Below are 143,297 nucleotides of genomic sequence, written 5' to 3'. Positions count from 1 at the left end.
AAACTAAGTTTGAGGCTCCGATGAATCAGTAGAGGGACGAAGTGACATTCTACAAGAACAACAATTACCAGGACAAAACAAAAGTATAATAATGATAAGTAAGATAATAGCCAGTAAAGAAAAAAAGACAACATGAATCAAAATTAATGCCAAAAGGTGATCCATTCTTATAACAAAAGATATCACAAACTGATTACGGCCCTGCAGATCCACGCGGTCGGCTGCTCTGGTCTGCTGGGTTCGGGATCAGCATGCGCAGTGGGAAAAGGCTCTCCGCACCCCCTTTTTAATCCCAAAGCGCATGCGTCATGTGAGACTAGAAAGTTCTATTTTGATTTTCAACCAAAACAAATAAGCAATACTACTATTTCTAACTTTATAGAACAAAAACATCGTATAAACTAAACTTGAGATTCCGGAAAGTCAACAAAAGAACACGATGGTTGAGGTTCAAGGATAGTAGCAGTGAAAACAGTGGCAGAAGAGGACGATAGTTGAGGAGGAGATGCAGGAGAATTAACAGAGGATTGCAGTGGTTGCTGCTCAGGAGATTCAGGCAAAGCAGCAGAAGAACGTGAAAATAACTTACAGAACTGACATTCACACCGACAAAAAAGAAACATTACAATAACAAATAAGGCAATAGCTGATAAAACAAGAATTAAAGCTAGCGCAGAAATGCAATCCATATTCATGGTTGCGATAGATTCCAAAGCTCCAAAATGGAAGTCCAAATACGCAGCAAGAATTTCCACGCCCCCAGCCCAACGCGCATGTGTTATTTAGGCCTAAAAGCACCTATCCTAAATATAAACAAGAATACATGTGTATATAAAGTTTAAATGATTAATACAGCAGTAGACTTTGATTGGCAAACAGCACGAATCTGTTTTACGCCATCAGGTGAAGCAGTAGATGTAAACTACATGCTAGATACAACATGTTGGATTAACTGAACAAAGCAAGGAATGATACAGGGCAAAACATCAAGACAGCAAATGCACATAACAGATAAAATATAATCTGAGTTTCAAAAGAATAGTGAAGACTAACACAACTTAGTTATAAAAGTAAGCTGTAAGATGGTTTGAGTAGTAAAAGAATTTACTAAGTAAGAAGAAAAGGGGGGAATGAGATAGGGAATTTAAAGAATTTGAGTTTGATGGTGCAGAGCTTGCGCCAAGATGAGGGGGCTATACGTGAAGACATACCAGGGGCTGACTGTTGCTAAGATATTATCTTCTGGCTCAAACAGAAGCTTCCTATTGTCCTTGAAGTAGTACAGAACAGCAATAGATCACCTCAAATCCTAACACTAATTGGCCTTGTGGTTTAGCTAGGAGTTAGGGAACAACTGAGGCTGCGCAGAAGAATAAGGTAAAAAGTTCATCAGCGAGGAAGAGGAGATACTTCATCTATACGACCCTCTCCCAGGAATTTGCGACCACCAAAGGAGCTCAACGCGCAGACGCAAGAGGAGGAGACCTAATTACCATGAGAAGCGAGGGGAGGCGGGGAAATATTATGTTTATGTATAAGCATTCTATGAATATGCATTATTTTGTAATATATAAGCAGGACGAGAGCTGCAAGGGGGGCGCATGCTTGTGGAGGAGCGATCCCCCATGCGCCCGGCGCTGAATAAACATACCTACTTTACAACTTAACAGTTGTGGAGTTAGTTTTTCCGCAAGTCAAAACATCCTGTCCCAGAAGATGCCAGATGCTTGGATGATTGTCTGAGAAGCATGAATTCAGCAAGAATCAGCAATAACTGGGGGGAAAGGCAAAGGTGTGTGTGGGGGGGGTTGGGGTGGGTGGGTGTTAGAGTCAGTGGGGAGACTGTGACCACTGACTCAATTCACGACCAGAAAGAATTGTCCCCCCACGCCTGTAAGGAGCATGTGTGCTAATTTACACAGCAAGCGAGGGTAATTTAACTATAACTAACCAACAGCAGATGGAATAGTAATTACAGACCCATGAGCGTAATCTTAGACAGGTTTTTACTAATCATGTAACAAGATAAATACGCAGCAGTTCCTTTGTGTAGCATGCCAGCTTTGTGGAATTGAACCTAGCCCCCATCTTTGCACAAATACGGATTAAACTGATTCAGCTCCGTGTGTAAGATTCCCTTTTTTGCACACTGGGTGATGAACACTGCTTGAAGGACAACAAAAGCCTTGTAAGAGTTAACAGAAAAACACACTACTCCTATGAGTGTAGTAACTCAAGGTGCTGGGGGTCTCCCGGGGGCTCTGGGGGCGGGGCTGCCCGGTGCCTGTGCCCAGGGGGTCTGTCTCCTCCCCCTCCCCTCCCCAGCTCTCACATTACTCCTGGGCCTGCGCTGGCTGGGCCTGCCTCCAGCTGACCGGGAGCGCACACACACACCCCCCAGGCATCCAGCGGGCAGGAGAAACCCCGACCCCTGCCCAGGGGCCTCACTCCTCACGGGTGACCCCAGTACTGACCTCAGCCGGGCCGCAGCTGGAGCAGAGGCTGCACCTCCCGGGAGCCAACATGGCCGCCCGGCAGCCCAGGCCTGCAGCTCCCAGCATGCCCCGGGAGCCAACATGGCCGCCCGGCAGCCCAGGCCTGCAGCTCCCAGCATGCCCCGGGAGCCAACATGGCCGCCCGGCAGCCCAGGCCTGCAGCTCCCAGCATGCCCCGGGAGCCAACATGGCTGCCCGGCAGCCCCATGCCCAGGCCTGCAGCTCCCAGCATGCCCCGGGGCGCCGGTTCCCGCGGTCTGACCCTGCGGGGACACCGTCCCCCGGCCCGGCCCCGCCCCCCAGCCCCATGGCCGCCTCCCCGGGCTGCTCCGGCCGGTGGAGCAGGGGAGAGGCGGGGGAAGAGTTGAAGGACAAGAAGAAGGAGAAGAAGAAGAAGAAGGAGGGACAGTGCGGCGGAGAGAGGTGGGACGGGCGTTGGGCTGGCTGGAGAGGGACGGGCGGCGGGCAGAGGGATGGGAACGGGCAGTGGGACGAGGAGAGTGGGGGGAGCTGGGCAGGGAGTGGGGGAAGGAGAAATACTGGTGAGGAGCCGGGCAGAGGGGCAGAGCGGGAGGAGGGTGGAGGGGAAGGGGACAGTGAGTGCAGGAAGAAAGAGAGTGATGGGCCTCAGGACGGAGGGTCAGCGAGAGCAGAAGGGCAGGAAGGAGGACAGAGGGACGGACAGACACAGGCTGGGCGAGTGAGCGGGCCGGGGGGCGAGAGACAGCAAAGGCACCAGGAGAGTGGAGTGACAGAGACGTGGGACGGGGAGCAGAAGAGAGGGATGGAGGGGAAAGGGTGAGAGGGAAGAGCAAGGGAGAGGCAGGGACACAGAGCACTGCACGGAGCAAGAGAAGATGGAAACTGTCCCTAGAGACTGAGAAACAGGGTGTGGGTCAGGACAAGGGGCAGAGAAGGATAGAACAGCGATGGCCTCCGGGATGGAGATGGAGGAAGAGCAGAAGGGGTTGGGGAGCAGGACAGAGGCCCAGAGAGAAGGCCCAGGCAGCTGAGCAGGGGAGACAGGCAAGAGAGAGGGGCCAGGCTGCAGGAGAGCAGGACATGGAGACAGAAAAAAAGAGGAGAGGGAGAAGGAGGTGTGGAGAAATGAAAAGGTAGCAACAGGCTATATATAGGACAGACAGGGAGGAATGAGAAACTGCAGACAGGGAGTCAGACAGAGAAAGAAAGAGAAAGACAAAATAGCGATGGGCTAAAGACAGAGAGGGAGGGACTAAAAAATGGGGGCAGGGATCCGGACAGACAGCGATGGGGAGAGACCAGAAAGAGCAATTATGAGTGAGTGCCCCCATTTCTCGAGCGCTCCCCCTGAACTGCATTACTGGGAGCCTCAGGAAGGTGCTGCCTGCCAAAGCCCTGCCCTGGGCCCAGTCCTGTGCACTAATATTGGGGCCAGTCATCATGCTGCAAAGTGGCCAGGGCCAGGGAAAAAAAGCCCAGCTGGGGGAAGAAAAATTGCCCAATTTTTTTTTCCTTTGTCTGCTTGTTTGTTTTGCTTTTTAAAAAGTATGATGTAAGCTCTAAATACAGTCTGAAAAGGAAAAAGGAACCAGGCGTACCAGGCTGGTCACATTTAAAGGCCGAACCCACTGAACAGCTGCACAAACCATCGCTCGCTCTCGCTGCGCACATTCCACCCCCTGCCTGCGTCTTGAGCGTTCCCCGGCAACAGCACCACCAGGCAGCTCAAAAAACCATACTGCCTGCAAAAACTTGAGCACAGCTTAATTCTGTGAAATTTGCCCTCTTTCTAGGCCGCTGGTTAGAGACTCCTCTGTCAAGAGACGGCTCAGGTCCACACCAGGGCTGGCGGTGCTGCTTTCCGGGTCCCGTGATGGTGATGGGCGGAGGGGCAGGTTGCCGTGTCCCAGGACCGGGTACGTGGGTGGGACTCCAGGGTCACCCCTGCCTTTTTCTCGCAGCAGAGCCCCAGCTGGTGCCAGCCCTATGCTGCAGCCCCGGAAAAGAGCTCTGGAGGAAGGAAAGAGCACTTTCCCCGAGGCAAGAGCTCTGGCTGGATGCCATCCTCAGGTGAGCCCCGCTGCAGTAGCAAACCTCTGGCGCCAGCGTGGCCGTCAGTGGGATGCTCCAGCTGAGCTGAAAGGGAGCTCGAGAGCTGGGGGAGAGGTACCCCCACTGCTGGGGCAGCTGCGGGGCAGCGCTGGCCGACTTACTCAGCTTTAATTGTTGTTAAAGTGACACCAAGCCAATCCTGCTGCCACCACTTGCTCCTTTTGTGCCTGGATTTCTTCTGATGTAAATGGTGCTGGAGGGGCTGCAGGGGAGACAGCAAAGCCAGGTTCAGTGATACAGAGCTCTTCCTTTGTCCATTCCCTGTGCACGGGCAAAGGAGTAGAGCCCAGGAGATGCAGGTGATCCCACTGCCCTCGACTGGTCTACTCATGGAAGTCTTGGACCTCAGTGGATCTGAAAGTGTCTTTGTTGTTCCAGCTGGGTCAAGGCAGTGACTCTGCTTTCTAGCATGGACCATCAGAGGAGTTTCTCCCACTTGGCCTTTGTTCTCTTATCTAGCCGGTGATGTTAACTGCCTCGACCGTCAAAGCTTTGCTTCAGTGCCAGGCAAAAGTAAGCAGTGGCTGCGTTTCTCCTCCTTGGCATTGTGTATGGGCGGGAGGGTCGGCCTTTCTGGGATGGGAAGCCATCAAGACACAGGCCTCTTCCTCCCTGGAGGAGTTGGGGCGGAAACCTCCAGTGCCGGGGTGAGAGCACAGAGGGGCAGCCCGTGTCCCCTGTGCTCACGCCGGTGCCCTGTGCCCGGCTGTGGCTGTTTTGGCCCACGCGGCAGCCGAGAAGGGTGCTGGGGCAGGGCCCTGTGGGGCCGGTCCCGAGGAGCTGGGTGCAGCACAGGCCTGGGGAGCAAACACCCCCATGGTGCACGGAGCCCACGACTCCCTCCTGGGGGTCAGGGCCCTGAATTGCACATCTGTGGGGTGAGAGGCGATCATCTTCGTTTACCTGTGGGCAGAAGGAGTACCACTTTCATACAGAAAGTAATCTGGGATGGATTTATTTTTTTTCTTCCCACCTGGCCAGAGTATCCCACATCACTGTCCTCAGACTCCAAGGCACGGAGAAGATCTCAGGAAAGCCCTGGCCGAGGAGCAAGTGCGGGAGCAGCTGGAGCCAAAAGCACCTGAGCCTGAGGAGGTCAGAGCACACGCTGCTGTGCAGACAGGTGGAATGCTGTAAAGGTCTTGATTTCATGGCCAACTCAAAGCCCATCGATCCAGATACACCTGGAACAGGCAGTTCATGGTGCAGTTGGGAGCATCCCCTTGGGTGGTGGGTCTCTAGCCATTGCCCTTATAACATCTTGGAATTCACTGCTTTGAATGTTAACAAACAGGGTGAATTAGGGTGGCCTTTCCAGAGGTTAACTGACCTTTCTTCAGGTTTCAGTGCACAACCTGGCACACAGGCCAGGGCTTCTTTCTTTGTTTTTTCCAGATGCTCATCAGATGTGGCCTGAGGTCTGTGACCAGTGCCACTGCTGGGCCCTGCTGAGCCTGCTGCCCAGCGGCACTGAGGCGCCTCTCCGTTGGCACAGAACTAGGTGGTCTGTGGTGGGAGTTTTGTTCTCTTACCACCTGACTAATGTAGATTGTGTTGTGTTCTCTGTAGCCCTTCTTTTCTGAGCAGGGTCTCTTAGCTGTCTTGTAGGGGACAGGTACCATTCAGACCAAGTGCCCACATTTCAGATGTGGTGTCACCTCCAGGGCAGTTCTGACAGGGGGAGGAAGAGAGCTGCGTGTTCTTCACGGTGAGACCCGGTGCTCTGGGCTGCAGTGTCTGACATCTGCTCAGTGACGCCTGCTGCCAGGAGTCCTTCCGAGGAGGGCAGCAGGGCTGGCAGAGCACACGGTGTCAGAGGGTCAGCAATCACGACCATGTCCCTCGTCAGTTGGGGTGTAGGTTTTTGCCATCTTACTTCACAGGAGTCACCCTGCAGCACGGTGTTGGGATGTAGTTTGTCCTACTGAATCAAAAGGCAGAGTCGTGACTTCTGAAGCTCAACAGACCCCAACACGTGTCTTTTCATGCTTTTGCTTTCCAGAGTTGTGTTCTGATGAGCCTGGGGACCACGGAATAAAGGTGGAGATGGTGTGTCAGGCAGACGTGCTCCTTGAGCAACCGCCCGCTTTGGTGCACCTTGAGCAACCGCCCGCTTTGGTGCACCTTGAGCAACCGCCCGCTTTGGTGCACCTTGAGCAACCGCCCGCTTTGGTGCACCTTGAGCAACCACCCGCTTTGGTGCACCTTGAGCAACCACCCGCTTTGGTGCACCTTGAGCAACCACCCTCTTTGCTCTGCAGCCTGGCAGAAGAAGGAGGAGCCATGGCCTGGCAAGCTGAAGGAGGAGAGGCAAAGCCGGGCTCACAAACCCTGTAGCAAAACAACCCATATCTACAGTTTCTGGGGCAAACCAAGGCAGTAGACTGTTTCTTTGAAGCAGCTGTGCTCTGGGACTTTGCCTTGTTAGATGGCTCATCAAGAGGACAAGCCTGAGAGCAAGCTTTTTCCATACCTCATACAATTGTAAGTCAAGCAGTTAGCTTAGCTGTGTTCGTGATGGTAACACCCTAAACAAATACTTGCAAGGCTCTGAAATTCAAAAATTCATCCTCCTACCTTATAACCTAAGTGGCAGCGCAATGCAGCCGTGATTTCCAAGTAGTCAATGGATGATAGGAGTAATTCCCCATCAGCAGTAAGCTGGAAAGTTATACCTGTATTATTCACTGTAACTCAACCTTACACATTTTTTTTTCACTCTTGTCTTATAAGGATATAACAGAATATCCCGTTTGTTACAACAAACAGGGTAGAAAATAGGAATGCGGGAAAGTGCAGAAAATCCTGGAGCGCCTTCTGCTTGCCCCACGCCTAACTGTCATCTTTATTTGCAGTCCCAGTAACGCCATGTGTCTGGAGATCAGGGCATGCTGAGGCAGCAGGAAAGGCTTAGTCTTGCCAGTCACAAGACACTTGCCTTTCAGATCTACCACAAAGAAAGCCAGTACCTCGAGGAGGAAGTTCCCCTGCAGCCCGTGGGGGTTTTGCTGCTGCCCAGGCTGAACGCACGCCTGCTCTCCAGCACTTCCTCCTGGGAATGCTTTTTGCAGAAGTAGAGGCTGGAGGGACCAGATGCTGCACAGACTCGTGTCCTCAGTCGTTCTGTTGTTTGAGTTGTTCTTCCAGGTCAGAGAAGTGGCAGCTGAAGTCTGAATGTTTGACAGGTGGCATCCTATTGGCAGGAACCGTGCGAAGGCCGGCAGACACCGCCGCTGCAGGCCCAGGAGGAGCCCTCCGCGCCGTCGGCACCGTGGGCATTTGATGAGCAGGTCTCGGCCGAGCTGTTTGACTCGGCCTTGCACATCGCTAGTGAGAGCGACTCTTCTAATTGACCCCACGGAGAGAGGTTTGTGTTATTTTTTCTTTCTCATATGTGCATATAGCAATGTAGCAGGCAGAACAGACACAAACCAGACTTGACAGTCCCATTCTACGGTATTATGTGCTCAAAGGAACCTTTTTTTAATCCTTTACAATTTTAGCTAGGTGTGGGAGAGAGGCAAGTCGACATCGGCCTGTCAGCTCTGCGCAGCCCCTGAGAAGCAGCAAGGCTTTGATGAGAAACAGGCCTTGGGAGAAAGATCAGAAACTGCTGAGTTGTGCCCGGGTGTCAGGGAAAAACAACAGACAGCGGCAACACTGAGCTGTGGGAAAATCCTGAACTGTGGGAAGTTCCCGCCGTGTGAACAGCGCCTGAGCGAGCAGGGGATTGGTCTGCACAGCCCCTGTGAGAGTGGTCCTGTGCTGATAGGAGAAAAGGCTGAGAGCTGTCGAATTGTTGATTTGCTAATTGTGGAGTAAAAGCTTTAACCATAGCATAAATATGTCCTATTGTAATAATAAAGGGTCTTTGCTTTTGCACTTCATGGAGAGTCTGTGTCTCAGTTGCCACAGCTAGGAGAAGGGAGAAATGCACGTCCAGTCCCTGTTCCAATAAATAAACCACAATGAAGAAAATAAACCCGAAACCAGCATCTGGACGAGCAGCTAGATCGACTTTGCCCAAAACTTTAGGTCATAGAGCTTAGTTTTCTCAGGTGTGTTGGCTGCAGGGGTTGGGTAGGGGTCTCCTGATGGAGGCGGGAGCTGTGGGAAATTCAGGCCTGTTGGGATCCCACCATGTAGCAGCGGGTAGTGACGACAGGCAGGTGTCCTAAAGGGGGTGGATTTACGGAGGAGCTGGGGAGGGCCACAATAAGCTGAGAGGCTGGGAACCCCGTTTCTTCCTCCGGTTCTTACTGCTGGATGCGTGTCCCAGGTGGTGCGATGGGGAGATGATGTGCAGCCTCCTCCCAGTTCAAAGTTAAATGTGGTCCTGCAAATCCCAGGTGGATCTCTTCCCCAGTGAAGCGGAGAGCAGAAGGGAGCTTTCCTTGGGCTGCTTCTGCGTGGACCCTGATGCCCTTGGTGTAGTGTGAAACACTCACCCCGGTCCCTGGAGAGGAGCCAGGCGCCGAGCTGTTCAGCACTTTTAAAGCCGGCCTGCTCCTAGGGCAAGCCCAGGAACAAGCGTTTCCCACAGCTGAGAAGCTTTGCTGGTTGGGACAGGGATTGCCCAAGTGAGGTGGCAGACAGGGGGAGTGCTGCTTCCAAAATGCTCCCTTTGGAGCCGTGGGCCTGGCATCCGTTCATAAATCCAGCCTCCAGCCACTGCAAGGTGAACATCGCTTCCCCAAGGCCCTTGAAATATATTGCCATCCATTTCTCTTCAAGCAGAACACACAGTAGTGCCAGGTATAGGAAAAGTCTTCTGAGGTGACCCTGTGTGCTTCCTTAGAAAAGATAAGTGTCTGTTCTGCGTAAGAGAAGTCTGTAGGTGGATTTACACATCAGTTTTCTAAAGCTCTTACGCAGGTTGAGTATCATGTTATACGACTATTTCTTGAACCTCCAGATTCAATGTTCCTGATGAGGTTGGTGTAGCAAAGTAGCATCTTTCCACCTCTTATTGAAAGAGCCTTTTTGTTTGAAGAGGAAGATATGTTGCCCAGACTGTTCCCTTCTACTCTGTGAACATCCGTTCCCCCTGACAAAGGTCATTTCAGGCTGAGGAGAGACAATTGATGGGAGCCAGTTTTAAGGTGGTGTTAGAACAGCTCAAACTGCGTATAGAAGCACAGAAAAATATTTAGGTTGAGCTGATTTCTGTATGAAGAATCTCCTAAAGGTCTATAAAGCAGGAAACAAAAATTCTTGTAATGCTCTTTGTCTGTTCCAGCATCTGCCTGTGGCTGCTCTATAAATCCATGAATTGAAAACAATTAAGAAACACCCAAGCTCAGAGAATCGTGATATACAGAATCTACATGACGGCTCTCAGCCACTCTTGGGAATTAGTTTGTAATGTCTGTGTTTAGAGAAGAGCTTGAATCGTTGATTTCACAGCAAACACAAGTCACATTCTGTATTTATTTTGGGATCTGCATATATAATTTGCATTAATGCAGTTCCCATTACTACCAAAACAACAGTACTTAGATGGGATCAGAAAACTGCTTCGTGAGCTAAATTTTGACTATTTGATAACAAACCTTCTTCCAAAGTGAGAAGAGTAAGCAAGCTAGATGAGCGAAAATCAAGAGAAAGAATTAGTTTAGATCAGACAACCAGCAGTATGAACTGAGGGGCAAGAGTAAAATCAAGTTTAGATCTAAAGGCAGGGAAGCAGGATCCACACTGCAGTTCTTCGCCGAAGTTGTCTGTCTGGTTTTGAGCTGGAAGTTTCCTCGCCCAGCAGGTTTGAACCACTGACGGAGACTCACACTGGAAGTTTTGCTCCACGTCTGCCCTGACGGCATCTTTGCCAGCTGCCCCAGTTCCCCGCTCTTACCATGCTGTGCAACCCGCTGAGCTGTGATTAACCGCTCTGTCTGATGAGGGAGCACAGGCAGGCGGTGGGGGGGCGTCTGCCCACGAGTGGGGAGCGACGGCTTCACCGGGCAGCGTGGAGGGACGGGGAGGGGCTGCCTGTTGGTACCCTCAGGGTTGGCGATGCCGGGCATTGCTGTGCTCCGTTTCTCACCGTCATTCTGGGAGCGCAGCTCCCGCCGCAGCGCTTGATGGCTGAAGAGTATCGAAAATAAGAGGGGGCGGTTGGGTGCTGCAATCCGAGATCCACAGCAGAGAGCGTGCCAGGCAGGAGCACAGCCTGTCCCGTCCCCAGGAGATGCAGAGGAGTGTCTGTCTCCCAGACTGGGCACCTGCTTGTCGTCCTGGGTGTGCCCACGTGTGTCCCTCGGCTTCACTCTGAACTGGAGCCAGACCTTCTCTGTCAGTGCAGGCAACCTGCACGTCTCATTCCTTGGAAATATGGCCTCTGCTAGTGCTACCTCCTGTTTTGTGTCACAGCTGAGCACTTAGAGCTTGGGGGAAATATCCAAGTTCAGTGCCCTCCTTAGACCCAAGGAGTTCAAATCCACCCCTCTCCTAAGAGTTCCTGAACCACTGTGACCCACAGAGCATCTTCAGCTTCCTCCACTGACTGCAGACCTCATGGTACTGGAGAGTAGGAGACATGGGCAGAGGGAGAGCGTGTGGGAGCAGCTCCTGCCACCCAAGGAGCAGAGCAGTCCGTGTGGAGGAGAGGGCTGGGTCCTGTTTCTTGCTCCCGGGATTATATTCGCCTTTACCCAGTTACTGTTTGATGCAAAATAGCGACATAGCGCTGAGGGATCTGGGGTAGTTGGGATCTGTCAGTGCTAGGTTAACGGTTGGACTGGATGATCTTCAAGGGCTTTTCCAACCTAGCTGATTCTGTGAAAATATATAGTAAATCCACGTCAAGAGTCTCATGGATAGTCACAGTAAATGAGTAATAAGTCATAGGCCAGGAACTAGAGCCCAAACCCAGCTGTGGGCATGACACTGTGGATCGAGTATGCTTCCCACTGGGAGACTTTGCCCTCAGAATGGGTCATTTTTAGGGGCATTAGCTGAAGAAAAGCCTGAAATGCTAAAGCAAGACTTCATCACATCTTTTGCAGCTTCTTTTTCTTACGTTTGCCAGTGCACGTGAGCAGTGTGGTTTTCTCTCCTAGATAGTGTACAAAACCCATCTTGCAGGAACAACCCCATATTAAATAGAAGAGAAGCGGCAGTAGTGATTCCTGGAAATATACGGCTTATGCTGGTAAAGACTGGAACTGGAGATGTAGCTGTGAGTTAAAGGTTTTAAGAGGAATTAAGATAAATCTCTTAAAAATACAAGTCCTTTCAATAGTGGGCATTACAAGTTACAATTACTTTGCCAGCTGCTTCTAATGGCTTTGCTGGAACATTTAGAGACCCCTGGGGTCTCTAAATAAAGCCATCTGCAGAGACAGCATGCCACTTACTCTTCTGGTTGCTGCACTGGAGTGGTGAAGATACATGTTCGTATTTTAGTCTCTTTGCCGTATGCCAGGATGCTTTTGAAGGCGAGGAAGCTCAACAAATCAAGCGCTTTATGTTTTTAGGACAAACTGTCTGTGTCAGCACTGGTTCACTTACAGCTCTGTTTCAGTGCGTGACTCTATGCAAAACCTAGCATCAAGACTGACACGTAGGTATGTCTATATAGAAAGATGTTTGTGCACAAAGAAGATGAGTAAGTTAAATTCTGTGTTTTCTGTACCTTGGTGTTTAGGAAACAATGGTGAAGTTGCAAATAAGGAAGACTTACAGAAAAAAGATCAAATTTTAATAAGCTCGCATGCATCTTGAGTTTTGGGAATCCAGTTGGGCTGCTGCCGGCGCTGGGGCTGTCGGCTCCGACTGACCAACAGCCCGACCCCAGCGGACAGTGGAGGGGCCCTGGGCTGGGGGTTCTCTCCAGCATGGCCCCGCCTCTCCTGCCCTGGGGAGCCCAGCGCAGGACGGAGCGGAGGGAAGGACCCCCCCCTCTCTCCACCTGCTGGCCATGCCTCTTGCCTTGGGCTTCCCCGCTGGCTCCAGCTGGACTTGGTGCCGCTGCTCACCACCCCTGGGCTTGGCTCTTCAGGCACTTTCTACCCACCTCCCCCTCTCCTCAGCCAGCCCACGCTGCTTCAGCGTCTCCACGGGGCTGTTCTGGCAAACGCTGCGGAAAGCCTTCCTCATGGCGGGGTGGACAGTGGCCACCACGCTCCTCTCGTCTCCCCAGCCAGTCATTTCACCACGGAAGGTTATTAGGTGGGGCGAGCAGGCTTTCTCCTGCTGGACCCCTGCTGACTCCTAGTGCCAATGACCATCGTTCCTCCGTGTTTCCAGGCCATGCTGTGGCATTCCCAGCACCTCCATGAACACAGGATCCCCTTTTCTTATCCAATATAATAATATGTTCGGGGTACCTGGTCCTATCTAAAACTGCTATGGAAATTAACTCAGGTGTGGTTTTTTCCAAGCCTCTCCAAGAACGTGACTGTGAACACTATAGTAACTATTGAACAAGATGGGCGGGCTTTGTCCTCGTCAGTCTGTACGAGAGGGGAGAAGCAGCTGTGGTAATTCCCCCCCATGCTTGCTGGGCCGCCTGGTGCTTGGTGTGATTCCAACCCCTCTCCTGGGCCACACACCAGCCGAGGGTGGTGTGGATTGTAAATGGCAGGGGACTAAAGCCTGCAGCTCATCGAGGATGAACTGGAGTTCACTGACCATTGGCCAGGATCCTGCAGCCACTCGTCATGATGGTGCCGGGGACACACACACAGAATGTCAGAGGGGGGTGTCTTGGGAGGAACCAGGCACCTGGGGAGTCCCCAGCTGAAGTGCTAAGGCTTGGACAACCGGCCCAAGCCAGAGTCAACCTATAGATGAATCCTGTACATTTTATACCCAATAACCATTGCGCTAGTAGGTGTTGAACTAAGGTATAACAACGCACTTATGCTGGTGTAAAAAGTGCTAAAGCATGGAAGTACTGAAGCCTGAACAACAGGCCCCAAGCCGAAGCTGCTAACTTAGTGTGTAGTCATTAACAAGTATGTAAACTCACTAGTGAGAGACGCAGCTTAGACAGAATATAGTCAGCAGTGAGAGGAGAATGTTTCCCATTTTCCTTTCTCAGCCTTCTGCAAGGCTGAGAACCCAGGTATCTGGCCTTGTAAAAACTCCCTTGGTTTCCCCCCCTGAGCCCTGGCCAGGCTTTGGGTGGAATCCAACAGGAGGATGAAACCAGAAATTTCCCGCTCAGAACAGAGGTGCCAGCTGTTCTGGCCTGTCGATCTCTGGTATCTAAGGGTCGGCCCGTTTGCAGCGACTCTGGCAGCCTCAGCTACGGGTGGAGGCACCGCGTAGGATTTCCCCCTTGCCGGGACAGGCTCTGCCAACCCTCGCTGTGACCGGGGCTGCCCAGCCACTGCGGGGCTGGGGGATGGTAACGTGTGCGAGGGGTGATGTGTTTTTCTTAATCTCCATTCTCTCTCTCGTGTAGTAATGATTTAATGCATTACCCTGTTTTTTCCTGTTTGCTGCTTTAAGTGCACTATTCTGCTTTTTCTCACTGCGTGTTTTCTGTATTACACTGTTATCACCAGTAAAATACGCCTGCTCTTTTCACTCTGGTGTCGGAGTGTAATTGGTATCCGTAATCAGCAGAACACCAGCCCCACTCTGAGGGGACCCAGGTGTCTGGGGGGGTATCCTGGTGTGTGTGGGGGTCACTGGAGAGGAGGTTGGTCACAGTGGTGGGGTATTTGATGGCTGTGTGCCATCACCCCCATCTCAATGGATCCTGGCCATTTGTCCACCAGCTTGTCAATACAGACCCGGGGCAGGTCATGGGGGGGTGTAAGGGGACCCTCCCAAAACCCCCCGGGAGCCCCTGCTGGCTCCCAAGATCCGCACCCCCTGTGTGCTCTACAGCAACCCCATTATCCTGTGGGGCACCCAGTTGCCCCCAGGACACCCAGTATGTCCCCAGGGCACTCTCAGTGTCACCGAAGAGCCGGGATAGAAACTTATCGACACCAATGTGATGCAGATAAGCAGACACTTCTTTATTGACGGCCGGGTGCGCGGGTGAGTGCTCTCACCAACAACGCACACCAGTCACAAGAATCATACAGTTTATGTATTATTCACCCATACATATTCATTAAGTATTCATACGTAAACACAAGAATTCCTGGAAATCATTATCATACTTCCCTCCTACTTCCGATTCTGCGCACTAAAGCTTAGAAATCTCTAGAAATGAGTCTGGGGTGTGATTTGGGTCGGTGGCCCATGAGTCGGTGGTCGCGATCTCCCCCTGCCGGAATTACCCATTACCTAGTTTCACTGTTCCTTGGCAGAGATCTGTAAACTGTGACAGTTCATTCTCCCCAGTTCTCATTAATCTCGAGTTGTGGTACATCTGAGACATTATCCAATGTATTCTCGGTAATAAATTACTTCTGTGTCTAGACATCTCTAACGACTTCAAACAGAATTATTTTCAATTCTAAATCTAATTCCCTAAGCAGTATCTAGGTGTACCTAGTAAATGATTACTGACCAATTCTTCGGCCTTGGTACAGGGCTATACAGAGGCGTTTGTAGTAGCATTGGTTGCTGGTTAGATGTGCAAAATGCAAGATAAATGTAAACATGTAACCCTACTAAAATATTTCTGTATTCATACTGGAATCAAACATTATTAGTTCTGATTGGTGGCAAATCAGTGACATCAGGTCCTCAGTGTTCTCCCCAAGCCCTGCCCCCAACCCTGGGTGCCTCCTAAGACCGCTATAATTCACGAAGACACCCCCAGAACCCCTGTGATACCCCTCAGGACATCTATGAAACACCAGGAGCACTCAGGAACCCCATTTGACCTCCCAGAACCACTCTAAGTCCCCCTCGGGAGCACATAACACCCCCAGGACCCTTCTAAGGCCCCCAGGACCCCCATAACACCCCCAGGATCCTTCCAAGGGCCCCCAGGACCCTTCTAAAGACCCTCCCAGCACCCCTTGACACCATCTATGACCCGCCCAGGACCCCTGGGATCCTGCCGAAGACCCCCATAAGAACCACATGACCCCCCTCAAGCCTGGCTGTCTTGCGCCCATTGCTCAGCTTGGCAAGGGCCCCGCACATCTCATGGAACAACAGCACCTCATTGGACAGCAGCACCCCTGGACCCGCCCACGCCACTCCTGAATAGACCACGCCCCCTCCGGGGCCACACCCCCCGGAGGTGCCACACCCTCAAGAAAACTCCCTTTCTCGTCACTATGGCAAGGGAGAGTGGGGAAAGCCCCGCCACGAGGTGGGACACACCCCTGGAGAGGCCACACCCCTACAGGGGAAAGCCACGCCCCCCTCAGAGGCCCCCTCAGCCACAGCTCAATAATAATGGGCGTGGCTCTGGGGCTAGCCCCACCCACCAACAGGCCACACCTTTTGAGCCGCTCCACCCACTGGGGAGAGATCCCACAGCTGCAGGTGGAGACAGGCCACGCCCCAGCACAGCAGACCCCGCCCCGGGAAGGCTCCACCCAGGAGGCTTTAACCCATGAGGGGTTAAGGGAGAAATGGGGCAGAAATGGGGGGAATGGGGTCCCGGGTCACCGGGGCTGTAGTCGAGCAAAGGCCGAGGGCAGCCATGGAGCCAGGGCCGGCAGGACCAGGACCCCATCACCGCGGAGGGGCTCACGGCCGGCCCCGCTCCCCCACGTCCGTGACGTTGTGAGGGGGTGACATCATACTGGGGTGGTTCCAGAACCACCGGGCAGGGTTTCCAAGGGTGATGCTGGGGGGCCACAACAACGCTCCGCAGCACCACAGGGAGAAGCACCTGGCACTGCCTTGGGCTGCAGCAGGGGTGACAGCTCAGCGCCCGCCGGCTCTTCATCCTCACGCCCGGAGAGGCAGGCGAGGGAGATGGTTTCCCCCAGCTTCAGCGATCGCTGCCTGGAGGGGAAGGGCTGTGACGTGGTCATCAGCGTGGACGGTGTCGAGTTGGAGGCTCACGAGACCATCCTATGTAGCTGCAGCGACTATTTCAGGTCGGTGCTGGACGCAGGAGGGGATGGAGACAGACGGCAGCTCCTGGCCTGGCTCACAGCGCCTGGGGGTATCTCCAGCGCTCCCACCAGCACTAAACTCTCACCCAGCAGTTCCCGTGGTCCTGGTCCCTCCCTGAGCACCAGAACTCACCCCCAGCCCAGCACCTACCAGCAGCTCCGGGGCAGTGCCTGACGAGCCCCGAGGCGGTGCAGGGCTGGCAGTGTGGCTGGCCGGGCTCACCTGCCCTCGGTGCCAGGAGGTTTTCCTGCCCCACAGGACGTTACTCGCTGCTGCTCTTGCTGAAGCGAGGGGACCCTCGCCCTGTCGCTCTCTGGCCGCAGCTCGAGGCTGTGGCTCCTTTTTACAGCCCCAGCTCCTCAAACGGGCACTAACCCCCTGCCCGGCCTCCCAGCATGGTTACTGCGGGTGCCCACGCTGGTGCCCAGGGAAGGCAGCCCAGGGGATCAAGGGGTCTGGGCTTAACCCAGCAAAGCTGGTTTTCACCCCCTCCCCCCCGCTGCTTTGGTTTTGCAGGGCTTTGTTCAGCAGCGGGTGGAACAGCGCCGAGAAGCCAGTATATAAAATCTCCGGCACTTCACCTGACATGATGAACCTCATCATCAACTATGCCTACACCGGGACAGCGCCGGTCACGGTCGACAACGTGGAGAGTTTGCTCATCGCAGCAGAGCAGTTCAATGTCATGGGCATCGTTGGGCTGTGCTGTGAGTTCCTCAAATCCCAGCTCTGCTTGGAAAACTGCATCGGCATCTGGAGGCTCACAGGGTATTACTTCTGTCCCGACCTGCGAGACGCAGCCGACGCGTTCATCCTCCGACACTTCGCAGAGGTGACCCGGGTGTCCACGGAGCTGCTCGACCTGTCCATCCCCGAGCTCAGTCTCCTCGTCGAGCAGGCCGAGCACGGCGGGACACGAGACGACGCCGTCTGCGAGGCTGTCGACAGATGGGTCGCTCACAACCTGCCCAGACGCCAGCAGCACCACGCAGCCTGGCAGCAGCCACAGCGCGGCTACCCCGCGCGTGGGTGACGCGGCAGCAAGCCCAGACAACATCTTTCCCCCTGTTTCTTCTCTACTTTGATAAATTTCACCTCTTCGACCTACACTTAAACATGACATGATAAGTCCGTATGGTGGTTTCTGTTGTGTGGGTTTATTTTCCCTTCTTTCAAATCAATTAGAACACACCCCATGAGAGGAATAATTGCTTGGAGGTTTGGTAGGTTGTTCTTGTGTATGAAGCCAATTTGTGCCGTGACGAGCCGCCCCTTCCACTAATAAGTTACAGCCATTTCTCCAGGGGTGCCTCCGGTAGCAATCGCAGCAATCCTCACTGCACACAGCCTGCGCTTTCTCCTGAAAAACCCGTGGAGTAACACAGGGAAAACACGATGATAGGGGCTTGAACGCTCCTCACTGGCTGAGAATCTGGTTGCAGTTTCAAGAGATCGCCTGTATTGCCTTTTTTTGGAGTATTTACAAACCCATGAATCTCCAGTGTCACCGTCATTCCAACCCAGCGAGAGGCCCCACTGCCGGCCCTCGGAGAAAGCCGGAGCAGGGACCAAACCCAGCTCCAGTCAGCCCAGGAGATCACAACAGACCCAGATGCAGAATTACACGCAGACCTGGCAAACCCATCACCGCCCCTTCAGAGAACTGCAGGATGGTTTGTGTTGGAAGGGACCTTAAAGATCATCCAGTCCCACACCCTGCCCCGGGCAGGGACACCTTCCACTAGCCCAGGTTGCCCAAAGCCCCGTCCAACCTGGCCTTGAACCCTGCCAGGGAGGGGGCAGCCACAGCTGCTCTGGGCAGCCTGTGCCAGGGCCTCACCCCCTCACAGGGAAGAATGTCTTCCTTAGATCTAATCTAAATCTCCCCTCTCTCAGTTTAAAACCATTACCCTTATCCTATCCCTACCCCCTGATCAAGAGTCCCTCCCCCCTTTCCTGCAGCCCCTTTCAGCCCTGGGAGGCTGCTCTAAGGTCTCCCCGGAGCCTTCTCTTCTCCAGCTGAACCCCCCCTCTCTCAGCCTGTCCTCACAGGGGGGTGCTCCAGCCCCCTGAGCATCTTTGAGGCCTCCTCTGGACCTTCTTGAGCTGCGGGACCCCTTCTGGGGGCCCAGAGCTGGACACAGCACTGCAGGGGGGTCTCGCCAGAGCTGAGCAGGGGAGAGAATCCCCTCTCTTGACCTACTGGCCACAATTCTCTTGATGCAGCTCAGGACACAGTTGGCTTTCTGGGCTGCAAGTGCACCGTGCTGGCTCATAGTCACTGTCTATGACAAGCTCAGTTTCTTACATGAAATGTGTCTTTAAGTCATTTCATCTTTCTCTAGTCATTTCCCCAGAAAAAAACTTACTGTCCTTTATAAAGTGCTTTGAATTCTATGGATGGGAAGGACCGTATGAAAAGAGTCAGATTTTAATCACTATTGTTACTATTAACCTAACATGATGATTTGTCAAATTATGAGTTTAATGACACATACTTATCAAAAGTAATTAGTGATGCTGGCAGAAAAGCCCTATATACTACTTTCTACAGTTGGCCATATTGACAAAAACAAGGCTTGTTTAGTACAGAAATGTTCCTGATAAATTCCGGAACTTCCTGACAGAGCAAAAGCTGTGTATAATCCCTTCATGAGGAGCAGAAGAGCAACCCAGGACGGACACTACCCAATTCAAAAGCTGATATGATTCAGGGGTCACCCATCACAAGCGTGGAAACACGTCCGACACGTTTTCCCTGCAGGAGCTCCATGAGCACAGACGGCACCAAGAACCTCTTCCACTGCTTTCAGCACGTGGAGAAAGAAACACCCAGATTCGGATAAACCCCATCGGCAGCCCGGCTGTTCAGGAAAAGCCCGGCGGCCAAACTCGGTGTCAAGAGAAACAATGGGCTGAGGCAGCCAGAGGGTGAGTGTGAACGTTAAAAACTGCTGCTATGAACCACTCCGGTGTGAAATCCAGTCGATGGACAGCCTGGGACTGGTTTCATCATGCTGTGCTTGTGCCACCTCGAAGAAAGTAGCTGAGACTTGGTAAAACCAAGGGAGGAGGTGTTGCTGTCACAGTTAAGTTGCTGAATTTGGTAAGATACATGGACCTTCGGTCCCCTTAATACGTGAGCAGAGCAAATTTTTACACTTACTGAATCAAACTGTACACACCACACTGCTTTATCCCTCGAGCTCAGTTTCTGACTAAGTCATGTTCACCACAAAGTGCAGCCCACTTTTTCATTCACATTTGCAGTGGGATATAGCAAATATGAATTCTGGCCACACTTGTTGCCCTTTTCATGTCTAAAACCTCACTGAAATGCACAGCATGACTGCAAGGTGTTCTACTTCTAACAATATGTATTTTGTTGTACGAAAATTGAATCACAATCAGAGGTAGACAATATTTGGGAAAAAAATGGAGTACACGATCAACGCTGTAGAAAAAAAAAATCCAGAAGAGCTGTAAAAGTCAAAAGTGACAACATCTTCCTCTTTCTGGTAAGGATATTTAATTATTAATCCACATAACAAAAATAGTGAATGTTAAAGAGCCTTCTGCTTTGGCAAACTTTAGTTTATATTTGGTTAAAATCCCTATTTTTCCTGTAACATTTCCTTTGAGAGGTTCTCAAGGTACCTCATAACATGCCTGTGAAATACATCACTTCTCTCCCTTACAGATGAGAAAATCAAGCAAAGCGTAATTAATTCATCCTTCTAAAGCTGCAGTCATCCCTAACACAGAGATCAAAGATTCTGGGAGTGAGGGAGTGAAACAGAGAAGCGATGTTAACCCCGGTCTCCAAATCTCCTGGTGAATCAGGGATAAACCTCCTTGCAGGGTGCTAAGAAACCGATTTCAGATTAATCTCTCAAACACGGCCACCCCTCACCAGGCTGCAGGCAGAAGGATGTGCCACCAAGACAGACGAGGCGCTGCCGTCCGACGGTGTCACTGGCCTGTCATTTGCAATCCAAACAGTGACAAAATGGTACTGAACTGCTGACCTAAGTCTGCAGAGAGGGAACGGAGATTTTATGGGGCAGAGCTGGGACTGAGAATAAGATCGGATCACAGTGTGAAAAATCTGTTCCTTCCCAATTACTGAGCTTCTCTGATAAGCTGGAGGTTAAAAACAATCCTGCCAAATCACTGATGATTTCCTCAAATATACAGAGAACTCGAGGCTGAAGTGTCTATTTTGCTTGACAAGCAAAGCAGACACACTGAGAGGGAGTGAGTAAAATACATTAACTACAGACTGAGTGAGAGGGCATCAGAAAACATTCTGATTTTTCAGAAAACCTTCTTTATGATCTCCAAAGTGTATGCAAGGCAGTTAGGGGGAATCTTTGGAATTATGGGGAATCTTTGGCTGGCTTCTCTTGCCAAAAACAACTGGAGGTTGACAAAAAGTCAGCCCTATGGTGGGCCTGCCCCATCAGCACACACACAAACGTTTATTACCCCAAGGAAACAAGTCCCCCGCCCTCAGAAACCTGAAGGATGTGGGTTTAGCAGCCACTACATCCAAAGGCTGTGGTTAGGAACTGTAACCAAGGCATAGCCAAGACACCAAACAAATGCAATAAAATAAAAACAGAGCAGTAAAAATTCAGCTTTGGTCTAGAAAAAAACCCACCACTATTCTGCATGGTATCACTAACGTTCAAAATAATGTCTGAAGGCTTCACCAGATGCCAGATTTCTTTATCATCACACACGATGTACAACACTTCCCATCTTAAAAGCCCACACCGACGTGAAGGGATGTTGCCTGCAGGAAATGCGACCAGGGACCCAGCACATTGCCTGCAGCGCCAAAAAAAAGCAGTAACACGGGATGGGAACAGCTGGCCCAGGAGCAGCCCTGCAGGAACAGCCTGGGAGCTGCAGGGAATCAGAAGCTGGATGCACACCCTGTCTCATTAAATGACAGCAAAGGTCCCCGGGGCGTCCGAGCCGGAGCAGAGCCTCCGAGGCACGAGCAGCCGCCCCTCAGCTCTGCCCAGCACCGAGGAGGCTGCTGGGCACTCGGCTCCACGGGAGCCAGCTCACGGGCTGATCCACCAGCAATCGAGAAAGTGCGATGGACACTTAGGAGAAGTTTGGAGCCAATGGAGCCGTCCAGTCTTGGGAGGAGCTGGGGTCTGCATTTCTGCAGCAGAAGACCAAAGCGGCGGAACACAGCACAAAGCCAGGAAGCTGAGGAGCAGCAGCTCTGCTGAACGTCGGCCGTGGGCAAAGTGGGAAACAGCAGATTTCAACAGCAGCAGGGATGCTCCAGGTTAGAGCTCAGGGAAAACTGTCCAGTGTAAAGGCTGATAAAGCGCTGGCAGAGGGTGCTTACAGGAGAGGTGGGGACTTTTTAAGAAGATTGAACAAACACCTTGTAAGAAGAACACGAGCAGATCTGACCCTGCCTGAGGCCAGGAGGCCAGACGAGGCGAGAGCCCACGGCCCTGGCCGAGCCCACGGAGCTGCGTGTGTCAGCCCTGAGCCTCCCCACGGGGCCCTGCAGAGACACTGCACAAGGACAGAGCTCACCCCGCTGCCCTGGGACAGTACAGCAGACACACGCCCAGGAGACCTCCGCGTACAAGGACAAAATTCTACGGCCACTGAACAAATCTCAAAGCTGAATGAACTGTTTGTCTCCCTCTCCCTTCAGAATTCCTACACACACACACACACACACACACAGAGTTTTAATATAACTCCAGGAATTTGAAATATGGGTAAAAATATCTTCTGACAGCTATTATCTCCATACTACAGGTTTGACAGTGAACTCTGTACAGTGCCTTAAAGCTCCAGAATAACTTGTCATCAGCTCCATCCACATTTCTCCTCTTATGAGCCTTCCCCACCCTGCTCCTACTTCCTTATTTTCTTTCTTCTTTTTTTTTTTTTTTTTTTTTTTTTTATTCCTACACTATGGAATTATCGCAAAAAGCAAGATGAACAAAGATGATTAGATGAAGGTCACAAGCTGAAGTATGCGAGATTTGGTATCAGCAGAGTTAAATACATCAGGGAGGAATGAGATATATTGACAGCCGCAAGGTTTGTTCATTTGCAAATTTTCTGCTAGATCCACTTTTGAGAAAGTCAGAATGTAATAAACAGTCATTCTCTGCAGGGTTATGGATGAGAAAAAAGAAGAGTTCTAAGTAGTATTGATTTGGGGTGAAGTGGCAGAACGTGACAATCAATAGAGTTCAGTCAGATATAAAATATGAATCACACCAGTCATGACAGGATTGTTACAGGAGTCAAATCCTGGTATCAGCTGGACTTGTACTGCAGTTTTGTGTTCTTAAATAATTAACCATCAAAACAGGAAGGCAACTTTAGCCGATCTGTATATCCCTAGTAATACAAATAGGTACCAAATACCGGGTACCAGTACTTTAGCTTCTTAGAAAGAACAGTGAGAGTCTAGACAGTCTGAAGTGCAAGTTTACTTAAGTGAAAACAGTCATCTGACAGAGAAACAACAAAACAGTCAGCAGCACAGTCCTTGGAATAGCTTCCTTTGTGGAAGCCCCAGCACTGTGTTCAGACATCTACCATACTTAGCCATGAAAGTACCAAAATACTCCATGTGTTACGTAGGCTATATTGAGTAAAAATAGTAGTAGAAATGTCACCTGAAAGCAGTTTCTAAGATTTTGTGTGATTTAGGAGCCCTGTGACAGAAAGGAAAAAAAAAGAAAAGAAAAAAAAAAACAAAAGAAAAAGATGTTAATTGCCAGAATTTGCTTTAAGATAATCTTGAAAATGCTGCAATATTTTAGGAAATATTTACTACAGTTGAAAACTTGCTGAGGTTCCACATGCTCACTGATCTGTATCGGCATGCCACTCATCATGTCACGAATCAGACACGCAGCCACTGATACAGTTAACAAACAATCCATACTTCAAAGTGTCCCATGAGCAGGGGCAATTCAAAGGCGGCTGTGGAATTTATGGGCAAGTAGAAAGGCTCACGCTTCCCCCACCGCTAGAACACCACCAGCCCCGCGAACACAGCCGCTCCTGAGGGTGGGGAAGGCCAAGGAAACCCTTTAGATTACCACACAGCAATTTCTTCACCCATTTACCTCGAAGAACATACTACGAGGTGAGTTATGCGTTTTTGAAGGCCCCTCCGCTGTTACAGCACACATTCCTCATTCCCAAACATTCACCTCTCTCCCCGTTGTTTCTGCAATGTTTGCAGCTGAAGGATCAGAAAGCCAGCCGGCCTGGTTCATTGTCAGTGCTGGAACAGCAGTGCCATTCTTTCTTATCCCCACATGTAGGTATTCACATGGTCTACGATGCTAGCAGCACCTGTCCTCTCATTTCAGGGCAGCATTACAACACGAGGAGAGGCTGCCATCCAACCAGAAACAGAGGGTGCAGTGACAAGACAGCACTAAGCAGACATATCTAAATCACCCCCCCAAACAAGGACATGCTTATAAGCACAACGCAGGGGCGTACAGAATTCCTAGGCTGTTGCCTGAAATCTCCGCAGCAATTCCTGCAGTAATACGCCCAAAGTTTGCATGCAGAGCCACATAAATTCAGGGGGTTTGGCTTGCAAATGCTTCAGTGGGTACCAGGATGCTGCTGCACTGTTAGTTCAAGATGCTCTGTAGCTCATCGGTCTGCAGGGAGAGGCGCTCGGAAGACCTCGCGATGTACGGGAAGAATAGGGAACCAATCAAACATGCCAAAGAAGAACGTTACCAAAACACAGCCATGCTTAAGGTGGATGCCTTTAAGGAGCATACATAAAGCAATTGCGCAGCTAATAAGTTGAACAAGTAGTCAACCCACATATTGGCGTCTATGCTTTTGTTCTCACGAAGGTTTTAACCTCCTGCAAGGGTTAGCTGTGATCTGAGCGCCAAGTCTGTGGATTGGCAGGTAGAAAAAGACAGCTGATGCCTTACCACAACAAATGGTGACCCCGACGTGATGGCAGTGGTGATTTCGGTGTGCGGACCGGTGGCGGTCGGCGGCACACGGCAGGAGGTGACGGAGCTCCACGCAGGACGGGAGACTCCACGGCGCGCCATGGAGGCCACAATCAAGGTACTTAAAACATGGGGAATGCAATATAAGACTTCCATGAAGTCAAGCGCTTTAAGAGCTATGCTACAAAGATTATTAAAGCTCGGCATTTTGGCCGAGCCGATGGATTGCATGAAGTCAGAACTCTGGCCTCTAATCAAAGCTGATTTAACAGAGCAGGCAAAATTGGGAAATCCAGAGCACTTGGTGACTTGGGATAAGGCAAATGCATTGATGAAAGCCACCCAAGCCGAACAACGTGCATCTAAGGATGCACACAGGGGACTGCAACGCTTCTCAGAGGAGACTACTCAGTCGGAGGAGTCCGCGGGGTCCAGCAGCGGTCGGGGTGCGCAGTATGGAGATGGCAACGGCGGCCCGGGGCCTCCCCGAGCCCCCTGCGCCGCGGAGCGGCCGCCTGCGGCTGAGCCCGGCACCACACGCTGGGCCCGCCCCCCCCCCAAGTTTTTCACAGAGCAGGTGCTGACGCTGTCATGCAGCACAGGCTTTATATGTTCTTAATGGAGTCTTCGTATTTGTAATGTTTGTCATTCTATGTTGTGTCAGTAAGGAGTGTGGGGGACTTCTTGGTGTGGTTGTGTGATTGTTCTGCGTGTGTGAGACGCAGCCCAGCTGCAGCTGCGGAGTCATCGGTGCTGCTGTCTGTTCGGGCTCAGTGTTCTCAGAGTTACAGGTAAAATACCTCCTCTAGCAGGAGGCAGTCATTCTGTGTTGATTGTTGTCTTGAATTTAGGTGCGTGCTCTGCGGGGAGAGTGCACCTCTGAACCATCTGCCTGATGGAAATATTCTTGAAAGATCATCTACCACCTGACAGGGGTTGGTTTTTTTACCAGGGGTCGTAGATGCTGGTTATGAAGAGAAAAATCAAAACTATGGTCTGTACCCCTGTGCTCTGTAACAAAACGGTCAAAAATTGTTCAGCTTGTTAATTTTACTGTGGCTCCCCCTACTACTATGCCGAGAAGCCGCGATGACTCGGGATTTGAATCAGCAGGTACCCCTTAAATATTTTTGGACTCAGACAGTGACACAAGGTTAACTTCTGGTAAAATGTACTCTCGTTAAAGCTAAAAAATCTGTCGAGCTGACAGGCATTTTAGATACTGGCGCAGATGTGACCGTAATATCTGTGAGCAGACTGGCTGTTAGCCCTGGTACCTCAAATGCTTTTCAGGGTTGGTGTCATGCTGTAGCAATTTAAAGCAAGGATCTCATTCATGTAAGAGGCCCAGAAAGCTGGGTAGCAAATATTCATCCATTTATATTGGAAACCCCTATTACGTTTTGGGGTTGTGACTGTGTGGCTCAATGGGGAACTCCAACTGGATCAAATTTGTCTTAATCACCACTGCAGCACAACCCACCCTGAAACTCACCTGGAAAATGGAATCACCGGTGTGGGTGGGTCAGTGGCCCTTGCCAAGGAAAAAGTCGTGCCACCTTAATGACTTAATTCAGGGATAATTAAGTTTCTTATTTTAAAGAAAAGTGGTAAATAGTGACTTTTACATGATCTCCAACATATTAATGATACCACACAGGATAAAAATACTTTACAACCATGAATGCCCTCCTCAGCAATGATTACCTGAAACTGGCATCTTGTAGTAATTGATCTAAAGGATTGATTTCTTTTATCATTCCCTTGCATCCGAACGATGCACCTACAATTACTTTTTCTATTCCCACTATTGATGTTAGTGAACCTGTAAAACAATACCACTGCATTATTTTACCATAAGACATAAAAGTCCCACCAGGTCCCCCAAGCTGTTACATATCATTATATGGATGACATCCTTACAGCAGCAGTAACACAGGAGATCATGGAAAAGGCTCTGGCTTTAACCAAGCACTCACTATCTCAAATGGTGTTGCAAATACCGCTTGAAAAGGTACAGATATCATCACCAGGCAGTACCTGGGCTGAAGGATTTGTGAACAGACTATTGTCCTGCAACAGCTTAAATTTAAAACTGATGTTAAGACTTTAAAAAAGATTTACAGAAACTGTTAGGAACCGTAAATTGGATACAGCTGTGTGGGCCTAACTCACGATGATCTGCATAGCTTGTTTGATATTTTATGAAAAGATCCTTCACTGACATCACCCAGAGTACTTACAGAGAAAGCAAAACAAGATCTCCACCGTATAGCTAACCCCATCTCAAACAGACAAGCATCGCAGGTACACTGCATTCCCCCACGGGACAAGCCACCGTAGAAAGAGCACGCCAAACCTTGAAAGCACTTTTGCAAAAACAAAAAGGGAGAGAGATCTTGGCTCCAGGTCAGCCATATGCTCCGCTGTTTCAGTGGGATGAAAAACACATGCCTTTTTTCCACCAGAATGCCAGAGCAAAATCAAAACCAGTTTTCTTTGTCAAGGCATCAGGCTAAAGACATCACTGCAACTTGCCCTGAATACCAGACAGACTCCATCTCCTCAGCAGGGAAGTGGTGTCGACCCTTGGGGACTCACCTCCTCAGAATTATGCCAAACTGATGTCACTCACTCAGCTGCATTTGAAATGTTAAAATATGTATATGTGTCTGCTGATGCCTGTTCTGGAGCACTGTTTGCATCCTGCCATACAGTGGGGAGTCAAGTACCTGACCAGCATTCCCCACTCACCGACCAGTCAGGCCATGGTGGAGCATACATCTAGCAAGCTAAAGCGTCTGTTACAACAACAACAAAAGGGGGAAGATGCAAGATACCAGATCAACAAGAGGTCCAGAGCAAGTCTCAAGTGTTAACAAAAACCTAGAAAGGGGTAACTGGGAAGGACCATTTCCTTTAATAACCTGGGGAAGAGGTTATGCTTGTGTCTCCACAGGTCTCATCTCCAATGGTCACCAGCAAGGTGTGTGCAACCACACCTGAGGGTGAGAGGCAGCCAGCACTCAGGATCCAGCTGTGGGTGCTGTGGGTGCCCCTGTGCTGACAGTTTGTGATCTCTTCGACTGATCATTTAAGCAGAATGTCTGGGTAATGTTTGCTACTGCAACAGGACAAAATACACTGTGGTTGCCAATTTTTTAAGAGAAAATGCTAACAGTAATTGCAACTCCTTAATGAGATATATAGGCTTACTAGTCACTAGTGAAAGGTGTAGTTTAGATGAAATGCAGTTATTAATAAGGATGAAATGCTGTAAGAATGTGTGTATTCAACTTTCTTTGTTTAGCAATATTAAGAATTAAGAGCTCAAGTGTTTAACCTTATTCGAAACTCCCTTGGTTTTCCCCCTGGAGTGCTGGCCAGGCTCTGGGTGGAACCCAACAGGAGGATGAAATCAGATGTTTCTGCTCAAAGAAAGTTGCCAGTTATTTTGGCCTGTTGATTTAGAGGCCGGACCTGCTTGCAGCGATGTTGGATGCCTCACCTACGATGGACGCATCACGTAGGGCTTCCAGTTTGTGAGGAAGGGCACTCTGAATTCTCGCTGCATCCAGTGTTCCCCAGCGATTGCGGATCTGAATGTGAGTACTTCTATTAAGTGTGCTATTCCGTACTTTCCTTACTGTTTATTTTGTAGTATTTAGTCATATCTCTTATTTATCAGTACTGAAATTAGCCTACTCTTTTAACTAGTAATTGTAACTGCTGTACTGTTTCAGCCTTCTGTGGAACTATTGTAAGTATGCTGTGTTTTGAAGTCTGTCTAACCTTTAATTGATACAGCTCTCAAACAAGTCTTGCAGGTGCCGTTGCAAAAACCAAGAAAGGGGAGATCTGGGAGGCATCGGCCTTACACAGCCTCTGACAAACAGCTAAGTTTGATGAAGAACAGGCCTCAGAAGATAGATAAGAAACTGCTGAGCTGTGCCAAGGTGGCAGGGAAAAATCAATCAGGACAGCAGACATTTTGCCTGGGCTTAGCAACTGCTGCCGACCCATCCCAGACCTGTTTGATTGGAGTTAGAGCTGAGAGGCTCTCTTCCCCCAGTAGCTGGGAATAGCATGCGAGGTCAGGCCTGGGGATATATATAGTTTGGTGGACAAAAAGCCGATCTGACACATGGTTGGTATAATCAGACAGTCTGGCTGGGATGGCAAACCCGTGCCTTTAGCCTGGGCTTGTCAAAATACCAACAAGGCCGCCTTTGTTACCACAGTCGCTGTTGCAGCGGACCTCATAGGACGCCTACGCAACATGACCCTTCAACCCTTTGGGAAGGAACCTGACACAATACTCATCCCCTGGAAGCAGCAAGTGTGGGACGACATGGTTACACATTCGGAAGACTTACAACGTGCCATCTTTGACTTTCCAGGGTCCATGACAACTGGAAAGGGTCTACAATGGGTTACACACCTGAAGACACTTCAGCTACAACTTACACTACCTCTAGTCATGCGCCCTCTTAACGGCACAACATACTTTACAGATGCCTCATCACAATCACAAACAGCTGCAGTCGTATGGAAAGCTGAAGGACACTGGGAAAAGAGGTTGTGGACTCAGACTGACAAATCAGTACAATGGTTGGAAGCCAAAGCGGTCCAGACGGCACTCCAGCAGGAAACAGAGAATCCAATTAATATTGTTCCAGACTCTCTCTATGTTTATAAACTTGTACACAAAATGGTAACCGTAGGATTTGTGCAGACGGAAGTATCGACTTTGCTTTATGACGCTCTACAACAACACGTAGGACAGGCCTTTCTTACACATGTGAACAGTCACCAATCCTTACCTGGTCCGATTATAGAAGGCAATCATAAGGCTGACCAGGTGGCTCGGGGTGTATAGTCACTAGATGCTGCAAAGCATTTACATGCCTTTCTACACCTCGGAGCAAAAGCTTTAGCAAAAACATGTCATATTTCTCTGTCACAAGCAAAAAACATAGTGGCACTTTGTCCCTACTGTCAAAAGGGCCCACTGTGGGAAGCAGGTGTCAATCCAAGGGGTATCTCCCCCAGTCAGATATGGCAAACTGACATAACAGAATTTGACCTATTAAAACCAAATAAATACCTCATGGTAACCATTCACACCTTGAGTTCTACAATATTAGCCACGATGGCTTGCAAACAAACAGCCAGACACATTATTGCTCATTGGGAGGGCGTCATCGCCTTATTAGGGAAGCCACAAGAGATTAAAACAGATAACGGCCCTTGTTTCATCGCAAGACGTACGAAAGAATGGTGTGCATTATGGGACGTCAAGTTAGTACACGGCCTTCCTTACAGCAGTCAAGAGCAAGCAATAGTGGAACGTGCGCATCGCACCCTAAAATCCAAACTACAACAGCTTGGCGGGGGGGAAGGTCATAAGGGGACAATACCCATAGACCGGCAACAGACTTTATTGTCCCGCGCCCTTTATGCTTTAAATCATTTTGTAGAGGCGACGAGTCCACACCTCCCCTGTGGAAACACTTTATGCCAACCCAGGAGACAAAAAATTATCCTTTGGTTCAGGTCAAGGAACCAGGAGCGATAGAGTGGGAATCTGGCTGGTCGCTGAGAGTGTTTGGGCGTGGGTATGCAGCAGTGGAAAAAGATGGTTTAATTAAATGGATACCTGCCCGATGTATAAAACCTGAAATAACCATTTCTTCTTAAAGTTTTTGCAGATTTTCTGTGGCTTTTGGCTAATTGGATCTTCTGCTAGACGAACCATCTCGCCCAAACCCAACATATGGGCAAGCACTACAGAGAGGCATGCAGCAGCTGTGGTTAATACAGAGAAAGAATGGAAAAAAAACCCAACACCAAAAAAAACAACAACGAAAAAACCAACACCAAAAAACTCACCCTTGCACATGAAGAAATAGAACAACAAGTCTTCAATTATTACAAATATAGCTATATAGCTTGGGGAGGGGGAAGTGTAGGGAGAGGCGCTCGGAAGATCTCACGATGTACAGAAAGAATAGGGAAGTAAAGATCTCGCGATGTACGGGAAGGCATATATAAAGCAACTGTGCAGTTAATAAATCGAACAAGAAGCAACCACCATATTGGCGTCTGTGCTTTTGTTCCCGCGAAGGTCATAATCTCCTGCATGGATTAGCTGTGATCTGAGCGCCACACCTCTGCGGATTGGCAGATAGAAAAAGACAGCTAATACCCCTAACTCAACACAGGACTACTGCAGCTGGAATATTTTTGGATTGCAGAGAGACAAAGCTCCTGCTTAAGGAAAAAGATTAAAAAAAAAAAAAAGAAAAAAAAAGGCAGGGTGTCATGGAATGCTGTTTTGACTGAATATCACCTAAGGCCCAAGCCCTCTACTCATGTTGTTGGATAAATGAGATTGTCTTTGTTATTTGATTTCTCTATCTCGATACTGAATTTCACACCTCCTATCTTATTTTATTGAATCTGATGGAGAACCAAAACTTGCTGGTTTTAACTTTGCTGGTATAGCTGCTGCTACGATTTGGGAATAATTTTTTGAGGGGTGATATTAATGCATATTAAAAGACAAACCTGTGCTGGATATTAGATGACTGAACTCCAGTAAGATTTAATTCCCATTTCTACCATTCTGTTACTTCTTATTAAACTTGAAATAGTTGTCAGATTTTATTTTTCTATTGAGTCTACCAACAGGAGAGTACAATCAGTACTATAAAAGTGTGTTCTGGAATGTAAGCATTCAGTTTCTGCCCGAACTACCACGACAGGTGATTTACCATTCCACTGAGAACATTCTTGTCTCACTACAGACAGGGCAGTTTGCAGAAACCGAGGCAGGAACAAGGGAGGCACAATCTTTCGTGGCAATATCCTGGGCTTAATTTAAATTGCCTCAGCAGATAATGGTCAGTGCTGGCAGTTTTTTCTCAACTAAGTAATCCGACATCACCTCCGTGAATGGGAGGAGTGGGGCGTAGCCAATGCACAGCAGCCCTTTCATTTACCGAGGTATGACTTTGTTTGCAGAGAATATGCCCTGGGGTGGTGGCAGGAGGGAGGAAGAGGAGCCACTTCTAGGAGCTTGGGTCTTCTGCTTTGATTAGGTCACAGCTACAAATAGATTTAGGACTCAGCCATGCTCAGTATTTTGCTCCTACTCGTACACAATGCTTTTAGAAATAAAAAATTAAAAAATGGAATGTGGAATTAAGGTGGTTGATTTAAATGACAGCAGAAACCAAAAAATTACAGATCTCATAGTCCAGCAGCTCCTTAAAGGAGTCTTAAACATCAAAAAGCAAGAAAAACCCTTGCGGGACAACATCCCACCCAAGAGGAGGAAGATGGTGGAGCAATGGGTGGGAAAACGCTCCAAAACCCCGCGGGAGGCGAAGCCGGACAGGCACAGCGTGGCGGCAGGCAGCAGCAGGCAGCAGCAAGCGGAGAGCATCCGATGCCGACCACGTGCCCGGCAAGCGAGCCAGAACCTGAGGGACACCACGGACAGAGTGCCGCCGCCCCCCGACCCCTTCCGACAGGCGGGCAGAGAAGACGTGGAGCCGGATCCCCGCCACACGCAGCCTGCGCCCGCCCGCTCCAGCCCCAGCCCTCTCCCATCTCTCTGTTTCTCACTTCATTAAAGGTTCGATGTGCGTTTCACAGCGCCTCTGCCTGGGCTCATCCCTGCAGCGGGAGGCGGGGGGCCAATGCAGCCCCTGACCCGTGTGTAGATCTGACCCTCCACCGCTTCACTCACTGCATGAGGAACCCCCCATGACTCTGGGTGGAGATGCTGAATCAGAACATTAGTTCCCAGACTCACAGTTAACGAACTAGAAAGAGCTCTCAAAAATCCATCTGCTCCCATGGAAGCAGGAAAATTCTTCTTTAGCTTTGAGAGCAGGACAAAACCTTCTGGGACTCGACACGCTCACGCTGCACAAACCCCCTGTTACACCAGTGTTACAAATCTCGACAAATCGAACACCATGTCCCGGGCCATTTCCAACCATTTAAAAACGCTACATCAAATCGCCATAGCTCCTGGGGGATTTTCACTTTCTGGCCTGTTTAGGTGGACACCATCCTTAAATTTTGCCCTGGTTTGAGCCCAGAGGGCAACTGCGCACCACGCAGCCGCTCACTCACCCCTTCCCCGCAGAGCTGGGAAGGAGAAATGAAGCAAAGAGCTCAGGAATGGAGATAATGACAGAGAGGGGTGGCTCGAGCACCCATGAGTCAGGGCAAAAGACAGACTTGTTAGGGGAAGAAAACAGGAATAGCACCTGAATTCAAACACTAACAATGCTTAACAGACACAGTGGGACAGTGAAAAGCGTTATGTTACCACAGTTAAAAACCCCTCGCCCCACCCCTCCCTCCCTGGATAACGTCCTTGGCTCCATGCCATGCAGCTGCCGCCACAGCCCGATCAGTTTTTAACTGTTTCAGGAATTCCTGTACCAGTCGCCATGCAGTTGAAGATGACACAGCGATGGTGTTCTTCCTTACGGCTGCCTCGAATAAGGCGCTCCCTGCCCCTTTCCATGTTTCCAGATCAAGAGCAGACCGTGCATCAGCAGGGACCCCATTCCTTTTGCACCAGATAAGCAAAGTGCGCAGGGCTTTCCCCTCGTCAGAGGGAGGTGGCAGCAGAGGGCTCCACGATGGGAGGTGGAGGGGGCACTGCCTGAGGGGCTTTCTGCTCATTCCGTCTTTGTGGAGGAAACAACTCATCTTGTGCTTCCTCATTGGAGTCCTCACACAATCCCCTCGCCCTCAACCGCGTCTACGTTTGGGACGGGCTCCCCCCGCTAGGTCCATATCTTGACCTCTCGCCACCAGGACCCGGCCCGAGGACACCCCTGGATTATAAGGTGTTTCCCCTGAGCTTGCTTTCTCCGCCTTAAAGTCTTTTAAAGTCTCTTTTAAAAACCTCCAGGTTGTAAGGAGGTTGGTTGCATTCTTATTACCGCGAGAGGCACACTCCAGCAGTTTCTGTCCCAGTTCTTCCCATTTGCTCACACTAAATGCAGTGGCAGTGCCAGCTTCATACCCTTGCGTTTTGATTCACGACAACATTTTTTGGAGCGCTACATCATCCAATTTGACTCCCCTGTGCTGAAGCACCAACTTCCACATTGTCAGAATCATACCCTCCTCCTTAGAGAGGATGGCACCCATCGCTTTGTTCCCAGCCGCTCACCTGGACGGTGTCAAATTCCAAAAGGTTGTCGGGACTGTGCAGCTCTCCCCGCCGCTGCGCTTGACTGGGCTCCATCTCCGCAGCTCTTCCTGCCGCCGTTATTTATTTCCTCGGTGTTGGGATCACATCGGGGCCACCATTTGTCGTTGTTGAGATGGACACGACAAACACCGAATTGTGCAAAATGGCTACTTTATTGTTCCAACAAGCCTTTTAATGACTTTATGCAGCGTTTGTGTCCATGTACGACTGGTTTTGGTGGAGACTAACAGTTCACGGCTGGATGCCCTCTTCTCTGTTGCAGCCTCGATGACCTTCCTCTCCTTGCGGTCAGGCAGTTCTGGTCTGGCAGTTCCTTGATCTTCTCAGCTCTTCTCGGGACTTTCACGTCTCTTAAGGGTACGTGGTTATCTGCTCAAAGTCAGTATCAAACTTACATTCTGATCCCTCAGACCAGCCCAGGTCTCCCATAGTACCAGTACTGGTTCCCAGCTCCAAGCACGGGAAGAGACACTGGGCGGCTCAGGCAGCATGCTCTGCCCGAGCCAGAAGGTCACTGGGGCACAAGGGGCGGCCCTGGCTCTGAGTTCAGGGAGGAGCAGTGTGGGAGGCTCCCATGCCCCAGCCTTACCGTGGGGGTCCTGGCTGATGGTGGGATACAGGCAGGTACCCCTGCAGTGCACCTGGTACTGTCGGTTCGTCCCCAGCACCTCAAAATGCAGCGTCTGATCAAACTGCCCCGGCACCGTGGAGCTGAACTGGACCTTCAGTTCTACCTCGCCGTGGGCAGGCACTATCCACCGGCAGCTGCTCAGCCTGGCAATGAAAGAGGAGGCTTCAGACATTGCTAACGAGCAAACGAGAGAAGGAGGCGGCTCATGGACTCGCCATCCCATGGAGGCCCCGGCAGAGGGTCCCTGCGGGGCTGGGGACGATGGACCCCGCTGGCAAGATGGACGTGAAGCAGAGGGATCGCCTCCTCCCTCACGGCTCACCTGACGGATCTCCCCGGGGATGGGGCCATGTCCATGTCGCTTTGGCGTGCCCCGGGGCGCTGCGTGGGTGCTCCCGTGCCCGGCGCCTGGAGACCTCTCCTGCCTGGAGACCTCGCCCGGCTGGAGCTCCGCTTCCTCCTCACAGCCTCCGGCCTGCCCGCGGCTTTCTCCTTCCCCGACTGGCCCCTGCTTGGCGTGACCTGCTCCTCTGACACCTTCACACCAAGGCAGAGAGGAAAGGGAGAGAGGTGAGACCTGCCCTGAGACACCCCCATCCCAGAGAGAAAGCTGCGGGTTTGTTAACAGACGGGAGAGAGAATAAACCACCAACCACCTCTGCCCACGGATTTGGTCTTCCTTATGGGACTTTGTTTTGCCTACAACACCCCTCCTTGCCCAGGACCCTCTCCTCAAGGGAAGTTGAAGGGTTTAGCTGATTTTTTTTTCCTCTCATCTTACAGAACTGCCCCATGTTTCAAGCAGAGCTGTCTCTTTCAGACAGACAGGAGGGATGCCTGCAGACATGGGGCCCTGTCATGTCTTCACTGCCCTTCCACAGTGATCCTTTTCCATTCCACCTGCCCCCCATGCCCCCACCCAGCCTGGACCCTGCCCTGGCACCTCCACTGCAGGCACATCCAAGAGACTTCTGGTGTTCTTCTTTTCTTCTTCTGCAGTGGCACCTTCAGGCACGACAAAGGCGAAGTGCTCGAGGGCTTCTCCTGCTGCAGGGACCATCCGCTTCTCCGGGTAGCGGATCACGGAGTAGAAAGCCGTAGGTGGAATGGGAGGCCCCGAGGGACCCAGTCCCAAGTCATCCAGGATCTAAAGCATAAGAGAAAACCCTGTTTATGCTCCCGTCGCCTTCATCCTCACACTCCCTGAAAGACACTGAGCTTTTGGCAATGTTTTTTTTTTATGTAGATGGAGTACAGTGATTTTTTATGCCCAGCAGGGTGGGCAGGCTCCAGAGCAGTGCCAGGACCTACAAGTGGGACCTAGAGAGAAATCTGAGTGACTCGGCTGAAGGAAACAATGACCAGGAGCTGCCCTGCCCTGGGACCATTTTAAGTGATTTCCAGACTGGGAAACTCTCTGAACAGAGAGGATGAGAGCCCCCCGCTCTTCTGCCCGACCTGAGGGATGGCAAGAACTTCCCCAGCCACGTGGCTGCTGTGAAGCCATCGTGGAACATCATCAGTGGCCTGGACAAGGCTCTGTGCTGTTGTCACCTGGCGGGACACAATGCACCAGGACCCAGACCACGGCAGGCTCAGCATCTGAGCCTCACAGGGCTTTACCTGCTCTGCCGCTGGCAGCTTGCCACTCTCCAGGATCGCCCTCGTCACATCTGCAGAGCTCAGCACCTGGATGTCCAGGCAGGGCACCCCAACGTCCTGGCCTCTGGATGACCCTTCTGCACCTTCCCCTTCCAGCCCAGATAACTTGGAGTCCTCAGGAGCCTTCAGTTTTTCCAGACGCTCCTTCTCCAGCCTCTCCTGGTGCTCCTTCTCTCTGTCCTTTCGGCTCCTGCAACGGCGCTGGCCTTGGACTTGCTGCTGTACCACCTCCTGGTTCAGAGGGGACAGCAGGATACCCTGAGCCCTGTCCCAGGATGACAAAATATGTGTGACATCCTTCTGCGATGCCTCGTAGATCTTGAACCTCAGGGCCAAGTTCTCGCTGTCACTCTGCGCCTCGGTTTTAGTTTCTCCCTGTTCCGGGTCCGCAGGTTGTACAACCTCTGCTGAGCAGACATCTGCCAGGGGAGCCTCGCTCTGCTTTTTCTTATCTTCCTTGTCACTTGCAAGAGAGTCCGGGTGCTCCTTTGCAGATCCCTTCCTCTCTCCCCCCTCGGTGACTTCGGACAGGTTGCCAATGGATGCTCTGGTGTTTCTGGTGGATGCGTTCGTATTCTGGGCAGGAGGAGCAGGAAAAAGCGGTGAGCATTTCCAAGCACCAACTCAAATGCTGTAGGACAGCAGCGATCTTTGCAATAGCACCCCATGTCTCATCTGAGGCTTGTGCTAGGTGCTCTACAAATCCCAATTCAGAGCGCAGCTGGTACCCAGTTGAGCTCAACTGAAACTAAACTCCCCAGTGTCAGACTGATGAGGAGTCCTGCAAACCAGCTGAGAAACAGAACAGCTTCCCCGACCCAAACTTAAGACACCTCCTTACTCCTGTGCAGTCCTCCGGGCACGTTTCTGGTGTGCTGAGCATCCATCCCTATGTCTGGCTGACACTTTGGGAAGTCTGGCTGCTAATGAATACCTAGAGGGCCTGGTGGTATCTCCTGCCAGACAGGTAGCAAAAGACACCACATCCCTGGCGGGTCAGGGCTCAGAGGTGTAAGTCACATGCAGAACGGGGACAAATGCTGGACTAAAACTATCTAGGGCTCGGAGTTATGTGAAGCCATGACTCAAAGGCAGCATGACCCTAGAAGAGCAGCTCTACCCAACAAACCCAGCCAAAAATAGCCCTGGCGAAGCAGCAGCAGGATCAAACACTGGCTGCTGTTTCCCAGCACAGCCGCGTGTGTTACCGACGGCCAGGTGCTCATCCCCAGCACTGCGGGTGGCTGCTGGCTGCGCCAGGAATGGTTCGGCTCAGCAGGAGGGGCCCCAGGGCTTTTACTCATCTCTATAAACACAACCACCCACCTGCCCGACTCCAGGCTGGCTTTTCTTCCTTGCAGCATTATCTTTCCCAGGCTTTCTCTTGGCCCACTTAGATGACTTCTTCAGATCTTCTTCCTCCCTCAAGTGTTCTAGCTCCCACCGGTGCTTTTCCTCAAGCTCTTGAGCCAGCCGCTCCATCTCCCTTCAGCAAGACAAACAAAACATCCCCAAGAGTCACCGCCAGAAATCTGGGCTCGTTGCAATCCCAGCTGGTCCCGCACTTCATTCACTGACCCTGAGGCCAGGCACAACCGTTAGACCAGCTCTGTGGACTTCCCTCAACCTGGGGAGGCTGGGACATCCAAAGTGAGGGAAGGCGGGAGGGGACCTCCAGGGCCAGCCAAATCTAGGCTTTGCTGTCACAAGGTCTAAATTGCATTACTTCTCCAGTAAGGTCCACCTGGACACCTCCAGCAATGCTGCCAAAGACTGGCTGATCCAGGGAAACAAACTTCAGCTGGGGCTGAAAGAAGTGCTGACACACAGGCTCGCTTTAAGCAAGTCCCTCCCCAAGTTTCAGGCAGGAGTTAAGAGAGCCATAAGCTTATCCTGTGTATCCTCCTGAACAGGGCTGCTTTGCGGGATCAGAGCTTCCCCCAGGCTCACCTGCTGCTGCAGCTGAAGCTGAGCCTAGGAGAAACCAGCTTTATGGCTGGTGTCACTCAGTAAAGGAAAACCCTGGGAGCTCAGCAGTGCAAGGGCCTCACCTACACCAGGACTGGGATCTAAACCAAGCCAGCACAGCTGTGCCTCACACCAACCCACACCACAACCCCTCTGGTTTGGAGAAGAAGGGCGATGAAGAAGATGAGAATGAACATCACTAACTAGAGACACCTGTAAGCACAGTGGCAAGGCAAGCACAGAGCCCAGCTCCCTGCAGCCTGTGTCCAAGCCGAAGGGCTCACCACTAAAGCGGAGAGAGGATGTTCTCATCTCACCGGAGGAAGGTGCCTCCTCTGCTGGGAACCAGGGAGGTGGAACTGGCAGTCCTTGTGCTGCTGGTAATTAATGCTTTTGACCTTGGTAACCCCTCTGAGCTCAACCAAGGTCTCCGGAGCAGGGAAACCCTTCGGGGACGCTATCTTGGGGAGGCACCCATAGAGGGCTTACAGACCTCTTCTTCCTCTCACGCTTGACTTGCAGTATACTGTTATCAAACTGAATTTTCTCCTCCTCGGTGAGGGCATCATACTCGTCCTCGTCCATCTCCCAGAGGCGTGCTTTCTCCCTCCTGGCAGCTTCTTCCCGCTCCCGTCCTTCAGCACAGACCAGAGGAGAAACCGTCAGTGCCTGCAAGCAGAGCTTGCTGCTCTGGGTGAGCTGCCAGGATTCACAACTCTGTCCCGACCCAGCCTATCATCCTGCCAGGAGATACTGGCGAGCTCACATCCCCGCTTCAAAATTCAGACAAGCCCCCAAACTATCGCTGCTCAGTGAGTTCCCGTGCCTTGCCTGGCTCACACGCCCCAGCGCCGTGGACGGCTGGCCGGTGGTTAGTTATTGAGCCACAGCAGCTTACACTTGTGCCCAAGCTTTAATGTTAGAGACTGAGGTCAGCCTCAGCATTGCTGTATTTTAAGCAACTGTGAGCTGAGTGCTGGCTACACCGAGGCAGAAGGTGGATGGATTAATAAAAACCCCTCTTACAAGTTCTGCTGGTAACCCAGATACACACGGGTAAGGTTGAAGGCTTGAGAGAGAACATGTCAGAGTTACGGAGACGAAGAGTCTCACCTTCCTGCTCTTTTGCGGCCATCTCCCTGGCTTTCCAAGAAGCATAATCCTGGAACAGGTTCACAAAATAGATGTAAGGCCGATTTCTGACAGCTTTGAGCAGGCAGAGGAGAGCAGACGCCGTGTTGCGTGCAAAGAGGGTCTCCAGGCCATCGAACACCACTCCCTGGTAGCAGTCGCTCAGCTGCAGATAAAGCCAAAAAGGAAGAGAAAGTCAGCTGTCGCACGCATTGGGCTCTCAGCCAGTCACTAAAGCCTGTCGTCAGAGATCACCAGCCATCCCAGTTCCAAGTGCAGCAGCTCAGACAAGCTCTGATCTTCTCCCGCGCTCTGCCAGCTCATGGCATCTGCAGCTTCACCCACGGATCCCTGCACGCAGCCCAGGACTCCTCCAAGAGCAGGCACAGCCCTCCTCCTCCTCTCTGAATTGTACCTCGCTGCCTGTCTCTCCCTAGCAAGAACGCCCCCACCCCACGTACCTGCAGCCTGTCAGAGAGGATGGCCACCAGCAGGTCCTCGGGCAGCACGCAGCTCCTAAAGCCCAGCTCTTCTGATGTGCTGCTACCGATGCTCAGCGATCGCTGCGCAGGAAAGCAAGGACGGGGAGAGAGGTGAGAACTTGATGAGCCTTGCAATGTTGAACGTCACCAGAAAAATCAACCGCTTTGGAAACCCCCAAACAATTCCAACTACTGAGCTTGGAGCTGGGGTTTCTCCCTAGCAGGAGAATAGAACAAAACTGCAGGCCAGCAGCTCCGGGGGAGCACGCTGGAGGGTGCGTGCGTGGCCAGCAGAGACCCAAGCTCGCAAGCCCCCAGCGCAGCATCCCGCAGCTTTGCCCACGGCTGCAGCCACATTAGCCAGGACTGCACTTTGCCAACCAACGGCTGAGATGCCGTAGAGTGTTTCTGCCAGGGTTTCATTCCCAGCCCGAGCCATGCCCAGCCTGCCCAGCTGGCTCTCTGCACTACAGACCCCCGCACCAGGCTCTGGGTGACGCAGAGCCTCCACTGGAAGCGGCCCCTTCACTTCTCAAAGGCAACAGAAAGGTCCCAGGCATCAACCAGTGCAGGCCGTGCTTCACCTGGGAGCCTGTCAGATCCATCAGATGCTGCTTCTGGGATCGGGCTGTGGGGCCATCCCTCTTCTCGCCTGCCGCAGTGCTCACCTGGCCTTGGGAGCTGACGGACTGCCGGCTGACTTTGTCCACAGAGCTGGACCGGCTCGTCTCTAGGCTGCGCTTGGCCTTGGCGTGGAACTGCTCGCCGAGGGACTCATCTGCGTTGTGACCTGCGGAGGGGACAGACGCTCAGTGGGGAGCAAGCAGGCACCTTCCACCCCAACGGACACAGCCCTGCGCCCTGGCAGGGACACGGCCCTCGTCCCCCAGCCTGCCGGGCACTAGCAGCACCCATCTCCAGAAGCAGCTCCTGCCCTGCTTCTCTTTTTAGCATGGTAAAGCACACCACCTGATACTGGATTTTAAAGCCAGAGAGTTTTTAAGGCACAGCTCCGCATCCCTCCTCACAAATGTGCACGCAGGTGACGCCGCACAGTAGCTCTCCTACGGATCAAGCCAAGGCTCCATCCTCCAGGAGCATCATTTCTGTACCTTGCGCCCATCCTGCACTCTCACGTGGAGACGGTAACATGCAGCCCTGCCCCAGCTGCATCCCCATCTCCACTGGAGCCAAATCCTCCGCATGGGCTAACCCCACCTGGGGCCCAGACCCTTCTTCCTTCCGCCAGCTCCCAACCCAACCAGGTTCAAAGCTGAGCAATGCAAAACTTCCCCCACCAGAACCAGGGTCTGGCCTCACCCTGCAGAGCTCGGGGCACCAACTGCCCAACCAGGTTTTCTAAAAGTCTCTGGTCTCAGGTGCAGAACAGCACCACATGCACGAGCTGTGTGACCTGACAGCGTGTATAGGGAAACCTCTGGAGAAAAGAGTCTCATCTGAAACTCTGGGAGGTTATTCTTCCCTTCCTCTCACGTTTCTGAAGCCACACTCAAAGTCAGTTGTCTAGTGCTTCACGAGCAGCTTCAGAGGGCTTCTTCCTTGTTCAAGTGGGCATCAGTTCTGCCTGATGGCCACGAGGAGTCAGCTGGATTCAGCTTTGAGGAAATGTAAAAAAACCCTGAGAAAAATTCAGGTGTGCCTCACCACTCCTAGGAAAAGGAGTATGTGCTGAGAAGCCCAGAGGCAGTAAAAGTGCCCCTGTCTGAGCCCTTAAAACAGAGATTATTTTCTTTAATAACATGAAATGCTTTATGAAATGGCTTTGCATTTCTGCACGCTGCACCCATGTTCCCTAAGAGACCCAAGGGCTGTCAGACTCCCTCTCTGGAGCAAGCAGAAGCGGACGGTCAGGGTGGGTTTCTGAAGCGCTGCTCTGGGTCCAGCGTGTCTCCTTACCGGCACCCTCTGCCTCCTTGCAGCTCTGCTCGATGGCAGCCCCGGTGCACAGCTCCCGGGCGCGCAGCCCTGCCGAGCTGCTCCTGTCCGAGATGGCTTCTGTCACCACGGCGTCGATGGACAAGCAGGCAGCGCCGTAGTATTTGGACAGGGCAACCGCTGCTGCTGTCTTTCCTTGAGAGAGAGGAAGACTGCTTGGTGACACTTGCACGTGAAGCATTTTCAGGGACAGGCTCTAGAAAGTCCCCAGACAGGATTTCAAAGTTTCAAGGACAGTGGGAAATCAAGTGCCCCTTTAGGGGAGACCACGAGGGAGGGAGCTGAGCACGGCTGGAAGCGTTGTCCTCTAGAGCCAGGCGGATCACCTCCACCTCACACCCAGCTGAGCGCTTTGTCCCTCGTGGGGACCTCAACCCTGGGCCAGGACATTGTTTCGAGCCCGGTCCCACCACCCCTGCGCTGGCCGGCGCTGCCTCAGGCAACGTCTGGGCACGGGCTGGGGGTCAGTGTGGGCGAGGGACCGCGCCCATGAGGCAACCTGGGCACTAGGCACCGTGCTCCCACCAAGCAACGGGGACACGGCCACCCTGTGTGGGGGGAGGATAGCCTGGCTCTGTGGACACGGGGCGAGCCACAGCACTTGCCCCAGCTGGTGAAGGCCTGGGACCATTTCATGTACCAGCAGGGCTGTGGCTTACCTCGCTTCGCTTCAAGTGGTCAATCAAGCAGCACGGCCCACCAGGACGTGTCTCTCCTGCTCCCCCCGCATTCCTTGCAGCCACGGGCTCGGCTCACCTACCTGTCAGGGGTGCCCCATGGACGATGACGACGATCCCTCTGCGGTCTCGGGCCGCGCGCCCCTCTGCAGAGATATCGATGCCAAGGTGGCGGGCGATGGCCCTATGCACAGGGCTGTCGGTCACTTCTCCCGCGGCCGCCCTGCTGCTGGTGACGCTCTGCCCATGCTCTGCTGTGCGGAACCAGATAGAAAAGTCAGCCTCCTGCCTACCTATGACCCTGATCATCCTCCCCAACCCCTCAGATCCTGGGAGAGAAGACTCTGCTGAAACCAACACCACACCGAGGTCTCACCATGCCCCTCCTTTAGGCTTGTGCAGATCAGGGTCTGCCCTAGATGGTGGTCAAGGTGCCTCTTCAGAGTATAGGAAATGGGCTGGCAGAAAGAGGAAAGAACAAGCCTTTGGCAATACCTAACAGGACTGGGCCAAATGTCCCGTCACCTGTCAACGTGGTCCCAGGTCCTGCTGAGTAAGGGGCGGACAGGCAGAACCAGGCATTTTACACTGTCCCAAGGGAGAGGCTCCATTTGCACATTGAGCGATTATCCAAAAGCTGGATGCTTTAGGAATATTACTCCAGGAGATGTAGCTGGGCTCTGAATTCATCATAACACATTTGCAAAGAGCTCCCACCTTTGCCCTTAGGAGGTCACCAAAAGCCATCTCGGCTTGCAGTGTCACGCAGGACAGAGAGCGCGCTGCCCTGCCTAGGAAAGGGAACAGCATCACCCTGATCCCAGCAGCTCCTGGGGCAAAAAGGTGCTCATTTGGCAAAACTGGGGAGAACCTCTCTGGCCTCTCACTTGTCCCTGTCCCGTCTGCAACAATACCCATCCCCTGTCTTTTCTCAACACCTTCCCTCTCCTCTGTGTTCAGATTTAGAGTCCACCTCGTTGGACTGGCTTTCATCAAACACGGAGGAGAAAACGAATGAGCTCTGGGATGAGACAGCGTGAATGATCCCAGCAGAGGACTTTCTTCCTTGATCTGACAGAGACTGGACATTTTCAAAGTCTGCGTGTTACAAGGCACAGACTTTCACGCTGGAATTCCTCCACCAAGCTGGGGAATGGGTGGCTGCTGAAAGCCTGGGCTTCCCGTGGAGAGCTCAGGGTGTGCGGGCTGGACTCCCCGCTGTGTCCACACTCAGGACAGCCAATGCCAAACCCTCACCGTTGTCCTGGCCTGCTGGTTCCCCAGTCTTGGACTCCTCATCCTGCAGCCTCTTCTGCTCCTGATAGTACTCCAGCACCTCTGGGGGCAGCTTCTCACCCGGGGCACGTGGAGGCAGCAATAAGGTGTTACGGCAGTCATAATCTTTAAGCATCTGCAGGACCTGTGCATGTAGGGAAGAGAAGACATATGCAGGACGTGTTTCTAACAACACGGACTATCCAGGCCCCTCCACAGTCTGCCAGCAGAGCTGGCTAACCCTGAAATGCCACCAGGCTTTGCCCTGGGAACTGTCTCCATCTCCCTGGCACGAACCCGGGAACGCTGGAGCACTGTGAAGCTACGGGAGCGTGCACATGGGGACCAGAGCTTCCCTCTCACCTGCTCCTCAGCAAGGTACTGCTGGTCGAACTCCAGCGAGTAAAACTCGATGGGGAACTCGCATGGGTTCTTCACCACCACTGTCCCCTCTGCTCCATGGCTGTGCGGCAGCAACAGTCCCAGCTCGAGCACTGGGGGGCTGAACTCCAGCCGTGGCTCCAGCCCACGCCCCGAGACCTGCAGCTGGAGGTTCTGGCTGCTCTGGCAAACAGTAATCTTCATCTCACTTCTGTAGGACTTCTGAAAAGAGAGAGGCACAGAAAGCTCCTCCATGAAGTCCCAAGTGACAGGGCCTCAAATTCAACTCTTTCCCCAGGGCAGGGGTGTCACCAGTACCTCTAAGGGGAATGGAAAACAGATGTTTACTTCCAGCAGGGGCTACAGCATCTGCATGCTGGCTCTGAGGAACTGGGATGAATCCTAATGTGAAGTCTAACTGGCTATTTTGGTGTCAGATGAATCTAAAACGCACTATCAGATGTTTTCACCTAGTCACAAGGGAGTGTGATGCTCATGAGAAAGGTCCTCAGGGTTACGTTGCCCAGACACAGTCCTGGCACTGCTGCATCAGGCAAACATCAGCTCGATGAATGAGGCAGGTGAGCTCTCACTGGCTAGAAATAAGGGTCGACTTCTCTGCTCAGTGTTTGGCTCTGGTCAAAGCCAGACACAAGATGGTTACACCTCTACAGCAATTAAAACATCCCTGGGACTGTTCCCAGGCACGGAAGCACCTGTGTCCATCCTGTTACCCACTGCCAGTTTCCAAGCCACGGTGGCCACAGGCAAACTGCCTTTGGGAACGCCCCGTCATTGCAGCTGACTCCCAGAGTGCCTGGGAACGCGCAGGCAGGCTGAGCCAGAGCCACAGGGACTGCTGGCAGCAGCCACTCCAGGCGACTGTCCTGCCGTGCCCAGGAAGGTGCCCGGTGGCTGTTTTGCCTGCTGGTACCAGCAGCAGGACTTGCCTAGACTGGCCCTTGCAGGGTTATCCCCTGTGAGCGCGCCAGCTGCTCTGCACCAGGGCGCTGCAGCCTCAAACAGGCGCCTGCAAGGGGGAGACGAGGGCAAACAGGCAGATTTCCCCCCATGCACCAAGAGGCAGCCAGCCCAGCGTGCCCTGATGCTCTCTGAGCAAGCTCCCCAGGGGGATTTCAAAGCCCCTCTCAGAAGAGTGTGCTGCAGGGGAAACTGAGGCACAGTGGGTACAGGGCTTGCAGAAAGCTCTCTGTGGAGGCAGACGCCGTCTCCTCCTCCCCGTGCTGGGCTCTCGTTACCACACTGTCCTGCCAGACCTCCTGGGGGTGACACTCGCCCATCTCACCTCTTCGGTGGGCGAAAACCTCACTCGGACGTGGCATCGCTGTCCCGGAGCGAGGGTTCCAGCCGAGGGCAGCGCCTCGAAGACACACGGCTGGGCTTTCAACTTCTGGGGCACCTTCTGATGCAGCCCCGCTGGCCAATGCTTGTCCACCTGAGCCAGAAAACAATTGTGTGAGGTCTCCTCGGTCTGCGAGGACAGACCCTCGGTCCCCGCAGTGCTCTGAGACACCGTCACGGTGCTGAGGGCACCCACAGCCAAACCAGCCGAGGCCACCCCTGGCCTGAACTGGAGGGAAAACACGTCGGCAGGGCAGGCAGATGGGGAGGCACCGTCCTCAGAAGAGGAGGAACAGGGGAAGGTGGCAGAGAAGTGAAGCACCAGCTAATGCCCAGGTCCAGGTGAGCCAGCCTTGCTCTGTACCTCCAAAGCTTCCTCAGACGAGCTGCAGCCCAAGTGCTCACACAGCCACAGGGCAGAAAGGGCAAGAGAGGCAAAGAAAACCCAACCGAGAAGGTACGTGTTACACATGGTCTGTGCTTTACCTTCTTAACAGGCTCATTTATAGTGATGAGCCAGTTACAGGGGACCTGGACCTGATTGTGGAGCTGGATGGTTTCCTCCTGGCACTGCCCACACTGCAGAGTGGAGAACTCCAGCCTGTCCCTGGAGACGCAGACGGCTGGCATGGCCACGCTGGCACGGAGGCGGACGTGGAACGTGGGGCCTCCTGCTACCTAGGGAAGGACAGAGCATCCAGCTGAGAGCCCCGGTGACATCTGCTGCTGTCCCCGACCTGCCCCGAGAGGTGCACGGGCACAGCGGCGCGAGGAAGCACGCCGCAGGTACCTTGATGGGCAGGAGCACGTCCACCTCTCCCAGCGGCAGGTTGGCACTCTGTGGGTCAAAGCACACTTCAAATGTCTTGCTCTCGCAGCAGGGCAGGTGCTTCACGCGGTCCAGCTCCACACTGAAACCTTGAACAGACGAAAATAAAGCAGCTGAGATACACAATCGACATGAACGTGTCACAAGCACGTTAAGGCCGTATGTCCTGGCTGGCAGCTCTGTGAAGTTTCCCTTTGTACCTGTGGAGAAGACTGCCACTCCTTCTCCCTTGTCACCGCACAAGGAGAAAGGGTTTTCACAGCCAGAATCCAAGACCCACATGGTAAAAAGGAAACATCTCAGTTGAGGAGCTCCAGCCATTCCTTCACTAGGGATCCCAGGGAAGGATGCACAGACCTCTCCAAAGGAGAATTTCCAACTAAGATTCCCCCATGCCATGGTGCTCTCTGAAAAACGATTTAGAGGAGGCACCTGATCACCCTTCAGACACGGCGAGGCACCGTCACGGCCTGTTTCGGAAGCCTGTTTTGATACAACAGAGGACCTCACAGGCTGTCTCCTCACTAAAGGCTGAACAGAAGTGCTATGGCATGATGAACTTTAAACAAAGCACTTCCAAACCACAAAGGGTCCATCTGTTTGCAACACAAGCTCATGGAGTGCCCATCAGACGATGCTCATGGTAGCCAAGAGCAGAAGATGCTGAGAGGTGACCAAGGTGATCAGCCCACCCAGCCCCGGAAGGGAAGCGTTAGGGCAGGCCCAGGCGGGCCGAGTCTCAGAGTGCTGCTGGCCCGGAGAACTCAGGCTCTAAAGCACCAGGCAGCAGGTCCGAAGGAGGAAAAAGTTATACATACAAGCACTCATAAAACCTCCCCATATCCAGTGGCTTAAGCTAAACTGTCAGAGACAGCTCCTTCGAGCCCACGTGAAGGCTCTCCAGCACTGGTTACCTGTGTCACGCAGGACCTGTCTGTCAGCGTAGAAGGACACAGGGAACTGCCCGGTGTTGGTGATCCTCACGACATGCATGGGGGTGTTACCAAGAATCACGTACCCAAAGTCCAGGAGGTACTCGGGCAGCTCAGCTCTGAAAGGAGGAGTAAGGACAATCCTTAAACCACAGCCTGGCTGCATTTCCAAGAGCATGAAAGATGCAAATAAAATATTTCTGGATTCACTGTTGTAAAAACTCAACTCAAGACCATGAAATCCAAGGCCTGACCACCTGGTAATAAGACTTTGGTAAGTCACGAGGAGCATAGGACCTAGGTTTTATCAGCTACCAGTGGGGCCTTAAAATAAAATTAGTTTAAAATGAGTATCATTTATCACAGCTCCTCTGCTACGGGAAGCCACTGTAGGTAAGTCCAGTGGACCTCCACCGGTCTCAGTGAAACTGCTATGCCCCATGTGCAGCCCCAGCCTGAAAGTGCTTCAGGACCTTGTCATGGGATTCGCCTGCACAGGAAATCTTCACTGCTCTGCAACCACATCTGTCCCAAAAGCAGCACGGACAAATGCGGTAATCAACACCTGCAAGATTCATGGGAGGGGCCTTTCCCAGAGCAATCTCACTCGGGAAAGCACATACGTGATCTGTTTTGCAGAGCATCTTCCCGAACTGGAGCCTACCGTGCCCGTGCCTCCTCATGGAGGAGCAGAGGGAAGATACCGAGGTAAGCCCTGCAGTCCCACCAGCATCCGAGCCACCGGATTTGTCAAGGGTGTGTCAGCCTCTGCGGTTCCCTACTCTTTTTGCTCAGTGTGGTCTGTTAGCCGGAACAAAGATTTGAGTTGCCTCTTTCAGATCTGGTCAGCAGGGACGGTGCTGGTGCTCTCTGGAAGGGCCTGATGCTCTGCACTGGCCCCCTCAGCCCTAAGAGCAGGACCCAGCGCCTGTGGGGAGCTGAGCACCTCCAAAGCTCAGGGTGGCTCTGTGGCAGTGAGGACACTCAGCTGCTCACAGGGAGCACGGCAAAGCCACCAGGATCAGACCCTTTCTGGAGTCCCCACTACCCCCAGCTCTCAGGAGCAGGGGTGCACTGCTGGGTGCTACCCTCGGGGCACCTGGAGACAGGGTACGGGAGCCCCTACTAACTTGAGAAGCCTCTGACGAGCGCGCTGGTCAAAGGCAGTGGCCTCTGGGGGACCAGAGGTGAGAGCTTTCTGCTGCTCCAGGGCGTGTTCTTCCATCAGCAGCTGCTCCATCTGCATCTGCAGCCCAGGGTCCAGCTGAGGGAAGGAAAGGCAGCGGCTGGTTAGCAACGGTCCTTCCCAAGGCTCCCCCCTGCTCGTGTTGGAGGGGTGATGGGGTCCTTCTGTCTCGCTGCTCAGTGTCTGTGACACCTCCTGCTCTCTCAGGCAGGGCCTCATCTCAAGGGCAACGAACTCCAGCAACTTCGCCTGCCCAGTCACTGTTACAAAAGCTGATCTGGCCAGACAGACAGACAAGCCAGGAACCTTCCAGAGCTTCAAGTCTTTGCCTGCCCCCAGCCAGTGTCAAAGCAGCTCGGACAAGAGCTCTCTTGTAAAGGGAGTCATGATAAGGCTGCTGTCTCTGAGAGATCAGCACTGGCAGCACAGTCCCAGAGCACAGTCAGGCTGCTGCTATTAAGCTCTGTAAACCTGGCAGGGCTTGGGTTGTGAGCAGCAAATCCCCCAGTGATGACCTACATCCCATCACGAAGTGCCATAAATTTCATCACTTGAGCAGGGTCTTCAGGATCTCTCCCTGGGGCAGCCCCGGGGGCACTGCTGAGCTGTGCAGGATCATGGGCAGGTGTGGGCAGGGAGGTCCCAAGTGCCAGCAGGGCCCCGGGAAGCCTGCTGCGGGCTGCCAGGGACCCAGTGACACCGGGGGAGGGTGGCACGCGTCAAACGGGGCAGCAGCCATTCTCACCACGGCGTCCAAGGGATCTGGGGGTGGCTCCGCAGCCACAGCCCCCCCCAGAACTGCTGCTTCCTCTCTCTGGCCATCTTCCTCCATCTTTTCTATCACCTCCTTGAGGACCTTCTCATATTTTTCATTTCCTGAAGGAAGAAAACATCCACAAATAGAAGCGGGGCACAGAGCCATTCCCCTCAAAGCTGGGAAGCCCCACTCCCCTGACTCTGGCCTCTCCCAGAAACACCCTCCCCAAGCAATGTATGGAAAGTAGATGCTTCTCCTCTATCAACCCTGATGTTCATTCCCACCCATTTTCCTCCCCACATGGGAGCATCTCATCCCCTGCAATGTGCTGCAAATCCAACCCTGCCAAAATCCCTGCCAGCCTGTGCTCAGCTTTCCAGAGCATTTCTGTCTAGCCATCACCTTCCCAGGACTCCGACCTGCTGGCAAGCTCTGCAGGATGGTTCCTGGGGCAAAGCCCACACGGGCTCATCTGCCAGAGCTTCAGGAAGCAACCGGGGTGTTGAGTTTTGGTCTGACAGCCCTGAAACCTCCAGGCTTGGTGGAGGCAGTTTGAGCTGCCCTACGGGCATCTGACATAGGGGAGAAACAGGGGCCCCTCCTGGGGAGCAGACAGGCCGTGCTCACCTTTGATGTTCCTGGGCAGGTCCAAGTAGATCCTGGGAAAGCTCCCCTCTCCCTTCAGGGAGATTTCTTCGGGCTCCAGGTGACCCACTTGGATCTGGAAAGTCCTGCGGAAGGCTCCAGGCACTCCTGGCAGGTAGTAGACTTTCAGGACTTGCTCCTTGCCAGGTCCAACGTAACCCTGCAGGGTGTGGGAGAAGAGGGAGGGAATGCACCAGAGAGGGTTTGGCGGAGGGACGGCTCAGACGACAGACATGCCGAGAAGAGAAGGCAGGTTCTCGTACATAACAAAGTATCAGACAGCATCGCCTTCTCGCTTTCATAGAATCACAGAAGCTGAGGTCTCCTACACCAGGTCCTTCGGAGGGCCCGTAGGGATGCATTCCCCCAGGACAGACCCACAGACCACCCCCTGCTCAGCATGAGCACAGCTCTGCCCCTAATGGTGTTTACCCTCTGCTAGCAAGAGCCAGACTGAAGAAATAAAAGCTCTTTTAGCAGCCACTATACAAAATAAGGGAAGTGCCCACACTCTCAGCATGGCCAGCAGCTCCTGCCACAGCACACCAGCGTTTCCCAGGCTGGTGTTGAAGGGCCTGACCCCTTATAATGATCCCAACCAAACATCTCCTGCCTGTGCGGTTACACCGGGGTGCGTGAGCCTATTCGGACTCATGGTGACCTGCAAACATGCATCTCCGGAAAGGCAGGAGCAGAGACTAGGATGACATCTAGGGAAGGTGTTGCCAGGCAGGGCACCTCCTCTCTGGGCTTCCAGAAAGGCTGCCCCAGCCCCAGGCTAGGCTCACGCCAGCCAGGCTGAGAGCAAATGCAAGCGGACAGCAACACAGCCCTGGGTGACGGAACACAGCCGCAGCTTCCCTCGGCTCGCCCTCTGCAGACTGGGCTGGACCCTCGGCTCCCCGCTCCCCTTCACGCTGCAGGGAGAAGGTGCTGAGTGGGACAGATCCTGCCACTTGGTGCCCTGAGCCCCTGGTGCAGCGCAGAACACAGCTGCAGCGAAAGCCAGCCCTGCCAAGCTGCCAGCGCCGGCGGGGCTGTTAAAGCGACCGACTGCGCGGGGCCAAGCAGAGCTGGGTCTTGGGAAGCTGGCAGGAAGAGGGCGTCAGTGTGTCACCCCTTGTAGGAGACAGGCATGAGGAAATGTGAACGCCGTTTGGCTTCCTCTTCCCACTGCAAAAAGGGACTAGACAGGAATGCTGCTCCAGCCCAAAGACAGCCACGCAGGACTGAGAAGTTCGGACGGTGGGATGCTGCAAACTCCTCTTCTCGCTGTTCCAGCCCTGCTCCTGCCTGGCCCCCTCACTGCCCCACAGAGCTCCTGCAGAGCAGCAAAGCTGGGGGAGTGGGGGACCGGCACAGGGGCTGCTACAATTCTGCCAAAGCAGCTTCATACCCAAGTGAGAGAGGATTTAAGTCCCGCTCAGTGCTGGCAGGGGCCTGGCAGGGTGTGCTACAGGCAGGGACAAGGGCTAAGCCCTGTCCGATCACACAGCCTGGGCACGGTGACCCCCAGGAGAGCCGGCACAGCGCGGCCCCGGTGCCCGCACAGCCGGAGCGCTCAGCAGTTGGGGTCCCCAGAGCCACCAAAGCGCTGGTGCCTCCGGCCAGTGGCTGCTGTGTGACGGCAGGGTCACCCGCTGGCAAAGGCTGTGAAGGGGGGCCGTTAGGACCGTGCTTGCTGGACCACCCCTGCCCCCCAGCAGCAGCTGCTTACAGCCCTGTCTCTCCTGTCTGCTTTTGTGGGTTGCTTTCTTTTTTTTAATTTTGCGTTTTTCCCCCACAACCCCCTCCTGGGCAGCCTGACCCACAGCCAGGGTCCAGGCGCCACCTCTGTACTCACCGTGCTGGGCAGGACCAGGGGCACGCCGGGCAGGGGGCTCTCTGCGGTCCCCACGCCGGGACTTAGCACCACGTAGTTGAAGCCCATCTTCCCTCTGTTCTGCAGGGTGACCTCTGCTTCGGTGACTTTGTTAAACAGCTGGAGAGAGGACAGAGGAGTGGCAAGATGAAGGCACAGGCCTGATACTGGGAACCTCCTTCTGCATTCACTGGGGTGTGAGCAAATGAACTCAACGCAGGAGAAAAGCAGAGGCAGAGGAGATACGGGTACTTGAGTCTCCCTGGTTAACCTGGGTAAGTCACCGCCACAGGGCACCCCTTAGCCCTACACAGGAACAGACACTGATGGTGGCACGCAGAGGGGCAATGCCAACCACAGAGATCAGTCATAAGGAAAGCAAAGAGGAGACAAGCTCTCTGCACCTCATGGGGTGTCATCTCACACCCAGCTGGGACAAAGGAGGTGCCATCAAGACACTGCAGAAGAAAAAGCACCTGCAGTGACAGCAAAATGGGAGACAGGGCCAACAGCTGGAAATACCTGTGGGGTTTTTGACCGAAAAGAAGTGGGGATTATTCTAGGACATTCTCTCCAGCTACAGTGACTGGGAAGCCCAAGTTAACTTCCTCCCTGGTTTATTTTGCTGATTAATCAAGAACATTAAAAGAGAGCACCTCCTGGGACCTCAGGCTTTAGGAGCGGATCAGCAGATGGACGTCTTGGGGCACGTCCCTCTGGAGATCACCACTGGGACCCTGCCTGCCCCAGGAGGCGGCGTTAGTTACCTTGAGGAGGAGGAATTACCAGATGGAGGGGGGCGGACATGGTTATTAAAAACCAGCTTGGATGCAGAACATATCACTCCAAGGTTGTACCTCCAAGCCATAGAGCCAACAAAGTAGTTGGGAAGGGGAGAGAGCCCCAGCCCTAGGTGGCAGCAACACGCCGGTGATGGTTTCACGGCAAGGACCTCTGCCAAGAGAAGCGTGCGGTACCTGCAGCCCGCAGTCGATCTCCGTGACGTCTAGGAGGTAGTTGATGAGCGAAGCCTCCCCGCTCAGCGTGATCTCATAGGTCGGGCCTCCTTCCACCCTGCACAGCGCCGTGACGTGGGCGACGATATTTGTGTGGCCAAAGAAGGTGAACATGACCCGCTGGCTCTTGCCTGGCTGCAGCACACCGCAAAGCGGCAGGACATCGAAAACCTGGAGGTAGGCGAGGAGAGATCAAGATGTCAAGCATGGAAATTGATGCAGAAGAGCAGCCACGGCTTGGAGCAAAGTACAGACGTGGCTGGAGGGGGCTCTTCCTCAAACACAGGCAAAATCATCCTAATCTCATCCTGTACCCATTCCACTTACCAGTGGAGGGGCCACGGGGAAAACCTTCTCCCATGCTCCCTCATTAATTAATACACTACATATTAAAAGTAATTTGGGATGTCGCCTGGCAGCAAGAAATTCTCTCCACTGCAGAACTTGCCTTTAAAAGCACCTTTTACTGCCCTAAGCAAAACACCGTATTCAGAGGTGAAAGCTCTCAGAGCTGGGGGGAGGACTCCAGCCCAGCTCATCTGACTCCTGATGCTTTCCACTCTCTCCAATTCGCATGCTGCGTGCTCTCAAGATGCTACAGCAAAAGCTACCGCAGAAATTTCCTGTTGACCACTTGATTAGCAACAAAATGAAGAATGCCCTCCATAGCTGCTGCACAGGTCAGCCCTACGACACGTCCTGCGTGGCCTCTCCAGTGACCGGCTGCTTCAGCAGCGCTGTGCGATGGGCTTGGAGGGACGCGAGGCCACTCTGCGAGCAGCATCGAGGGCCACCAGTGGGGAGGGGGGGCTACAGAACTGCTTGCCACACCGGAAACGTGGCACAAGATGGATTCCCACTTACCTCCTCCATTCCCAAGCTGACGGGCTCTGCCTCCACAGACTGCATCAGTCTGTTGATCCCCACCAGGCCCTGTGTCTCCACAGCCCCTTCCAGCTCCTCAGCAGGGGATGGCAGCACCTGCAAAACAAGCACCATGGGCTGCAGCGAGCACCTGGCTGGTCTGGGCGAGAGCACTCTGCTGCAGGCTCCGCCACCTCACCCAGCGAGGAGCAGCTGAGATGGGACCTGGGTGCAAATCAAGTACGGGTATGTCCGTGCCATCCGTTGAGTGGGTCCAAGCCCACCCACAGGTGAGACACGGGCTCCGCCTGCGCTTCCTACGCGCAAGCGTGCATGGGGAAGCTGAGTGCACCCAGCCCTCAGTCCTGGCAGAGACCTCAAGGGCCTTTTGCACCCTTGTGCCAGACCAGCTTCGCTCACTCCTGCCCAGGGAACGTGCCCAGAACCCCATGCCTCGACAGGTTAGGTTCTTCAGGACAAAAGCAGGAGCACAGCTGCAAGCGAGAAGTATCAAACCAGGAAAATAAGGGCTTGGCACAAGTATCCCATTTCAGAGAGTGCTTAGGTTTCATCTCGCGCACCCATCAGTGCTGGAGAGCTGAGGATCTCCACCAAGTCACTCTCTTGAATGACACCTTCCTGAAGAAGGCGGCAGAGATATTCTTCTGTCTCCCAGCAGCTGAGAGCTGGTGTTTGACCTCAGCGGTGCCATCTTTCAAAAGGAACCTCATCCCCTATTTAATAAGCGAGGGCTTTGTGAGTGCTTTTGAAGTGTGGCAATACCTGCTTCTTCAGTAACGTGAAGAAGGGCTTTGTGCTGGGGCCTTGGCATCAGCAGAATCTGCAAGAATTTTTATGGGACATCTTTACACCTAATCAGAGGCTACATCTCCCTGGTAGATGAAGCTCAGAATCAGAAGATTCAATGCTCTTTCTCTCATCTCCACATTTTCAAGCCTAGCAAAGCTTTGCCAAGTGCCTATTCCCAAAGATTCTAACCCGCACCTTTCCTAGGCCTATGGTCTCCCACCTCCCCAGGGAGGTTATGTGGGTATTGCCTTGACACAGTCACACAAGCAGAAGGGGAAGCTGCAATCCAGGCGTATCCTTTGAAGCCTTTTGGATCCTACTTAGCCACACCTACTGGATTTTCCCTGGTTTGTTTCTGCATACATGGCAACAAAGCAGGAAATAAAGAAGATTCCACGCTTCTATCCAAAAACATTCAGCCACGCTATTCTTTACGTCTACGGGGTATCATTTCTCCTGATCCAGAAAAAATGTGCCCTTATAATGTTAAAATGACCGAAGTTTGGATGTGAGCAGGTGCAACCCCTCTCCTTGACCTTAATGTCAACGCCAGTGCTTTCAGAACTTCCATGCTTTCTTGCATCCTCTTTTATTGCCCCAGGAGCAGCCTCTGTCCCACACGATGCAGAACAAGGCGCCAGTTCCCACTAGCACGGACATCAAGCTCCAAAGCACCGAGGTTCACCAGGAAGGTCAGCAGACCAAAGGCCATTTTTCATGCCAGGAGGAAGAGACAATGACCTTGAAAAGTCTCATTTTATCAAAGATGGCTCTGTGGCCATCCCTGCGATACTGCAGGTCTCGGGTGAAGGCAGAGACATAAAAACATGCGGCTCCAGCTGGGGGTGAGAAGGTGGTACCTGGAGATCACAGTACTTGGCACAGCTTGATATAGGAAACTGGAAGCCTTCACATCATGATGCAGATAAAAGGCTCATTTTACAGTGTAAAAACAAGCTAAAAAACCCCAAACTCAGCATAGGTCTGTAGGATCTCAGTGGGCTTCTCCAAGCAAAACTACCCGATTTCTCCCTCCCCAGAAGTCCCATGTCCAGCCGCTGGCCCTGCTGCCCAGCCCACCCTCAGGGCACATGACAGCAGGGCAGCAAAAAGGGGGACTGGCACAAGTACGGCTTTTCAGTGGCAAGATGGGGGAGGCAACGCAAGCGGTAGGTGTACAAGAAAATCTACCTTTGCTTCCAGGGAGTCATCTGCACCTGCTGGCTCTTGGGCAGGATCCCCTGCGGCTCCCAGGGCTTCAGCTGGCTCCTCCACACCTCCATCCCTGCAGCTGCTCCCTGCAGACACCGAGCGCTCCAACCAGGCTCCCTCCTCCTTTGGTGGTTGGGGTTTGGTGAAATATTTCGGTACCGGAGGGCTGAACCTGGAAAATAACATGACTTTGATTGTGGACCTGCAGTGGGAGGGAGGGAAGCCTGCACGAGCAGCTCCTCGGCAGGATGCGGCCCCCGGCTGGGCACTGCGGGTGTGAATTCAGTAACGGGTCTGAGCCAGCAGCTCCCAAACCAGGATGGAGCAGGTCAGCATACGGGGCTGCCTAGGGATGATGCTGCTGTAGCGGCGGCACAGGCAGCTGGCAACCGGTTGCAAGGAGAAATGGAAGAGGACACGGGTGAAAACCTTGTAGGGAGGTAAAAATCACAGCAGGAAAGGAAGAGACACACAGACTGTGCAAAAAGGTGAGCCTGAGACACAAAGGGGCAGATCCGGAGAGCAACAAGCCAGTGCAGAGCCACCAGTGCCCTCCTGAAAGCACCCACAGCTGCAGACTGGGCCTCCCCCACCCAGAGGGCCAAGGCGAGAACTTCTGCAGCTCCACCAGGTGCTAACCCGGAATATTTCCCCTGACACCACCCGCAGCTGCAGGTCAGCACAAGCAAGCAGAAACGCCTGAGGCTTTCTCCAAGCACGTAAGGCAGGAGCAGGGATAGAGCCCGGAGCCTGCTGCGCCCTAACCCCGACAGAGCCCAGCGCCGTGCGGGGCACCCACGGAGCCCGGCACGGGACACCCCACACACGCGGGGCAGCGTGGAAAGACCCGCTGAGCAACTCCGGCAGAGACACGGCTGAACAGCCCGTTGATCCCTGAGGAGCGCCGAAGCAGCAGCGATCGGTGCTCCGGGGAAGGGAGCTTTGGGCATTTGTAATCAATACACGGCACACGCCGGTGACAAGGCTCAGCTCCCTGCTGTGCCACCAGCATGCCCTGGTTGCGACACAACGGCTCCAGCCGCACCTCGCGCTCAAAGGGCAGCAGCTCTGCTGAAACAAGGCTGTAACCGATGTGGCATGACCACCTCCCCAGCAGCTTCTACACACAAACCATTTGAGGACCAATTTGGCAAATGGTTCAGCAAAGCAGTTCCACAGCTCATCTTACTGACAGAACTGAGTTGATAGTCTGACCAACACGTGTCAGTAAAAAGTGTATGGTTTAACATTTTCAAACACTCCCAGTGACTCAGACTACATTCCCCGTTTCAAATCGCAGCAGGTGCTCACGGTAACTCTGTTCATCCTTCCAGTGCCCCATGGAGGGACACGCTGGAACTGTGCCTGCCTGTCACCACGCCTATCTGCAAGAGTTCCCAGGGGCAAACGAGCCCCGTCTTTCACAGCACTGTGGGTGCTTCATTCCCAGCCGGGAACTCAGGGCCTTTAACGACGTGCTCCCAAATGAGTATTTGTCTCTGGCTTTGCAGCTTATCGTTAAAGGCTGGTTTCCATTTCTGGGTTAGAGGCTCTGCTCCTCACAACCCCCGAGAGATCCCACCTGACTTGTCCTTCCTGCAGCCACATGCAAGAACAAGGCTCTGCCCAGGCGAGCTGCCCCAAGCAGGGACCGATGAGCAGCAGCGCCGTCACCCCCCCCCAGCTCCCCTCTGCCTGCTACTGGGACCCCATGGGGGACCCCAAAGGCCACCTCGGCACCGTCCACGTGGAAGAGCAAAGCAGGGCTGGAGAGGACGAAGGCGCGCGCTTGCCCCTGCAGAGCATCGCCCATCTTCAGTCCCGCCAGTGCAACCTTCGCTCCTCTCAGCCGAGGCGCCTTAACAAGTATTGGGGTGCCCTGAGGGGTGACCCACCTGCTCAACACCTCCAGCAGCCACTAACTTGGGCATCTGCCTCAGGATGAAATCAATCCAGCTCATCTGCAACAACGGTGCCTCCGGGCAGCCTGCAGCCGAACGCTGCCTGTCCCTGGTGACAGGGAGATGCCCCCGGCGCAGGGGCAGACACATCCAGGGCCAGGAGCACTCGAAGCCCTCCAGCTACACACCAGTCCATGCACCAGTTCAGCGCATGGCTCTGGCCATTGTCATGGTGGTTGTCCCAAAACTGCTAGCTGTGACCCCTCCTAGCCAGGCAATGAAAGCGCGGCTCTCAGAGCTGCTTGTGATAAATACTGCAGGTTAAGAACAGCTCCTGAGGAGAGGTAAACCCCCGAGGTGCAAAATCCATGATCACTTATGAAATTACCCTCAGTTGTATAGAATGGCTTGAGGCCACCCCATGGGATCGTGGTGCCTAGACAACAGTATTTTTCACTCTAAAGCAGAAGCCTCTGGGACCTGGTGCGGGGAGATGATGTGATTAGTGAGTCCTGCTGTGGAGAAGCACAAAGCACGGCGAGGGACTTTTTCCAGTGAATGAACAATAAGAAATGTAACATGAAAAGAAAGGGAGGGAGGAACCCAAGGTGTCAATAGAAAGCTGACCCCTGGGACAAGAAATCTTCCTGGTGCTGAAGGGGGTTGTCTTCGAAACAAGAGAAGAAAGGGGAAGATGCTCAGCATCAGCCCAAGCTTTAGGCAGCTCTTCCCCTCCAGCACCTCCTGGCCAAGGCTGTGAATGCAGGGAGGAAGGCCAGGAGCAGAGAGCAGCTCCTCCACCTGCAGAGAGGACCCATCCCAAAACAGAGGGGCCGAAGGGCTGTGGACGTGCCTCCATCAGCACTGTGGAGCTGAGAGACGGAGCCTCCTGACACAAGCAGGTCAGCCTGGAGCTGGAGGGGCTGAAAGCAAGGGGTTAAGCCCTCCAGGTCCATCTCACCCAACCTGGCCACCCCTCAGTTGAGACAAAATGCATCCAGGAGTTAACAGTGGGGATTTAATGGCAGCACAGGCAGATTGACACCAGGGGGAGAGGAGTCCTTCCTGCTAAGGCCAGGACAGCCTTGTGTCATCCACTGTCCCCAGCCTCAGAGATGTTGAAAGAAAATATCTCAGACTGTCTCTTGGTTTCTGAGCCTGCTAGGGCCACAGCTTCCCACACCCGCCCCCCAGAATAGAGGAGCTAGAAATCACACTGCTTCTGCAAACTACACGTCAAGATTCACACAGGATGACGTGACCCGGCCGCCTGAGGCTGTGCAAGAGCCAGCAACATGAGGACCATCCCCCCAACCCTGCAGCGCTGCAAGAGGAGTGCCCCAGCTCCCACAGCCCGGCCAGCACTGGGGACAGGAGCCAGAAGCCACCGCCCCTTTGCATGAAATGCAAGAGTTTTAACAGTGCTGAGACTGCTTCCCTAGTGCATGGCACCCACGTGTGGAGCATCCTTGCCCAGGCCCCCAAGGACCACCCGCTGGTGCCCCCACTAGCCACGGCACTGGGTTAAAACGAGCCTCCCAACAAAGCACGAGCTCTTCTCAGCTCATCACAGGGAAAAGCACCCGAGACCACACGCCCATGAGGCACCCGAACAGCCTACAGGCCCCTACAGTGCACTTTTATTTCTCCTTCTGGCCATCAGATGCATATTAAAAAGGCACTTTGGAGCCAGCTACAGACAGCTCAAGGGTGTTTGCAGCTGAAAACAAAATAATGTAATACAGGCGCAAACCAAAAGCCTTCCCAGTGCACCATGTGGGAACACTGGGCCTGAGCTGGGCCAGCTGGCCAGCAGCTGAGGAAGGCAGTGGCGAGGGTTTGCCCTCATCAAGAGTGACTTCTGAACAGCATTTCATCCAAATGGCCCTGAAGCCTATTTCTTTGCTGGGATAAATTCCCCTGCTGAGCTAAGGTTTGTGTATTTACTGAACCACCCACTGAAATCCAGACCAGGCAGCGGAGAGACAGAGAAGAGAAGCAACGCTGCTGCGGTGAGACCCGACACCTCCAACTCCTGCCTTGCACTCGCTGCAAGGGATTAAGCTGGATTTGGCATTCATCTAAATCCAGCGAGCAGTCCCACTGTGACCAAGTATTAATTAACTCAAAGTTCATACGCAATTTCAACAGCCACTTACCTATCCAAGTCAAAAACGTGTCAGTTTTGAGAGATGAGGGAGAATTTTGATTTCTTGTTTGAAAGCAGAAATTGTGTGGGAATGGATGCAGCAGAATTGAAGTGTCTCACGTTCCCGGGGCAGCAACCAAAGCTCACCAGCACCTTGAATCAGGAGCCACAGGATTTGATTTTTGGATGCACAAAATTCCTTGGCTCCTGCTGAAGCCCACAGACCTTGGCCATCCCATCACTTTAGATGAGAAGAGTCAGAGGAGGGCCTGAGGCCCCTCAAGCTCCATGTGACAGGGCTCATGCCTCTCCCAGAGTATTTCCATGAGATGTGGCTGGTCCAGTTTTGCAGGGGAGAGGCACTAAAGCTCCTCAGGCACTTTGGTTCAACCGAAGCTGGACCAGGGCCAGCCACCACTGGCACTGCAGGCACAGCAGCTCTTTGTGGAGATCACCCTGAGGCAGCAGTACTTCCCTCTCTTGACAGGTCACAGCCCTGGAAGAGTCTCCACTGACTTTACTGGAATTATTTTGACTTGCACTGCTTTTACAGATGGTAAAACATGACCCAGTAAGTCCTCTCCTTCCTCATGCTTTGCACGTCAGCCAGGCAATTTATAAGCATCAGGTGAGCTCCTGACTCTCTATCAGATAGAAAAATGCTTCTCAATCAGACTCTGGCCAGAGGTCCCTCTGAACAAATCAGCAGCTCTAACAATAAATATAACTGTAGTCTTTGTTCAAAATGAAACAAGCCCTGACAGCTGTATTTTGCAGATGCTATTTAAAGTAATCGGCACCCATTACAATTGTACCAGCTGCTTCAAAAATCAGCTCTACCAACAGACGACTGCATTGAGTCCCGTGACTGACAGCAAAGGAAGAGGGATGTGCTCCAGCCGTCTTTGTGGCAGGGATCTGGACACTCACCGTTTCAGGACGCCTTCATGGGGACAAGCGCTAGAGCTCGGAAACACAGAGGGTGTGGCTGCAAGGGTTAAGAATACTAGGAAGCAGGGGGGAGCAGAAGTGGTTGAGCATAACCAGCTCCTGGGTGATTAGAAAGGCAAGCAGGAGGCTCCCAGCCCTGGGAAGAGAGAGATCCTCAATGTCCTCTCCTTAGGGAAAGGCTGCAGGAGGCCGAAGCTGGATCTCAACAAGTTTGTGAAAAGGGTGAACAGGACAGTCTGAGGTGGTAGGGGCCAGGCTGGGCGGGCTTGGCAGGCCAGTTTCACCCTAAAGGAAGCCAAAAAGCAGCTCAAGCCTGACCTGGGGCATCCTGGAGGTTGAGGACCAGCAGGTACCTGGGCTCTGCCCAGGCACCCATGTGCTCTGGGTGCCTCGCTGCACCCAACGGCAGTACAAAAAGACCTCGCAACCCCCAGCCAAGCACCCTCCAGAGCACAGGGGCTCGCAGCTGCACCATAGGAAAAGCCAACCACGGCCCCTCTGCCCACCAGCTTGCATCACTGTCTCTCCATGGTGCCAAGAACAGAGCGAGGAAAAGGAGGGAGATACAATGACGGCCCATGTCCTGAAGTCCTCACCTAGAAGGAAATGTCCCCGCTCATCTTGACAGCATCTGCTGAACCCCAGGAGGTGCCTCCACTGGCCCGCACTGGTGCAGGCTGCCCAGCACGCCCGGGGTGGGCAGCGATGCCACAGCACACCCTCCCAACGGGGCTCTGCAGCGGGTCACCGCGGGGAAAGACAGGAGAAGGTAAAGCAGCAACGATAACTAAGGCAGAAGGAGAAACAAACCAAAACAAGCTCCAGTTTCATGTACTTCCTAGGATCACATCCCCAGATCACTCAGATGCTGAAGCTCCACTCCACTGAGTACGCCAGCACCGCCACCCATCCCCTGTCCAGAAGGAGCAGGGCTTGTGGCACCAGCAGAAATCACAGATCTAAGGCTGTGCGTGGCTTTCGCCTTGTGGAAAAGGTGAGTTAACGCCACTGCTGAGTTACTAAAGGTCACTCCCACAGCACAACATCATTACCCCCTGCTTTACCAAGAGCAAGGCAGAAATACTCCCAGGAAGCGTGCTCACAGGCCAATGGCCCCACTGAGCTCCTGGGGCCAGGGCAAGGGACGAGCAGACAGGATTGGCCTGGTCCAGGTGACACTGGGACAGCTGGGGACGGCTGTGGGGTGATGGAGGCAAGCGGGTGAGGGAGAGGTGACAGGTCCCACCGAAGAGGAAGCAAGCAAAGCAAGCTCACAGTTGGAAGGGTTTCACACAGACAGAAAGATGACTCTCCTGAGGGCAGAGCAGCTGAAAAGGCGGCATTAATTGAGTCAGGCACTCTCAAAAATGCATGACATGTCACAGCTGGCCCAGAAGGACCCTTGGGGTGCCCAACCCCCCGGGACTCCTGCCTCCTGCTACAAGAAGCGGATGGTGGGAAATAAACCAATCCTTCCGGCACCAGCCTACACCATTAACGCTGGGGTGGGCATCTCTTTGCGCTGCCCCACTCTTTGCAGAGCCCCATTAAATCTCCCTGGGACCTGAAGTCCTCCCCAGGCTGCTGTGCTGTAGAGAGCTGAAGGTTTGCCCTCTCTTTGCCCCTGGCTGCCTCCCTGTCCAAGTCAGGAGACACAGACCGATGGTGATACACCCCCGACATCCCAAAGTCCTCACCTGGGCTGTGTGAACACGGGGTCCATTCTGCCTTAACCCAATTGCTACTTGTTCTCTGAGCTGGCAAAGCAACCCACCTGCTTCTGCGGGCAGCGTGGCAACCTGTCAGAGTTCAAGGATCACCTGGACAATGCTCTTAGTCATATGATTTCGTTTTATGTGGTCCTGCAAGGATCAGGGAGTTGAACTTGGTGATTCTTATGGGTCCCTTCCAACTTGAGATATTCTATGAATCAACGCTCCTGCGCTGCTACAAGGGCAGTAGCAACAGCGAGTCTTCACACCGTGGCTGTTTTCAGGGATGAGGAGATGGATCAGGCGGATAAGAGATGATTTTTTTATAACAGGCTCATTTAACAGAGCCTGTCACAGCATGGAGTGGCTCCGAGAGCACATGGAGCTGGTGGCTGTGGCCAAAGAAAACCTTGGCAAAGAAAGCACTGTGGACCAAAACATTGGCTTTAAGCAGGAAAAGTAGCACCCATGGGGCTTCCAAAGCCCAAAACATACTGCCCCGAGGAGCTGATGGCACCGGGGGGATGAGGAGGGGGTATGCTCTACTGCCACCCATCTGAGACTCCCCAGACCAGGGGCACGGTGGATGGGTGCATTCCGGATGGACAGGCTGCTGCTGCTGCTGCTCCCTCTCCCCTCCGCTGGCTGACAGGGGACTGCTGTCAGATTTGTACCTTGCACTGTTGTTCACTGCCTGCATTTTCCATTTCTTCCTTGTTACAAAAACAACAAAGCAGAAACCCCATCAAATGTAACAGAGAGTTGGGGGTTTCTGGTCGGTAACAAGGCTGAGATGGAAGGAGAGAGAGCGAGGAATGAGAAGTTACTAATGCTGTAGGAAAACCCACTTGGGAGGAGAAAGGCTCCTGGTTGGTTCAAAACACATTGGCCGAGAAAATCCTGGATGGAAAAGAAAGAGTGATTTTCTACATGTTTAGCTCAACAAACCCTTTCCCCAAAGAATCTACTGGCAATTCATTACACTGGATTTGTAGCTAAGAAGTTCCCACTCCCCAGACACGCCAGATCAATACACAGAGGGGGTTGGACAGGTGCCACAGAGGGGCAGAGCTCCCTGCTGATCCATCCTGGCACACAGACTGCTTGGTGTGTGTCAGCTCTGTCCCAGGGAGGAAACGTGTCTTGCATGAAGGGGACAAAGAGGTGATGCAGGAACAGCAATGCTCAAAGTAAATGACAAGGCACAGGTCCTTAATAGAGGATGAAAACTCTAGAGAACAGCGAAGTTTGGCGATGAGGCTTTGGCAGCCTTTGTCACAGGTCTCAAAGAAAATCCTTCTATATCCTTTGAGATTTAATGTCTTCCCTTTGATGGGAAACCCAAACAAAGCTGAGGAGCTGGATACTGCCCTTAGAAAGGGGGACAAATCAGTCTTTCAGAAAGAAACCTTTAAGGTAAGAAGTATGATGAAATGTCTGAATTTGACTCCAGACCTACAGTCTCCTGCTGGGTGACTCTGGTGACCCATTCCAATGCCACAGAAAACATCGTGGTGCAAAGGCTTAACTCAGCTTTGAGCTATCAAAGGCCCAAGGGGTGAGGAGAACGTATTCTCAGTCTGTCTCTAACCATGTAGAGGTCTAGAAGAAGAGTCACCATGAGAGATTGATGGCTCAGCAGTGCCAGAGAAGGGCCATGGGTTGGCGTGAGTTGGGCACATCCAACCACACAGCAATGGTTGGACTGTGTTGCTTGTATGATTGCTCTGCTCAAAGTAGCAGCAGTGATCAAAGGGTAAGTAGGAAAAATAGGTTGAACAATTCGAAGCAAAAAAGATCTAAGCACACAGTCTTGTCCAGGCAGAGGAACATTGTTCTCTCCTGGCCAAAATAAACGTGTGTGTCTGATTGATGGTGGGAGTCTCTGATGATCGGCTCCAGCAAGGTCAGATGGATGGATGGTTAAACTCTATTGATCTCACCTTCATGAGACCTGGTGTTTGATTCCCTTGCTGTCAGACTGGGTGAGTTTGATCTGATAATTTAGAATACTAACAGTTCTTAATTTGGACCAGAAATAATATCTGACATGCTGCCCTTCTGCCAGGCTCTTAATGAGCAACTTGAGGTGTCAATAGCTTGGAGACCATCTTCATTTCCTGCTCTACCACGGAGAATCACATGGTGTCTGCTGAGGGACCCACAGAAAGTACATTTCTGCTTAATTAACATACAGAGCAGAAAAGGGAGCTGCCACAACATCCCTAGTGCTAACGAGCCAGTGAAGGGGCTATGCCAAGCCCTTCGGAGCAGAGGCTGCTCTCCTGCCAGATGCTCAGGACCCTCAACTGCTACCGACTCAGCAGAGTTGGGTGACCCAGCATCCCCTGGAAGAACAAGCACCTGCAGGCTCGGGTCCAAAGCCAGTTTAGGTGGAGACGGGGCAATTAAAAGCTGAAAGCTGATTCAGCGTTCACATTTCCAAAACCTTAAATTGGTTCTAAAGAAAGAAAGGAGTAAAGATAGACAGGCAACTGGCCAGCAAGTGGCCCCAGAAGAATTAATTCCACACAGGCTTTGCTGTAATGTGCTTGCTTCTCTCTTATTATAAAATATATGCATTGGTCTATCATCAAAATTAGATTTTCATTCTAGCTTGCAATTAAACCCTAATCTAATTTAGCAGGAGATGACAGGGGCCTCCAGGCTGGGCTTACAGCTCTGCTCCTCCTTCCCTGCCCACCTCCCTCCACCTGCTTCTGTGGGCTTTCCTCTGTATTTTAGGTCTGTTCTGGCAGGTGCTGTGCATCAAGAAGGGCCACACTAAAGACTGGTTGTTACTCGGTAAGATCCGGCTGTGAACAGGCTACCCCCGTGCCCAGGTCTTCTCCCCCAAGCTCTCCTCATCGCCACAGCTAATCTCCAGTTCCCAGTAGGTTGTCTCCTCTGAGCCAGATCCCAATTCTCTAAACAAACCTGATTATTGATGATCTCTATTATTTGTAATGGCAGCACTTCAACACACAATGGTTAACTTTGCTGGGTTTCCTAGGGCGCTATGGAAAAAACATTTGCTACTGTAATTAAAACTGCCCAGACTAGACTTTTGACTAAGCAGAGAGGCCACAGCGGGAGGAACTGCTAGAGATGTGTTTATAAATGTGCTCCAGCACGACTGCGAGATTGCTCTTGGGCTTGTAAACCACAGCCCAGCGCTGGCTGGCCCTGTTTCCCAGGACGTTCAGACAAGTGCTCCCACCAACGCCTACAGCTGCACCCACAGCTGCAGCAGAACCTGCCCTTTCCCTGTAAGACACTAAATGGCTGTTTGGGGAATGTGATGTGCAGTTCAACAGATGAAAACTCACTGCACCAGTGTGGTGTTCGCCTCAGGCCACAAAGGTCTGAGAAAGCAGCTTTCCAACCCCAGCCTTCCTTCCCAGGGGAACCAGTATGGGGGCTACAGTAAAGCAGCAGCAAGAGACTGTGCAGGTTCTTAGTGTAAAATGACAACACATAGGGTTGGCAGGGAAGAAAAATCATATATCTGCTTGTCCCAGTGCCTAGGTATGGGTTTGTAGCTCCAGAAATAAAGCAGGACTCTAGGTTATGGACAATGCAGGAAGTGTTGGTAGCATCTCACAGCCCCAGCTTGGCTGGAGAACGTTGTTTCCTTCCCAGCGTCAAACTGGTGATCACTTATTCCCTGAGCACCTAAGCCCGACCACGGCTGGGAGGTGTTACTCCCCCAGGGAAAGTTGAAAGCAATTTGTCAGATCACAGGCAAACAGCCTTGGTCTTTGCAAAGCACAAACAGGACATGAGGAAGGAGAAGAGCTTCAAGGAGAGAGCAAAGGGGCACATACCTCATCTGGCTCACGCGGCTGTCCATCAGGAAGGACCAGTGGTACTGGACAAGAAGCGGGCTGCAGTTGGTCAGCTCGATGTAACGCACATCTTTGGTGTCGTTCAAGATGCAGCCGAAGTCCAGGGCCGTGGGCTGGATATGGAGATTTGGGAAGTAGACTTCTCCCCGAATGGTGACCTGCTCCTCATGAGGATGCTCCAGAAACTGTATCTTTAGAACCTTCTCCACTACCCGGCTACACAAATCCTCTTTATAAGCAGGATTAAATCTGATGGAGAGAAGAAGTTCCTCCCCTATCTCCAGCTTCATGGGCTGCAAGGAAATGAAGAGTATTAATCACCAGTGTGATGAAGTCCCAAGGTCTGGCAGCACGAAACGTGGAAATGTTCAACGTCTGACCCCAGCATAGGCTTCTCAGTTCATCCTGTGTTTTCTTCACAGTGTGTGCCTGACTGCAAGCCTCACCACGCTCTGTCTGAGACTATCTCAGGCTCATCTCACTGTGCTCTGCATCAATACACGAGGAAAATAAATATTCTACTGCTGAATTCGGGACCCCCAGGAGCGATGTGCTAAATACACAACTAAATCAGCATTTGGCACACCAGGGCCTTTTGTCCCAGCTCTAGAGGAACTGCTTTGCCCTCCCAGCACAAGCAGCATGGCACTGCAGCCTCGCCCTTGCAGGGGCTAGTCACTGGCACAGCACAGAAGCAGTGGCCGTGCCTACAACGTTTAGCAGAGCCCATGTCCAACCCCTTCCTCCAACAACAGGGCAGGGGCCAGGCAGCGGCTGGAGGAGCCTCCTCAGCCTTCCTGGAGGCAGGGCTGCCCCTGAGGAAAGCCAGCTGCTCTGGAGGGTATCTGAGAATGGCTGCTGGAGAGCTCAGTGACTTCCAAGAGACACCGTTATACACGGCTTGCCCAGGCCTAGCTGCCTGCTCCCCTCTCCTCACGTCTTAGAGCCAGGATGTATTTCCCCAGTTCAGATGATATTTCGTTTCCTTCAGCAGCTTGCTTCAAATCTGACTTAGTTCAGGCCAGTCTACTGCTGAGTCTAAAGAATAAACTTCTCTGCTAGAGGACCTCCCAACAGAAACGTACCACCACACCCCCCCTCTTCAAACCCCACAGCGGGAGGGCCCACGGCTGCTCACCTGAGCGTCTGCAGAGAGGGGCTGCCGCTCCGCGTCACAGATTAAGAAGGGCTGCTCTAAGGCCAGGACGACGCTGAGTGGCAGGGCCGAGGCGTTTCTTAAAGACAGAGACTGGTGCTGCAGAGTTAGGACATCACCAGGTTGCTACAGAAACAGGACACAAGGGGAAAAAACAACGTGAAGTAGCCACGGAAGTCCTTCCCTTTCTGATGCATTTCAAGTTTTCCAACCCCAGAAGTGCATACACCTCTATTTACTATTTTTGTTAGTTTCTATCCTTCTAGGTGGTTTTTCTCTAAGTATATCAGATCCTTTCATGTTTAGAAACCACAGCATCCCCCAGGGACAGGGAAACACTCTGGCACACAGAGGATGGAATAGGACCCTGAGAGGAGGCAGCTGCATAAACAAGACCAATAGCAGAAAGTGAACCCAGAGCACTTGTCTCCATTTTCTATCCTCTCAAGAAGAATGGCACAAGATGATTTTCACTCACATAGTCATTTCTTACAACCTTGTCAGCTCTAGTAGCCTCATAAGAGCAGTGATGCTGGTCAGAGGAGAAAAGCGAGCAGGATTTGGCCCATAGCAGAGAGCCTGCAGCAGCCTAAGGTTGGCTTTGAGCATCTACAGGCACATACAGCCAGGAGAAACCTCAACAGTCGGGCTGCAACGGGTGTCCTGCTGCCCCTGCTCCAGTGACAAGCTGTCTAGCCTCAAAGCTCGGCTCTGCCTAAGCTATTTCTTCCTGTTTACGCATTGCTCTGGGCTTCCTGCATGGTTTATATAAACTAGACAGTGTTTGGGCAACTTGTTCTGGATGTATTGATATCAAACAGCTGCAGTGTCATAACACTCAATAAATCCGAGCACATGGCATCAAGCAGACCACAGGCAGACATCAGGGATAGCTGAAAAGCTTCTAATTAAACCTGAACTGCCTCCTCACAGGATTTTGTGCTTCTCTGGAAGCCTGGGAACCAGAGGAGAGGCCTGAAAACACAGAAACTAAATAATGAAGTATCTTCTCTTTTTCAGACACCTCAAGGGAGAAGGAAAGGTGATGCAGGAGTCAGGATCCAGAGGCTAAGGGGCACCTGCTTTGCGCTGGCGTTATCATCACTGCAGCTGAAGGATGTCTGCGGGTCCTTTGAAGAAGGTGAAGCTTGGGGAATTGCAAAGGGCTACCATCCATGCCAAGAGCAGAGAAGGCAAACAGACAAAATGACAGGTTTTTCTCATCAGCCTGAAGAGCTGACAGGAATCTCAGTTCTTCTCAGCTTCCCTACAGGATCGGTGTTCAGACATCACCGTGCCTTGGAGGATCCCCAGAAGCCTCCCTTCACCCCGAGTACAGGAACTGGTGTCTCTCTAGAAGTAGCCATGATCCCCCTCGGCAGAGCAGCTGTTCTCTCTGTTTTACTCGGGTGAAGTTAAAAACCAGTCCCATCTCTGAAAACACCCTCGCTTACTTTACGAAGCCCCTCAGGAAGCACCCTTCCTGAGGAGGGGGTTTAGTATCGCTCAGCTGCAGCACTCTGCTCGCCCACCTCAGCCCCAGCACACGAGGTGGCTGTGCAAAGCCCACGCTGTTCTCGTGGGTCCCACACATCTCGCCCTGTGCCCTTGGCTCAGCAGCTCAACTCTGTCTCCACATCAAAAAGGCAGAATACAGCTGGTGGGACTGCTCCCGATCCCAGAGGGGCGAAATATTGATCTCAGTGTTAATGGCAAAATCTTGGTCCCGCTCAGCTCAATAGTCAAAGCCCCAGAGACTTGGAGAAGCCATTTAACTTCCTCCTTCGAACACAAGCACACCCCCCACCAGGCTTTCAGTCACCAGCCATGCTCTTCAGTGCCAGGATGAAATCCAGAGACTTACCTTCTCCACCCGGAAAGTGATTTCCCTGGAGGACATTTTCAGGATGGGAGCGATGAACTCGCAGGTGACATCCACTTCCATTATCGGAGCCTTCTCTGCCTTGCTCCCCACGACGGCGTGGCACAGCAGCCGCTCCTTCACCACCTGCACGGAGGAGTCACCCGTCACCCAGCGGGGCCCAGCAGGGCGTCCCCAAAACGCACTGTATTTGCTGCCCACCCAACCACAGACCCTATTACCGCCATCAAGTTACAGCCACTGGGCTCCTCAACAGCCCCCTTTTCTTTTTATGCTGCATCCCATTTATTCTGCTCTCAAACGTCCGTAATGCCACACCCCACTATCCACAAAAAGCCCTCGTGAGTCATGTGCTGCCTACAATTGTAACAGTCCCTGCCCCAAATTATTACTGTTTTGATTTGTCCCACTGCCAGGCATAATACTTACAGAAAGCTGTAGGGACTTATTAAAAAAAAAATTTTTTTAAATGAAACTATATTAAGGGAAACAGGTGACAGAAGGGCCAATGCTAGCAAACCCTCCCTTGGAAGCTTAGAGGACAGGATCCATGGGAAAAACCCAAATAGGCAGACTGCCTTCAGGTAAAGAGGGGGCCACTCATTCCTAGCAGGTACTGTGCCCTCCTAGAGCTGGTTTTAAAAGAAACCTCCCCAGGAAAGAGAGGTCTTGCAGTTTACATGAAAACCCTCTGCTTAAGCTGGATGCTCTTAAGACTTTTTCCTGATTTCTCATGGTTTCAGTTCCCCAAAATCCTCCCTTCATTTCTCACTCTTCCCTCTGCTACAACACCACAACTCCTCCTCAGAGCCTACAGACTCAAAACCATCTGTGCTGCATGTGCGATGCAGGGAGTTGGGCTTCTGACCGACATCAAGAGTATTAAGTTCTCAAGACCCGAGGAAGGTGGAAAGCCCACTCCCAGGGTCTTGGCTTTGACTGCAGGAGCCAGGTAGCCACAGCTCAGCTCACAGATCCTCTTTCAGCTTTCCCAGCAGGACAGCCTCTCCAGCACCCTGATCACTTTATTTCCTTTCTTTTCCCTGCTTCAACAAAACCTTTGGGCTCCGAACTGCACAGGGACAGTCCCATCGCAGTCAACTAGGTGAGTAATCAAGTATTCCTCAAGCTACCTACCAAGGCAGCCCTTTAAAACACCTTTCAAAACACAAGTATCAGCAGGAGCTTGATGCAGATTTATTCCACATTTGCCTAAACATCTGTGCCCAGCAGTCTTGGAGAGAGGGAATGCACACCAGGGTTAGCTGGAAGTTTCTCCGCAGAGTAGGATTTCCCCTGGAAATAAGAGTCCAGGGAGGAGAACACCCCGTGACCCTGCTGAAATCTCCCCCTGAGCTGCCATCCAAGGGTGCTGCGAGACCTGGCTGCCCTTGGGACCCTGGGACTGGCTGAGAGACTGAGGTGAGCCGTTATGGAAATACTGACAAAGTCAAGCTGTCAATTGTAACGATCCCTGCAAACAGTTTCCCACGTGGATGAACATCACCCGATCGCTACAGCTGACACACTGTGTTCATTTTTCTGCTCCAGGACTCAGTGCTAGACGAGCCCTCTGCCCATGCTTGTCTACGGAGGAAAAATGATGCTACTCCCAGACACTCCCTCCCTTCACAGGTGTTTTGTTTTACTCACTGCTTCCCCCAAATACATTACTTTGCACTTTGTTATTTACTTTCTGCCTGTGCTCCTAGTCTAAGCGTAACTTATTTTCTCTGCCCTTCCTTTCTGCCTCAGCACATGACACCTTGTAACCTGCCATTTGCCCCTGAAGTAGCAATATCTCCTTCAGTCCGTGTTTTGGTATCAGCAGGTTGGGTTTACAGTAGCCATGGAAACATGAAAAAGCCTTAGGAACTGACAGTGGCCAGCAAGGAAAGCTGGTGCTGCCATGGTAGCTTGTGCTGTTAGAACAGTTTCTTGAAAGCACTTGCTCCTGATGGGGAAGGCTCAGCCCTCGGCGGGGACCTCACCTGAGGAGTGCTGGAGAAGCATTCCAGCACCATCTCCGTAGTCTTGCCCGGCATCAGCTCCACCCTCAGTGGCTGAACCTTAAACCCAGGGCAGGCAGGTCTGGGGCTCTGGGAGGAACCTTGGCCCTCGGTGGTGCTGACAGCAGGGACACGATGACGCCGGCGAAACGAGCCAGAACCTGCTGTTGACCAGTAGAGCCAACGGGTGCGCCGTCCTTTGTTTGTTACCTTGAAGCAGTAACAGCAGGGATTCAGGCTGGAAGGGAAAAGAGATGGAAAAAGTCATGGGAGCTGCTATCTCCCAGCGGTCACCCGGCTTCAGCACCCTGATGGCGTTACCCGACTGCACACTCAGCAATAAAAGCACCTCCAAAAAGGCTGACCTAGCTCAAAGCTTCAGCAAAAGCCAGACCTTGGTTGCCCCTAAGTTTATCAGCATCCAGCAGCTGCTCTGTTTGCGTACAGCAAGGAAGAGCTGCATGAAGATCATCATCTCAGCTGCTGCAGACAGAGCATCACCAGCCTAGAGACCCTCCGGTGACCTGGGCACCCCCTGCCTCGCTGGCGGGGCCCCTGCCCTGGCACCCCCAGCCCCTTAGGGAGCATCCAACCTCATCACCCCCAACACATCGTCCTTTGCCTGAACAGTGCAGCTGCTGTTGTGGTTTAGGAAGATAAATGCACTGTGAGAACACAGGATCAACAGAAGTTTCCCCAAATCAAACATGGCAGCAAGACCAGGTCTGGCTGCTGAGGGGATGGAGCAACGATGAGAGATGAATAACTAGAGCTAGATATAAACCAAAATGAATACTCAAGGGAAATTGATTTCTTCATGTAAGGAAACACTAACTGCAGGCTCATCTGGAGTAATTATTTTACCCTCTATAAATCTGAGCATGACCAGGACGTGAATTGTTCCTGGAACAGTTACTGGTTTTTTGAAAAGGACAGAATACACGGCTTACAAAATGCATGCCTGCCCCAGGCAGCTAAATGCACAGACCTGAGCCAAGAATAGAACAAACCAGCCGCTGAAACAGACTGTTAAAACATGATGCGTACAAGCTTAGTGTGAAATGGTTTCTGTGGTGGACAGCACAGACGAAAGCTTGGAGAAGCTCTGGGTGGATGCAGAATTTGTGGCTCTGGGAAAGCCCAACTCATCTGAGATGTTACCTGGGTCCCGTCTCAGCTCACCTGGGGCAGCTCTGCAGCCGACAGCAAAGGCAACAACTCCAGAGTCTGCAGAGCAAGACGTGAAGGGGGGCAGAGGACCGTGACACAAATCACACTGACATCACCCACTCCGTTGGGTAGCCAGTCTGTGGCTGCACAGAGCACAGGACACGCTGGACAAGCACCAACCCCCTGCAATGTCCCTGCATATGTGGGTGGCTTGTGCATGCATATTTAACCCCCCAAAATCTATCCTAAAGAGTAGGATCAACCTGCTTTTTCTACCCCCAAATTTAGGGATTGGACCGCTGTGGACACTCTGCAGCCAGGGAAAGGAACAGGCACCTCAAAAAGACTATTCTTCTCATCCTAAGAGGTGTCCAACACAAAGCAGGCAGCACTTTGAAAAGGCTTATTTTTCTCCCATTTACAGGAACAGGCCTGGTCAGATAGACGCGTTAGGACCAGTGAACCCCCTCCTTTGAGCCAAGCTCTTTAATTAACACCTTCCATTTATCCTGCCCAAACTCAGTGGACTTCTCCTCCTCTCCCTTCCAGAGCTGGTCCAGTGCCACCCTCGCCTGCCCGCGCCTCAGGCTCCGCTGCGGCGGTGACGCCGAGGAAAGCCGGTGGGAGAGACGAGGGAAGAGCGACTACGTCTGATGAAGAGCAGCCCGGCAGGGGAGACGGGGAAGGCGAGCAAATGAGGGATGACACGGGGCAAAGAAGTTCTGCTGCTCCTCAGGACCGCTGGGCAGAGGGCATACAAAACAGCACCATTAATTTAGTCAAGGACCTGCTAACAAGCTACCACAAAGGTGTTCCGCTGTTGCGAGATGATACTCCACAGGGAAGGGAAAAACAATCAACATGATTGCAAAGGGAAATGTGTTTATACTTGTAATGTAGCATCTTCCACCCAGAGGCTTCCAGGACCTGCTGTTTTCCTCCAAATCTCTTTTTGTTCAAGTGAGGAAATAGATGTATTATAACTAAAGACAAGTCAGTGACAATTTAACAACTGGTTTCCATTTTGGTGGCTTTTGAGGGTATCTAACAACTTTCAAATGGCCACAGAAGGTTTCTAAAGGAAGCCCTGGGGCTTCAGGAAAACAGAGCCAGGACCTTGAGCGCTGAAGAACAACCAGCCTGAAGGACTACAGCAAAACTGCCCCTTGCTGAGCCCACGGCAGAAGCTGAGAGATACCCTACCTGAAGTGGGGTCCCAAGTTGAGCTCCGGCGCAAAGAGTTTGTCAGTGACAATCGTGGTGCCAGTGCCAACAGCCCGGACGGGGATCACGTAGGTGTGGCTGTTCTCGATGAACAGGTTCACCTCGTCCTTGAATTTCTCCGTGTCATCCAAGCTTGCTACGACAGCTACTGACACCTCTGTCTCAGGAGGAATCACTCCTTCACTGGGTTCAATCCTCCAGCACGAGCATTCACGAGCCTGTAAGACAAGCCGAACACTAACTTAGCATGGAAACCACGGACCCTGGGCTCTTGTGGGGTGCAGGAAAAGGAAGGACTGAAGATACGAGGATAAAAACCAGAGAGGCTCCATTTCCTTAAATCCAAGCTGGAAACAACAACTATGCAGGAGCTTCTACAACCTGTATTTTACCTTCCTTTAACAGACTCACTTCATTAACCCAGTGTTGCCCAACCCAAGGGATGCTCATCCTCAGGAGGAGGTTATTCCTCCTCCAGTCTCTCTTTCGGAGCGCACGCCAAGGGAAGCTACTTCACCTCTCCTGGTTTCCTGACAATGGTGGCTGGGCTGGCATAAAGGCTCAAGGCCAGAGGAAGCCAGGACTGCTCAAATCCCACTGCAGCAGCCACACGGCTGGGGAATACTGCTGAGAGCCTGAAGAGTAACTCTGCAAAACCGGCTGATCAAACCCCTGACACCAACGTCTTCTTTCCCAAGAGTTACTCAGTGCTTCTCAACAGCCCCCGAAGAACTGAAGCACTCGGTTCCCACTGATCACCAGCTGCAGTGAGGTGCCCCAGTGCCTTCTGCTTTGGAAAATTCAGCTATAAATGTTCATAGCAGGGCACTAAAGCAATAAGCAGAAAGCAAACTGGAAGGCACGTGCCCTGTAGGCATGGCCCGAGCTTCCAAGCACTCTCTTCCCTCTGGTTTCTCATGGACTTCCCTCCACAGCTGCGGCAGTGAAGGTGCTGGACCCCAGCCCCTCTAAAACCACGTTCCCAGGGAGCAAGCCTGCAGAGAGGAAACACACACCGTGCTCCTCGGCCAGCGGGAAATGCACAGGGAGGCAGATGTACAGCTTCCAAGTGTCCATCACGGTGGTGGTGGTGCCTGCACCCCACACTTCAGTGCCGTGTTTGGGGTGACAGGCACTACTCACCCAAAACCCTGCAGTATTGTAAGAGAAGAGGTTTCCCCCCGCCTTTTTTATTTTTTAATGGAAAGCAACAGTGTGCTTGGAGGCCTGACACGATCCAAGCAAATGCTCGATCCAGATGAGGTTAGCTCGAGTTCCCATCCATCAGGCTGGCAGCACTCAGCTCTAACAGGACACCAGCCAGCCCAAGGGAGAAGACTGTCAGAAAACCAAGCAGCACTTTGAAGTCCTGGGAAGCATTTTAAATAACCCCCCAAAGCGACCTCTGCTAGCAAGGGTAAGACTTTCTGCGGCCAGGGAAGCAAAAACTTGCTGACAGGCAGCGTCCCAGCAGCGTGTGTAGGATGCCCCAGCTAGGATAGCTCCTTAGGCTGGCTGTGCCCTGCATGGAGAGCAGGTCGGGTCTGCACGCCTGCGTCCCAGGTGGAGCATGCCAAAGGCATCAACATTATTCCAAGTGCTGGCAAAATCAATCAACTCTGCTCCATTTAATTTGTCCTCTAGAGCTGCAAAAGGAAGTCTTTAAAAAAGCAAGATGAGAATGGGATGAAGGAAGGTTGCTGGCACAGGGTAAACTCTGGGGCCTCACACAGGATCCCACCACCCCTCCTCTGCTGCCCCTGCATCCCGTGCGCAGCCCATCACTAGCCTCAGAGGATCCACTGCGCTGCCACCAGCCGAGGGCTACCCAGCCAAGGCGTTCACACCAAGCCGGTGGCTGTTAGCTTTTCTTTGCCCTCTGATTCATGGTAGCTCACTGGAAAAGGAGACCTGATAGCTCCACCCCAGAGGTGAACCTGCATGTCTGCTATCTGGCAAAGCTCATTTATCAAAGCTTGGCAACAAGCCAGGCAGTAAACTGTACCCAAGAAACTATGACTGAGGAATAATGACAGGCTGTCTCGATGGAGCCAGACTTTGAATTTCCCAGGGTGAGCCAGGGCCAACAGCCCACTCCAGAGGAGCAGGAATGGCATCGGGTCCTCATTCTTTCCGTTAGCATTTGGTGTGGGTCCAAGGGGCAGCACGGGGCAGCACAGTGCACCACTGAACAGGAGACCTGCCGGGACCAAAAGGCTCTGCCGGGCCAGACTCACTCAGGCTTCCAGGTCAGCTTCTGCCTGCGTGGATCCAGGCTGCGTCCCAGAGACAAGGAATCTCTTGGAGCCACGCTAAAAATTCCCCCCACTTTGAAGACCACGATCTAACTTCTGATAACGTCCCTGCTACTCGCTTATCCTTGAATGCTCCAGAACACAACCCAGCAGCCCTGTGCACTGGACAGACAAAAACAGTGGCTATTTCTGTCCCTGCAGGAGCTTGCACAGAGTCCCTGAGTGCTGGGCAAGGGTGGGGATCAATCACTTACTCAAGAAGCTCAATGCTGAGATCATTAGCTTCTCCCAGGACAGATTTCCACTGCGAATAAGAGCTGCCAGAATTTGGATATAAGACACCACTGTGCATCTAAGAGATGGATGGATGGATGGATGGATGGATGGATGGATGGATGGATGGATGGAATGGCGTTGATGGCTGGGATGGGATGGATGCCCTAAGGGACGACTGAGGAGCCACCACACTCAGTTCTCTTGAAGCTGCATAAAGCTAGTTAATTAAGTGATCTGGTCATTCTGGCCTTGCACAAGTGAAAGAGGAAGCAGAACTCAGTACTAAAATGCAGCTGTACTTTACCAAGCCACAGCCCTAGCAAGGGAGCATTTACACCTTTGTCAGCCGACCCATCGCTCCTCACGGAGGCTGCACATGAAGGGGGAATAAAACCCCGTCCCACATCAGTTGTGCACAGAGCCTCCTCCCGGGTGTTTCAGCAGTCCTGAGGTGGGGGACCCTGCGTTCTTCATTTCAAAGCTACTCTTTATCCGCACAAACTGCCAGTGGCAGAAGAGAGCCCCAGACGGCCCCGAGCCCCAGCAGGAGGTGGAGGTCAGGGCACGAGGCTGGCTGGATGCTCCCACCAACCACCAGCCGCCTCCTGGCACCTCAGCACCAGCATCTCCTCGGCGAAAGCACGGATGGGGACCACTTTGGTTTAGCCTCTGCCCCAGAGCACCATCAAGGGGATGTTTTATGAAATCAAAAGGCAGAGCCTCTAAAAAAAAAAAGTAGTGTGGCACTCACTGCCACTGACAACAGAGCCTAACTTGTCAAGCTTGGTTCAGCCAATAGCAGACTGCTGAGCGAGCTAACTAAACTTGTCTCCATTTGTGTCCCTGGTCCAGAGCTCACCCCTCCAGATCCCATCTGCGCTTCCTCGCTGGGCTGGGGAGAGATCAGGGCCACCTGGTTTGATAACCAAACTCCTCCTGCTTTTCCTTTGGGAAAAGCACCCTCCTGAGTCACTCTTGCTTCTCGGAGCATAACTGCCTTGAAGATTCTACCCTTCTTTAATTCAGTTAGCCAGCAGGTACAGCATGATACGACAAGTTTAATTTCCCTAGACAAGCAGGATAATAATTTCTTCCATTACTGAAAAACAGCAATTCTGAAAGGGCATGAACTCATATAAGATACCTTACGTGATAAAAACCAAACTCCCCCCCATGGCCAGGTTTCAGGCACCTTTTCCAAGGTCTCCTCCACACCTCTGCTCCCCTTTCTAAGAGCCACATGCTCTGGACTTAAGCCTGCTGGACCTAAGCCTGTGCGACACTGGGAGGGACGCAGCCTTCCACCTTCCTCAGGTTTTGGTACAACCTGTCACCAGGGCAAGACTGACGCTCCTGGCCATGACCCCTGCTCATGACTGATGTCGTGTGTTTCCAGGCACAAGTGGCTACAACGAATGGTTCCCTCCAGCTCTGGCAAGAACAAACTGGCTGGAAATCAGCAAATTGGTACTGCTGTATTAGCAAAACATGGCCTTTAAAACCTAAACTAAAAGGTGAGCTTTTGGAGCACCATGAGGCTCTGGTGAGACAGCTCTGGAAAGAGTTAAGCCTGTGCATCTGTTCCCGTGCTGGGCCTGGCTCATCCCCATCCCCCACTTTGCCAGCTGACATTCTGGTATATTTTGTTTTCTGTATCGGGGCGACTGACACTGGCACTGCCTGGCTCTCTGGCCCAGTCGCTGTGCTGGTGGAGGCGACTGACACTGGTTCTGCCTGTTCCCCCGGCCCGGATACTGTACCAGTAACTTCACTCTCAGGTTCTGTAGCCTTTTCTCCCCGCTGAGGGCAGTGGGTGGTATTAAAGAGGACACGGTAGGCATGGGCAAGTCCCCAACACATTGCAGCGATTTGTGTCTCCTGGGTTTTGCCAGTTTGGTAACACACCCTTTCTAAGCACTCCATCAGCTTCTCAGGGCTCTGCATTTGCTCAGGAGTGAAGTTCCAAAGCATTGGGGGTGCCCACCGACTCAGGCCTTCGCCCATCTTTTCCCACACCCCTTGCCACTCACTATTATCTGACCTCGGGGCAGGTTTCCAGGCACTGCTATTGTTAGAGAAGCGCCGCATGGCCAAAACAAGATCTGGCAGGCATTCAGAAAGCATTGTGCTGCAATCACACTGGCCTGCAGGCTCCAAGGATAATTGAAACTCTCAAAAACCGAGAGGATCTCTTCCCCTGGCTCACCCACAGAGGGGGTGAGACCCCTAACAAAAGCCCAAACGGCGAACAGGTACCGGCCCGCCCCGCCCCAGCGATACAAACACATTATAAGCAGTCAGGAGCCAGTACAGCAAAATAAGACCCTTTACACATTTTCCACTGATAACAAACACCAGCACTGGGAACACACAGTGGATATAAGGAATAATCCAGCTCCACCACGCAAGCAAGTGGGCCAGCATTGAAAACATTGTCTTATCAAACCGTACAAATACAAACAGAAAAATTGCACCCAACAGATTGCTCTAGCACACTCTGGTCAGGGTCTGTCCCTTTTTGATTCTTATTTCAACCCTCTTGTGCCCCACGTTGGTGCGCCAAAAAGGCTGTGTTGGTTTAGGCCCTGCTGGGACCGGAGACCACGTTGCTGTTGTCACTCCCCCACCCTCGGATACAAGTAGGGCACAAACCCCGGGTTGAGATAAGAAATTTAATACAGCAGTGTAATAAACAATCTGAACAACAACAGTAGCTATGATAACAACAATAAACAGTAATAACAGTAAACAAGACAAAAGATATACAGAGAAATACCGCAATGGTTACAGACAGCCCCGTGCTCCCCGCGACCAAAGCCACAAAGGAAAAAGAATTCCCACGCTCCCGCGCCTGGACCTGAGGTCAGCATGGTATGAATAACCTGGCTGGAGATTCCTTCCGCCTCTCTGCTGGGGAAAACTTAACCCTATCCTAGCTGAACCAGGACAGCATCTTATCTTCAAAAGTTCTGCTCACCTTGGAAGAGACCCCATATTCAGGGCCAGTGTTGCCCATATCCTGGAAAGTTAATTCAACACTCATTTCTAAATAGCATTACAGATATCATTTGAAGGGCACAGCACTGTTACCCACAAAAAAAGCATCTTGCCTTGCTCAGATAATGCTCTTTTCTCCCATAGAGCAAGAAGAAATCTTGACTTGACAGGAACAGCAATTTGCAGGTGATGGTTAATACCACCACCAAGGTGGCACCATGGCCATCTGCATTACAGCATTTTCCTTTCCTGTTTCGAACAAGATACTAAACTTATACTTGCCCTGTTGCTGTCCCTTTATTAATCTTGTTCGGTTTGTTGAGCTGCCAGTCAGCGTGCTGTAACATTGCTGATGCAATGCTGCTGTGAAAATTTCAATCATAGCTCCTTCCTTTGAGCAGGGACCGTGATCTCTAAGCCTAACTGCAAACAGCCACGGTTTCGAGATCAGCCATCAAACAGGAGACAGGGAAATCACAGCTCACCGTCCTGCAGCAATCTCCAGGCAGGAAATCAAAGCAGCAGCTTTTCTGTCTTAGAGAACACAAGACTTGGGTTCAGGGGCACAACTGGATGCAGGATGCCCAAGTCACCCACCAGCAAGGCTAAGGGACTGCCTCTGCTCTCAGAGGTACGTGTGCAGTTCACCCTGGCACCTGACTGCATCTCAGATCTTATCTCCAAAATTATTCAGTCCTCTCTTCTTCCCCTCAATAAACGGCCAGGCAGCCTAAGGCAGCAGCAAAGGGCGAAACTTCAACTGAGGCAGCAAAGCAGCACCAAAGGAGGCAGCTGCTGGGGGCAGGGAGCAGCTGGAGCACACCTCGCCTGCCGCAGTGCTGCTCCCCTGGAGCTCAGCATCGGGGGGATGAAGAGTCTGAAGAGCCCTTGCTGAAACGACTGATCGAGCAGGTTCTCAGGACCTGCTCCCTTGAACACCTCCGTGATAGCAGCAGCTGCCCTGAGAAGCCGAGATGCTCACGGTGGGGTAAGTCAAGCCTGTGGGGTCAGCGGGGGGGACTACGGAGCAGCAGAGCCCACCCTTACTGCAGGGCAAGAAACCATCCCTGACCCCCCTGCTATTATTGTTCTATTTATTGATTAGCCACAATATTTGCAGAGATGGCAGTGAAGCAGGATAGGACTCATTGCCCAGCCCCACGCCTTAGGGCCCTGAGGCAATGCAGAGGCAGAGACACCCTGCGAGCCCCCCGGGACACACAGGCTGCCCGGGGAGGGAGGGCAGGCGTGAGGCCGGACAGCAGTGCCGGAGCAGCTCTGCGCGTCAGGGCCTGCTATGAGCACGCAAACCCCGTCCTTCACACACCAGCACCACCCACCCCAGGTGGCTTGCTCTCTGCAGAGATGGAAAGCAGGTTTTCATTGTGGAATCAAAGCAAGCTGCCCTGGGAATCCCCCACTTTGAGGTTACGTTTATCCCCCAAACAGCTGGAAAAGCCGCGTGAGGGAAATTCAGCCCCGTCCTTGGCCCAGGAGGCTGAGCCTGTACTCTCACACACTGCCTGATGCTCCATCCACAACACCCAGTCCACAGTGCCAGGCCTGGGCTAACCAGCCCCAGGAGTCTGACCCACCTGGCACGGAGAAGAACAAACCCCCTCCGAACCCTGCTTTCAAGCCCCTCACAGATCCCCCCTCCAGTGGGGAGCACACCCCACCCGGCCTCAGCGCACGAGCCCGCGCTGGCTGCATCAGCCCTGCTCCCCCTGCCAGGAGCAACCCACCCTCCCTGGGCCGTGCAGCTTCTCACCCTACGCAGCCTCCAGGATTAAAGAGCCTTTCTCTGCAGCCAGTCTCCAGAGGTGCTCTGCAACGCGACGGACTCCACCGTGGGTACACCACTATTACACGTACGTTCTTGTGCAACAACCCAGCTGGTTTGACACCCAGCAGGTGTGAAACTCACCTCACTGCGAGCAGTTTGAGGCCAGACCTCACACCCTAGTCTCTGTCATTACCAGCAGTTCGGCACAAAGCAAATGCAGATCTAACAGGGAAACCGTGTGGAAACCCATGCCCTTTCAGGAGCAAAGGGCCACGGCGTTCTCTTGGTCTCAGAGCTCCAAACACATGAGTCTTAGAGCTAAATATCTTCCACAAAATAAAGGGAGAACTTGCAACACTGATCCAGACTCATTTCTGCTCAAGCATCTACGCAAATTTTCTGCTTTACTCAGGGGTCCCCCAGCTAAAACTGCCCCCAGACCAGGCTCCTCTTGCTGCATTGTGATGGAATACATTGCTTTCTCAATCATCTAGTGATATGCAAATGTTGCATATAATAATTAAGTCACAGGTTGCTTGTCAGTCATTTTTGTTGGAAAATAGCTCCACAGACACTTACCATCGTTGCCCTGAAGGATGCAGGGATGACACTCTGATTGGAGAGGTGGAGAGTTCGGGAGGCATCTTGCAGAACTTGGATACTGCCAAAATTTATTTTGCTTGGATGCACATAGACAACTGGTCCTTCTCCAGTGCTCACTAGATGGATTTTCTGCTCCAGAAAGCAGGTAGGAAAGATCAAAAAAAAGAAGAGAGAAAGTTTAAAATGATTAAACGGCTCTAAGGGTACTCCTAGACTGGGGGATAATTACGGCTGTTTGAAGTTTTCAGTGTTGTAAAACTGAAACCAAAGGCCTGGAGCCAGTGTGGGACCTGGACTGATCCCATCTGAAAGAAAGACACAAGCTCCCTTTATCAGGGGATAAAGAAACCCTGTTTCGCCATGCTTGCTTTTTCACACCTCCTCCGCACTGGTAACTCTCCTTCCTCTACCTTGTGCCTGCTCCCACTCCTTCTACTGCTCAGTCTTGCCCCAGAGCACCCTCCCTGACTCCTGCTGCTGCACAGCACACTGGGACAGTGGCTTTAGTCCCAAAGCTACGCCTGTGAAAGCCAGCACCAGCCAGAGGCAAAGCAGGCCCTTCAGAGTAGAGATCACACAAGTTAGTTGCTCTGATTTGCACTTACATCTATTCCTGGTATTATACGGATAATGGGCATTAATTATTAATTACATCATTCAAGCAGTATTTTTTCCTTTTGACAGTCTGAGACCCAAAAGTTCTGTTCTTGAAGAACTGTCACAGACTACTGGGGAAGGAATGTGGATCCCTTTGCTAAACCACCTCCTCACATCAGTAAAAACATTCAGGAGGCATTCAGGAGATTTAGCAGCATCATTTCCACTTGTTTCATTAAAAGTTTAAATCCCTGTAACTACTTCCAAAATGTCAGCCTTTCTTTCTGTTACAGAAAGCTTAAGGCTCACAGGAGCCCTCTGACATCCTCTTTCATGCTCAGAGATGAGAAGACATTTTAAAACAGCTGCTTCAAAAGTTGATATCCTTTTAAATTAAAGCTTAATTAACTGTATTTGATCTTGATTTCAGCTAAATGAAGCCAGGACACTACAGACAACATTCTCTTGCCTACATTTTGTGGTCATTGCTGCTGTTGTGTATGCCTGACTGTGAACATCAGCCTTCAGGAAGCTTTAGTCCAGGAATGCTTTGCCTCATCCATTTCCAAGCTTGGCAGAAAAAAAAAAGTCTCTGTGCTCCAGGTGCAAGCGGCGTGGAGACTCATGAGTCTTTGGCTGGGGCTCTCAGCAAAGAGCTATGACGGGCGTTTCTCAGACGCGATGGGCCTGACTTCCAGCACGGCCTCTTACACAGCGCTTGCGTTAGCAGGATTCAGGGATGTCCCTGTGTGCTCCTGAACAAAAGGCCTAACGAAGCACCAGAGCTCTTCATCTAATCGCACAGCAGAGTACGAGACCCAGGGGTTGTTCTGGGCTTCAGACTGGCCTTCTTATCCTGTCTGACCTAGCTGTAATTAAATGCTGTGTCAGACACTTAAATTACCACCTGGGATGATACCATCCTTCCTCTTCTCTAGGTGAAGGGGAGTGGCTGCAAGTCTACTTGAGATTACAAGACCTCCTTGACCTTGTTAATGGATAGGAACCAGTAAAGTAGGATGCTTAGTTTTAACGTTAACCATCACTTGTGTTTCACTAGCTTTTATTTTTCCTGTATTGCACTGCAATGTATACTATTTCATTTATACTCTTTTCCTAACTACCCTCTGGCATCTCACCCACTTGTAAAACATCTTGAAACCTGTAAATCCTTGCCTAGTGGAGACAAAACAGGCCTTGGACAGCCTGGTAAACTTCCTGAGTACATCCCTGATAACAGGGACCTAAGAACGCAAGACAAGCGCCTGAGAAGACGCCAGTGTCAGGAAAAGCGACTGGGAGCGGGTTTACACCAACCCCCTCGGAACAAACAGGAGCTGAAGGATGGTGAGGTCACTCCACGACCATGCATGGACACGGGAAACCTCAAGTTCAGCCAGCGGGCAGTGTGAGGAAGACGATGTGGACCACCAGGGGGGAGAAGACCCTCAGTCTATTTTTACAATGCACGCTCATTTACTACGTAAATGAATTCTGTATATTAGTCAGAGAGCTTTGCTAGTAGCTGCGGCACTTGTGTTGGAGAGATCCCCAGCGCTGCCCAGCGCTGCGAATAAAGAATCCCTGCTGAACAGTCATAATTCTGACTGTGAAGCTCTTTGTTTCACAGACATTAGCTGTTGCGTATGCCACAAACCCCTTCTTTCCTTGTCCACACCAGCATATATTACAAGTTCTTGTTTTCCCGGGAAGGATCCCCGGAGTTAGCAACCCTGCCTGAGGCTTCACACCCCACCAAGAGGAGTCGCACCAAGGCCCACGTCCCCCAGAACTCACCAGAGGGGATCCGTCACTCCCAAGCACTGCAACATGAGCAACAGTGTCCTGCTCTCCCGTCACCTGGGCCTCCAGCGTCAACGGGACCTCCACGGAGCTGCGAGGCTGGACAATCCCCCACGGCACGGGGCTGGAGTACCACACAGAAGCGTCCTCCTTGTGCTCCTGTAAGGGACAGAGTCAAACGCAACACACAGGAGTGACCTTGGGGGAAACTTTGAACTCCTCAACATCTACCACAATGGCAATTCACACACATTTTCAAAAACCCCTAGGAGAAAGCAGAAAAGTACAAAGCAAGATGCAAGACTTGTATGGGCTTAGCATCCTCAGAGGGTCCAAAACCTGCTGCACCCACAAACACCCACTCCTGTGCTGGCAGCCTCCTTGCAGAAGCTTTTCACAACCCTCTAAGTTCTCCTGCATGAAAGCACCCCAAAGACTAGAATATAAACTGCTTCCTAAAAAGTTTAAACTGCTTCCTGAAGTTTATATTCAGGCAGCTTCCTTTTCTCAGCAACCTTTAGGTTTCAATATAAACCAGCAAGGCCTTATCCAAAACCCTTTTTTTCCCTAATAAACCCTTGGTAACGTCTGAGGGCAGGAGGCGGATGCAATGCCAAACCTGAGGAAGAACCCTGTAGCAGCCTGGGAGATCGCTGTCATTCACAAGGGTCAGCATCTGCTGGTAAGGGTATTTTAGAGAGCACCGTCCGAACACCATGACAGGGTTGAGCACTCGCAGCGCAGGAACCACGCATCTAGGCAAAGAGAGGACCAAAAGGGAATCAGAGATACGAGAGAATGTGGAGTTCGTTTACTCCCCAAGTAGCATGAAACAGAGCATAGCACATTTGTCAAATAGACACTTAATACCTCTACAGCGATAAATGGCCTTTAACTGCTTCTGACTCCAGCACCCCCTGTAAAGCTGGGGCAAACCCCGGCACTCGGCCTCGCAGAGGCTGCCAGGTGCCCGGGCAGCGCACGGTGCCCTGTGCCAGAGCTCCCTGATCAGCTCTGCCCGCTCTTTGCCCCAGGAGGCTTGCAAGGACCCTCCCAACAGTCCCGGCAAGGCATGAGCTCTGGGGCAGCCTTCCCCCCGAGTGCTCACCAAGGCTCAAAGGGCACAAGACCCCAGTGTCTCAGTGAGAACGACTGCCTCCTCTCCCACACCGCTGTTGCCCTGCCTGAGAACTCAGCCCTTTGCCCCGCGATGAAGGGCACAAGCCACCCCCTGCCTCAGGCAGTGGGGGATCACCCTCTCCCAGCTCCTGCACCCCACGGCTCCGTGCACTCTCTGTCCCCATTTGCACTTGTTTTACAAAACTGCAGCCCAGGCACTGACTGGATGACTCTGCCTGGGAGAGGGAACAGCACAGTGAACTCATCCCTCTTGGAATTAAACCGACACCCACCGCAGCACAACAGGGCTGAATCTGGCCGCAGCAAGAACAACTTTTGGCTTAAGTCTGAGAACATTAATGCTCAGAAGAACCAGAGGGAAGCAGAGAAATCTGACCTCACCTTCCACATCAAGGACTATTTTCCCCTTCATAAGATCTTGCTTTGAGCTTCCCCTCACCAGTCCTGCCATAAGCCCCTTTCCCATTCCCATGTGCCTTCGTTAAGTGACCCAGACACCAGCTCTCAGCAGGCTGCTCGCTGCGGCCCAAATGGATGCTGTATTTTGGCTGCAACCCAGCACAAGTCCACCACTTGCAGGAAGGAAGAAAGATGGCCCTTTGGAAATTTATTACACCTCAAGCACCAAAACCCAGGCCAATAATGAATAGAATGACTGTTCCCTTTAGAAAAAGGCTCAGGGCCACGCCTGTCCGTGGAGCACAGGTGCTGCTTTCAGAACACTGCCCATCTCACATCTAGCTGGGCAGAACTACCTCATTAAGCAACACTTGTCACTGGGAGATGGAGCCAGCAAACCACGTGCAAGGCAGCGTGGTGCTGGATGCACGAGGAGAGACGACGAGCTGCAAGGAAAGCGCCGATACCTGGCTGTGAGGAGCAGCACCGACACCGCCCTGCCAACACCGCACACGTCCACCACCAGAGCCAGCTCGTAGCTCTGCAGAGTGTTGGAGCACAGGGTGACCTGGTGGAAGAGAAGAGCATCGAACACTTCATCACTCCCAAAAGCCACCGTCCACCTGTGCTGTCCTCCGGTTCTCGTTCCACGGGCAGGAAAGGGAGGATTTTGCCCTAACTCTTCTGCTGGTCCACAGACAGAGCACAGTTGCTGGGAGTAACAAAAGTCTTCTGACATATCTGCTTTGTTAAATACACCTTGCGCTTACCAGGGCACATGTAACCACAATTAGATTAATGCTCTACTCCCCACCGTATTAAAATAAAAGGACTAATTTTTAATCTCAACTACAACAGCATAAATGCAGAGGCAATCTGTTGAATTCAACAGATTCATCTTTACACTGGGAAGCTGAGGGCAAAATGCAGCCCAGCAGGTGCTGTGCAGTTCATGGCTGCCAGAGATTTTTCAGTCCCCACTGGAGATCACGGCAGTGAATACAACTCATTCTGCTCATCAGGAGGGGACAAATAAGACCGGGAAGAAAAGCAAAGTGCTTTATACAATGACATCTCTCTTTTTAACAGCCACCTTCTGTCCTCACCCTTCCTTCGCCCACTTTAAACCAAAGAAACTGCTCCAAGCAGCTCTCAGAAACAGATGAATGGCTTCTGCACTTGACCATATGGGACATGATCTTCAGCTGACCATTCTGGGAACAAAGCAGTGGTCCTCCAGAAAAGCCCCAGAGTAACCCAGCTAACAAAAGCCCAACACCAGTGCAGATATCCCCCCCGCGTTACGCTCAGAGCTAGCGGTGCTAAAGCCCTCCCATCCCTCAGTGAAGCTCCAGCTCCACCCGCTTCTTCCCATACCTGGATATCCAGGAATCCCAGGGGGCGGATGGTCCCTCTGCGGGGCTTTATGCTGAATTCTCTTGGCCTGAGGTGACGGTGGGCTCCCTTTCTCTGGAGTAGGCGAGTGTTTTCTGTGATCTGAGCAAGACTGCTGACACTGGGCTCTCCCAAGCCGTCCCCAGGAATGCGAAGGTTGAAGGTGAGGGGCACCAAGGAGGTGTTAGTGAGGCGACATGACAAGGTGTGAGGAAAGCCTAGGAAAATAACACAAATATGAATTTATGCACCAACTGTCCCATGATTCCTGATGTGAATAGCCTGTTACGATAAAACCGGGCTTGGAGTTTAGCTCTTTTCAATCTGAAGTACAGCTAACTGAGAAGTTACGCCAGGAATTAATTGTCACTTAAGCTCCCTTTTACGCTGATCGCAGAGATTGCTTCCTTGGAAATGGCCACTCTTGGCGATGCTGAACCCCAGAAGTTTCTCTCTCTCTAGCTGTGAGGAGCTCTCTCGCCTGCCCCCAAACCTGCACCAATTAGTTCTCACTTACAAGTGTCCATCCAGACAGACCATTTATTCTCAAAATTCAATGCCCTGTTGACTCTGGGAACACTCCCACAGTTTTCAGTATATAAAAGCAGGGTATTGTCATCGAGGAGAAGCTGCAGTAAAAGGAGGGAAGGATGAAACTGGGAACGCCAGCATGACGCAAAGCACTCTAACGCAGTTTCTCGAGGCAGGACCCTTAAGGCATCTCCTGCCTGGGGCTACCAGACTGAGCACGTGACAACTCATGGCCCCGCACTGGAGGCAAACCTGATGCTTGCTCAGAAATCAGCAGGAGCCATGTTCCACCCCACCTAACAAACAGGACATGGCTTCCACACTGCACACTGCCCCGCACAGGTCGGCATCACTTGAGCTGTGATACTCGCCTTCCCTCATGGAAAAGCAGTGACACAGCCACACCTGGGGGGGTGTTCTGCAGAGACAGGACATCAGCCCACAGCCTGCTCTGGCCTGGACATCTGGCTCGGCTGGCCAGCTCTGCGAGAAGGAGACATCTCCCACGGCCTGCTCACCAAGCGTCGTTTGAATACAGACGGGGAGGAAAACCAACTGCAGCCACAGCGGGGGGGTTCTCCGTGTCCAACAACAATGACCACTGCCCACCTCCAGCAGTTACTCCAGCAGGGAGGCAGGAGGGGCACAAAAAGGACAAACACAGACTTCACAGTTCCAAATGAGACCAAAGTCGCCAGATGCAGGTCAACAGTCAGCAGCACAATACAATAGCTGCCTTCAGCTGAAAAGCCCTTATTAATGAAATTACATTAGGGAGGATGAATCTCCTGTTACATATCCGCATTTCTGTCTGGTGTGTTTCTTCTTGTTTTATTCAAAAGGAAATAAAGAAGTGGCAGAGTGGTGATGAAGGGAGGGGAGAAGCAGCTCAGGAAAGGCAATGAGTCTTCTTAAAAAGTCCATGAACAGCATGAAAACACAGAGGCATCCTGGGCACAGAATGATAATGGCCCTTCAATCAATCCACAATGGATTTCACATTTAAACTGTCGAACATCTCAGTCAAAAGCCTTTTGTGAGACTGAGATGGAGAACCAGAAGCTGCATTTCAACGGGGACGCTCTGGATGCTCAGCCCCAGGCTCTGTCAGCAGAGCTGGGCCTGTGGTGGGGAAGGAGGAGCCCATGGTCCGAGGACATCAGTGCCTGATTCAGAGCTACTGCTTGGGCATGTTACCTGGTGGGTGACAACGAGGGGCCCTCACAGCGCTAATTAACATCTGGCACTAAAGGTCAGGGGGGTAAATGGTATCCCTGCCTTGCAACAGGAACATTGACCCAGAGCAGCTACAGGCCAGTATGTGCCTTAAACTCCCTTCTGCTGCAGTCCCGTCCCCTGGGCCCTCTGGGACAAGGACTTTCACAGTCATTCTGCTGTCAAGGATTGAGAGGTTGGGGCTGAACAGACTACAAGGACACCAAAAAATACTGACTTTCTATCCCTTTGGTCCTACTGATCTCACGATGGCACAGGACTGCCTCAGCAACCAGCAGCCCTGGCTTTAACACCCTGAAGGCTGCTATGGAGGAGCACAAGTGACAGATGGTCTTATGTTAAAATGCTCCATTTTGGTAATTCCCAGAGCTCTCAACCCGTGGACCAAGCCCAGGGCACACTCACCGAAGGAGACATCACCGAAGTGGAGGGCAGGGACGTCGAAATGAAAAGTCGGTCCAATGACGCAGGCCCTGCAAGGACAAAGACAGGCAGAGGAGATGTTGGCTCGGTTAGAGAGAATGGCAAAGCGCTCAGCTTTCCGTACTGCTCGGGTGGGTAAAAGCTGCTCTCAGAACCACGGTGGGTTTCAAATCAACCTGTCACCCCTGTGCTCAGCACAGCACCCATGTGGACAGCAGGCAGCCAAAGCAAAGTGGTCAGCACCCGACAGCTGCTGCTGAGGCTCAGGGCACCGTGGCAGGGTGTGCCCCCAGGCTGCCGCTGGCCCCAGGAAGGTCCCGGAACAAGCGATGGCTCTGTGCCTCGGTTTCCCCACCCGTGATGTGATGGACAGAGGTGTCCACACAAAAGGGGACTCACTGTAACGAGCCTTCCCAGCCACGGGTTCCCTGCTTTGGTATTTCTTAGCTGGAACTGGTGTTTCCATGGAGTATATGAACACCTTTCTCAGAAGACCTGATGCACACAATCATTACACATGCAGGACACATGAATCCAGGGGAGCCCCAAACATCCATTGAGAAGAGCAGCAACAGTTCTACGCAGAGGACAGTTCGATCTTGGAGGGAAGTATCAGCTTGTCACCAGTGCACCAGCTGACACACCCAAGGGCACCACCTCGCCCGTCCCTCAACTCAGCAGACAGGCTCCAAACTCCAAAACTCACTCACATCCACTGAAATCCGTACTCGAAGCTGCACAACAAACATTAATTGACTTCATGGTTGATGACAATCAATGCCAGCTCTGCCTCAGTTAAAAATCAAGGGCCACAGTGAACAGTGCCTTCTCATTTTACTCACAGGACTGCCACTGTCATTATCCACAGGTTCTACACATGAACAGACCCCAGCAGCCCGCGGGAGGGACCTGCGTCCATCCCTGCTGTCCCATTTCCAGCATCCCTTTCCAAACACCAAGGAAACAAGCATCCAGCACCTTCTAAGGTTGGTTTCCATGTAACGAGTAATCACCTATGGTCTTGACACCTTCTGACCGCATAGTCAAAGAGCACTCAAAAACTGACTTTCAGGAGTTTCAATCCAACGCTACTTCTAGATTCTTGCAGTTGAATCAGCTCCTAAGAATAAGCCTGGTACCAAACCCCTGCTGATGGTGAAGTTCCCTCTCCAGGGACCTCACATAACCAGACTTGACCTCCCAAGCCCTAACAGCTTACTCCAGACGGAGCAAAGGGAGCAGATATACTTTCCATCACAGCATTTGCCAGGAGACGATGGAAAAATACCTCCAAACCAGCCACAACTGGGGATGACATAAGGAAACTGCCAAGGATGAGCCTTGCCAGGCAAGTGGGGAAATGACTGCCCCTTCTCCTGAGTGCACCGAATCTGTGCTCTGGCAAGTTAAACTGGAATGACCGCCCAGAAGGCTCAGGCAAGGAGCCAACCCAGAGCTGGTAACAGTACAGCTTGCAAGAGAAGGGGGGAATAGGCAGTGGTTTTGACAACAACTGTGTTTTACAGTAGCATTAAGTAATGCATGTGTGAAGAGAGATCAGGGTCCTGGCAGAGCAGGAAGAATAACAACACAAGGTGGGAATGGAACTGCTTGAACTCTCATCCCCGTTCCTTCCTTTGCATCCCAGTGTCCCACCAGCCAGCTTTCCTCTGTTCAAAAGAACCAGAAGCTTTTCTCCATGGAGGATGAAATCCAGTGCACAAAACCTTCCGAAGAGGGAGGCTCAGCTGGACCTGGTGGGTGGACATCTCAAGGGCATCTGAAAACAGTTTGAGCTGTGGGGCTGGAGAATGACAGAAGGGCTGGAGAGGGATCCTTGAAAAGCAAGACAGAGCTCAAGGAGGCAGATGCCATCTCAGGGAGGAGAGGACTGCAATGGGAATTGCTGCTGAGGGACAGCTGCATGGGAGCAGGCGGGTGTGCTGGGCTGCCATCAGATGGGCTGCATAGGAGCCACCATCCAGGGAGGAGGAGTACAAGGATGGGGAAGAAATAAATAAAAAAGGACCAGCAATCCTCTTTCACTGAGACAGAAGGTCTACACTGAGCCCAGGGGAGTGCTGGCCAAATAGGGCAGAGAGTGGCCACAGAGAAGGGGAGGGCATGATGGGCACTGAGAGTCAGGGCATCACTGGGCAAAAAAGGACCACTTCATTTGGCTGTGGGGAAGCCAAAACACAACCGTCCCTCTGACAGCTCCTTCCTTCCTTCCCCAGGAGCAAGGCCACTGTGAGGCAGAGGCAGCGGGCGCTGTCCAAGCAGTATCCAAGGGATAAATGCATCCTTACCAGCAAAACCTGCCCTGGCTCAAGGAGAAAGCTGCTCATGCAATAACACCCTGTGACCAGTTTGGGGGAGGGACAGAGGAGAATAAATTATTTGATTGTGAAATGTTCCCTTTTGATTTCCAAAAAAAAGCAGCACTTTCCCTCCAAACACAAAGCCAATGTAATTCTTTCTTTACTGAGCTCAACAGACCTATTCACCACTCTTCTCTTGCAAAGTAATAACCTTTCTGTTCTTTTTTATCCATTTCCCTCATTTTATTGGTAAAGTCGACCGCAGAGTCCTCCCATTGCTTTACTGCCTTCGTCTAGAGCCTCCCAGCAGCGGCAGCCCAGGAGGCTGGTTGCCGAGGAGGCACAGCCAGCCCCACAGCTCCAGGGCTCCCAGCACCAGCTTTCCTGCCTACACCACGTCATCCCACCAGCCCGCGGTTAAAGACCAGCTGGGACAAGTCTGCATGCTGCTGCGGTCCTGACAAGTGAGCTTTGCCTCTCCTATCATCAGCTTTCTTCCCCCTTCTCCCTTTTGCTTGGTGAGGATTATCTCTTGCCGTGGCACCAGCCGCAGAGCTCCCCGTCTGCCCCGTCAGCACTGCTCTGGCTGCAGAGAGGAGGCACCACCACAGCGCTGGCTGCACAAGAGGACAGCCTGTCCCAACCCATGAGCATGAGAGGTGATGCTGAGGCTGCTGCTGCCCATTTGGGATGGATTATTAACAGATTTTAAAAACACTGCCTCTGGCTGCAGCCACCCAGGCTGGCCCATCCCCAAAGCCCTGCTGGCCTTGCTGTGTGTTCAGGGGGGTGGCCCAGACCAGCTACTGCCCAAAGCTGATGCCATCCCGCTGTCTGACGTGGCCCAAGGGGGAATGAGCTACCTGTAGGAAGGAGTCACTCCAGCTCCTGGGTACCCGGACTGGGCAGCAGGCATCTCCACACCTTTCCTGTACAGCCTCCAGGCAAACTGTTTTCCAGCACAGGTAGTCACTTAAAGCCCCGGGGCTCTCACACAGACACGTGTTGGAACCTGCTGCTGCCAAATTCTGTGCAAACAGCGTCCTGCAAAGTCACAGAGCCACCCGCCCAAACCATGAAGGCAAAGCTGCTTCCCAGAGGAACCCAAGACTTTGAAAGATAAACGGGCACAGGAGGCATGGTCACAGGTGGCAGCAGCTCGAGGGAGCTGATCCTGCCCCTCTGCTCCACTCTGGTGAGACCCCCCTGCAGGGCTGTGTCCAGCTCTGGGCTCCTCAGCACACGGAAGACATGGACCTGTTGGAGCGGGGCCAGAGGAAGCCACCAGAGTGATCAGAGGGATGGCACGCCTTTCCTGCGAGGACAGGCCCAGAGAGTTGGGGTTGTTCAGCCTGGAGAAGGCTCCGGGGAGACCTTACTGTGGCCTTCCAGTACTTCAGGGGGGCTGGTAAGAAAGATTTTGACTGGGTTTTTAGTAGGGCCTGTCACGATAGGACAAGGGGTAATGGTTTCAAACTTAAAGAGGGAAGATTCAGACTAGATATAAAGGAAAAAATTTTTACAGTGAGGGTGGTGAGACACTGGCACAGGGTGCCCAGAGCAGTGGTAGATGCCCCATCCCTGGAAACATCCAAGGTCAGCCTGGACGGGGCTCTGAACAACCTGATTGAGATGATGATGTCCCTGCACATTGCAGAGGCGTTGGACTAAATGATCTTTAAAGGTCCCTTCCAACACAAACTATTCTACAATTCTACGATTTCCTCTCGCAGATAATTACGCTTCATTTGCTGCTGTAACTGCAATGTTCAGACTGGAGTCAAGGTTAAAAAGCCTTGACTCTTAGCGTGAGGATGCTAGGATCCAAGCCAAGACTAAGACCTTAGACAACACCTTTTTTTCTCTGTTTCATCCTAAAATGAGGTAGGTGGAAGATGATTACCCAACAGCTACAGATGCATACACCAAGCTCCTATAACCCTCCTCACCTGATCGTCAAGGTCACAGGCTCAGGGGATCCAGTCACACTGAAGCTGAATTCTTCTGTGAACTTCCCCAGGACGGTGGAACTGAAGGAGATCCGGATGACCTGGAGCCCGTCTGGAGAAATGATGCCCTCCTGGGGGAGGAAGGTGAAGCAGGAGCCCAGAGCTGTAGCTGGAGGGACCAAGTTGAAGGCAGCGTCGATGGCTCCTTTGTTAAACAGGACCACCTGCAGCAGCAAGAAAGCATAAGGGAAATACATAAGGAATCTTCCTTTCTTACAGAAGGCTGATTTGTTTTCTGATTAACCAATTAACATCTGTAAAATGCAGAAGATGCTGTGTCCTGCTGCTTGGCAGAAGCCAAAGAAAATGCAACAGGACAAGTTCTGCCTTTGGGTTTTTCATGCAAAGCAGTGACAGCTTCATAGACACAGTCACTCGGGGTTTATTCCACTGACACAGAGCTGCCCACTTCGACTTGCAGCGCAGAGGAGCTGCTCAGCATCATCAAGCCGATTCAGACCTGTCCCTAAGAGCAACGAAGGGCACTTGCAGCTTTACTAGTGAGTCATCACACAGCTGATTCTGCTCCCGATCCTGCCGAGGGCACAACACGTTGCAGCCAACAAGTTTACTGCATGGAGAAGACACCTCAGGGCAGCACTATCACCAACTTCAGAAGCACTCCCCAGCTCTCCTACGGTATGTCATTTAGGATTCTTATTTTGTCTTTAATGGGAGACTTTCTTAGTCTTTGCTCAGACAGACGTGTCAGGAAAGGATGAGCGTGCGGTGCACAGCAGCTCCGTCTACTCCAAAGAATTTCTCTTTCCTAAACATTCACAGCCACCACCTAAGACTTTACCATTATCAGAATAAACTACAAATTTAAAACTAAGCCGTATTTTGTTGAACACTCGAGAGATCTACTGCCTCAAACAAGTGACATAATCCCGCAGCACTTGTTGAGATTCAGCTCTTCTCACGTTGGGCGAGCAATGCCCACAGCTGCTGCCAGTCACCAACACACCCACCCAAAGCAAAGCAGTAAAGTTTCTGATTGCTGCAGGGTCAAATCCTGCCATTTCCATGGAATTAACTATCTGCTTTGGATTTCTTTTCCCTAAGTTTTGTCCTTGTAAAACCTGGTAGAAAAATTGAGACAGAAGCATTTTTTAATTTTGCAGCTGCTGTTAAAGATATTCACGTATTCAAGCTCTGCAAGGCTAACCTGGAAACTACTCTCTCCTCTCACGTCTTTTACACCTCAGTTACAAATTGCACTCAGGGATCCTGTGCTGAGCTGAGGTTTACCTTCAGTCAGCACAGCACTAGCAGTATCATCTACTTAGTCACGTTTTCTCAAGTAATGAAAATAATAAAAAGATAATCAATAAAGTATCACCATTAAAAATGCATAGAGAGCACAATATTTTGGTAAGAAAACACCTTAATGCATCCTTCCCTGCCCAGTCAAGCTTTTGAAAGTATTGCCTCATTTCCTACCTCTTTCAGTTGCCCTATCTCATTTTTTTGCAGAAGACACCATTGGCAGGGGAGGCAAATACGTAGAAAGTTCCTTTGCCTCATCTCCAGAAATGCTTTGCTCTTCATAGAGATGCAGCAAATCTGAAGAGTGGCGAGAGACTGGTCAGCAAGGGGAAGCACTCCCAGTTCCGTGGCCAGACCCAGCTCTGAGCCAGAGGCTGGACAGATTTCCTCCAGCTCCCAGGACCGGCAGCACGCACTGACCCGAAAGCTGGCTGCAATGGCCTGGAGCTCAAACTCAGTACATTTGTTCCAGCTGCTTTTTAACAGCCCGAGTACAAAGGTGCATTGCATCCAGGGCTGAAACAAAAGCCTCTGAATATTTATCTTTTTGTCCCAGTGTTGCTTTCATCTGTCAAGGGGGTATTTTTTCACATGAAGCCTCCCAGCTGATCCCCAAGGAAGGTTGCCAAAAAGCACGGATTAAGACTTCACAAACAGCATAGGCACCTTTCAGATCCCATCAGAAGTATCCAGATTCTGGGAAAGCCCCCAGACTTGACTAGTATGTCAAACAGTCCCTGCTGACAATGACCCGAGTTGCCAGAAATCCCACAGGCCCACGAGGCTCACTGCTGCCCCGGGAGCCATCACGATCCCCCCCAGCCCCTCAGAATCCCGACTACTCACCTCATAGCTGTGGTTTAATCCAACAAACACCTTCCCAATGTCCAGCTGCTCACAGCTGAAGCGGAGCCGAGGCCCTATGCCTTCCCCTGTGATGCGCAGGGGCAGCCTGGTCTCGCGGCCTGCGGAGAGATTTCCACTTCAGTACAGTAATTGCCTCTGTTATCCCGGACTGTCCAGGCTGCCTCAGTGCTCCTCCCTGACTCTGGGCTGGATGGGAACAGCTCTAGGTGCTCCAGGAGGAGACACAGGACTCTTCCCTGCCCTCAGGAGATATGCCTTGGGGCTGGCTTCTAATTTCTAACCAACCCCTCGGGCTGGTTTCTCATTTAGCCATCAGTTAGCGATGCTGAGTTTAAAACACAATCTGAATTTCTTCCCATGTTCTTAGATGAGCTCTGAAATCCATTCAGTGAAGGCACAAAGCTCATGAAACAGAACTGAAGATCTGCCATCTGTACTGATGCAATCGGAGACAAGAGCACAGGAGCCAACAAGTACGAGCCCAGGCAAGGCGAAGCTCCCTGCTAACGGCGCTGTGCACGTCTGAGAGCTGCCTAGAGCAGGCAGAGCATCTCAGCACTGACACACAGCTCCGTGCCCGGGGCTCCAGGGCTCACCTCCTGCAGCGGCACCTAAATACGACAGGGCTTTGTGATCTCCAGAGAGCAGCACTTGCCTGTGCCCACCATGATACCGAGAGCTCAGCTTTGTAAAGACACCTTACCTGAGGCATGCTGAACAGGTATGGAAAACCTCACTGCTGAGGTCAGAGAAGCCATGAACATACTGCTAATACACACAGCCCTTGCTGCAAAGGGAACCGAGACGGCAAGGCTTATAGCTAAACTCTAAGATGATCATTTTCTTCCATAAGAAGATGCTAAGATGACAGGGTGGGATCCTGCAGTCCGAAGGCTGTTCTGAACCACTGCAGCAGCCTCAAGTGCCTGAACCCTGGCTCCAATTTGGGCTTGGGTCTCCCTGCCATCCCATCCTACTCTGCACAGAAAGCAAGTAGCACAAGGGGAAAAGAAACGCCCAGAAGTTGTATCTAACCTTCAGTGTAGCTTTTGTGCAGAAATATTCCTCTCTCCTTTTGTGTAATGCTCACCATTCATTAAAAATTAGGGATTGAAGGTTGATTTTTTTTTTTTTTTTTTTAATCTGCTGCATAGTTGTTCCAGAATGTCCAAAACTACTTCCTATTGCAAAGAGCAGCCCAGGTGGGACAACACAGTGACTCGATCACAACTTGAAAAAACTCTCCCTGGGAACAGCCCTTTCAGTGATTGCTGACTTTCTGATCTTGCAACCATGGAATGAGGACCTTTGATAATGTCCAAGCCAGAAAGGAAGAGCGTGGGAGCTTTTGTCGAATTCAACATTTTTGAAGTGGTTCCAGACAAAGCCCAGCTGACAGCAGACATGACAGGTTGCACAGCTCAGGCATTAATTGGAAGGCTGTGTATTTCTATTTCCCAGACACCATAAGAGAGGCAGTACTGGGTGCTACCTGTCAGAAGATCACTCCACCTTGCATCACATGTGGCTTAATTTTCATTAAAAACTCGAGGTCTAAATAATCAAAGCTCTTAGGTAATGGCAAAGATTTCCAAGTGACAAGCTTTTGTCCATGATCATGCTGAGACACACACTCCCTGGCCACTGCAATCAAAAAATCAGTGGCGGTTCTTCCCCTTCTGCAGTAGGCCCTCACCCTCTCCAGGTGGTCTCTGGAAACCATCCTTTCTTCTACCCCTACGCTGAACTTAAAACTTTAGGAAATCCCAGAAATGTTGCTCTTCCTCCTTCCAGGTGAACCACAGAGCGGGCTTTTCCCAAAGGAGGAGGAGCAGACTCAACTGCAGGCAGCATTCAGGAGAGCTGAGAGGGAAAAAGAGAGAGTATGTCCTCCTGCTCGCTGCGGCTTCCAGGAGCATCCAGCCTTTGCCCAAGGCCTGGCTACAGCTGGGCTGTGGCCCTGGGACGCTCCCACCGGAACACGTCCCCGAGCACACAGGCCAAGGGCATGGAGGGGCTACAGCCTTGTCCTCAGTCCCAAACCCACCCCTGGTGCTGTGGAGCGAGCACTGGGATCTCAGCAGGAATAACGCAGCGGCGGGTCACAGGGTGCACAGGGTGGCGCTGCTGCCTCGCTTCCAAATACATAGGGGTCTAGGTGGCCCAACAGCACGGGGCTCTGCTGCCAAAGGCCTTAACTTCTGCTGCTTTCTGACACTCAGTTGCTTGCTCACAGACTGTCCCCGTCCCTTGTGACTGGTTTTGAACACGATTCTCATCTGACCACATCAATAGTGTTACATGATGCAGGACAGTTCTGTCACAAGCTAAGGGACTGATCATCACGTGGGATTCTGCTGCTCCCTGCAGGAGTGGCTTAAGAAAGGGTCTTGCAAGGTGTAACCCAGTTCAGTTCTGTGTGCAGACAAACCTAAAACTGAATTTTAGGTGTCAGAGCCCCCACCATGTGCTTCCTTCCAGCACTCAAGAGCCACAGCTTTATTTGCATGAATAACTAAGAAAGTTCATTTTGAGATTCAATATTTGATGAGGGCAAATTTCAAACCACTTCTTAACTGCCAGCTTGGCAAGTTGCACAGTGCTGATTAGTTCTGTAAATCACTGCATGCAGAAGCATCTGCTTGGCAATTCAAGGAGGCACCTGCAAAAAAGTGGAGGCCAGCAAAGCCCCTTTCCAGAGGGGCATGAGATCCAGCTGCACAACTCATGGGGCTGCACTGGGAAAAGCTCCCAAGCATTCCCAGCAAGGGACACACACCCTCTGCAAACCTTCCTCCAAAGGCGTTGTGACTGGCATGCCAGTGCATGAGGAAGGCAGTCACGCTTCTTAGAGGAATCAAGAAGCAAAGTTAACTGACTCTCTAGTTAAAGATCACTGTTCTCTTCTTTAAACTCTCCTTGCACTCAGGGGCCTTGACTCTGGGACAGTTTCCACCCTGATAATACAGGGGGTCAGCTCTGGTTTGTAAGGGAGGGGGCTAGGTGCATCATTTCAATGACCTCCTTGAGGTTCTCTTCCAAGGAGCCAGTGGGGGAGTTCAGTTCTCCCAAGGGTCCATCAGGACCTTTTCAAGAGCAGGCTTCTCTTTCTAAACAGATCGTTTGCTCATCTCTGTTTCCTGTAACTCTCAGACCAGCTCAAGGGTTGCATGTAAGTAGTCTTCCTATTTCTCTGCAACAAAAACGCTCTCCTGGCACAACCCCTGGAGATGCCTGCAGCAAAATGATGGACACCCCCATCACAAGAGCAAAAATCCCAGAGCCAGAAGCACAGCACTGAGCGAGGAATCCCTCAGGCGCAACTTTTTAAATCGATCCTTTCCTTCCACAGCTCTAGCAGCTGCAGCTGGGAGGCAGGAAGACACTTTGTGAACACAAGCCCTGGGTAATGACTGTAGGGGGCATTTGCCAAGTAAACCCTGCACAATTACAGTATAAATAAAAAGCTGTTTCATGACATTTGTATCCCCCAGCTTAGGGCAGTAAGTAAAGCGACAAAGCAGCTGGGTTAGTGACTTCAGCACACTCCAGAACAGGCGCCTGGCTGCTGGAGGACCACGGGCCTCACGCCTCTTCCTCTCAGACGGGGAAAAACCATCACGTTCCCTGGATGGAAGCCTGACAGCGCTCTCCCAGTCTTGAAAAACACCTTAAGCAGCACCACGCAGAGACAGAGAGGAAGGATGAGGTGACCCGAACCCCGCAGCCTGCTGCAGGCACTCCCTGCCCCGTGCTAGCACAGCAAAGCCATCACCTCTCCCAGGGCACAGAAGGTGCAGCTCACGTGGGCCAGAGATAACTGCTCCCAGCAAAAGACGCGATGGCACTTCTGTCAGACAGGATGAGCATAAAGCTTGCCTAGCAGACTGCTCGGACTCTGATTTCCAGGGAGGGCGCTCACCCCGCCGAGCACAGCAAGCCCTGCGCAGCGTACCCGGAGGCACCACAGACTCAGAGCCACAAGGTGACAATTCTCACGTGCTGGCCAGAGGTGTCCTTCTGCAGACAGCCCGCGCTCAGCAGGGCTCAGCCACCCAAGGTCTGGCAGTGTCGGGGTAGTGAGAGGGGATCCAGGCTCTGGAAGCACATTTGTAACTCAGCTCCTACCGCCTCAGGAGTCTGATGATGCATCCGTATAATAAAGACGACTCCTGGAGGCAAATGCTCTACGGGGACGTGGTGCTCGCCCACTGAAGCTGTTTAGCTCTGGAGCTCTTTGGCCTCTACAGGTACCTGGCAGCAGAGCAAATGCTGGCAAACTCACGGCATGAGAACTTATCCCTTCACTGCCTTGGTTGTTCTGGGGTCAGTGATCCAGGCTTGTAGCCACACATCCTGAGGGCTGGCCTTGGACAGGAGACCACCTGGAAACCGCAGGGGCAGTGGGCACGTGCCAGCACCCTGCTGACCACTGACCCTTCCTACCAACTAGACGAGAACCGAGGGGGCTGCAAGACTACTTGCGCCTCCACGGTGGGGAACAGAAGCAGGAGAAAGGAGCCGTACCTGAGATGTCGCAGTAGACCGTTTGTTGATAGACTCTGGCTTCTTGGGGTCTAAAGATCACGTTAACTTCAGCTGAAGAATTTGGCCAGATATCTCCCTCCTGAAACAGAAGAAGACAGCAAACCACTTAGCTTCAAATGTCACATTTCTTGTTTTACAGCCCTGTAGCCTTTATGTAGAGCATCAGTGAAGAGCAGGGAACAAGCAACACTTATCAACAAAATTTAGGGGGGTTTGGAAGCAGCTTCAAAAGAACTTTCTAAGTCTCTTACCTTTACTGGCATCTGGTAGAGGCATTTTGTTAAATTAGGGCTATAATGAAGCCACCAAACTGGCTCACGCTCCAGTGAATCCAGTAGGATTTCTCCAGAGATGCCAGCCAGTTTAAGAAAAAGGTCCCTCTCGCCTCCAAACCTTCCCATGTATCTCTGTAGCACTATGGCTACATGACAACTTTTACTCAGGTCAGGAGAGATTTAACAAATCAAAGAGAATTTCCCATTCTTAGTTACAAAGGTGCTGCCTCTTATACCCTTCACCTGTACATGCCCCTAAGTATTTAACGTACTGCGGTGAGTGGGGCACGCAGCACCAAGCAGAACGAGCCCTCCTGCCTGGGGATAGAAGAACAGGCTCCTGCCCGCTGGCGGCTGCTTCTGCCCCGAGCCGTGAGCAGCCAGCCAGAACGCAGGCTCCTCCAGCTGACGGATGATCTGGGAAAGGAGTTGAGAGACAGATGCACCCTGTTTCTCTCCGCGAGGTGCACACGCTCCTGTGTCCCTGAACACAGGCTCAAAGAAGAAGAGATGGGATTTGCTTACAGCTCCACACCTCTTTCAACCAACAGGCTCTTTTCCGTGTCATGCTCTTGCTCAGGGATTTAAGTCTGGGCCATGCTACCAGTGTGTCTGCAGCTCTCTGCTGCTTCCTCGGGGTCTTCTCTCTCTGCTTCTCGCCCAGAGAGTCCTGGCACTGGCGCTCAGTCCCAGGGAGCCTTGTCGCACAGTTTCGGAGGCATGCCTGGGTTCTAAAGGCTCTCACTTCTTGCAAGTGAGACACCACTTACATCCCCTGAACCCCTAGCATTACCAATGTTCCTTGTGTGTTTGTTGACATAAATAGAGGCACCTCTGACAACTGTGATAACACTCGACAAAGGAAGGAAAATATCAGCTTATAGAAGGAGACGAACAGAGTTCTTTTTCTATCAGCAAAGCGAGGCTTTGATTCTGCATGCTGCTGGGTATCCTCGCTGCTTTGTCCAGAAGAGCCTTGAACGGAGTGGAGCCTCTGGCACTCCTGCAGCATAAATATTAAGTAACTATAATACTTCCCATCGAATTAGCCCTTATAGCTCAAAGGACAGCCCCCACAACAATTGAAGAGCTATGACATGGTGAGTTATTGGGCTGCAGCTGCGAAGAATTCCCTAAGGCACAGCCTGCTCAGAGTCAACAGAACAGAGGGAAGAACTGTGAAATAACTCACAGAAAATACTGTGAGTTATTTCTCCTGGGAAATTAAAACGGGCTGTTGAAGAGGTTCCTTGCATTCCTGCTACCCCACAGGGGAAAAAAGAACTGCTGCTTGGAAGGAAATGCTTCATTACCCACCCTTGCAGGCTACTGCTACACGCGTCCGAGCCTCGGGGCACCTCAGGAGCGAGCCCCGTGCCTGGGCGACGTGTTCTCTATAGGAGGGCAGCGGAGTCAGAGCATGGAGAGCCACCGTGGATGGTAACCAGGACAGATGTAAAACTATGCAGTGCTGTGAACATGGTATTGCAACACTTCTGGCTGAAACACTTCTGGCCTCAGACAGGCTGCAACCGGCAGGTGGCATAAAATACAGACGGTGGATGTACGATGGTACAGCACCACCACTCCAGCTGTCCTACCCTGGCTTTGCTACAGCATAAAGCACGGTGATACAGGAGGGGATGGCACACCGGGACTCACAGCTACACAAGTGATCTCTCTGCAAGAGCCCAACCGTAAATACATGGCAGATCCTATCTCTCCTCCCTCAGCCCCTAAATAATGAGGATCTGCTAGATCTCCACCCATCGGAGTCAGAAAAAGCTGGTCTTGAAAAGCCAGGCACCACCAACTGCTGGTCAAATCACCTGCTTTGCTTTGCAGAGGGGGAAGGCAATCCATGGAAGGAAATCACACTCAAAGTAGTCAAAGAAAAAAAAGACAGAGCTGGCAACAGAAGTACTAAAATGACACTCAAAGTGCATCCTCTCAGCTCAGGGCACTTAGGAGAAAGGCAGTGCCACAGCTAACATCTGCCTCTTTCCATAAATAACAGAGCCCACAGGGAACTGTGGGATGGACCACAGCTCCACTGGAGATGGTGCCTTCCGCCAAAAACCAAAGTGCTCTGCAGTAGCTTCTCATGTGGATGGGGACCAGCTTGGTTCCCCAGCTGAGGTGCAGGTTTGCAGCAACAAACACCACTGTCACCTCCTGGCCCAACCTCTGGATCAACAGTAGCACCTTCGTAACCTGGACATGCTGTCGACCACCTCCATCAGCCCAGAGTTCACACGTGGCACTGAGGAGTCACTACCAGGCAAGGACAGGACAGTGAGGACTTGTCAAGGTCAGTGTAGCAGTAAGTCCTCGTCCTCCCTCTCCTCTGGTTGCCATTTCCAAGGAGTCAGCTCCCACAGGCCTCCAATGGGACTTACAGACAAGCTGGGGCAGGGAGGATGCAGCAAACAGCAAGGACTTTGTCCCTTGGGAGCCACCTGGGCCTCTATCACATCTGCCCCTGCTGACACATCATGTGTAGATGCAAAAATAAACCAAATTTGAGATGTGCTCAGAAAGTCAGAGCTGCATATCAGCTTGTTTCCCACAGGCTTGGGCAACTGCTCAGAATGTTCTCATCCACATGGTAATTCCAAAATCACACCTCCTCTTTTCCGTTGTTATTTCCATCAGCGAGTAAACCCTATACAGACTGAAGTGACCTGCTGCAGCTTCTACAGATTGCAGCACCTGAAAATACTGGCAGCCAGCGGTCCACTGACATAAGGTCCCATCTCTGGGGGGCCTCTCCAGCAGATTTACATGGCAGTGCCAGAAGGGTGTCTGTCCAGGCTAAAAGTTACAGGGCTGTCACCGCAAAGAAGGTTGTGGAAGCCAGCAGCAGTAGAGTTTTAGATTCTACATTTAATAAAAGTAGAAAATACTTACTACCATTTGATGTAAAGACACCCATATGCCATGGGGAAAGACAGGCATGAGCAAAAGTGAATGTGAAATTGATTGTTCCATCAATAATGGAATTCATGGAAATCAAAAGGTTGATAATGCTGGACAAAACAGAAGGGGAGAGACTCATGTGGTAGCCCACTTATAGTCAGTCCTAGAGCAACCTGTGTAATATTCCATTCAGGAAAGGTTTCCCCTCGAGACTTGAGGCCAGGCTACACTTTATGTCCGTATGTCACTACATGGAGCGCCAGGACTCGGCGCTGTGGGCAGCCAGACTTCTGGACCTCACCTCAAAGCATTCAGGAGCTTAAGAGCAGGTTAAGCTACTTGTAGAGACAGTCTGACTGTAAAGCAGCAGGAGCCCTGAGGCACACTCCAAAATCAGCTCTGACACACCACAGGCTGGTCTTAATGCTCAGCTGATCAGCTCCCTCTCTCTACAACATTCCCACTGCTCCGACACAATCTCTTGGTCACATCTTGCTGCTGTCAGCTACAGTGGTGTGAAACTGCCGCTGTGCCAACATTGGTGGCTCTCAGCCTTATATGGGATATAGGAACAACTAAGAAGAGGAGATGATCCCCTTCCTTGAAAAAAAAAAAAATTAGTTTCACCTATTTTAAAAGGAAGAAGAGGTTGAGATTATCCTAGGATTTACTCCAAGATGAAAAGGGATTTTACATTGCTCGGACAGTGGGCATTCTTCATCTCAGACCATGCAAATACTCAGAACCAGGGATCTGGCCGATTGCAGGATATGGGGTTTTGCTTGCATAAACAGAAGAGGCAATAAAATGTCTGTACCTATGCGCCATGAAACTCAGGAAGTCCGTTTAAACCTGCCAGCCTTGTGTCCAGGCTCACAGATGACACTGGAAGGGATATTGAGCCGTGGTACCCGTCCAGATTATATGAAGAGATTGGTATCTCTCTGATCAAACTTGGGTTGAATTTGGCCTCCTTTCCACAGAGGACCATTTCATTCCTCAGGTCAATATATGAACTGAGAGCGCTCTAATGTCCTTTGTTAATCTCCACACACTATGTGTAAGCTGTGCCCTCACTCATCGTTATCGATGGCTCTCAACAGTGTAAGGACACTTACCAAGCGCCCTTAATTTATAGCCCTTGCAGCAGAGCTCAGCTTTAGGCAGCCTCTCGCTCTGCCAGGAGCCCACAGAGATGCTTTTTCCAACAAGCTCTCGCAGCCTCCCTAGAAACCTGGTGTTATCTCTTGGCCCATCAAGCCAGCTGACACAGGGACCTGCCAAGTGACCTCAGCCAGGGAGGAGAAGGAAGGGAGGTTCTCAGCTATCACTTACCATTGGCTCAAGGCTGAACACATCGTCGGAGAAAAGCATGGAGTCTCCTTGCACCTTTGCCCGCTGGTTCTGGAAGGGGCAGGAGAGAAGGGGAAGGCGTTCTCCAAGAGCAGAGTCCACCCTGCACTCCCTCAGACAACGATCCATCTTGCCCCCTTTCCGCCTCTGCAGCCTGCAGCCAGGGGGAGAGACAAACCAAGCAGATAATTTAATGAGCAACATATTTGCAGAGACTCGTGTGAGCGCAGGGGCAGCAAAGCGCTCGGGGAGGATCAGCAGCAGCTCAGCGAGGGGCTGACCCCAAGCCACGGGGTCCCACACGGGTCAGATTATCACTTGCTGGCCGCCACCACGGCACGCAGGTTTACTCCACGCTTACAAGCTCAGAAGAGGTTTCTGAAAGCCAGCAGCCCTCGAGAGCCTCCTGGCTCAAAGCCTCTGCCACAACTGATGGAGAATCCACCGACCACCCCAACTGGCTTTTCCTACCACAGAGCTGCCTGGGGGAGCCAGATCAGGATGCAGGAGCACCCACTGCAGGGCTTCACTGGCAGGGGGAGACGCAGCTGGGTTTCAGCTGCAGGCCACTGGCATCACTCCTTTTTCCTTCCCCTTTGGACCTGCAGGGGTAAGCAAGCTAAATGTGCTCTCTGTGCCCTATACCACTTCTCACCAGAGGATCCCAGAGCACTGTAAAAGCAAACCAATGAATTCAGGCATTGCATCACTTCGGTGACACCAATGTCTATATGTGCATGGAAACAGAGGCCCTGAGAGGGGAAGGCACTTTTCCTGGCATCACCCACTAAAGAAGTCTGGACCAGCATCTCTGAATCCAAACCCTTGCGTCTGGCCTTGAACCACCTTATCTTTTTCCTCTTTTTGGCCATCTCTGTAGGGCTATGACGCAGTTCATCTCTCCCTTACTTGGCAGCTGTAGCAGAAATCATTCTAGACTTTAAAGATCACAACCAAGAGATAAGGGAGCGCTGCTACAGAGCAGTTGCTTCCTAGCTGGCATATCGCTGTCCCCTCTGCACACTCCAGTCCCCGGCCATGAAGAACCAGCAGGTGACAACTCTGGGGGGATGAGTGGAAGGCTCCATGTGTAGCAGCAGATCAAGGCAATGTAGTAAAACCAGGATAGCAATCATCACCCAGCTAAATTCAAATACAGTTCCAACGGAAATACGGTCACGGATGTTACTAGCTGTACACAGACAGAGCCTGGGGCAAAGGCTGGCACCAGCACCAAAAGCACTTGCTTTGGCTCGCCCCCCCTGGGGTGCAGTGGGGAATGTTTCTCCACGGCTGACCTACAGCTCTGCGCGTCAGGAGGGCTTCCCGCCACCGATGAGCAACCCCCAGCTCAGCCTCCATCAGCGGACAATAATTCCACCATTACATCCCAGAAAGTCCTGCAGGAGGGAGACACAGCAAACCCCTGGATACACCACCTAAGGATCCAGGTCTTCTGGGGTCACAGCCCAGAGCAGGGTCCTGCACTGCCTCCTCTCATGGAAAAAGTCCTCTCTGCTCTGAGATCTCTAAAGCTTCTCTGGCAGCAGGACAGTGGCCCTGGAGCTATGACCATCCCTGGGATTGCAAGGAGGAAGAACAGAACGTCCTGGTCAGACTCAGGACATAAACTGGCATGAGATCAAATGTAATTGGAAATGAATCAGGTTGAAGTGAACTGTGGGGAAGCCCGGTTGCTTCTGAGGGGAAAGAGGATCACTCAGGGTCCAATCTGAGACAGGCAGGTGAGGAGAGAGCGGTAAAGGAATGGTCCAGGCAAGGGCCCAGAGAAGGCAATGAGGTTTTCTTTCAAGACATTCAGCTTGCATGGAAGTCACACACTGTGTAATTAAAAATAGAGAACAGTGGAAAACTAGTTTTGGCCTTCAAGGCATTTCTGACCTAATTATGTTGAACTTTATTGGCTCAGAAGCCCTTAGAAAGTGCTCCAGTTTAAGGCACTTTCCTGATCAGCTGTGAGCTAACTCCTACACACCTACATCCACGCAAGTCTGGAAAGTCCCACAAGGATTCCCTTAACCACCCAAACTTTTAAGTGTCATTTCCAGTTCATCCCCCCGGGCTATAAGTGTGTCTCTGCTGCCTGAAAGGGGAATGTCAAAGCTTCACCACAGACACCCTTGGAAGAACCTGCCCCATCTCTCAGCACCATGAAGACACAGGCTGCTGCAGCCCAAACGCGCTCTGTCCCGTGCTGCCCTGCCTTCCCTGCAGAACCCTTCACCTCCAAATTCTCCCCAGTCTCTGAGGAAGGGTAGAAATACCTCGTTGTGCTGGAAACCGGGACAGTGCAAGGCAATTCAACATCCTACAGCAGGACGGCCTCAACTTGCTGGGCCAACACAGCACCTGACCCTGCACATTCCTGGAGAAGGAGCCTGCCACCTTACCAAAGCTGGAGTGGAAGAAGCTGCAGTGAATATCACAACAGTTATGCTACCTGCAGCTATGTTAAGTGCTGCTACTCAGTGCAGTCCCAGGGAACATGTGCTGACACTTTCCTCAGCCTCATGGACGCCCCATAACCCAGGGGTCTCTGGATATCAGTGGTTTGGGGCTCCCTAAAATGCAAATTTGCTCTCTGAGGGAATCCAGTCACTGCAATCAACCTTTCCTCCACAAAACGCCATCCTCAGCTGGACTATGGATGGAGCTGGAACGCGAGGCACTGAGCTCCATTACCCTAAAGCCCAGGGACACCTAACCTGATGCCATAGATGGTTTACTTGCCCTAAACCATTCAATGCACCACACCTCTTGAGGCCACATGTTAGTTTTACCCTTGGGCAGTGTATCTTACTGAAATGAATGTTTCAAACGAACCTCAGCCTCTGATGATCCTCCTCTTCCTGAGTTGAAAAAGCCTTCCACTGGAAGTGAACCTTGATTTCACTCCGATTGTGGATGACTACAGATCTGTGGTTTGACAGTGTGAGGTAAGTCTTCTCAACTGTCAGGGAGCTCCTGGCCAGACCAATGTTGACATCTACAGCTGCTCCAGAGAGGCTTGTGTGAATATCTTCACCTGGAAAAAAGCACAGGGGAGTCTTTGCTCATCTCACTTGCTGATGGACGTACGAGGAACAAAGCAAACCACCAGTAACAGAATAAACTCTTACAGCTTTTAGCTGTATTGGCAGTTCCACAGATCAGCACATTCATCACATCCTGACAGCTGCCCATGTACAGAATGAGGATGGCACCACCGTCAGCACCTTATTTCTGGGTGCATTTGTAGAGATCTATCCCCAAGGTGACAGTATTTACAGTGAGATTTTTCCGATGTGCCCAGGTGGCCTTTGGGTTGCCATCCCACTCGAGTCATAGAGAATTCTGCATCCAAGTCGTTCAGGTGACTCCGAGGAGTCCCACCTCAGTCAGGGCTTGCCCAGCGTTGTGTCTCTCCTGGTCCCTTGTTGCTGACACCCAAAGATGCCTGGGGGCACGCAGGCAGGAAAGGGAGGTTCAGAGGAACAAGTGACAGCCCAGGGCAGGATGGGACACAGAAGAGAGCTTCACTGTGTTGCAGAAGCAGCGCCCTCACTTGCTGTGGGTTTGTGAACACGTGTCAAGACGAGACTGGTGGGGCACGGCCCACCCCGACCTGCCCATTACAGCCCTGCAAGCCCATTTCCTCAGCCGGGACCCTGCTGCTTATGCCCGAGTCTGCAAGTCTACGCTGCGTCTTCCCAAGCCGTTCAACGACCAGAGCGAGGGCATCTTTGCTTTCCACCTCAGAGCCCGCTGAAGAGGAGAGTGTCCCTGGCTGTGCACATCAACTGACCAACGACTGGGGCCTTGCTGGAGGACCTGCCAGCACGTCACCCTCCCAAACAGACTCCCACCAAAGGCTCCCTCCTTTCCAGAGTTTTCAAACCTTCTTCCCAGCCAAGTAACTCCTGGCAGTCAACTGAGATCAAACTTCAGTACCGAGCTCACTCTTCCTCTTGCAGGCAAGTGTTTCCCAGGTGAGACTCAAACAGCAAACATCAGACATGCTCTCTAGAAACGGCATTTCTGTGGAGTGGTGCTTAAAGCCTCAGAGCCAGCCCCAACGGACAAGTGCAGCAGCCTGGCCGTAGCCTGGAGAGCATCCCTCTGCAAAGGCAGAGCCTCCTCCTCCCTGCACAGGTCACAGCAAGGCAGCCAGCCAATGGACCTGCCTTTAAAGCGGTACTGTGCAACAACACAGGGAGAGCGCTGGATGTGTGCTGGGTGCACTCCTGAAATCCGAAGCCAGACACAACACAGCAGAATCACACTCATTCCAGGGAAAAAAAAAAAAAAAAAAAAAGAGCCCCCTCTTTTGGGGGGGCACTGGGGATTGACTCACCCTTAAAACACTAGTTCTCCAGAGTCATTCACTCATCTCCACACACAGAGAACCCAGCCTTCATGCCTGTATAGCCTCAATTTCTCCGCTCTTAAGGGAGTATGGAGTGGTAGGGATTTGTGGTCAGAGATGAGAGTTATGCTGCAAGGACAGCAGCAATGTTTACAGTGACTTGACAATCTGCTTTCTATAATGGACAACTTGGCATACAGAAATGACTGATGTTCAGGAGAGTTACAGAGGCAGGTATGCTTTATGAGCACTGCCTCTCCCTCCACTGAATCCTTGGCATATATTGGCAAGCAAAGGAGCCAGGAGCCAAGAAATGGGAGACATGCACAGTGCCTCGAGCTTGGGTTTATGGAAACACGAGCCAGCGCTCTACAACGATCAAGATGACAAACTACTGCAAAATAAACACCATGAAAATTATCATCGTCTCCCTGCCTAAACCCATGGCCATGTGCGTCTCAAAATACTGGGTATAGTTCTGATCTCAAAAAAACAAGCTGAAGCATCTCAAGCTAAATAGAGAAGGACAGAAAGAACAATTTAAAGTATGAAGCAGCTTTTATAAGAAGATTGACTACGACTCCTCATCCTAGAAATCATACGGGCAATAGATGGGAGAGGTTTGTAAAAGCATGGATGGCCTGGGAAATGTGAATAAGGAAAAAATTGTCACTATTTGTCATAAAACAGGAACCTGAGGGCCTGAAATAATGTTATTAGACAGAAATTACACAAAAGTGGCAGTACTTTTCCAGGGAGTATTCCTTCCTTTGGAACACACTACCACAGGAGGCTGTAGAGGCTAACAGCTGCAAATCCAGGGAGAAACCGGACAAATTCTTAGAAGATAAAGGCATCAGAAGCTATTCAACAGAGATGAGAATAAAGCCTCCAGCACAGAAAAATGCTAACTCCGGAGCCCGCGAGGGAGAAAGCATGCGCACCGCCTGTTTCTACACAATTTGCTAAACATCCCCTACTGCTGCTCTCGCGGGGAGTTGCTGGGGATGCAGTCACCCTTGCGCTCCTGGCTGCAGGCACCGAGGACTCTTCTGAAGGCTGGAGGGTTTGCCGGAGCACCTTCTACCACAGAGAGCATTTGGCATCGTGCTGAATACAGACACCCACAAATCGCCGGGTCCAGGAGAGTGCGCACAGCTGCCAGCGAGTCAGGAGGAAGCCACGGATCTGTCTGCCAGGCCCATGAGCTGACACGGAGAGCGGACCGGCCAGGGTCGGCCACGGGCGGCTGCAGGCTTCATGTCTTGGGTGTCAAAATCAGATGTGACGTTTCATTTAAGACTCTTGGCTGTTTTTCAATAAACCCCTCTGTACTGTAACAGCGACATAGCACTAGGCATTTCACTTGGCAGGGCAGTGTCCATGGCGTGTGGTTTGGGATGCTTGGCTGCCATGAAAGCGCATCTACTGAATCTAGATGTGTCTGCCCTATCATTATTTACACAACGTGATCTTATTGCAGACTGTCAACTCTCTCATTCTTACATGCTTTTGATACATTTCCTACAGGTGGCAGGACACAGCTTTCACTCTGCAACCTGAACAAAGCAATGCCTGAACTTGAAATTAAATGCTAGACTTTTTACAGAGCAGCAGAACAGATGCTTCGGGTTGTGCACTCCTGAGTGGTGCTCTTTGACACAGCAGAAACACCTCTGTGTTTTATCCCAGCATCCATCCACATGGCTACAGACACAGGTATCAGCACACCACGATAACTTTTCACTATCTTGAAGTGAGAAATCTGTGGGACTCCTGTTGTGCAGGAAAACAGACAAAGAGAGAATTTACAGAAGAGCTAAAGCATCTTTCTGAATTCTTCTAATACTACACAAGCATCCTGGTACAAGAGGGAGTAATTTTCAGAGCAGTACAAACTGAGCTTAAACAGAAAGGATAGATGAGCAAGCCCTTGAACAAGATTTCGAAACAAATTTCAGGTTTGATGAAGAACACATTCCTAGTGTCCAAGAGCTGGTACTTTCCTTCATTGATACTGCTCTAAACATTAGGAAGCTGGTAGCCAGGTCGATTAGACTGAAGAGAAACAAAACAGCACCCTGATGCATTTTGTCTTCACCACGACATATTCTTCCTCTAACCCTGGGTTTCTCTCTGAGATTCGCTCTCTGAATTTGGATTGTAAATCTTTTAGAAGTGAATGACAGTCACATTTGGAATATTTAGGTAGCATGGAAAGCAAGTGTAATTTCATTTGCCCAGTCTGTCAGAAGACAGTGCCTTCCTGCTGCTGCTTTTTCACTGAAAATACAAGCAAGCAATGAAAGGAGAGCTCTTCACTCAAAAGGATGTGACTGTACCCCCATATCGACCTATGAGAAGTAATTCTTTTGCTCCTGCTATCATACCCAGCTGCCTCCACTGCCGGCATATTGTTTTTCAAGCAGCGTGCAGAGGTCTCCGTTACCACTTCACCGCCAGAGAAGCGAGTCACCTCACCAGGCCGAGCGATCTCTGGAAAGCTGGAGAAGTCACCTACAGCCTGATCCAGCCGCCCCACCATGTGCTTTTTGCTGCGTCTCCCACAGAGCTACCACCAGATCAGAGTCAGGAGCGCTCCTCCGAGCTGTTTCGCTCTTGGGAAGCTGATGGCTTCACCTACAGGATGCGCCGAGTCTCCGCCGGCCTGAGAAAGGCGTCTGTCCGTCCCCACACCTGTATCTCCAGCCCCAGAGCGAAGCATGGAGCAGCGACAGTCATTTGCAAGTGCTTCTCCGAGGCGGTGTTCAGGAGCTGCCTTCAGACGTCATTAAACCATAACGTTATTTACTCCAGACTCCTTTATAAACCTCACCACTAAATAACTGCTGCTGGCAACACAGGTGTCTCTAAAGAACCACTCCCAGGCTACAACAAAGCTCAGAGCATCCTCCTCATGACCGTGCCCACAGTTGTTGCTGTAATGGCCAGAGTCCCCAGCGTGGCCCCGGCCTCAGCAAAGCACCCACTGAGCCCACGCAGCACAGTGAAAGCAGAGGGTCTCTACCCCAGAGGCCCTGCAAGGAGCCATAAGACAACAGATGGGGATGAAAAGGGAGGTGGAAAGCAGTGACCAGGCAGCAGTGCTCCACAGGACAGGCTGCAGGCTCTTCAGACAGCTCTCCTGCACGCTGAGCCATCTCCCTGCAGTCAGGCTCCCGCTGTGCATCCTTCTGTGACCGAGCACCCACCGCATTCCCCAGCACCCCTCTGCACTGTGCTTAGCAAGAACTGTTTGCCTGGTTCCAGGATGAAATACTCCGGCACAGGAATATCCAGAAGCCAGCACGGAGGCTTTGTCCTGCCCAGCATGAAGGAGCTTTGCAGAATGTTTTGAAAAGGACGATGAAACCGTCAGAGGATGGAAGACCACTGCCGCGTACCCAGGATGCCGCGGGCTATTTTTAATCGTTATTGCTACCACAGTAACGACACGCTGGGGTACCCGACTGGCTGAAACATTGCTTTTGGCCATGGGGAAAATGGTGCAGGAACTTTCATTCTGATTGCCTGGCAAAGGCATGCTCAATAGACCACCTAATAAATCAGTCACCCTTCAAGCTGTGCTTCTGCTTCTCAGCAGATGCTGATCGATCCACAAGGAAAGGAGGCTAATGAATGTTCAGTTCTGTCCTGAAACACCTCCACCGGTAATGACACTTAGAACACGTCAGTGATTCCCACTGATGATAAGAGTAGACAAGCTGTGGTCAAGGATGACCTGCAGAGAGATGAAAACCACATTCTTCCAGAAATGTTCCATGTGCTAAAAATGGGGTATGCAGCGTCACGCAGATGTCTGTTTCTGTGCATGCCTGAGGATGAACAAAACAGCCAGAAGGAGATTTCTAACTTCCAAGCCACCCTCCTAGTACATACATCCCAGTCTGTGCTCACGCAGTCAGCTCCATGGGTTGCTGGAGCAGGGGTTTTCTTCAGAGGGGTGTTATGTAGTTGTGGAGCTACAAAGCTGTGCAAAGAAACCTCAAGCAAATGAAACACAAACTTCATTCCCCTTCATCTACCCTCAAAGTGACAAATCAGCTCTCCTGAAACACAAGGCCCTGGAGAGGGGCCATACTCTGCAAGGAGCAGAACAACCTTACCAATAACAGCATGAGAAAAATTCATTATTACAAGCAGCTCTAGGAAAGGGGAAACAAAGACAGGAAACAGTTGTTACCTATTACCTGTTTTGATAGAGACAAACACTCTGGAGACCAACTAGACTCACCCATCAATCTAAGTGATTTGAACTATAAGAGCATATAACCAATCGGCTGTATAAAGTATTAGTTACCAACCCTCCGTCTGTTGCAGTGCTGCTACTGTTAGGATGCAAAGTCAACATATAATTGCACAAACTCCTATTTACACCTTTTTTGCCTACAATATACGACTCCCTCAACTCACTTTGAATCAGATGTACGAGAACATAAAAGTCTGACAGAAACCAGCCATACTGCTGGGAATTCTCACAAGAGAAGGAAAAAAAAGCACAACATGCACTCACCACCTACGACAGGCGGAAAGAAAAATCCCCTTGCAAAGTTTTTTAATGCCTCATAGCCCAAGGAAAATCTAGAGAAGCCTCTTGTACAGCATCAGTCTGGCTTACACCTTAGGATCTAACACGGGAAACAAGATCTTCTTTAAAAACTCACAGAATAATGTCAGTTTCTAACCATCTGCCAGCACTAAACACAAAATAAAAAATTACAGCAGTTAGAGCACTACAGGGAAGCTTTGGATTCAAAAGGGGCTGTTGCTTAGGAAGCGGAAGATTTCCCCACCTCTTAGCACCTCTAAGCAGCTACCGTAAATCTTCCTGGTGTGGAAGGAACGGAGAAGTGCATGAAGATGAACAGCTGCAGACTGGAGTGGCAGTGGCACACAGCGGTGGGCGTCAGAAGCTCACGGTCTGTTGCCATGAATTTAGCTCAACAGTAGCTTAACGCTACTCACAGAAGCACCAGAGCCCCTGTAAACACTGGCACAAGACTAAGATTAAAGCCAGAAACTGGTTTTAGTATTCCCACCCTGGTATCCTGCACAATACAGGGACGAGTCAAGTATGTACCGAGGTAGGGAGTTTGCTCAGGCAAGTACTGAGCCTCCTCCATTCCGGCTGAAGTCAGTTCAAATTGAGAACACTCAGCAACTTGTCTGAGCGATCTCAGGAACAGAAAATGCAGCACAACAAGGGCTAAACCTCAGTTAAACCCTGCTGCCTGTCCACATGCATCAGTGAATTTACAAAGGAGAAAAAAGAGGAAGGAAAAGACTTGGTCTACAGACTAAATCAATAGGATTTTCATTTCATTTTCAAACGAGTTCCTAGAACTCAGTGACTGCAATGCCAGCCTTGCAAGACAGATGACAAGACCCTTGGTCGAAAGGGGGTTCTTAGAGGAAAGAGAACAGAGCTCTGCAAAGGTGGTTGCTTTCTCCAAAGCCAAACCACAGATGACTATCACAACAAGGCAGTGCTTTTCTCAGATGCTTTATCCTCGTGGTAGCTGAGATGTTCAGAGGTGCCGGCACGTCCACGCTACCATTACTTGTTCAGCCTCAAACAGCAATAAACAGCCAGGGCTGGGATTTCATGAGTGTCCTGCATGTGTACAGTGACCACTAACACACCGCCAAGCCCCTGCATGGGTGGCCTCGTTACCGAAGTAAGCCTGCTCAGCCAAGGAAAAGGATTCAGCATCCCAACACGTTTACGTTCCCAGATGGAGTATGAGCTGGGCTTTTTCACACCCAGACCCATGTACATGGGGGAAATGGAGGAGCTGGGACATGTAAAGCAGTGAAGATCAAATTTTCACTGTAAATCACTATGCTCTTAGCAGCAAAGACATTTTCTTCACACTCACCTGTAAAGTTTGTAGCAACACAATTACCACCACGCGGACAGCCTGTCCAGGGGACAGCACCTGCACTCCTAACCAGAACAGTGTAAAGGAGGCCCAATTCTAATCAGCCAAATAGCAGGCAAAGGGAAGAGCTTCGTGTCTCCTTAAGCAATGCTAGGGACAGATCTGAATTAAAATTAAAGCCAGGCAACACGCACCTGATCCTGCATCAGTCACACTAAAACCAGTGGGATTCACTGAGAACTACTGCCACTTGTGAGCAAGTCAATACAGACACACAGTAAAGCAAGGAAAACGCCTCCCAACACCCTACACTGATATTTTGCTCTTAGTGCCTCCGCTTCATAAGAAACAGTCTGTTGGCAGCTCTGAAAGAGCAGTCCAGCTGCTTTTTGTATGCGAGTCGCAGGGAGTCTGACAGCGCAGGACAAAGCAGCCAGGGCTCTCCCCGCCAGGCTGGGTAACACGGTCTGGTGCTCTGCACTACGCCTAAAACAAGCGGCTTTTAAGACCGATTGATTAAATGCTTTGGTTTCACTTCAGCAATTAATCTCAGCAGCCTTTTACTTCTTTGTATGCTGCAAAGTGTGAGAAATAATCCCTTAATTATTCCTTGCTCTCCTTCTCAGTCTGTGGTTTATTAAAAAATTACTGCAGCGCCGTATTGACAGGCAGGAACAAATCCTGCCTTCATCTCCCAGGCAGCTGCACCATGTTACGGGGAGGTTGCCCATCCCAGAGCCAGCAGATAGTTTGGTCCCTGTGGCCTGTCCATGAAAATCACTTTGGCAAAGATTACCCATGGAGGGATCAGGTGTTAAGAACAAGGCTCAGGTTTTCCAAGCTGTGAAGATCCCGGCCCTGGATTCTTCAATTGCACTTTCCATTTCACATGGTATAAACCCCACCGCCCTGTTAGCCCTCATCCAACCCAGGAAAAGATCTATCCCTCTGAAGTTTATCCTATAGGTTCCCTAAACGCATACAAATGAGGCACCTTTTGTCGTTCTCTGAAATGTCAGTTGTTCTGTCAAGAAAGTGTTACCCAAACCAATGAGCTTCTCTGAGTGAGCATAAATTTTCTGTGAATGTGTCATTGACTGAAAAATATTAAACAAAGCTGTGATAACTCAGAAGGCTGCAAAGAGCATTTGGAAGATATAAGAGAATTTACAGAACTTCCACAAACTCAAGACAATAAAATGCTCATTGCTGGGCTAAAGCATCGCAGTCGCACCTAGGTGAGGACATGACACTTCCCAGGAATGAAGTTCAGGAACAGGGACAAAACAAACCTCTCTTTCAGGCAAGATAAAATGCACACCAAATGCGTTCAGGCAACTGAAGAAGTGTCTTGAACAGCATCACGAGATACCTCTGCTGAACCAAGGCAGACAGAAGCCTTTTAACATCACACCTTTTCTTGAGTTTTTCCCACCTACTCTTAAAGTGACACTATTTGTCACTTTTTCCCCGAGGTAAAGGACAGGGGAGGTACACCTGGAGAGGGAATTAAGGTGGCTGCGACATCGGGCAATGATGGTAGATGACTGTCATGGGGCGTGCTGGGGGGAGAACACCGTGCTGACAGCAGGGATGGACCAGCACACAGCCACACAGGACACACAGAACAGGCTCAGCCTTTGCCCTTTAACTGCTCCCTTCTAAGCACTGAGACGTGCAGAGGTTTTGAAAGAAAAACTTTTAGAAGTAGTTTGCAAAGCAAGTTTAACGTTATTCTGCCTAGAAGGGGCTCTGTTCTGAAGGATGCAGAGAGCGTGCACCACGCAGTGCCCAGCACTTACCTGTGTCATAGTGAACTACCAGGGAACCGGAATGATCCCCGGTCTTCAGCGGGTGAAACTCCACTGTCACTTGCACGGCATCACCAATCCCAAGAGTCCCGATGGAGGGATCCACAGAGAAGGGGCTGCAACGCAGAGAAAGAGACACATCAGGGCTATTGTGGGCGATCCGGGGACTACACTCCTTTTGCAGCCTACTCCACTTCAGCTCATTGGGCAAGCAGGAAGCAAACAAACCACAGCCAGCAGAAAAAACAGAACATAGAGGATCAGAAATGGTGCTACAGACTCTCACTTCTGAAGAGATCCGGCTCTCCAAACATCCTGTGGTGTCAAACGACCTCACCTCCCCCATACTCTGCATCCCCATCTCTGCAGGGAGGCTCAGGAGTCCGACTGCTGGCAGCACAGCCAGAGGATGGGTTCTGAGGAGCACAGAGAGGGTGAGAGCGATCTGCCTGCACAACCTGACACTGACTTACGCAGGAATCTCTCTTTTCCTGCCACCTATAAACTCCACCTCAGGAGATGCAAATGTCAGGGCACTACCTGTCCCAGTGAGACTGCAGCCTAGCAATCAGACAGGAGGGAGAATAAGTGTCTTTCTGAAGACCAGAGAATAAATATGATTTAATTTGCAGAATTCAATTTTTTACCTTGAAAACATCCTAGTTTAGCCTAAGAAAGGGTGCATTTCGTCAGCATTACAGTGAAAGCTGCTCTAAGAAAAGGAACAATCAGAAAAAGCTGAATAAGTGCAAACGCAGATTAGAGCGATACAAGGACGTGGAAACAAGACACGGCAGGAGGATCCCTTGTACAGCCTGAACCGTTAAACCCCCGGCTACATGAAGTGCCATTACCAGGAGCACATCAAGGCGGGTTTAACAGGGGTTTTTCTGTGTATTCACAAGCACTGCAATCTGGGACTCGGGGTTGTCATCCAAGCTCGGTAACTGTTTGCTTGGCCCACCAGGCAAGTTCTGTGCAATGCATTGGAAAGAATTATGAAAATGTGTTGGGGTACTTTGGATTTAATATGAGCAATTATGATTTGTCACCAGGTAAACGGCTCTTGGCTGACAGACACAAACCTCAGTGCTTTAATGCAAAGGGACAAGCCAGGTGTAACATGCTTCTGCAGCTGGGCTTCATGGCTCTTCTACAGCCCCACTTAGAAAACAAAAAGTTATTGCTTTTAGTGCTTTGCTGGTGGTCAATTTGTCACCTTAAAAACATGCTCTGGAGAGTTTTACCATGATTAGAGAATGCAACACACACAAAAATACTGAGAACAACTGGAGCCATGCGCAAGCTGAACTTTGTTCATATAAATAGTGACAGCTGATGAAATTGCTGGAGTTTCTGCTCATTAAGGAGATGTCACTGCAATTAGGGGCCTGACCTGCTCCCATTACAACCATGGGAGCATTGCCACCGAAGCACGGGGCCTGCAATGTTTGTGTGCTGGGCCTGAGACTCTGGAGAGAGGAGGAAAGACAAGGCACCACCAGCCTCAGAACCGGGCTGTTCTACAGGGTCCTGCACCCGCACTGATGGTCACTGACAGGACTGCTGCAGGTCTCTGCCAGGGCTTGGGTGGGATCATTGCCTGGTGTGGGAAAGGCAGAGATTTTGGAGTTTTTTTGGTTTTGTTTTTTGTTTTTCTTTCAGAAATGTTGCCAGAACAGAAAAGCTGCCAGTTAAGGGGGATCCTGGGCAACACTTCAGCACTACCTCCCATCCTATCACCTTCCTGCTCCTTCCCCATGTCTACATACTCCTGCCCTCAGATGGATGGGAATAACCCTCCCGAAGATACCTTCATCTTTTCAAATTGTGAAAGGAGGATCCAGCCAAGTTCAGGACTCAGTTCTCAGGGCTGAGAAATGGAGCACAAATCAGATACTGCCTGTCCTACATCCTACCCCACGCCGTACCCATGAGACAACTCTTCCTGCTGTAGTGGGAGCTCATTACCCCTCACATGGACCTGGTTCTCCAAGACCCAAAGATGCAAGCTCCATGGTTTAATTTAACTCCCCTGAATTTCAGTCACCATCACTAAGCTGTTGTCTGCAGCCTACAGACGAGATGCTAAGGAGACATCCCTGACACACTGTCACAGCCAAATGAAAACCACTGCTGAGAGATGGCACTAGCGGGATAGACATTGGCTTTTTACCCATTAAATGTGAGCTGTTCTTTGGGATAATTTGCATCCTGTTAGATCTACCCTTTTAATGAATCACTACTGCTCCTGAAAGACAGAAAAGATAAGGTTTGGAGGCTTTTTAATAGCTCGTTTTCTTCTGACATGCTTTGTAACTATGTCCATTTGTAGGTTTGCTTTGTTGTACGACATCTAGACTTTCACATGTCCAGATCTCCCAATGGCACCTTGCAGTCCCTTATGCCGCTTGTATAAACATATCTAGCCACACCAACTTAGGAGAGACCTGCCCATCAGTACTTGCCGAGATCTTGCCTGTTATTGCCCTTTAGAAAGAAAGCAACACTAGATTCGTAAGCAATTTCATCATGATATGTTTTGGCATTTACATCTTGCTGACTTTCACCAGGCAACAGCTCCCCATCTTGACAGCTGGGCATCCCGTGATGATACCAAAGGCCAAATACTCCTGACAGAACTGAGAAATACGACTGACAAGTGAATAAAGCTGGCAGTTCTGTGGCCCAGGCTCTCAAACTACCATGCTGCCTGTTCTCCTGAACCACACCTTTGGCACACGCAGTGTGCAAGGAGGCTGCAATATACTTCAAGTGCCGTGGCATGTTTATCTCCTGCAGCCAACCTTTCTTTGGTCTACTGGGGCCTTATAAAGTCATTTGAGTTTGGGAAAATAGATTTCATTACAAGCTACCTCCAAACCCAAGGAAGACAGTAAAATTACTGGTGATTGAATTGCCTCTTCTGTCTACTAAGATCTATTGCAGGGAAAAAAAAAAAAAAGGTAGTTTCATCTTGGCATATATTATTTTATAGTAACGGTATAACAACCAAACTCAAGCAATATATCTTTTCCAGTAAACCCAGTCTGCTACAGTCAAAGCATCCAAGACTCCATCTCTGTGCTAAAAAATCCTGTCAGCATCACGCAAGGTCTGTATTTCCCTCTTTCACTGCACCTAGGCTCAATTTTCATGTCCTTGGATGGTCTTTGCACGTCCTACGGGAACTCGCCAGTCTCACGCCTCCATGTAGCGTATGGGTACTACAGGGAGGGATACAAGGGGGCTCGAGGCACTGTGCCTCGCAGGATAATTTCCTGAGCCTTCAGAGCTTGGTGGGGACATTCCTAAATGGATCTTATCTCAGACTGATCCCCTCTAGCCCCATAGCATGGCACAGCACAACGTCAGCAATGTCAGGAGAAGGCAGTGCTGCACTGAGATCTGCTTCCAGACACCCTTTTCAACTCGGATGTACCGGAATGACATTTATCTCTGTGAATGTCATGAAGCAGAAACTGGTTATCCTGCCTTAACAATGAGACAACAGGAAGAGACTTTCTCTATTTATGCTATTATTACTTTCTATTACCATGCTATGCAGCTAAGGGCTGGGTATGGACACGCAGAGGGAGGAGAGCACGAAGCCAGACTGCATAACAGGGAGTGCTTTGGTGGTTTTCTCCCTCCATGAAAAGTGATCAAATACGCGGCCATGCTTCTGGTAGAAACCATGGCAAGGGAGAGCTCCAAACGGGAACAGCAGAAGGATGCTGAATTGGCCCCATGGCTTCACTTAAGAGCTCTTCCCTGGAGGGAAATGCACAACAGAAAACATCAAAGCCTTTAATAAATGAGTAACAGGCAGGGAAAGTCATCACGAAGTGACCAGATGCAAGAGCTGAGGGGAAAGGTTAGGACTGGAGATGGGCTGAAAAACGCACTGAAGGTGAAGGCAGACAGGTTATGCTTGATGCCACAGAGAAGGAAATCCAGAGAAAAGCTGCGAGGAAACGTGATAAGAGCAGCACGATGGACTAGGAAATGGTGGCATCTGCAGCTGACTTGTGAATGGGCAAGAGCCTGAATATGCTCAGGCCAGAAAACACAAGTTTAAATTGTTTAGATAGAGAATAAAGGACACAGAGGTCACTTGATGGATCTATAAGCTTAGACAGATCTCTCACTCCCTTCTACTCCACTAATCCTCCTCCTCTCACATGCAAGCATGTATTTTTAAATACTCTTTTAAGAGTATTTAAAAAGAAATCTGAATGAAAGTCAGGGCAACTTAATTAGAATAAAATGCTACTTATATTCAAAGATTTAAATCATCTGTTTGAAATTTCAAAGCAGCTTTCAAAAGTTTATCATGAAATGGAAGAGATGGCAGATGCCCTCAGCTGACAAGGGAAATCATATCAGCTTCCCATCCCTGTACACATGCAGTCCAGTTGTTCAGAATTTTTTTGTGTGCAGTTTGAAATAAAACATTTGCAATGCTTCCCATTTCTTTATTGCAAATCTGGGCGGAAATATTTGCTCAAGCTCAGAAACTCTTAAAATCCGTACCAAGGAGGACTCGACGTGCTGTATCACTCAATAGGAGAGTTGGAGAGTCCATTGCAAAAAGATGATTACTGAGATTTTACTGAGTATTTATTTTGGTGGCAACAGCTAGATCTGGAAATCCCAGAGGAAAACTGTGCAGTGATTTACAAGTTCCTGCCTACGTGTTTCCACAGGGAAAAGAAGCAGCCTCCTTAAATAGCATCCTAGAAGCCTGCTTAAATAGCCTTGCCAGGGTTTGGTGGAAGCTCCTCTTGAACCCTCATGTTTCACAAGAGAAAAGTAAAGACTGGCCTTTTGAGCCCTGTTTTCCTGGAGAAGAAGTTGAAGCAGCTCAGGTGCACCAAGTCAGACTGCTGGTCTTTGCTGCATTCTTGACCTCAGCTCCTACACCAAGACCTCCGGGACCAAGCAACTCACCACGAATTACCAGCCAACTGAACCAGTTTCCCTGCAGCTGCATCACCCTCTCCCATTCAGCCAACTGGGAAACCGGGGGCTGTCTTCTGAGACCAGAAGGAGCAGGACAGGCTGTCCACCACACAACTCATGTCAGGCATTTGATTCGGGACCACCGGAACACCACGTGCTCGCAGCCTCCCAGAGCATGGCTGTCTTTGGCCGACACTGGTATGGAACCACTTCAGAAGGCACTCGGGATCAGGAGGTTGCAAGCTGGATACTTACAGATTCGAGCACTCTCCAGGAAATCTGGGAGAGATAAAGCTCTAGAAGAAAAGGCCCCCAACCCATGCACCAGACACTGGCTGCATCTTTTGCCTGTGCCCTCATTAGCATGCTGCTTTGGGGCTCTGGTGCAGTTTTTAAGCCAGTGTCTGCTCATCTCCACCTAAAAGCTCATTCTACTTAATATTTGGTCTCACAGACCAGACCAAACCTACTGGAAAACAAAGTTCCTGGCCTTTGTCAGGGCCTCAATACCAATTGCTTTGATCTACGATTTCTAATGGCACTTGCATATAAAGACACAGCTGCTGGTAAATTTGTAAACGTCTCTCACCAGCTCACAGCTTGCCCATCTCTTAACACTGTGTTCGGTCTACAGGAACCGAGCTCCTAGAGCTGTCGCCTGCCACGCAGCACCTTACACAGCCCAAGGGCAGCCAGGTTGCCTTCTGTCATGTGCTCTTTCAGTCTAATGGAATCGGTCTTGCGAGATGCTCTGTTGGAGACACCACTGCAGTACAAAACCTCGCTGCAGCACGCAGAGTTTTATCACAGGTTCCATCATACTTAAAACACTACAAGCAACAGCAAAACCCACATGTCCTGCCCGTTTGCAGCTACAGCCGCAATACAGCAGCTCAGATGCTCTGGTTCCTTGTTGTTACCAACCGTGTTATCATGCAACAGTGTTTTGCACAAAGAAGATGAGCTCCTTTACCTCTCAGTGCTGATGCGGTAGCGAGCCTCCCGGTTACCCACGTTGCGAACCAGCAGAGTTTTCTGGGAGCTGTACTTGACTGGACAGACGGAGAAGTTCAGCTGGTCAGGGAAGTCCAGGATAGCTCGGGCACCTACAGCTCGGATTGGCACAATAAACTTTTCCCTTTCTGTGATGCAGGTGAGCTGGTGGAAATAATCCTGCAGGGAAAGAAACAATCTCAGCACAGTGCATTTTGTACCATCCCATGGCAGAAGAAAAACTGCTGGTTTCTATGACTCTAACAGTAGCATCCAGTAACGTCAAAGGGCTTTTTACCTTAGGGACCTTTCATTCCTGTAGTGTGAACAAGGCTGCTAACTTGCAAAGAAGAAACAATCCCATTGATTCACCTGCTTTCACAGCAAGCTGGCAGAACCTGACGAAATTTTCTGATACTTTGATTCATGTGAGGCACCAACATAGAGCAATTTCATGGAAGGGATTACAGCAGTAACAAGAACCCGTGATCATCCCCACCGCAGCTGATCAAAGGCTCCACTAAGCACCCAGCTGTGCCACAGTACTAGCTCCAATCCCAGCAACACAGTGACCTCACTGATGCTGGCCAGGGAGGGGATGCTCAGGTGCCTTTTCAAAAGGACTTTGCCACGTGCACGACCAACACTCAGTCTTTGGTGAAATATTTAACAAGCTGGACATGGGGATTGTTTTAATGTCAGGTGAGTTTAGGGTAAGTGTGTAATTCCTACCCTTTCCCAGAGCAATATAGGGACAAGGCTGGGGTCACACACCCTTAAAAAGCTAGCTGATCCATCTCCCAACCGCAGAACTGGCTCAGCTCTACACCCAATCTACTCCTGCAAGATGTCTGACAAGTACTTAAAAGCACTAACAATTCCACCCCTGCCCTCAGCAGCCTATTCCAGCTCTACACTAGACTTAAAGCGTTCTTCCTGTGCCTAATCTCAGGTACATGAAGGCAAGGCTAAAGCAACAAGGATTTGGCCTCAGAGACAACCATGACCTTGAGAGAGCAAACTGCCTCTCGCCATTCATGCACAGGCACGTTGCGTGCCGAGCCCCCTCTCCAGGGACGCCCTGGGACGCTGCATCCCGTACAAGGCTGGACTCAGCTCTTCAGAGTGCCCTGACCTTCAGCCACGCTCTGTGACCCACCAGAATGGGACCTTGCACCAAGCTGAACAAAGCCTCAGGCCAAACCGGGGGAAAACCAAGGGAAGAGGGGTGCCAGGCAGAAGCTGGCTGTGCAGGCTGCTGTGAACCCACAGTCCTGTGAGCATCTGCAAGCTGAATAACCCTCCCGTGGGAGGAGATGGGGGCTGCACATCTCCACTGCAGCACTGCCCTGCCTTACCAGCTCTGCTAGGCATTTACTTACAGTCTACGGGTACAGCTGGAACCAATTCACAGCCTTGTTTTACTTTGCAACTGCAAACCCTTAGACGGTTTCAACCCAGGTTTCTAAACAAACATGCCTGGGTGAGAGAGGGGTTGCATCGCTTCCACACTTTAAAGTTTCTTTTTAGACCCACCAGCTTCAGTCTACAGATTTTCATGAAAATACAACTTCATCCTTCATACAACTCCTCTCCCAGTTTCAAGGAAAACACCTGTCACTGTGCAATGGTTCCTCTTCTCCTATTCACCTTCGAGAAGCAATAAGTTATAAGCTCTGGCCTGCGAAGTATCACCACTGGCATTTGAATTTCACCCAATGAAATTAAAGAACCGCTTGTGTCTCAGAGGTGTCAGTTCAGGCTCTTTGCAAGCTCAGGTTAACGTTAATTACTGTCACAGTGACAGCAACCTTCACTGCCCAGCACACCAGCAAACGCAGGGGGCGGTTTTGCTGTGAAACCAACCCTAAATACCTCACTGAACCCATTGCATCAGACAACTGCAAAGAAGAGATCCTTGTAGCACGAAGTAACGTAGCAAGTCCCGCAGGGAAAGCTCCCTGCTGAAACCAGGATATCATAAAGGCTGGAAAAGAAGGGCCATTAAGAGAGGAGAGACTGGAGGATGAAGACAGCTTCCCATGAGAAGGGGTGGCCCTTCTCCTGCCTTCCTCAGCCACCAATTCACAGCAGGCTTTGAAATTGGTCACTTGGCTCCAGGTTCATTTTGCACAGGGCCATTTGCCTTGATTTTCTGCCCGTTTCCTCCCCTCAAAAGTCATCTTAGAAGGATACTTGGAATAGCTTCAGTGTGCTACCAAACATCTAACAGCACCCGACTGAATTCTAATTTCAGTAATGCAATAACTCATCAGCCTGTCATAATTCACATTAACGAGCATTAATTCAGTCTCCACTGAGCAACAGTAGTGAATTTGGCAAACCTTACCGACTGAACGTGTATTGCTTGAATATATTGTATTGCTACAGCAAAAAGAGCGAGAGGACAAAACAGAATAAGCTGTGCTATGTATTCATATGCTTCTTGCTTCCTTCTTCCTTTAAGATAACCTATTAATAAGCCAAAGGACACACACAAAGGTAGGTATTCCTGTCTATTGCCAGTCAGTTCCACGATGGTTTCCAATTAGGCAGAGACTGTCAGACCATAACGCAGCTGAAGCCCTAAACCCGAAATGTGTACGACAGAAGCAGCAAGAGTAACTACCTGGAAACGCTGACCCACAGAAAAATTAGCATTTCTTATTTCTAAGGAGAGTGCCAATAAACAGAGACATGTCAGCTCTTTATTTACCTTCTGACAGTCCCATCCTGTGGCACATTCCCAAATGACTGCAAGACAATAGGAAATTGCTCATTTTTCAAGCAAGCGCTATATGGCACGTGGCATTTCAGCCACTAACAACTCACGTGGTCCTTTTATTTAGGGCTTCGCTGCAATTTTACTCCCTTGAATCAGGAGTGACTTTGCTGAAGTCAGACTTACCCCGGGGAAGAACAGATTCAAACCAGCTCCACAGCAGGAGGAGTGCCCAGCCCTGGCAGAGGGGTTTGTACCTGCGTCCCAGCTCACGGGGTTATCCACCCTCCCTGCAGGTGATGGAGCAGCAGAGGGGCAGAGCCTCTTCAAAGGCAGCGCTCGTCAGCCTTCCACAACTAACACACAGGTGTTCTGCGTGCAAGCCACTGCCAGCCCAACGCAGGCGGCTCTGCAGAACCATTTCCCAAAGCCTCTTTGCTGAGGGGTTTTCAAGGTGCCGTGCACCTCCTGGCTGCGCTGTTGATGCGTTTCTAGCTGAGCTACGGCACTCTGGTGCTTCGCTGGCCCACACTCCATCAAGTATGAGACAAAATGCTCAATTCGTACAAAATTCTGATTCAGCTGTATAAATCCCCACGTGCTCCTCGCTGAGCAGCAGGCATCCCTCTCCCCATGCCCTGCACAACCCCCAGTGCACCAGAAACCACCGGAGTGTCGCTGAAGCTCTGCTGGCAGAGCTCCCTGCTCCATACACTCGCCAGTTCAAGGGCAAGACAAGGGACAAAGTATTGGACATGGGGGTTCTTGAGGGCTCTCTCACCCCACTTGTATTTGTGGTGATGTTCACGTGTTGCTCTGCTGCCTCTAAACTCGAAGAGCAGCACTTTGCCCTTCACGGGCACCAATATACCTCTGCCACCCCCCAAAAGTACACTAATTAATATGAATAAATCAGAGTTTGAAGACACCGGTGTACTTTGCAAAGCCTACCTCAATGAGATTAAGCTCTTGCATCACTTGAGTAGTTTGGAGAACTGCCCTAGGACAACAGAATTTTAACCCTAAATATTAATGATGTGAAATAATTTCTCATCCCTCCAAAGGAACAGATTATTTCACAAGCATGGGGAGCTAGGGACCACAGGGCATTTTCTCTTCAGTTTTCTATATCCGTGCTGTTTGAGGATAGGACAAAGTGTTAAATTATATCTAAGGAGCAAGTGAAAGATGAAGAAGCAGGTACGCCCAAAGAGATCTTGCACCGCTGGCCCGGTGCAGAAACATCTGCTGGCTCAAAGCTGTCCCCTGGCCTCGTCTCTCCAAAAAAGCCATGCGAAGGACAGTGCTAAGAGGTAGCAGGACGGTGGTGAAAGGACTCAGCCTGCCTGTCCTTGTTTCCCTGCAGTGCTTCCTCCCATCCATGCCAGGTATTAAATTCTTCTGCACTAACAAGCCTCCAGATAACAGTATGGACCCTTCACATCACAGCACTGACAATCAGACCTGCCAGGGCCACAGCACTGATGTGCAAACCTCTAAGCAAAGGCACAGTGTGTTTGGCATGGAAGAGGTGCCAGCTGACAGAGCAGCCACAGTAACACGCGTGACGGCCACAGCGCAGGCTCTGGGTAACGTGTCTGCCTGCAGCTTGTACCTGCCCGTTTATTCCCCTGTGTGCTCGTTCAGGCAGATGTCTCAAAGCCACCTGCAGCCCAACAACCTCCTGCCGAGTTAGGGACATCTAGAGCTCAGTGTGCCTGTGCCAGGCTGGCTCCCTGCCACCTGCACAGCGCTCCCTCTGCCCCAGCCTCCCAGCTGCATCGCAGACAGACAAGTGTCCTCAGGGACAGCCCAGCTGCAAGGCTTGAAAACAGAGGGGATGGAAAAGCACCATCTTTGCTCCAGTCCAAGGTGAGGCAGGGAAGTGGCTGCCCGATGGGAAACAGAAAAGCTCTCTGGATCTATTTGTTCCTCTAGTATTTTCCACAATAATTAAACCCCTACTGTTGGGATGAGATGGTCAAACATCAATACCCCACCCTGCCATTTTCCTATAGTTCCACATGCATCTTCCCTCACGAACACTCAAGGAAGCGCAGGGAGGGAAAGCACAGCCCGTCAGTCCCTGCTGCAGCAGCTAACAGCATCCTAACAGACCAGCTGCAGACTGCCCGACCACAGCCTGGAGCAGACCCCACAGCAGGCTGTGGGCTATAACCAGTGCGTAAAATCCGCCATGACTTCAGACATAATGTTCTGCTGTCTCGCTACCGTGGCCAACACGCGAGGCATTAAGGTGACTCCAGTTTCCACGGGTGGCAGTCCTCCCTCTGATCAGGCTCACTTTAGGTCCTCCAAGTAACAAGTCACTTTTAAACACACCTCTGTATCTACCGTTAGTGGAGCAAACCCATAATCACACAGCAGTGGACAGATACCAGAAACCAACACCTCGGGAGGCCGCCCCACTACAGACGGCACTCTCTTATCTCTCAAACCAGCAGACATGACATTAAATGTTCCATCACTGAAGGACAAAAGTGATCTGAAACATGTAAGAGCCTCCAGCCTATGAGAGCATAATCTTCCCCATGGGGAAGGAGTTTCCCCTGGTTCTAGATCCAGGACAACCCCACTGGAACCAGGACAGTCCTCAAAACCCACAGCAGATGCCCTGTTCTGAATCCAGGCCAGCAGGTTCAGCTTACACTGAAGGCACCGACCTCTCTGGACCTCCAGTCTCACCTCGTTCTGCTCCGGGGTGAACAGGACGCGGAAAGTTGAGCACATGCCAGGTGCTACTTTACAGCACACACCACTGGGGCTGGTCAACTTGAAGTAAGGCGACGGCTCCAAGACAACTTTCACCAGCCGAGGAACCTGCAGGGAAGACAGGAAACTATGATTTTGCCACTCATACGGACACATGAGGAGAAAATACCTGGCCGTGCCCTGGGGACATCCCTCCTTAACCACTTTTCCAAAGCACTTCTAACTCTTAAGGTTGTCACAACCCAGACTGGAAGCCCAGAGAGTCGCAACAGTTCTGTGATCCCCTTGGGTTAAATTAAGGTGAAACGACACCAAGCGACCGGTTAAAATGTTTTACTTGCGGTAGAAAATAATTTAAACTTGGAAAAGGATAATAAGCAATGTGGTGTCTTACAAAGGGAGAGGGAGAGGGAGAGGAATGCGGATCAGCACCCCTGGATCCAGCACTGTCTCAGGTCCGACCGTCTTGGCTGGTGGGTGCAGACGCAACAAAGTTTCTGTCCCCTTTTCAGTTCATCTTACCAGCTGGTTAGCACACTTCTGCTTCTGGGGCAGAAATGCTCACCTCTTGTCAGGCCTTGCCGCCTCTTCAATGGCGACGGCACGAGGCCGTTAGCAAGGCCAGCATGGTGTCTGGCTGACACAATGGAGCCACACGTACCGGGCTTACACAGTGCGGCCAGTGATGAGCGGCCTTGGTGCTCGAGGGGAAACTTTTGGTTTCACTCAGTTTCCCCCCTCTGAGGTCCACATAAGGCATTTGTCAACACAACTACAAGGGAGTGGGGGGGTGCAGCCTTCCATACACTCCCGCTCCCTCAGGTGACATTCCTTAGACTAATCCAAAGGCCACAGCTGGTCCTGGAGGTTTTCTGTGTCGATGAATGTTTGAGGCATCAATGCCTTCAGTTCCTTACAGAGGAATACACCGGGATGGAATCCATTCTGCCAGGGCACAATAGCATATCAACCAGCCCAAAGAACCTGCGGGCTTCTGCCTGCACACACCCAAGCAGTCACGCCTCTGGAGGGGGATGAAATACCCGAAGGCAAAACAGCACCTGCTATACTGGGGGGAGGAAGAAATTCACTTCTAACATACTGGGTTTGAGTGGGGCAATCAAGCTGCACTGCTACAGTCACGCAGGCAGACCAGCAAGAGGAGACCACAGACACTGTGGCCTTACTGGGAATAAAAGGAAACCTGGAGAGCAAAAGGAGGAACATAGGAAGACAACGAGACAAGAAACAAGGAGATGGCTTAAGGGAACTTAGAGCGGGCTGTAAAGAAGCAAGGGAGAAGCCAAATACACTACAGGGAAAGGCTGATGCAGAAGAAGAGAGCGGTCAACTTGCCAAAAATGATGGAAAGCCACACAGCCCCCCAGGCTGGGCCTATCAATTATGGCCTTCAGAGGCATTTTCTGCCTTGAGATACGTGACCAGCACTGACTCACGGTGTGGTTTCGTTGTTAAAAGCCACTCTCGGCTCTCTGGAGGCTCTTGCTGCCTGGTGCCTGTAGCCAGGCAGCTGCCAGTGCAGGCAAGGCAGATTTCTGGGCACTCCTCCCCACACCCAGGAGTCCAGGCAGGTACCCTGCTGCAGGTTTCTGCCCTCTGGGATACCACAAGCACAGACACAGCAAAGAGGTGTTTTCTAGCACACTGATGTCAACGCCTGAGCACCAAATCTCATCTCAGGAAGTCTAAAACAGGCAATTTTGACTGACAAGCAGCTTCACTGATAAATAACCCATGTGAGGCCTGGGCAAAACGGAGGTTCTTTCTTCACCACCCGCTCGAGCCCGATAACCCACGGCCAAGGCAGTCCTGACATCTCCAAACACCCTTTGCTCCCAGCAGTGCCCTGGGACAGCAAGACCCAGGAGAACATTTTACACTGCAGACAAACATTTTGGTCACCAAGACCCTTGGGAGATGAGCTAAGACCTTCAGCAAAAGCCACCGAGAACATCGCTGAGAGTGGTGAGGAGCAGCCTGAAGACAGAAAAGCAATTTTACAACACACAGGGAAGAGCAGTAACTATACAGCAGAGCACTTCTCTATTTGAATGACTACAGAGCCTCTATCTGGAATATACACTTTGCTGTTAGCTGGATTTTTATGGATCAGACAACCTCAGGCTACCATGCAGTACAGGTCAGCGTGATTTGGAGGGATCTGTGAAACTGGTGAGAAAACTTTGAGACAGAGTACAGTGTTGCTGGACATCACCAAAAGCCAACAAAATTAGAATATAAGCACCTCTCTTGGGATTATCATCTCTATGTTTGTGTACTTCAATATGCCAAGGATTTCCCTTAAAGCTGATCTTGCTTTTCCACCAGAGCTGTCCAATGGCTGAGGACTTACTAGCTTCAAAACTAATTCCTTCTGGAAAAAATCAACAGCTCACACATTGCCTCCCCTTTACACGGCATACAAATCACAAGGTACAGCTGCACAAGTTTATTATTTTTTACTGGGAATAGCAGAAATGCGGATGCAGATGTTGTTTTCCACTCGAGGAAGCATGAACAGAGCAAATTGACTGTTTGCCTGTTGGCTGGTACTTGGCAACGACAAATATTTTGAAGTGCCATCTGGATAACGGAGCAGCTGAAGCCCAAAAACTTAATGGGAACAAAGCAGAGCCATAGGAACCAAGAGAAACTGAGGCACATTTAAACTAGGAAAGAGGATACCTACAGCAAAGAGTGCCCAGAATCAGTGTGGCCCCCATGAAGGGTGTCCCTTGGACAGGGGCACCCACGCTGCTCTTTCCAGTACTCCCAAGCTAAACCAGGCCAGGAACGGGGCAGGACTCTCCAGGAATAACTGAGGGACCACCCTGAAACTGTCTTTGCCAAAGGGTCTTCCATTTTCAACCATGTCCCTGTCAAAACCCGTTACCTCAGAATATACTTTGACTTCTCTTGCTGTTCCCCCACCTGCAACATGCCCTGACAGATTTTTTTGTCCCCTTGTTTGTTTTCCAACAAGACTGGTAGATTTGGAGGGGGATTAATTCACGTGCTCTCACGTACACGTCCATCTGCCCATCCTGCCCTCCTCTCACATACACATCTTCTTCTTCATTACAGAACAGTATCTTTAATTACACCTTTCTTTTTCGGAACTTTCTCTGCTTCTAGCACACTTACTCTTACGTGTCAAGAGAAACCCTTGTGTGTACGATGCTCTCTCCCAGAGCACTTTCCCACTCAGCTCCTTTCCTCTCTCCTGTCTTTTCCCACTAGCTGCTCTTGGAACGTGCCTCATTCAAGCAAACATTTCCCCTGCTGAAATTCAAATTTTCCTCCTTATAGCGTAACAACATGGCTGACATTTTTCAACTTCTCCCTTCTCAACTTTTCTGGGAAATCTCAAAATGATCACAACTTTTTCAAGTAAAGGTGGAGACCTTCAAGAGAATATTACTCTGGATGTGCTGCGGTTCTCCAAAGGGAAAGCAGAGAGCCACGCTGCTAAGAGAAAACTGAGCAGAACTGCATTAAGCTTAGCAGGAGCCTAAAGTGACGCCGAAGGCCTCCCACCGCTTCTGCTAGATCAGTCCGTTTCCCGTGCTGCTTCAAAACACCCTTCCTGGAGTGCTAATGCCACTAACCATAACCTCCTCCAGCATGAAGTGGAGAAGGCTCAAGCCCTGGGCTTTGACAGCGAGCTGCACAGAGGCAGCTGAACAGGCTGCGAGAGGCAGAGGTGCCCTGCCAGAAACCGAGACTAACCAGGGAGCCACCAGCACATGGTGCACACTCGAGAGAAAGCAGGAGAGAAGGTAACAACTTTACAACCCCCAACATCCCCATCAATCCAGGGCTTTCAAGGGGAAGGACGCTGACTAGAAAAGCTCCTTTGCGTTAGATACCACCAATGCGTGGCCAAAATCAGGGGGAGGATTCCCAGCATGGGAAGACTTCCACCGTCTTGCAAAATAAAGGTAGTGAGACATGTTATTCTGGGTGTGCTGTGCTGCAGCAGATAACTTGTTATGCTGTAAACCACAGGAATTACACGGCTCTCCCAGCACAGTGTTAAACCTCTGCATCCCAGCACTTACCTTGTCAGTGTTCCTCAGAATCAGTGGCACTTCATAGACCTCGAAGGGGACGTAGTTCTGAAACACCACCTCTGAAGGAAAAGGCTGAAACAAGCTCTGGTCCAGGTCAACTGCTGAGAACTGGAGAGGCAAGACAGAGCGGTGAGAGGAGGGTCAGCTGCTGGCAGAAAGATTCACGACAGAATCCTACACCGATCTCCAGTGGAGTACAGTCTCTCGGTGAGTACATCCGCACAGCTCACGCTAGGGAAACAGCCCCCCACCTCTGTTCTGAGCTGATCAAAAGTGTCTGGACCACACTAAGCAAGCTCAAGCTAAGAAGCGCTTTTGGCAGATGTTCCTCCAGGTTTCCTTCTCCAGAAGGCAAGGCAGCGCTTACTGCCAGCAGAGCCCTGTGCTGACGTGGTCACACAGCTCCAGAGCCCTTCCTGAAGAGCCACCAGCACTCATGGAGCAAGCGAAACCCAAGAATTTACAGGAGATATCTGTATATCTGGCAGCCTGCAAAATCTCACACCCTGTAAAGGTCCCACACATTGTTCCAACCCAAAACATTAATGCACTTGGTTTTGTTAAATCTTTTTACAAAGCAAAACAAGTAATCACTATAGGCCCTCAGCCTTCAAAGGCCAATGCTGCCACCGTCAAAGGAGTCCCATGACCCCAAGCATTTGACAGTGACTACACCAAAGCACGAGGTGGCTATTTCACCAGGAGGATGGAAAATGGGAAGCTCGGGCCCTTGTGGCCTGCCCCTGCCTTCCCCCAGTATCAGCTAAACTCCAGCAAAACCCACCAACTTCAGCAGAGGTTATTTATATTGATTTAGCACAGATCAGGACTTCCAACCTCTCACCAGGGAAAAACGTTCTACCTTTCCCAAGCAGAAGGAACTCCACCACCACCAGCAGTTTGAAAAGACAACAGGCCCTAGGCGCTGAGGTATTCAGATGAGCCAGAGGCACGCCTGTCACAAACACACACCCTCTTCAAATGTCACATCAAACAGCACGGAAAAGGGCAGGAAAAGGCTACCTTGTGATGGGAGGCTTCTCCCATGTCTAGAAGCTGGGTAATCCGGGGCCGCCTCATCTCCCGGGTGCTGGCCAGCCTCTGCTGGGTGGTAAGAGACATCTCCTTCAGGAAGGCAGAGGGAGTCAGCTGAAATGCAAAACACCAGCAGAAAGGATTTACTTTTTTTTCTTTTCTGCAGGAAGGATTTTTGTGTTCAAGTACCACTGATCAATAATTTGTGATCACAGCCACTAGGATAGTCCTGGAAGTCCTGTAAATTACCTGCTGAAATATTTAACATCAGTAAGTTAATGATATAGAGCTGAATACACACGCTCCAAGCAAGTGGCTCTGTCCCTTTAGCATCTCCTTCATGAGGTGATGTGACACGTTCGGGGATTTCTGCTTTTTGGGTATTTGTCCCCTCTTGAGTTTTGCTGGTTTGAGCCAGAGACCTTTGAAGAGAGCGGGGAGGAGTTATCAGAAATCCCCTAACGCCACCCTTGCACAGTGCTCACACCAACTCGCAGGTGGAGATGGCACTGCTGGGTGAGTCAGAGGAAAGCAGACGAGCAGTGTTGTGCCAAGACAGAGGTGGAGAGGAATGGGTCCAAGTTTTATTTCTTTTCCATCAGCACTTGCTTCCTCTCTGTTCTGGCCTCACAGACTCCTCCACAGGAGGATACAGAGATGTCTCCTTGACAGAGCCTCAGCACTGGGTCACCTCCAGTGAAGGGAGCTCCAGCCAGCAAACGGGACAGTTGTGGGTGGCAAGGAGGAATCGCCCTGAATCCCCACTGCTGTTTGCAGGGCTGCATCTGTGCTCCACACAGGACACGGGATGCCATAAAACAACTCTTTTGGAAGCTATTCTATCTGGGACAGCCGTGTCCTCTCAAGACTCCAGGCGGTTTGAGCAGCCCACCACATGCCCAGCAGCCCAGCGGTGTGGCCAGGGCAGCACTGGCAGGTATGCCCCTGTGACAGGAGATGTTACTGCCCACACAGCAAAGAGGAGGGCAGGCAGCACATTTGTGCTTCAGCTGTTCCCGTGCAAGGCCCAGTACATTCCTTTATCTCGGCTCCACTGGCACCTTCAGGCAAGACCCTGGACTTCCCCTGAAGCAACACAGCCCACCCCCCCGCACCATGACAGCCCCCTCCAACAGAAGTATGGCAGCAAAGAGGTGGGGAGTGGTGCCTGGCTCCACAGCGCCCTGACAACGGGAGGGGAAGGCAGAGGAGGGGCAGGGGCAGCTTCCCTAAGGAGCCTTAGCCCAGCTCCTACCCGGCCCCCAGCAGGTACTTACAGGCACACGCCGCTCTGCCTCTCTGACCAGCTTCGGATAACAGCGTACTGCCACCTTTCTCTGGAGTCCATCAGCCATTTTGGGGGATCCCATGGACTGATGAATCTTGCCAGTGGCCACGACTAGGAAAATCTGGAAGGAGTAACAGTGAGACTTTAAAAATCCAGAATCCCATTCACGGCAGACCCAAAGGATACACCTGTGTCTCCAGGCTGTGGCATCCTTCCTAAGTGGAGAACGTAAGGCTGCCTCACACTGTTTCGTGATTAGACCATATGTAAGTGGCAGAGTTAAGATTCATAGAAGTCAAACTCCATAAAAAAACTCCCTGAGCCAAAACAGACTTTAGCTGTGGGTGCAGTCCCAAGAGCCACAACTATTTGTTTTCATGAACTTCAGCTGTCAGCTGACAGTGAGATGCACCAAGGGTCCCTTCCAGGAGCCTGATGGAGAGTCCCCAGATCCACATACTATCATTTACTGCTGTGGCTCCTGCCTTAAGTCTTTACAGTACCATTTCCCCCTTCCCAGCATCCGATCTCTGCTATTCTGGCTTGGCAACTTTGCATCTCCCTTTTTATTTACTCTTTTTCTGGCATCCGGACCACAGTTCAAAGAACCGTTTAAGCTGGAAAAGACCTTTAAGATCATCGAGGGCAGCTGGAGACCCAGCACTGCCAAGCCCACCGGTCCTTTCCCTGGATGTACGTAGGAGCTGCTGCTCAGAAAATCACCTACGGGTTTCAAATGCAGGACCGAGGGCCCCTGCCCCGGGCACTCCCCTGCCCCAGGTACCCCCCTCTCGCACAAGGGATGCCCCCAGCCCCGTGGCGTGGGGCAGGGGGTGTCAGTGCCTCCCCGAGCTCCCCCGCAGCCCCGGTCCCTGCTCCGCCACGCTCCCAAGCCGCCCCGCCCGCAGCTGAGCCACCCGGGCAGCACCGGCACCCAGAGCCACCCTCCGGCTTTTGGCCGTGGAGGGGACGCAGACACCGCCCCGCAGCATCCCTCACCTCTCTCACTCCGCGGGGGCTGTGGGGACACACTCACAGGAGGATCCCCACTGCCAGACTGGCTGGTATCCCCACTGCCAGACTGGCTGTTGCCCCCGTTGCCAGGGCAACTGGGCATCACAGCCAGCCCCAACACCACCATGGCAACGGCAGGGATGGGGGCTGGGGGGGCAGCTCTGTGACATGGGGGCAGAGGGCACAGGGATGCTCAGTGCCCAAAGCCCCCAGTGAGCACAGCCAAGGCCCTGAGACCGCCTCCAGCACACCGCCCGGCTCCAGCACAGCCGCAGCCCCGGGTGCGTCACCCCGGCTCGCAGCAGCGGCTACAGACAGTCCCTCGCTGACCCTGTTCCACTCTCTGACCCACTCCTGGGCCTCACCATGCCTGGACATGGAAAAGTCCTCAGATAGACCCCTCTCTCATGGAGCTCCCTGCCCAGGTACACGGGTGCAGCTGAGACAGGGAAGTGCAGGAGGACCAAGTCTCCTCCAGGCTCCTTCGCAGTGACCGGCCTCATCGGTTCCAAGAAGACTTTCAAGCCAGCCACAAAATGAAGCATCAGCCATCGCCCCCAGGGAACACCCACACTTTCAAAAAGAGAGCCCAGAAGCTGAAATTTCACCACTGTGGATGCTCAGGACCATGGAGTCAGAGGAGCTATGGGGTTTATATCGCTGCCCCCTCTCCATTCCTGGGCTGGGACATACCCACCTCTGCTCCCTCAGGGACCCACAAGCCCCTCTTCCCTTGCCAACACTCTCCCTGCCCCATGACCTCCCTCTGCTTTCCTGCACAATATCCAGCTGTCACCAGTAAGCTCAGCTTGGAGCCATCATTCCCAGGTCACACTTGGCTCTGCTGGCTGCCTGCGTTTCTGACTCCAAGAGGACACATGTGGGGCAGCCCAGGGCGTGGAGAGGAGATCACAAAGCCCCAGCACAGGCACTGCCAGCTTCTGGACACCAGGACCAGAGCCCTGGGGGTGACACAGGCACATCAGAAACATCGGTCCTGGCATCAAGTGCTGCACTCACCAGATCAAACCCACAGAGTAACTGGGCACAGCTGGTGTCTTGCAGGGGACACGGAGCTGCAGCAAAGGCAAAGACAAGGGCTGCAGTGAGGCCCCAGGGCGAGGAGGGCAGTGCTGGCACAGACACCTTACACCGTCCATGGGAGCGTTCCCTTCCCCCGTTTTAACCCATGAAGGAAGAACTCCAGCGTTCAGCGAAGGGACTGACTGCAACACTCAAAGCCTTTTAGATGCTGTCAAAAGGTTTCCTACCAAATAACTGCAGTGAGATCACTTACCCAGCTGCATCATCATGAAGTCCCAATCATGAACTCCCAAACAGGCAGCTCATAATCCTCTCTAATCCAAGCAGGGTTTGTACTTGTTTTCTTCTGAGAAAGAAGGGAATAAAGTTGGCTCAATTGATACAGAGAAATGATTACTTGCTTTGAGACTTATTTACTTATAGCACAATGCTTAGCAGTTTATTTATTTACTTATAGCAAGTTATAGCATTACTTACAGTATTTTTGAATATTACTAAGAATCTTGCTTGCCCTGAATTTTCCCAAGGACTACTGTGTCCATCAAAACTGTGAAAATCTACCAAGAACCGCTGTGTTCAGCAAAATATTATGGTTTTGTCCTTGGGGAACAGGAGTGCTCTAACTTGTCGGGTCCTGGTAATGAGTAAAGATAGCCATGTACGGACGACAGAAGTCCCACTGGTTCTCTTAGTTAAGACAGAATGAATAAACCAGCTGGAAAACACTAATTATTCAAGAAAATGGTCAAGAGAATCTGCGCATGCTCCGGGGAAAAGTACAAGGTGAGGAGGACTGTGAGCCTTCCTCCAACAGACCCCCAGAGACGCCCACCAGGAGGCAACGGGCAGGTGCAAAGAGAACATCAGCTGCTGACACCAGCCTCTAGACCTCACCCAGCCTCACTTATGCATACGGATGTTTGCGTTATGTAATCCAATGAATATGGATATCCACACTCCATAAGTTTCAGGTAAAATGTGCTGTTATGGTGCAAGCTTTGTGGAGAAATCCCCTTGCACCCCGGCGGCAGACTGGTGCTTTATAAATCTCTCTGAGTTGTAGAGTCTGTTTCCGTGAATCAGATCAAACAGAAATTCTGGCGTAAAACTGGGGAATTCGGTGGTCAAACATCGATCTGGAGACCAAGGGCCATTTTGGGGTGAAAAGGGGGGGTTTGGGATTGGGGGAACTCACCCTGCAGCACCCAGGTGAGGGTGGCCCCAGTGATGTGGAGGCACCGTCCCCCACCCCCACGGCGTCCCAGCACTGGTACTGGAGGGGGTCGGGGCTGAGGCTCTCGGGGTACCCCTGGGGCAGCAGCACCTGCAGGGGGAGGACAGGTACCCCTGGGACCCCCAGGAATCTCAGATCCCCCCTGCAACCCCTGCACTTCAGGCTGGGAAACCTAGGAGAAGCAAAGGTATGTAACTACTCAAAGTTTGAACCGAGTTTCTTGATCACCTAGAAGGTTGCCTTTAAGAATATTCTGGAGTGCTTTATTCCTTTTTTCTTTTTATACTTTAGAAATACTTTTCGGCATTGCTGGATCGTGCAAAAGCAGAAGCTGAACATGATGAGCATTATTACAACGCTATCACTGTAACAGCGAACTATAACCTTGCCAGAATCTATGAGGCAATGTCTGAATTTCATGAAGCAGAAAATCTCTATAAAAACATTTTAAGAGACCATCCCAATTACGCTGATTGTAAGAAACATTTGGTACTTACTTTAGTTTCACAGTCCTCCTTTTAATATCAAAAATTCTTCCCATTTACAGTGTCTTCAGGTCACCTTATATCTGTCTTTGCTTCTTTTCAGAGTAGTTTTGGGGCTTACCTACATGCTATTTCCCTACCTTTTCCTTTTTTGAAGGCCTGCATCATCCTTATAGTCTAATATTCAGCTTTAAGCCTTCTAATTCTTGGTAAATCATACTGTACTCTAAAAATCTAGCAAAATTAGCTTATCTAGACTTGCATGCCTTTGCTTACTTGCGCCCCACCCCTAACAAAGCCTTAGTACCTCAGCCCTCGGGTGCAATCAAGGCCATCCACTTGATACACCCAGGCTTTGCAACCCTGCCTGTGTGGGTGGAAGTAGAGACCCTCTGGGAGAATCATTTTATCTTGGACCTTGGCCCTCCTCCAGGGAAGAAGAGCTATTGAGGGTGTTAGCACAGCTTCTATGGCACATCCTGGTTTTCTTCCTCATTCTGCTGAGACGGGGAGTCTAAACAATCTTAAATTGATGGTGCAAGGCCTGCACAAAAACAAGGGGAGGCGTATGGGACTGTTCAAAAAAGACATACCAGGTGCTGATAATGTTGCTAGGCGACTATCCCCTAGCCCAAAGAGAAGTTTCTTATGGTCCTTGAAGTTGTATGTTCCAGCAACAAATCATCCTAGAGTTTAGCACAAACTGACCTGGCGGTTTGGCCAGGGCCCAGGGAACAACTGAGACTGCGCAGAACGATGAGGTGAAAAGTTCATCTAGCGAGGAAGAGGAGATACTTCATCTATGTGACCCTCGCCTGTAAATCTGCGACCACCGAACAAGGCCAAAGGAGCTCACTGCGCAGGCGCGAGGGGAGGACACCCGATTGCCATGAGGAGCGAGGGGGGCGGGGTAGACTCTGTGTATGTACAGGCGTTCTATGAACATGCACTGTTCTGTAACACATGAGCCGGACGGGAGCTGCAAACGGTGCGCATGCTGGTGGTGGAGCGACCCCCCATGCGCCCGGCGCTGAATAAACATACCCACTTTATAACTCCAAAAGTTATAGAGTGATTTCTCCGCAAAACATTGCTTTTCCTCTTGCCCTCAAGTAGCTGACCTGTGGTATCTTCTGCAAAGGCAGGGTGGTAGCCCTCGCTCAGCAAGCTGCAGCACACAGCATGCCCCAGCCTCATCTACAGCCTTTTCCCTGTTTGTTTTCTGCTGTTGCCTGCTGACTGATACTCTTCCTAAAGGCTGTGGAGAGGGGAGAGCTGTTTAAAGTGATAAGAGAGAGTTCCTCCATTCTTTGAGGTTTCTCAGTCGTCTTTAAGTTATGAAACTAATGAAAAACATTCACATTACTTTAACTGTCAGAAATCTACAATTTCTGTATCAGCACTGTGGATGGACATTCCTCTTCACAAGGTGTGTCTCACGGTGAATAGGGTATGAATGGTGTCTCGATGTTTGCTGTCCTTGGCAGACCAAGAAAAAGACTGCTTTTGAAATTCATGCATGGCCAATATTTTCTTTGTTTGAGATAACTTTAACCTGTTTCCTGATTTTTATTTTCTTTTCCATTTCTATTTTTAGGCTACTTGCGCTTGGGAGCTATGGCTAGGGATAAAGGAAATTTTTATGAGGCTTCTGAGTGGTTTAAAGGAGTACTTTGGTTAATCTGGTTTGTAACCCTTTAAGTGTTTACAGTTAAAACACTTGAAATACTACCTTCAAATTTTGTTTTCCTTTTGTTACGCTTTGATTTTGTTCACATAAACTAGGGGAAGAAGAAAAAATTACTGCAATCTGCTGTCTGTGTGTTTTGTTGTTCTTTTCTAAAATTCTAGTTAAAGAAAACAGCATTTTATTCTTGAAAAAGTAACCTTGCAAGGGAAAATAATACTTTTGCAAATTGCATTTTTATTTAGGACCATCCAGATGCTTGGTCTCTCACTGGCAATCTTCATCTGGCTAAACAAGAATGGGGTCCAGTACAGAAGGAATTTGAAAGGATATTGAAACAGCCCTCCACACAAAATGATACTTACGCCATGCTGGCTCTTGGCAACATCTGGTTCCAGACGCTACATCAACCCACAAGGGACAGAGAAAAGGTAATGGGCGTCTGTCTGCCCTGTGTGTGTTTTATTTATTTAACTTTTGTAGGCTCTTAGCTACTCAGAGCCTTTCCTTGATGCCTGTTTGGCATCTTGTAGGCTGTCAAACTTCTGGGTAGATCTTTTAATACCCCATTATAGACATGAGGGATCAACTGAGGTACTTCATTCTGCGGGAGAAGCGTCATCAAGACGGTGCATTAGAGATCTACACACAAGTACTCAGAAGTGATCCAACGAATGTGTATGCTGCTGATGGCATAGGTGAATATTAGACTAATTTTCCTTCAGAAGTGATGATATTCTTATGTTTCATGCTTTAGTACAGAATTGTTTTTGCAGGGCCTGAATGCTATGTAGTGGAGCACAGGAAAAAATGGCTTTCATGTGCAACTTATGCCACTTAGTTTTTAATGGGGAACTTCATTGAGTCAATATTTTGTTTTCTTTGGTAAGAGTACATAGTACATGAACCTGGAAGCTTACACTGTAAATATTACTCTCCCCTTAGGAGCTGTCTTGGCACATAAAGGATATTTCTGTGAAGCTCATGAAGTTTTTGCCCAAGTGAGAGAGGCAACAGCCAATATCAGTGACGTGTGGCTGAATTTGGCACATATCTATGTAGAACAGAAACAGTGCTGTGTAGAACAGAAACAGTGCTGTGCAGATGGTAACGTCTCTAAATTGAACTAAATAATATGTTGGGTTAGATGACTTCTGGGTGTTTCTCTGCTGTCATAGCAGCTGTGAAAGTTTCTGAATAATATTTTAACAAGTTAGGTCTGTTTCTAGCATGCTGTTAGCTGTCAAGTCTCGATTTAAAACCAAACTGCCAAATGTGGGTAAGGGGTAACAAAGCAACTACCATTCGTACACTTTTTTTTTTTTTTTTAGTTAGCAGAGTTAAAACATAACTGGGTTAGAATTTTGGTCTCAGAATTAATTTTCAGTGAGAGAGGTTTCAGTCAGCATAGTTAACTGTATGTGATTTACATTCAGATGTTACTGAAGAAAGTAAATGCAATTTGTTGCTGGGATTTTTTTTAATAGCAACAGTTCCTATTTTTGTTCTTGCAAATGACTGCATAAGTAATAATCGGAGCTGTCTGATAAGATGACTGGGCCATGATTTCTTTCACCAAAGTTAGTATCACAAGGTAATTCATGTTGGAAGAAATTGGTTGAGGTCATCTAGTTCAACCTGCTCAAGCAAACTAACTTCCAAGTATCAACCTATTCTAACTAGATTCCCTCAATTAGTTGATGAAAGGCATACAAGTAAGCTGAAACAAAAGCGTACGCTGAACAGGACAGAAGCTAAGAACAAAATGCTTTCACTGAGAGTGGGTCCACACTGAGGCTCAGAAATACTTTTATCAAAGGAATCTTGAAGCTTTTTGTGATGGTCACAAGGAAGAGATACGGGGCCTTTCTTGTCTGATCAAGACCTCAGTAGTCCCTGTCCTCCAGTGAACTCCTGTTAAAAAGCTTTGGTCACACAATCACATTTATTCTGTTGTGTTTGAATTACAGTGGGAAGCTGGGTATCATTTTCACCTTTTGATTTGTCAGAAAAACGTTGTACTCATCTGCCTGTATATTTAACTACAGCTGTTAGCAGAAATGTGTTTATTTCCTGCGGTGTTTTATCGATCCCTGGGTTGTGCTATGCAGTCAGCACAAGCCACAGTCTGAGACACATGGCACTGGACTCAAAGGGAGATGAACTGAATAGTCTAGCTTACTACAGCCACAACAGTTGTTCTACTGTACTCTACCACAAAGCATACCCACCCAAGGCAGACATAAGCTAAATACAAAAACTTTGACTCTAAAGATGAGTGAAAATTGGGCGCTCACAACAGTGTGATCCAAGAGTAGTGGATCCAAGCATTACAGTTTGGGCAGTTCCTGTACTGAGCTGGAAATAAAAATGACTTTGTATTTCTTACAATTTTGGAGGTTTAGAAAGGGTGAATGATTCCTTGAGAAAAGAGTATGTCAAACAAAAGGTGCTTGTTACTGAAAAGGATACAAGTTTCGTAACTGAAGCTTTGATTCTAGACCCACAAAACCTATAGTAACGAGTCTTCCTTTACACTCCAGAACAACTAGATAGCCCTTGGCATGCCAGGTTATTCAGCTAGGTGGACAAAACAAGTATGTTGCTGAGTTACCTGAAAGGTGTGGATTTTTTTTCAATTAATTGCATCAGATACATGGAATTACTACATTAAATATGTTTCAATTTATAAAATATCTTGTATGAATAAAGAAAATAGATTTCATACCATCCAGGGGAGAATAATTGAGTGCACTTAAAAGAAGTCATGTTTGTTGGACTTACTTTGCAAGTACCACCTATTGTAACGATTCTATTCTATTTTAAGACCTAGAGAGCCTCCTGGACTGCTGTCAGTTTCCAGGAATACCAGGTACTGTTGGGATTCTAGAGAGCTTTCTGTGAGAGAATGGCCATGTGAGCAATCCTGTATGAGAACAAGACTGATAAGAGCCTCAGCCGAGCAAGAATGCGATGAGGATGTGACCCTGAATGAGGGGGGAGAAACTCGACGAGACAAACAACCCCCGGCAGGGGTTGGGACGGAAGAGGAGGTTCCACAAGGCAGGCAGCCTGGCAAGGCTGATGTGGCACTTTTTATCCAGTCGTAAAAAGGTTTAAAGCGCGGGCTAAGTTACCTGTCCAATCTTGAGGACTTGTACTGCATGTTACTCACGTGTGCGGGAGAACGTTATAAAAGGGCTTTCTGAGTTGTAATAAACGGGCATTGCTTGATCCCATTGGTCGTGTGCGTGCTCAGCTCTCCCGCAAGTGGCGTCCCTGGGTGGGGGCCTCAAGATTGGCACAAAGTCTTCACTGAGGAGGGCTCGTCGGAGTGCAGTCTGAGGGGGAGAAAGCCGGTCGACATATCCAGACACTGCCCCGGTGTCTGAAGGTGAGAAGCAGCACACTCTAACTTTAAAAGGGAGAGATAGAAGGAGAGATTGAAGATAACAGACCCGCGA

At 51.2% G+C, this 143,297-nt stretch overlaps 1 protein-coding gene and 1 long non-coding RNA gene across 2 annotated transcripts in view; both read right to left on the bottom strand.

Annotated features, from left to right (window-relative positions):
• LOC141964913 (uncharacterized) overlaps window positions 1-2,544 on the bottom strand; it is a 13,057-nt gene extending 10,513 nt beyond the window's left edge. Inside the window, exon 1 of the long non-coding RNA XR_012634405.1 lies at window positions 2,475-2,544. This is a non-coding gene — a long non-coding RNA (uncharacterized LOC141964913). The remainder of the gene's footprint in view (window positions 1-2,474) is intronic.
• A 31,497-nt stretch (window positions 2,545-34,041) lies between these two features.
• On the bottom strand, window positions 34,042-135,886 carry LOC141965212 (hydrocephalus-inducing protein homolog). The gene is given in 51 exon segments (XM_074916462.1): window positions 34,042-34,187; window positions 34,408-34,592; window positions 34,772-34,986; window positions 35,393-35,596; window positions 36,073-36,687; window positions 37,438-37,597; window positions 38,573-38,714; window positions 39,193-39,376; window positions 39,672-39,820; window positions 40,267-40,482; window positions 41,610-41,783; window positions 42,409-42,576; window positions 43,240-43,262; window positions 43,264-43,423; window positions 43,556-43,745; window positions 43,964-44,203; window positions 45,288-45,437; window positions 45,830-46,021; window positions 46,134-46,261; window positions 47,087-47,223; window positions 48,235-48,368; window positions 49,036-49,166; window positions 49,675-49,852; window positions 51,536-51,673; window positions 52,531-52,740; window positions 53,434-53,550; window positions 55,435-55,627; window positions 65,996-66,309; window positions 67,155-67,298; window positions 69,037-69,180; window positions 71,046-71,301; window positions 73,437-73,675; window positions 81,351-81,503; window positions 83,769-83,933; window positions 84,394-84,529; window positions 85,781-85,881; window positions 86,691-86,926; window positions 88,881-88,948; window positions 93,169-93,392; window positions 95,344-95,462; window positions 99,892-99,991; window positions 104,442-104,613; window positions 107,141-107,148; window positions 107,300-107,505; window positions 116,531-116,655; window positions 122,478-122,677; window positions 127,926-128,060; window positions 132,035-132,154; window positions 133,070-133,195; window positions 134,359-134,490; window positions 135,749-135,886. Coding segments are annotated over 51 exon segments (8,640 nt in total).
• Window positions 135,887-143,297: the final 7,411 nt, after the last annotated feature.

Source organism: Athene noctua, chromosome 12 (assembly GCF_965140245.1).
Source record: "Athene noctua chromosome 12, bAthNoc1.hap1.1, whole genome shotgun sequence".
In the NCBI taxonomy this organism is placed as follows: domain Eukaryota; kingdom Metazoa; phylum Chordata; class Aves; order Strigiformes; family Strigidae; genus Athene; species Athene noctua.
Note: the sequence above shows the minus strand (reverse complement) of the source record. Positions and strands in the feature narration are given on the sequence as shown.